Source organism: Stigmatopora nigra, chromosome 19 (assembly GCF_051989575.1).
Source record: "Stigmatopora nigra isolate UIUO_SnigA chromosome 19, RoL_Snig_1.1, whole genome shotgun sequence".
NCBI lineage: Eukaryota > Metazoa > Chordata > Actinopteri > Syngnathiformes > Syngnathidae > Stigmatopora > Stigmatopora nigra.
Genome location: NC_135526.1, coordinates 1,640,216 through 1,760,528, shown reverse-complemented (window position 1 = coordinate 1,760,528; position 120,313 = coordinate 1,640,216). Strand labels below are relative to the sequence as shown.

General features: G+C 37.1%; 1 protein-coding gene and 1 long non-coding RNA gene across 4 annotated transcripts; both read left to right on the top strand.

Annotated features, from left to right (window-relative positions):
• Positions 1–22,043: 22,043 nt before the first annotated feature.
• Positions 22,044–90,505, top strand: pcdh1a (protocadherin 1a). 3 transcript variants are annotated; one of them, XR_013329822.1, is made up of 6 exons: positions 22,044–22,511; positions 28,066–28,880; positions 29,185–31,368; positions 63,091–63,310; positions 77,657–78,106; positions 90,458–90,505. XR_013329822.1 is itself a non-coding variant. In XM_077740971.1 (5 exons), exons 1-5 carry the CDS (start codon positions 22,502–22,504, stop codon positions 77,907–77,909), a joined length of 3,327 nt encoding a protein of 1,108 aa, XP_077597097.1. In that variant the 5' UTR covers positions 22,044–22,501; the 3' UTR covers positions 77,910–79,612. The 3 variants fall into 3 exon arrangements, 2 of the variants coding, with proteins under 2 accessions (XP_077597097.1, XP_077597096.1); XM_077740971.1 differs by lacking the exon at positions 90,458–90,505 and having other exon boundaries at positions 77,812–79,612; XM_077740970.1 differs by lacking the exon at positions 90,458–90,505 and having other exon boundaries at positions 77,657–79,612.
• Positions 90,506–110,265: 19,760 nt separating this feature from the next.
• On the top strand, positions 110,266–120,107 carry LOC144213149 (uncharacterized). Its single transcript, XR_013329897.1, has 3 exons — positions 110,266–110,304; positions 115,622–115,695; positions 120,029–120,107. It is a non-coding gene; the product is annotated as an uncharacterized LOC144213149 (long non-coding RNA).
• The last annotated feature ends 206 nt before the right edge of the window (positions 120,108–120,313 follow it).

Sequence of the window (120,313 nt, the reverse complement as noted above, 5' to 3'; positions counted from 1 at the left end):
TATTGAATTCTCAATAATCTTTAAATCGTTATTTTCTTTCTTTCCAGATCTGACAACGACTTTGTCGAGGTTATTTAGATTATTTATTTTGATTGGACAACATTTTGGTGACAGAAATCTGCTCCAAAAGAATAATAGGTGAAAAATGCTGTTGTCAAACTAGAATTGGACGTTTAGTCCCGTCAATAGCAACCAAATGTCTTCTAGTTTTATTATGGGTATGTTGACAGATGGCTTTCAATGGTAAAAGGGTAAATAGCAGTTAGAATTGGGCTTTAATCTCTCACAGTCAGTCTGTCTTTGACCAAAAAGAGACATCTACAAATTCACTTTGGACACGCTGGGCAGAGAAGAAATCCATTGAAACAATCTCAACGCCCGCCACACTCCAAAAGCCAGTTTTCCACATGTTGCCAGCCCGGCATGTCCTTTTATTCGGTCTCCTCGCGTATTAGAGCTTGCACTCTGAAATCTCATTCACTCTTTGTTGTGTCCAATCGGCACGTGTTCGGTTTTCTGAACACACTTTCTTTTGGTGGGTTTTGGAATTAATGCAGTTGTTTTTGACCTCAGTCGGATTCTTACAGGGCAATTTTAGGAAGATGGATGAGGTTTTTGAAATAGAAGCAAATTATCTTACCCATGAAAGGTATTTATTAATATTTGTAAATATCATACTAAAAACAAATGTGAAAATAATAAAATATATAGAAAACCTAATTAGAAAATGTCACTAAAATAGAAAAATACTAAATTAATAAGACCTTATATAAACCTAAAGAAGTATTAACTATTAACTCTAACTATACCATAACCCAGGGGTAGGGAACGTACGGCTCGAGAGCCATGTGCGGCTCTTTCCATGGAACTATATGGCTCTCCACAAACCTCACATAATTCTCCATCAATTATTAAACAATAATCACCAATAAATCCCTTAATATTCCTCAAACAAAGAAAAAGTTTGAATGTTGTTGCTCCACGTGTTCTATAAGCCAAAGAGCTTGTCGAAAAGTCTTGAAACAAATACTTGCACAGGAGATTGCTGGGAACATCCAAGCATGCACGGGGGTTTTTATAAAAGCAGCCCCGAATAGTAGTGATTTAATGAGTAGTGGAGGGGCCCGACAGGCACGTCTCTCATTAGACAGACAGACTTTTAATTAGAACGAGCACAGTGGCACTGCAGGTGTTTACATTTCCACAGCGAATCTATGCCACGAGCAGAGGGGATGGCGCAGCTCACGCCGTCACCCAAACAGTATGAGATACCAATTTACAAAGGAAAAAAAGACACACGACTTGGAAAACTTCACTTAAGGAAGCCCCGCCATGACTACATTAATTGCATTTCAGCCTACAGTTCCACAGAAAACAAACAGCAGGACGTCATCACGGAAAGTACTTTTCAAATGCAAGATGGAGGACTTTTTTTTAGGGTTTGGAAAATAAATGGGGACTGGAAACTATGGGAGGGCTAGTCTGTATACCTTGAGCAACCTTGAGCAAAGAACTGATTTAATAACTAATGCTTTTTAAGGCATTATATTACATTCATTTACACTAACATAAGTAAGGTATTCGTCAGCTCCGGTTTGTTAAAGTTGTGTTTACAACTTTGGAGTTATGGGTTCTGTTGGAGGGTTATTATGTTGGCCAAAATAATAATAATAATATTAATTTGGCTGCCATTGATGGTGCTGAATGTCCAATTTGTGCATAAAAAAATCATATTTATTTATAAAGCTTTGCATGATGCTATCTTACCATCATCTTCCAGTCAGAGCTAACATCCCAGAAGTATTTTACCTCTTTTGTGGTGTTCTGTAATACAAATCATGCCCGTACATCTTGATTATTTTATTGCTTTGTAACCATTAATATTAAAAAAAAACATATAGATACATCTTTAAAACTCTTTTTTCCCACCTGATTACTATCCAATGTAAAAAAAAAAAAAAAAACGGGCTTTTCAATTTAGGTTATCAGGACATCTCTACCTACTTGAATGCATTTTATTGTGGAAATATCAATAATAGCAATTGTTAACTGTACCCCCACAACTGATGTAATACCAGCATCGGTGTTATTGATGCTCTGATTGGCTCTTAAAATGACAGGTCAGGAACTCCACTATGTCACCCCAAAAATCAGCAGTTGGTTTTGGGACTTATAATATTTACGCAGGACTTTCTAAATCAATGCAATGAAGATGAGCGTCTATCTAAAACGTGCAAAAATCTCAGTTTGTGAACGGCACAAAAACATGGTGGTTGATGTGCCTCGTATCCATTGTCTGGTCGTTAGGCCATGCATCATTGCGTGCCATCAATTTCAGTCAGCATTGTGATAGACACACTAGAGGTTGAGATAAATGCCGTGCTGGGTGCAGGCAAGCAAATGATATTGATCACCGGTTAGATGTGTCACCTCCTCGTCTCCATGGTAGCAGGTCTTATTGCGTTAGTCTTACTGAAGGAATTCACTGCTGCTGGTGCACTGCTGTTTTCTTTTTTTTTTTGGGAACAATACATTATGATTACAAGTCACACTGCTATTTATACATTTCAAATTGTAGCATAATAAAGTCTAATGACATTAAAATGACCTGCTGAGAATAGTACAAAGTAGTGCTGCAACATAGAACGAACCAGTGTAAGCAGAACGATGCATATTTTATATACATTTTATGTTATCTATATATTTTGCTCACATGTAAGAGTAACTAGTAATTTTTATTAGTACTTTTGACAAGTAGTTTAGTCTTTTTAAGAGTGTTTTATGTTAAGTTAGTGTGAATTCTGGTATGTTTTAAATCATTCCCTCGCGACATGTGGATTTTCTTCTGCTTTTTAGAAAAATCTCAAGAGAAATAATGTATTTATACATTAATTTATACACAACTTCTAAATAGAAAATGTGAAAAATAATGTCAGACTTGTACTTTTTATTGACAAGCTTAATTATTGTCTTCATTACTATTCTAAGCTTAACTATGTCCCCCATTGCTATGACGTCCCACTGTTGTTATTTCTTATTATATTACCAAAATATACAAAGCTTTGTATAGGGGAAACATTTTATTATAACTAACACTGTTGTTTTTTTATTCATATTATTCTCTTTCCTATCCGGAAATCCTGCTGTTTGGATAACTGAACCATTAAAATAACATTATTTTCCACAAAGACAATGAATTGATTGAGGAAAAAACAACAAAAAAGCTTATTTATACAACTAGAATTGAAATGTTTAAACCAGAATAGGTGGGTGATATTCTTCAAGATATCCAGCATTTTTTGGAGGTACTTTTTTTATTGCAACACATTTTTTGGTCCAATAACAGAGCCATTTTCTCCATCAAATGTGTAGGTGTGGACATCCCTTTTTTCCAACATACTGCCCACCTGGCACACTATAGAAGCGGGCACTTGGGGCAGCACAGTAATAAAACATTATGAGTACTTTTTGATTGATGTTGAATGACCCCAGTCTTCTCCAAGAAAATAAAACCCTGCTCTATTCCTTCCTCTACTTAGTCACCCTGCTTTAAGTCTAATAAATGTCCACTTCATGTCCTCATGTGTTTATAGGTTTGGATCATCCTGAAATAGGATTAACAAATATATAACCTGAATAAAAAAAATATTGGAGCACCTGTATATTTTTGATGAGATATAATAACTCTTTATAAGTGCTCATTTAAAAAAATGGTTTGAAACCTTGGTTGGAATAAATACAAAAATATATGAGAAAATAAAAGGATGCAAAACTAAAAAAAATAAGGTAAAAAAGCTCATATTTTATTAGAAGAAGATAAATTAATGCAAAAAAATAAATGTTGGAAGGGGAAAAATATATATTTTTGTGATTTTTATGTTTAAAAAAATTAAAACACAACTTGAAGTTCAAATATTAACATTTATTTCAATATTTTTAGCCTTAATTTAGTACATCACATCAAATAGAGTGATGAGAAAATATAAGAAGCTCCGATTTAATTCTAACAAGACTTTATTTTCAGGCCATAGAGAGTAAAGTAAAATAATACCCGCCACTTTTATTCTTTCGGGACTTATTTTTTGTACTTCCCAATCTGAATGTGAATTTCCCTAAACGCATACCAAGAGTGCAGAATGCAGAACGCCTCATAATGCAATGCTCATTTACAAATCCCCAAAGTCATTATTATATATATATTTTTTAAATATACATAGTGTTTATCTTCCTCTTCTTTTTTTCCCATCCAGATGCTTGCATGCAATTTTTTTTCTTCTTTTGTTTGCATGTTTTTGACCTAAAGCTGCTTCCTTACAATCTCCTTTTGCCAAAGAAACTAATTGACCCAACAAGGTTCACCTGGCTTCTTTTCCCATAATGCAAAATGTCAACAGTACACAGGCTCATAACAAACAAAAATATAACATTTTAATCTATTTAACCTATTTTATTTGTTTATTTTTGCAAAGTACATAATTGCAACATGTTTATTTGTAGTTTTGATACCTTCAGGGAAAATCTAGAAGCCAAATAGGAATAAAAAAGATGAAAAACAAGGGAAGGTGAGTACAAACATTTTGCAAGTATTGTACATGTATGCCACCTAAAAATACCTTTTAATTGTGATTTATAGTTATTTTTTATGCAGTTATACATTGTTGAACAAGATGGTTATTGTATGTGGTATTTTTTAACACTTTAACAAGATTTTATTGAAGAAAAAAAGGTCTTGCAAAGGCACTTTATTTTCTATGAATGTATTTTCAAAGTTTGACAAGTATAGTTCATTTTTATTCAATGTAAATATTAATTGCATTAATTTCCATGACATAAGGCTACTGCAAATACATTGTAAGGAAGTATTTCTCCACTGTTGTGACTAAATTTGAATCGTTGTTTACAAGTAGTCCGGACACTAGGCTTATACTTACATGAGCTAATGCCAATTTGTTTCACGTCACATATTTAATTAAAAGGACACCCATGAGAATCTCTTATCTGATGGACCCCTTCCAACAGCTTTGTGCAGACTCAAAGGCTTGGAAAAGTCAACCATTTAGTTTAGCCCAGAGGTTCGGGGGATCTTCTTTGTTTGTGGTCGCTCAAAGGCTTAGAAATGCCAAATGCGCACCATAGACCAAAAAGACCTTTAAGGCCACCTGCTCCCAGAATTAAACCGCTTTGCTGCTAGTGATTATATTCCTCTTGAAAGAAGACAAGAAAAACAATATTCTCTTGTTTTGAAATAGTTTTGTCATTTCCCATCATTGAGATCCAATTAGCTAATATTTACCAGTAGACATTATTTGGGGGGGAGTTGGATAATCTTCTTCCAAATTTCTTTTTTTTTAAGATTTGATTCAGGCATAATGAGGACGACTCGATGCCTAATGAGCATTTTTCATCATTTGTGTATTTGCATGAGGAGTCTTTGGCTGAGGGATTTTTTCTCCATCTTACTGATACCGTTTCTACCTGGTTGCCATAGGAACTGTTGTCACGTGACTATGTGAGAAGCAAACTTGGGATGATAGAGGTTTGGCTCCCTGGAGGTTGTCCGCTGCCCTCCCGGTACTTCTGACACGGTTGCCTAGGAAACACGAGCCAGGAAAGGAAGCTTAGAAGAGATGGACAGTAAGTGCTTGTTTGTTTGTTTGTTGAAGAAAAGAGTGCTAGTATTTTGAAGCTTCAAGTCGCTGCCTTTTTAGCTGCCGGCCTGTCAACTTTCTGAGTCGCCGTCAGCGATTGTCAGTCACTTTTTCTGTGTGGCTTTGTCTTTGTGATAGCAAACTCATAAATGGACATCACATTTTGGGATGTAATAATAATAATCTAATCATTCATTCAGTGATATAATACACTAGTGTCAAAGTGGTGGCCCGAGGGCTAAATCTGGCCCACTGCATCATTTTGCACGGCCCGAGATCTTGATCTAGAACCTTGAAAATGTATTAAGTAGGGAAAAATAACACATCTAATTGTCTTTTTATAACCTTAAATTTGAAAAAAGGTATCTAACATTAAACCCATATAAGAAGGTTATTCGAAAACATGCATTTTTAAACTTTCAAATCACTCAAGTGCCACAAAACAAATATACTTTATTAGTTTTCTACTTAAAACTTTGATTACCAATTTTTACGAATGCCTATTTGTCTTAACCGTTGCATTGTTTTGGCCCCTTTGTTGAAACTTATTTCACTTTTGCTCTCATTAAACAAAAGCCCGTTTACACGCAGTTGCGCATTCCCAAATAATGAGCTTACAGTGTATCAGCGCATTGAAGTGTCTGCAAGCAAAAAAAAAAGTTTAATATTCAGTTGACCCAGTTGTTTTAATTACTTATCCTTTTCTCCATCTGGATTTGCGGATAAGTAGCACAAGCATGTATCCTAAACCATACATAACAAAGACTTTCCCAACAATCAGCATCTGATCAAGGCATTCTCTTGCACCCAATCATGAAAGAGACTACATTAACCTCATATCATACTATCACACGGTATGTTTTTGTTCAAAGCCAAGGCGTACAATCTGAGAAATATTGCAAAATATAGCCTTGACTTAACCAAGAACTGTTCTAATTTTATTGTTGCCCAACGCATACAATATTTTTTTTTATTATTTTGCCTGCCAATGATGGTGCTAGATGTTCTATATGTGTGTATACTTGTGTATACTTGTGTATACTTGTGTATACATGTGTATACTTGTGTATGCTTGTGTATGCATGTGTATGCATGTGTATGCATGTGTATGCTTGTGTATACTTGTGTATACATGTGTATACTTGTGTATACATGTGTATACATGTGTATACATGTGTATACATGTGTATACATGTGTATACTTGTGTATACATGTGTATACATGTGTATACATGTGTATACATGTGTATACATGTGTATACATGTGTATACATGTGTATACATGTGTATACATGTGTATACATGTGTATACATGTGTATACATGTGTATACATGTGTATACATGTGTATACATGTGTATACATGTGTATACATGTGTATACATGTGTATACATGTGTATACATGTGTATACATGTGTATACATGTGTATACATGTGTATACATGTGTATACATGTGTATACATGTGTATACATGTGTATACATGTGTATACATGTGTATACATGTGTATACATGTGTATACATGTGTATACATGTGTATACATGTGTATACATGTGTATACATGTGTATACATGTGTATACATGTGTATACATGTGTATACATGTGTATACATGTGTATACATGTGTATACATGTGTATACATGTGTATACATGTGTATACATGTGTATACATGTGTATACATGTGTATACATGTGTATACATGTGTATACATGTGTATACATGTGTATACATGTGTATACATGTGTATACATGTGTATACATGTGTATACATGTGTATACATGTGTATACATGTCTATACATGTCTACACATGTCTATACATGTCTACACATGTCTACACATGTCTACACATGTCTACACATGTCTACACATGTCTACACATGTCTACACATGTCTATACATGTCTATACATGTCTATACATGTCTATACATGTCTATACATGTCTATACATGTCTATACATGTCTATACATGTCTATACATGTCTATACATGTCTATACATGTCTATACATGTCTATACATGTCTATACATGTCTATACATGTCTATACATGTCTATACATGTCTATACATGTCTATACATGTCTATACATGTCTATACATGTCTATACATGTCTATACATGTCTATACATGTCTATACATGTCTATACATGTCTATACATGTCTATACATGTCTATACATGTCTATACATGTCTATACATGTCTATACATGTCTATACTTGTCTATACTTGTCTATACTTGTCTATACTTGTCTATACTTGTCTATACTTGTCTATACTTGTCTATACTTGTCTATACTTGTCTATACTTGTCTATACATGTCTATACATGTCTATACTTGTGTATACATGTCTATACTTGTGTATACATGTCTATACTTGTGTATACATGTCTATACTTGTGTATACATGTCTATACTTGTGTATACATGTCTATACTTGTGTATACATGTCTATACTTGTGTATACATGTCTATACTTGTGTATACATGTCTATACTTGTGTATACTAGTGTATACCATTAATTCCCTAATCGTTTATCAGATGAAAAGTTATTTATTTTTAGGGTTTAAACCTTTTTGAGACATCAAAATTGTGTTTTTTTGTACTTACTTGGTTGACATATTATAGAATGGATGTAGAAATATATAGTATTACCAAATAAATGCATGGCTGAGCTTATTATTGTATGACATGTGTGACAGGCTTTTAATGAGTTGAGCTGGTAATTAATGGTTTAACAAGGAAAAATAATGAGGATGACAACATTCAGTCAGAGAATAAAACATCTCACACTGAGCTTTGTGATCTGTTTGAGGGACAACCGATATTTTGCCAGACATCTGTCCACATTGGAGCTGAAAACATTGTTAAAACTTACGTTTTGGTCATGCATTTTGAAACCCAAAAACATATTTTTACTCCCATTTTTATTTTCTCAAAAACTCACAGTGCATCTCAAATACATATTAATGAAGACCGTTTGATTTCTTGTCTCAAGATTCTGTCCAACACAAACCCAAACAAACTTCGATCCAAACAGTCCAAAAACGGGGGAAAAAAACGCTCAGAAATGGGATGAAACTGATATTCTGTTCCAGCAAAGCAGCATCTGCCTATAAACCCGATTAGGCAGATTCCCTGCATCTGTACTTGTGATACAAGCTTCAAAGCCCAGGCCGGCTACCAAAGAACCCCCAGGGAAGTGCAATCTGTTATTAAAAAAAAAGAAGAAGAAAGAAGTAAAAAAAGAAAAAATGAACACACTGGCGTATCATACAATCTGATGCTTCTCCTTTAAAATGTTTAGCCACACAAGCCGGCAATGTTTACAAGGAGAGAAAGCATGCAATCTGTTAAACACAGCCGTCAGAGTTGACCTTTACTGACACACTCATCTCTCTTTCCCTTCTCTCCATGGCGGATGAAGAAAGTCCACATTTTGAAATTCTGCTTGAAATGTCATTTATTTCCCTCGGGAAAACATTCTCGGACTCAACTTGCCATTTTATTGATTAACATGTTGCAAGAGGCAGTTTACAAAATGAACATTTCCTCAAAAAATTGCTATTTATTATGATTATTATATGTTTTTTACCCAAACTTTCAGTGTATAGGATTGGCCTAATGATCCATCTTCGATTTAAAACTTTTCGATACTTCTTGTGGGATTTTAAGACTAAAATATTACATATGTGGATAAAGGTTAAATCATGTTTTAACTTGTGTTAATAAAAAAATAAGTGCTTTAAGAGCTTGTGTGTTTTTCTACTTTGAATTGCTGTACATGAGTGGGATGTACCCTGAAGAAATTAAAGTAAGTTAAGCCAAAAAAGGGTCAACACTTGGCACAATGCACAAGATATTTACTTAATATGAGCATTGAGAATCAAAACATAACTCTTTAGTTATGCATTATATTTTCCCATTAGCCTATGGGCTTTTCTGCATGAACTTTCTTTTAAATAATGTGTACTCCAATATCTGCTCTGCACTAAAATAGGCGTTTATGATGGATAGAAAAAATACATTTTGAACTCTTATGTCCTTGACGATGTTATCCTGGCATGTAGCCAGGTCTCCCACTTCGAATAGATTGGACATGTGGTTCCGTTAGTGTGGCATGGCAACTGATGAAAGTTTTGCAGATGTACAGACTCGCCCAGATTCCCTCAGCGTGAAGCTTTTTTGCATTATGGAGGGAAATAATATTCTAGCACATGGTTTTCCAGCTCGCATGACCCCGTCCATCACCTTTTTTTTTTTTTTACTTTGGCTATGTGAACAAAGCACGTAAAAGCAACAATGTGTGTCTGCCAAAGTGAGGTAGAAGCCAGCAAGTCAATCTATTTGTGCCAGATGACTTCATCAGTTTGTTGTGCTGAGATAAGTGGGCTTCACTTTATTCTAGGCCTGGGCCAGAAATCCATTTATGGAATTAATTTGATGAATTAACGATTGATTTTTTAAAAAATCAATAATTCATTAGAGTTTTGTTGCCCAAAAAGAAAGTCTAGGAAAGAAGTGACAATATTGACATTTGGTATACAAGTGTGGTACAAAAAAGTGATGTATAAGGTTGAATTATAATACTTTTGAAATATATATTTAGTATAATAAATGGATTAAAATGGTAATCAAGATATATATGTGTATATACATGAATATACATGCATATACATTCGTGTATATGCATGTATATTCATGTATATGCATGTATATGCATGTATTTGCATGTATATACATGTATATACATGTGTATATACATGTGTATATACATGTGTATATACATGTGTATATACATGTGTATATACATGTGTATATACATGTGTATATACATGTGTATATACATGTGTATATACATGTGTATATACATGTGTATATACATGTGTATATACATGTGTATATACATGTGTATATACATGTGTATATACATGTGTATATACATGTGTATATACATGTGTATATACATGTGTATATACATGTGTATATACATGTGTATATACATGTGTATATACATGTACACGCACGTACACGCACGTACACGCACGTACACGCACGTACACGCACGTACACGCACGTACACGCACGTACACGCACGTACACGCACGTACACGCACGTACACGCACGTACACGCACGTACACGCACGTACACGCACGTACACGCACGTACACGCACGTACACGCACGTACACGCACGTACACGCACGTACACGCACGTACACGCACGTACACGCACGTACACGCACGTACACGCACGTACACGCACGTACACGCACGTACACGCACGTACACGCACGTACACGCACGTATACACGCATATACACGCATATACACGCATATACACGCATATACACATATATATACATATACATACATATACATACATATACAGATATACACATATATACACATATATACACATATATACACATATACGCATATATACGCATATATACGCATATACACTCATATACATAGATATATATACATATATATATACATACAAGTCCTTTCAACTGTGAGAAGTGCCGTATTTGGATGTTTCTAAGGTGACAGCTTGTTGATGAGGCATTCATAAAATAAGTAGAAGAGCACACTGTCATTACCGTTAAAATGAAGGGACCCCCTTTTGCTTTGTGTGGCTCGTCATCTTTTAATCAAGGACCCATTGGGGCCATTTGATATTCTCATTTCTCTAACCATTCCCATTTTAATTGTAGCTCCCGTCCAGTGGGGAGGCTGCGCAAATGATGCCTGGCCAGGATTGTTTCTGCGGTAATGAACTGTCAGGGATATAAAAAAAAAGGTAGGTGGCCTTTTTATTTTCTTGGTTAATTATTATTTTTTTCCCCCTCTTTAAAATTGGTACTGCAGACTGCAAAGCCTGTCTATTTGTAGAATATTTTGAGAACATGCCTGATGGGATTTTACTGTAGTGGCGCAAATGTTTTATGCGAACTGTAGCGTTAACTAAGGGCGCTCACAGGTAAATAAAACTGTATAAATCCAACAGGGGTGTTAAAATTGCGGCGTCGGGGCATTCAGGAGCCACACAAAATGATATGAATGGGTCGCTAGTGATTGCCGACTTTCTGTTTTAGGACCAAATTAAAATGAAGAGTATAGATGTATATTAAATCTATCTTAATAAGCTTTGTATGTTTGCAAGAATAAATATTAATTTGCAGCTTTAAGCAATACAATTTGTGCATTGTGCATAATTTTTCTGCCCCAAAAACTATTCTTTAATAACATCCCCTTTAAATTCAATTCAAATATGTCACAGCTTCCTAAAAAACAAAGGCTTTATCAAGTCTTGTAAGTGTACATAGAATTAATAAGGTATGTTGAAGAGAGAAGATTGGTGAGTGGAGCGTAAAAGCAGCAGGGCATCCCTCGATTAACCCGACGAGACCGTGGCTGTAACTTATCTTCCAAACGTGCTCCGGTTTCAAGTAGTTAATGTTCTGAGTTTCTCTTAACACCACCCATAAAAAAAGCCATTGTTGCTTAAAACCTATTCAATACTTTGAAAAGAGTCTCTTTTTTGGGGGGGAAATTCTACTGAGGTTTGAAGCTTTAAAATTAATCGAATGTCAACGGAGGAGAGTAGTGTGGCATAAAATGAGGAGTAAAAGCACAATGCTTTCCTTTTTTTGTAAAAGCCTGCACAGAGTTTTGGCTAAAAGCCCAGATAGAAACATTTGTGATACCAGCTAACACATGTAGGAATTTCAAGTAATGGATAAACCTTGAGTCCAGTTTTACACATTAGACAATAAACGCATTTAATTCAATTCAAGTCATATTTCATGATGCAAGTGATTCAAAACATTGCATGAAAAAACAATGTTAACTAGAATTTGACCTCATTTCTGCAAAAAAAATGTTTCCCCTTTACTAGTCCTCCCACTTCAAATAGATTGGACGTCTTTCTAAGGATAAATCAGCCCCACGATTGGACATCTATCCACGTCAATCACACTGAAAGAGTTTTAAGCAAAAAAAATGTATGACTACCAGTCAGCTACTGTTTTTTTTTAGTTATTTTATAAATATATTGTCCTAAAATTTGCCCAGAATGTCCACTCGCGTGCAATTTGACGTCACCGTCTGCAGTTAAAAAGTGTATATAAGCACGAACACAGGCTGGCTGTAATCTTTTTTGATCTTCCGGCAATACTACGGAACAATTCTCATTAGCCAGGCGCTGCACCGCAGTCATTATTCCAGTTGACAGCTCTGCGTAGCCTTTGGCAGGGCCTGATTTCTTTCTCATGCGCGAGTCTGATCATTAATTTAACCGGCACTCACGGCCAATAATTTTGGCAAAGGATAGGAAATAGGAGGTGGATAGAAAGACCCCCTTTCCTCCATTTCTCCCCCCGCCACCGGGACGGGAACGTCAAAGAGTGTCTCCCCTTCTTCGTCCTGGGTCTCAGACACAGTTATGAATGAGCACCCTTGTATCAAGGCCAGGACGGGGTCTAATTGGCTTGAAGAAATGTTAAGGGAATCCTTTTTTTTCTGGGCAGTATTGTGAGGATGATTTTTATATAAAGACTGAAAATAAAGAAGCATGCAATGACCTAACTCGAAGGCTTTTAGATATATGTTTTGAGACCGATTATTTCTAAGTAAGACTCAATGAGGTCGCGCATCTTGACTTTGCTTCATTAGCATACTTTGCATAGCACTCCAAATGACAATTTTGATGATAAGGTCAACTTGTTTTGTATGAATAGCCTTATTGCAAGGGTGGCAGAGTCGGGTTGGTTCGCGAGCTGCTTGATTTCACGTGGGCTGGACCTTTTTAGATATAATATTTAGATTTTTCTTTTTATAAATGGATTAAAAGAGTTGGATTAAAAGCCAGGAATATTCAGTTATTTCTAGATCTAAAACAATGTTTATTTGAGCTCTTTTCATATATTTTTAGATTTTACAAAATGATTTTTGAACTAAAAACAGCAAAAATTTATTAAAAATGACAATTATCAGGAAATTTAATATACATCTATACTCATTTTAATTTCATTCTAAAACAAAAAGTCGGCACTCATGATTGACTTTCCCGGGCCACACAAAATGATGCAACGGACCAGATTTAGCCCCCGGGCCACCACTTTGACTCACATATCTTTGATAAACAAATATTCTCCGAAAACACAAATATCACATGAAAACAAACATTTTAATGAAACCCACTGAACACTCCAAATGTCCTATTCATTTACTTTAATTCAATTCATTTGTTTTGCTCCACTACCGTCTTATTTTCCCAAAAATCTTTTCAAGTTCTACCTGCTTTACCCCGGCATCCAAGCGTTCGCTGAATCGTGAAGAAAACGTTGCGGCTCTGTGCTGCCTGCTGCATATCACCATAGCAACATAGCATAGCAGGCCCTACAGGCGTCTGACAAATTGACTGTGTAAAACAGAGCCCACTCATCCGCCCATTCATTCAGGCACTACCACCGCCATATACACCTTAAAGCAAGGCGACTAGTTGTTTACTTAATGGTCTTGTATACACATATTTGGGGCTAATTTGTCAAAGGGCACTTATTTCATGATATTCCAGTCGTCCACTGACGTCTTCTCACTCAGTTTTTCAGCCATTATTCGGAAGAAGGCGTTTTTTTTTCTCGACTAAAAGACTTAAAGGTTGAGATGGAATCAGATGTTAGTGTAGGAGGATTTAATAGACTCTTACCTGCAGGGTACACAAGCATTTTCAACAATTGTTAGGATTTTTTCCTGGAAATGGCGCTCAGCTCACAAAACATTGAAAATTAGGCATGGAGTTATTTATTTTTACATTATTATTATTTTTTGGGGGGTAATAAGTCACTGAATGTGCTCAATGATGTTTTTTTGTTGCATAGAGAGGTCCAGGAGTGCCAAAATGTTAATAAATAACTAAATTTGTATAGAAAGTGTTAAATTAAGTAGTTATTTTGGCGGTTTCCATTCATTTTCCTTCACTTTTGTGTCAATTCTGTATTCACTCTATTCATTTTTAAATGTGTGTGTGTATAAAAAGGAGGATAACTATCACCTCATTGGCTTCTTTTTCCAAGGATAGAGCAATTTTCGTCAAAAATGGATGTCTAGCGTCGTCATGGGTTAAAAAGTGGAAGATTAGACATGATGGCTTGAACGTTACACATTAAACCAGGGGTTGGGAGCCTTTTTGATGGAAAGAACCATAAACAATTCATATTTTTAACTGTTAATCCTTGAGAGCCCATTGAAAAGTCAACATACATGAAAATGTAAGCCTTTTTTGGTCATTTCACCACTTTTAAAGTACAAAAAGTCCCTTTAATCAATGAGTATCAATGAGAAAATCCATGCAAAAGAGTGTAATGAGAAAAAAATGATTATAAAGCACTTGGGGGTAGTTTCAATGCCACAATACCAACATAACGCTCTTATTCCTACACTTTCTCACCAGCCGTTTCCATAGTTTACCTCACAGGTTAGTGGAGAGTCAAATGCACCCATCAAAAGAGCCATATGTGGCTTCCGGGCCATAGTTTCCCTACCCCTGCATTTGCCATTGCAGATTTTGTCATTTAAGAGCTTGCACTTTCCCCTGCAGTCAGTAAACAAAAGCAGCAGGCAAGAAAAGTGGATTTGCACCCATGCAAAGAGTCATTTCCGCTTATATGATCTTAACACTTGTTGGGGCTGGGCCACACTGTGCTAAAATTGAAATGAACTCTTCTCATTAACACTCCCCAGTGCAATCTAATTAGCACGTAATAGAACAGCCAATCTAGAACAGGAGGCTTGTTATTTAAGGATAAAGCCCATCTCTCGTTTGTATGCATTTTTTATAAGATGCTCTAATTAACTTTGATTAGCGTTATTAATTAAACATGCAAGGCCTCCCATTTCCTCTGTTTCATGGCATACACTTCAAAACAAGTCAGACTGACAGACTTCATGGTTGCAGTAGAGGAAAACTGCAATAGTACATTGAAAAAAAATCAAATACCTTGCAAGAAATTTGAGTTATCTTTTCCAAAAATGTCAAACGGGGTTGTATATTCTAATTAAAGTTCAACAAAAAGTGCCTAGACACCACCCACGCCGCATTTCTGACAGGTAATTGCCTTCAGTTCTCATGTTTGGTTGCTTTTAACCCTTTAAAGGCCACCCATTGACGCCACTAGACATCCAATTCATTATGACTGACTGTCTTGTAACAGGTGTCAAAGTGGCGGCCCAGGGGCCAAATCTGGTCCGCCGGATCATTTTGTGTGCCCCGGGAATGCCAACTTTCTGTTTTAGGATTAAATTAAAATGAGTATAGATGTATATAAAATTTCCTGATTTTTTTTCCCCCTTTTAAATCAATAAGTGTCATTTTTTAATCCATTTTTACTGTTTTTAGTTCAAAAATCCTTTTGTAAAATCTAAAAATATATATAGAAAAAGCTCAAATAAACATTGTTTTAGATCTATATAAAAAAGCTGAATATTCAGGGCTTTTAATCCAGTTCTTTTAATACATTTATATAAAAAAATCTAAATAACATAGCTAAAATGGTCCACATGAAAGTGTTGACGTTAAACTGACACCCTTGTCTTATACAGTATAATATCTCCATCGTTTTTTGAATATATCCGTACCCCGAGTGCTGTATATTTGTATTTTAAATATTGGAGGGGGTTGAAAGATTTTCACATTGCTCAGAGCTATGGTATGTTTTCCGTTTCTGTTTTTATCTTCTTGTTGTTTATATTGGCCACGGGGCTGGGTTTATATTCGCACCATCCTGACAGTTAAGCAACTGTAACATTGATGATAGCAAAACAGGCGCTTTTAAATTCTACTGTAGTCATTTACTGCCAAGTCCTAAAAAAAACCTGCATCTCATATCATTTTTCTTTCAAAAAAAATGTACAATTGAATGGAATTGAATGCTTTTATCGTCATTATACTACAAGTATCATGAAATTTATACGTTGGGGATGAATCTCTAATTTTGTGGTCCAAGTCAGAGGTTGAATTAATTGAATTATACCTTTGCCTTCATAAAAGTTTTTGGGGGATTATTTATTATGCCTTGTGTTAAACCAGTCAGTCGATTACTGGCTGCATTTAATGACAGTGCTTTAAAAGATGTTATCCTCTAATGATGTGTGAAATTAAGTTCCATGTGGTGTGATACCGTGTATAACATTTTTTAAATGACTTGAAATGAAATACAATAAATGTGAAATATGTCGCCAGGAGAGAGAGGAGGAGGGGGGAGGGGGTGTGTGTACACGGCTTTACAACCAAAAATTGTTTTTCTCCGTAAATAAAAACTAGAACCAGAAAAATCAATGGATTGGCATGTCTCCTATCAAAGAAATTTGAGTTGACCATCATTTGGTGTTAGGATGAGAATAGCCAGTGGGTGACCCCCTTTTTGTTGCTTTTTTCTTCTTTATTGTCAATCCAAAAAGCCTCTTAAAATATGTATAACATGTTGTAAGCCAAATGTATTCTTTGGGGTGAAAGCATAACATCTGGCCTCCACGTTTTAATTAGATTTGAGTAGTTTTACTGACTAGAATGGAGATCATGCCCAAGGAATACTCTAACGTGCAAGAAATAATATTAAAAAAGCATTTATTGACTTTGTTATGACATGGAAAAATGATATTTTGAGGATATTTGCTCAACTAGGTCTAGAAAGAAAAATATAGATCGTTTGTTACTGTCATAAAATGTATGCAATATTTCATCAGCCCAAAAATTAAAACATATTTAAATTTATTTTATCCTTCCTATATTTTTTAATGGGATCCATTTAAATGCAAAATTTTTACATTTTTTCTTGATTTTTTTGTTATTAAATAAATGCAAATGACATTTTTAACTCCTGTTTTAAAATTTAAGAGGAAAATTACTAAATAAAGAACAAAGTGTTATTAAGATAACATCATTTTTAAGTTGAACAATTAAACGATTCATTGACTATCATTATTCTTCTAATCAATTACTTAATGAAACCTAGCCTCCCTCCCATTGGCTTTCATCTAGTCGAGCGTATTAAGATTTTTTTTTCTCCTGTTTAAATAAATTGAAGCCTTTGATTGATGTAGTCAGAGTTGACATAGTACACGAATCAAATTTGTCAGGTTGTTTGCTTGATTTTTAAGTTTTATACGCACAAATTAGTCCAGTTCATGTGAAGTGCAAGTGGCAATGGAGCGAACACAAAAAAAAGCACATTTTACAGCACGCTGGGAGCTGAAGCTGCTGCTTGACTGCTCTAAAAGGCTTCAGTGTTTTAAGCATCAATCTCTTCCCCGAGCTTGATTTTCTTCAGTCAATATTATGCATGACATAGCAGGACTGACTCGCTTTGACCTTGCAAGGCCAAAAAAATGCAATGCCTTTTCCCGATTATTGAACCAAGAGAGCCTTGGAAATTTGCAGAAGAAGAAATGGCTTTTTTGTCAAACTTTAACTTTTGTTACCTTCTTTTTTTTTGGCTGAAAGAGTGAAACTTTTGGAAGTAAATAACTAATACTTGTCCTTAATCAGGTGACTTTCAATTCAATTGTACACTTTACCTTACATGGAATTTTTATTGAAAGGAAAATGATATGATATGCGTTTTTTTAGGACTTGGCAGTAAATGTCTACAGTAGAATTTAAATCAGTGTTTATTTTGAATTTTAGGGCTATTTTAATTATATTTTAGGGTTGTAACAGTTGAACTCTTTTGGTTTTGTGTGTTCAGTTGGGTACATGTCAGGGTTTGCCATTTAGACATCCAGAAATATATACATAACTCCTACATTATATACTTTTGTATCATTTCAGTTTAGCTTGATGCATTTTTTTCCATTGACAAGAAATTTTGCATCTTCACCTAAAAAAATCAGCTTAATATTGTCCCTTTAACCAAATGTGAGCCCTTGTTTTAACAATTTTTGACTGAAAGAGAGCCAATAAATCAATTTTGCCTCAATTCTAATGGATTAAACGTCAATGGCAGTCAATGAGAAAATGGAATTATCTCAAAATGCCCCCAAAACCCATAGAAAATGTTTATGCCTTTTTATAGGGTTTTAATTTTTTTAAAGACCAAAAATAGTGGGTTTCCCTATAAAGGGTTAACATAGGAAACTATGTTTCCCGAATATATCACTCACTGAGTCCTCTTTTTCCTGGACTATGCCTTTCTTCAGAGGCTTAAGTCAACTTCCAGTCTTAAAAAAAGTAAATCCATGTCCGTAGTAAATCACATAACGGGTCCAAACAGTGATCCCCGTCGGCTTAAACGTTGTAACTTGTCTCGCCACACCTTGGGATGCGAGTGTGGGTGTTTTCAATCAGCCGTCAAAGGCCAAATGCATGCTGTGAAAGCATCCTTGAAGATTTGTGCTCTCACACACAACACCAGATGTTACATTTTCATTCCTACTGCATTTATTTGAGGTTTGTGGACCGCCTTGTTTATTTTTTCCCTAAAATCGATGTTGACTTGGGTTTTTTTTGTTCCTTTTTAATTTTTTCGTGCATATGTGTGTGTGTTGGTGGAGGCGGGGCAGCATAGTGCAGGTGCGTTGTCTGATAAGAGGTTAGAAGGATGCAAATGACTGCGATCACAGCCACGCCGTGTTGCTCTCAACACAAATAAAAGGAAATGTCTCATGGGTTTAGAGAGTTGAACGTTTAGTGCGTGACTAAAGAAAGCTCACGAATCAGAGAACTGGAAATTTTTACTCCACAAAGATGATATAAAATCCCAAAATGGATGATTATGTTTTGACCTTTTTTAGCTGAGGTTACCGGCATCTAAAAAGGATCTGAATAAGACATAAAATGTTGGATAAGTAGATTTGTAAACATCTAATTTGAGGTTTGTTGTGCTCATGGAAATTAATTGGAGTTTTTGAGTGGATTTTGAGGCATTTGAGATACAAATAATGGATTTTGATCAAAAACAATGAATGGTTTTTCAATGGGATTGTTGGTTTTAGTGAATTTTGAGGCACTTGAGGAACAAATGATGGATTTTGATCCAAAAATGAATACTTTTTAAATGCGATTTTTGATTTTAGTGAATTTTGACGGACTTGAGGAACAAATGATGGATTTTGATAAAAAACAATGAATACTTCTTCAATGCAATTGTTGATTTTAGTGAATTTGGACGCACTTGAGAACCAAATGACCGATTTTGATCCAACAATGAATGTTTTTTTTTTTTGGTTGATTTGGATGTCAGTAGATTTGTAGCCTTTTTTTTTTTAAATGTGAGGGTGTTTTACTTTTCTCTTTGGAGAGAAAGAGCAGACCACCTGTGTCAAATTCTGGAATTTTATTAATGTGTCTGGTTGGCCAGCTTTGCAGTAATAGTGCGTAGGTGGGTGCTCTGGTATGATTGGCTGGAGGACATTGTAAGCCTGAGTGGCAGACCTTAATGGGAGCCCTGGAGAGGTAACCCAACAGCTGTGTGTTTGCAGCTAATGAGAGATGGGGTCGGTGGCGAGGTTTAGGGTGGGGGTCCAAAATTTTGCCGGCAGAAAAAGCCTCTGATAAACTCAATAGTGGCAGAGATAGAAAATTATACTTCAGTTTCACAATGTAACAAAAAGAAAGAGAGAGCGCTGGTTGTCTAGTGGCTCCCGCTTCATTACTTATGACTAAGCGTTTACCATCATTGCCATTAGTGTTTTGGAAGAAAGGAAGAGAGAGTAATGTGGTGTGGGATGCTTTTGCACTCCCTACAGAGACATGCTGACTTCCAGTCTTGAGTAAAAGTCCACTGCTTACTATGATTACACTGCTCCGGCATTTCTGCTAACTCGTCCAAGCCAATGTAAGTACAGTAGGCCAATCTCGCATATGAATCATTCCACGTTTGCCCTTATCAACTGCAAAATGTCATTTCTCCTGGAAGTTGTGGTGCCATCCCATAAATCACAGACTGCGGGTTTTTCCATCACTTGTTGACTTTTGTTTCAGTGCTGTTTATTTTGATTGGATGTGAATGTTGGTTATGGCTAGTTATTCGAGTTTAAATGAGGTAGATGTTTATTCTTAAAAGTAAATTAGTTCATGTTTTTAATTTTGTTGTTCTTACAGGCGTATTTGGGGCGTGATAATAATATACTTTTTTATATTCTTGGTGGTTTTATGGAATTTCTGGGTCATCTCTTGTAGATTTGGGGGCTTTTTCAGGTCATGGAAGTAAATTGGGATGTTTTTTTGGTCAGGAATTGATCAATTTTGGATAAAAAGTGTCCTACTTATGTTTTTTTGTGAGTTTGGGAACTTTTCAAAGTTGCTTCAGTCAAAGTGTGGCAGAATTAAAAATATACTATGCATGGGGGGACTTTGTCTTGCAAATAATTCCCACTAATTTATGTTATGCACACTCAAAAATACAAGCATTGAGTTTTGATGCACAGCATTTGTTTACTTGCTTGTTTACTTTGAAATCTGTCTGTGGTGCATCACACTGAGAGACGTAGCAGATATTTCTTACACTCTATTCAATTCTACAAGGTTACTTCTCTATTCACTTTGGAGAAAATACTTTAAACTTTGCCCTCCATGTTTTTTCCCAATTCATATCTTTTACACACTACAAAATTTGGCAACTCACTACGCTGTTTTCACCATAAATATGAGCTACCACTAAAATTTGACAAAAAAATCCCCAGTTTTATTTGCAATTACGTCAGTCCTAGAGTCCAATCTGTATTTTCTCATTCCCCCCTTCCAAATCAAAATAGATTGGACGCCAATTTTTCTCACTTGTAGTCAATCAGTAAAGAAATAACCTTAAAAAATGAATAGCAAGTGAGTAAAAATCAACAGGGAATGATCCGTAACCTATTTCTCTCATTGCAATAAGACTACGACTACCCTTTTCGCCTGAGGGTGGCGCCACATGAATAAAGAGAAGCCTTTACCATCACCACCTTCAATTTTGAGTCCTCTCATGTTCAACATGGGATGCGTATCAACAAGTAACCAGTTGTACCTGTTGTTATTTAACATTCAAACAAGTGCTTTCCTCATTTTCCTATCATAGGATGGATTTTTTTTTTTGCCTGTCGGGATTAAACAACCCGGCCGAGGGGTGTGGGGGGGGAAAGAGCATCGGAGCCACCGAGTTCCATTTGGCAATCTGAGGTGACCCAGTTTAATGGGATCTTATTAAATTGCAGGAATCGAACAATTTCATGCTAGGCAGTCCGGGCGGAACGGGATGTTGAGTGTGAAGTTGCTGCGTTACGCAGCTGATGGGAGGGAGGGAGGGAGCCCCACCTCCCTTTCCTTCTCTTCCCATCCCATCCTCCTACTTACTGGTGCTGATGAGAGAGAGAGAGGGAGGGAGGAGAAAGAGAGGCAGTGAAGGCAGCATCTCGCCACCACTTGCTCTCTGGAACTGCTTCAGACGGGCTCTTTATTTAGACCCCGTCCTTTTTCCACAGACGCGTTTAGCTCCCTTTCGCCGCAAAGCGCGTCTTCAGGGCGCACTTTTTTTGGAGGGAAGGGGGGACAAACTTGGACATAAAGGGATGCGACAAGCGTTTTGACTGAGGGATTCGAACATGGCTCATAGGAAAGCCATTCCCACTGGAGTGAGGCCACTCATTTCGCAGGTTAATCGGCAAATTATTTAAAGGGAGATTGGATTTTTTTTTTGGGGGGGGAGAGTGGAAAGGAAAGGGAGGAGGTCAATTTTTTTCTTGGTGGTTGGATGAAATTGTCTGAATTTTAATGCGGGAAAGTTAGACGTGGATTGAAGTTATTTTTTTGGAGGAGGTTGGTGGATGTACTGGGTTTTTTTGGACGGATTGGGATCAAGTGCTCATGATTGGAGGTAATTATTCTTTTCTTTTTATTGGCATTTTATGTCGTGGATTGTTTTATATGTCGTGGTTTGTTAAGTAGGAACAAGTTGTGAATCGTGACTTGTCATTCACATCCAAACCATTGGAAGTGGAACCCCGTTTTGGACGTCTACGACTCATAAACGTATTAAAAACCTCCTTCAAAACGATGCAAACCGCCACACAATTGGACATCTCACCCCGTCAATGGCACAAACAGTCAATAATATGATAACAAAAAACAAATCTAGCCTTTACAGGAATGCACGCACTCACTCCGTCGCACTTGAGTTAGAAAAAGTGGCCGCACGTTGCACATAACGATATGCGGTAATTGCATTTTCTAATAGCATTAGGATTAAGTCAAGCAGAAAATGTGATCCATTTATAACATTTCTCCGTAGTCCTTTCTTTTTAGCAACAAATCACACACTAATTACGTGCATTAGCGTGGAAGGGGCTCGCTCAACAGTGGAATTTTTCGGGCGTCAAATAAGCCAACGTCGCTGCGGCTTCTTGCAAAAAAATTGGAGAGAAAATCTGTTCATCCACTTGGGAAATCTCCAAGTGAGAGTCTTGGGTGTTGTTTCAACCTCTCCGGGCTCATTTTAATAGTCTGTTAGACACGTGGCATGCACCTAAACCCCGATTCCTCCCCCGCCTCCCTTTTTCAAGGCTGTCAAAAGAGTCCACAAACACAACAGGGTTGTAAAAAGGTTCTAGCTCATATCCCGCAAAGTGCCTGGAACATGAGCCCTATCAATGTGCTCATCTCATCTGTGCGCTGGGCATGTTGAGAGATGAGATTCCATCAAGCTTTGCTCTTTCAGCTTCATTGGACGTGCCGTTGCCAATGCTTGTAATGAAGAATTAATTAACTGTGCTTTTCTTGCAACCACACAGACACACAAAAAAAGAAAAGAAGTTGAAACTGGGATGATCAGGAGTGATTCTAACCATCTATTTAAAGGGATAGAATAGATTAAACATAACAATATCTGTATCATTTTTTAAACATTTTTTAGTCTGAAAAATCTGGTTATATTCCGTTCTTTTATTTTTTTGTATCACTTTACCTCGCTTGGGTTGGAATGGCTGAGTACGAGTTTTTTTTAGGACAAATTGTATATGTTTTTATGAACATAGACAATATTTTAGTCGATAAAAAGAGAATATGTACTTGCTTTTTTTACTCGCTTTAATTTTCAGCAATAGGCTCATCATGGAGCATTTTCCTCAAATTAAACTACCAATCCTTAGTTTGCAAGCCCATTCTTATCCAAATTGACTAAAAGTTTGTCACCATCTACAAAAAAAAGTCAAATTAAAGCCACAAATCCTCAATTTCTATCAAAATAATTAATTTTCTCATCAATTCATCATGCAATGGTGGCAACTCTTGTAAATTTGACATCTAACGCCATCATTTGCATCTTTAAAAGCCTAAAATATGTAACCATTGCCTTCATGATTGGTCAGTATGAATACACCCTTACACAAATGTACTCCATCTAAAAGAAACATATTCAAAATGATTTCCAAACATCAACCATGTGAGGACATAGCCATTATTAACAGTGTGCGAAATGGGTTATAGATTTTTTCTCTTTTTTTTTTATTTAAAGATAATGCAAGTCAGGCAGTAGAGAATGGACCTATTTGAGATAATCATCCATTATGGTCATGTCCTGCAACTAGGGAGTAAAAAAAAAATCATTCCTTTCTCCCTTTTAATGACATTTTACCAATGCCATTCTGTGCTTTGCCAATAGCCTATTGTTAATTTACCAACATGCCTTGTTTGATTTTCCACTGGAGTCATTTGGTCTGTACCTGTAGCACGGCAAATGTCAGCCAGTCCGTCACCGCGTTGACTCAGTCCACAGAGTCATAGATCATCTGTCTCTATGGCAACCAGGACAGGCTGCAGCACAATTATGGTACGCTTTTCTTTTAGAATACCTCAGCTATTGTCCCGAACAACAGTTAGAAAGCAGAGAGAAGCAAATGGGACTTGATTCCATTTCTTTTCAGATAAAAGGACTCAAACCTGTTAGCTTAATACCTGAAAACTACTAAAGTAGACATATAATAGCATTTAAAGACGGTATATACACATAATGGATATACTAGCTCTCTGTATGGTTGACGTTTCATTTGATGGTTGATGATTCATTTCCTAATCTAATGTTAGAAATAATATTTAGATTTTTTTTCATAAATGGATTAAAAGAGCTGGATTAAAGGCCCTGAATATTCGGTTTTTTATAGATCTAAAACAATGTGTATTTTAGCTTTTTTTGAAATATATTTTTAGATTTTACTCAATGATTTTTGAACTAAAAACACAAAAATTTGATTAAAAAATGACAATTATTGATTCAAAAGGGGGAAAATGAGGACATTTAATATACATCTATACTCTTCATTTTAATTTGATCCTAAAACAGAAAGTCGGCACTCATGATTGACTTTCCCGGGCCACACAAGATGATGCAGCGGACCATAATTGGCCCCCAGGCCGCCACTTTGACACATGTGGCTTAGCTAATTGTTTGCCAATGAGAATTTGTAGAATACTTTTGACATAGAGTCAAAAACTGTTGGATTCCTGAGATAGTATTTCGTTTCTTTTACATTTTTAGTACTTCTCTACCTGTCAAACTGATACTGCAACCCAATTCTTGGTTGGTGCTGTTTACAAACCCAGCCAGTACATGTTTGTAAGAAGACCTCGTTACCTTTTAAGGTCAACGCCGTCTGTATAATAAGGCTTCAAAGTGCAGCTCCCTTGGGATGTAAAAGTAGGCTGAGTCTGACATCTTTCTAAAAGTTGATAATAGACTTGTAGAAGTTAGGAATTTGCTACCCAACCTTGGGGTCGTCTCAAAGGTTGACGGACACTGTGAGGGCTCCAGGTGAGAATCAATCACCTTGCAGTTAAAGTGATGTTTTTTGCCGGAAGAAGCTCAGCTGTAGTCGTGACACGGAAGGCAAGGAAGCCTTGAGGGAGCTTGGCGCGCCTGCCTAAATGCTGCCTTGCGGTCAGACGCTAAAAGGAATTGGAGGTGTACGCTGTCATTCAAAATGCCATTGAAAGTCATGCGTGGAACAGTAGCAAAAAAAGGAGTGGAAAGAAACAGCTGTGCCCTTTCCGACAAAAGAAAAAAAAGCTTTATGATCTTTCAAAAGTCCAAAAAAAAATGAAGGAAATATACTTTCTTCCTAGTCGAAATGGATTTTGTATGACATATCGAGCATGAATGGGGGCACCCTGACATTGGGGGCAAAGAGTAGCAGAGGTTTGGAGCTCCGCCCATGATTTCTTATTCTATATTTACGCAAGTAATAGGCATGGCTTGATTGTGACATGATTGTTATGGTTGATGACACTTATGCCTCAATATCTTCCAGTTGGCCTCTTGCCTGCTTTGCAGATGGCACCATGCCTCGCAGCCACAGCAAATTGAGCTTATTTTCTTTGGCTTTGTTCGTTTTCACAACCGCTTATCCTCACCAGGCTCGCGGGGGGTGCTGGATGGAGTCTGGGGAACCAGGCAGGGGAGATTCAACTTCGTGTTGTCTGTATAGTATGTTGAGATTGACTCATTTTATTAATTTGAAAACATGGTAGTCTTATTTTTGCTCAAGTTAACAGTGGGTGGGAGATTGGAGAATTTCAATTTGAGAAGGTAGGCATTTTTTCATTGAAATGATGAAATGCTATGCATTGGGCCAACATTGAAAGTGCAACAACGGCAAGGAGTGCAATTTCCTGCAAGTCAGCACTTTATTTCCCCTAAAAATGCGATTATCATCTGCCCAGCCAGATGGTGTGGTCGACCTGAACGGCGACAAGCTGATTCGGGGGCACATCTCCTACCTACCTACCCAACACGTTCCTCAGCATAAAAAGAAACTTGTTTATGTCGTTTGTTTGCTTTTATTATTGTTGGCATTGGGAAAGTTTACCAAAGCATTTACATGAAAACATAGCAGTTTTATTAACAGATGTATAGGTGTGTGGGTATATATATATTTTTTTTCATTTTTTAAGTAATAATTAATTTTAGGCTGATTAACTGGGCACTCATTGAACTAAAATGGCATAGAAACAGCTCATTTTTTCAATTCTAAATGAATGTGGATGCCAGGTCTGTATCAGATTACAATTTTTAAATACAAAATGGTCATTTTCCATATAAAGGGGACAAAAAAGTAGAACAAAAATACCTTAGAATGCTTTAAATATCTTTTCTGTCTCCATATTCTGCTATTAGGCCCCAAAAATGAACTTAAAAACCCTTAAATGCAAAAAAACTATACTATAAATCCTACAATCATCTGCAAAAAACTCTTGATAAACAAAAACTACATATGTTGATTGACTACTGCCTGTCTTTCCTACTTTTTTACACTTGGACAAGCTATCCCTCTTTATTCACACAATGTACATTTAACCTTTAGCTCACCAGGAACGTCGAACAGTACGAAACCTTTTGCCATTTCTCTAAATCTGCACATTTTCCGATCCTTGTTTCGCTAGCGAGATTCAACTTGAGGAGCACCGACAGAGCAACTTGCCAACGGCAACAATGACCCGAAAGAACTCGAATCAAAAGAGAAATGTTTTACTTCACACTTGCTTGTGCTCAAATAGAAAAAAAAATCATTTTCTTCATATATTTACGTCGTTGTATATATTTTTCTACGTAAAACTGCAACTAGGCGATAAAGAGCCAAAGCACGTCCATAGACATTTACCACTATCTGATCCACATTCATCATGCTGTATAATCGTCTTCTGTGATCATACAATAGTTCAGATGCTTCCTTCTAAAAAGGGGAAGAAAAAAAATAGCCCGGCAAGCTGGTGGACCTTTTATAGGCTATCTATAACTACATAATTCGTGTACTATGTGCTTTATCTTGTACGGAGATGTTTAACTTTGCAGAAAAAGAATGCAGTCGAGGCAAAAACACAAATCTGAACTGGGGTTGGGACCCTGAGGAGAACAAAAAAAAAAGAAAAAAGAGGCTTGCCATGCAGAAATAAAAGCACCTGGAAGTAAACCAGCTTGTTAAGCCTCTATACAGCACACTTTTAACTGATTGGGTGCTATTGATAGGAGTCATTTTGACTGGGACAGAGAGAATATACAATACCAATAATGTTTCAATTCAACCTTGCAGAACAATAATAAATAGAAGCCAATAAGTTCAATCTTTTTCTCTCAATAAGGCAATCATCCACTGCCAGAATTAAAATTAAATTATATTCATGAGTTAAAGTTTAATATTCAAGAGAGTTTAAAATCTAAATATCTACTGTTTTTAACAGTACTTAGATATTAAACAGTACTTAGATATTAAACAGAACTTAGATATTAACCTCTCTCTCTCTTAGATATTAAACTCCCTCTCTTAGATATTAAACTCTCACTCATGAATATAATTTTGAGAGCTGGTGACCAAACGTCGGGGCACCACAATGTCTTTACAGATGAACTGAAATTGACCTCCATGATCTTTGTCTTTTTACAGGAATATCTTCTCATGACCCCATGGAACAAAATCAACTAGTCATGCTGTTTTGGTTGGCGGTGCTGCTCTGCAGCTCCGCTCAAGGGAGCATTCTTTACCGGGTCCAAGAAGAGCAACCTCCCAACACTCTTATCGGGAGTCTGGCCGCCGACCAAGGCCTGCCAGACTCGGGTCATCTCTACAAACTGGAGGTCGGTGCCCCTTATCTACGCGTTGATGGAAAGACCGGCGATATCTTCACCACCGAGATCCCCATCGATAGAGAAACGCTGAGGGAATGCCGCTTACTGGTCCGGGGGAAACCCTGCTACCTGGAATTTGAAGTATCCGTCACGGACTTGATCCAGAATCAGAGCCCGAGACTAATTGAGGGACGCATCGAGGTGCAGGACATCAACGACAACACCCCACAGTTCCCTTCGTCAGTGCTCACCATTTCCGTCCCAGAGAACACAATCATGGGGGCGCTGTTCGCCATACCATTGGCGACCGACAGGGATACGGATAGGAACGGCGTGAGCGACTACGCCTTGACGGCGGGGCAAGATGCGACTACGTTGTTTGGTCTCCAAGTGGCGGATGACAGGAGTGGAAAGTTACCACAACTCATCGTTCTGGGGAACTTGGATCGGGAGTTCAAGGATTCTTATGACTTGACCATCAAGGCGGTGGATGGGGGGAATCCGCAACGATACAGCAGCGCTCTACTGCGAGTGGTCGTCACAGACGCCAATGACAATGCACCCAAGTTTGAAAAATTAACCTATGAAGCAGAAGTGTTGGAGAATAGCCCAGTTGGGCATTCTGTGCTGCAGGTAAGATTCCAGAGTTGCTTATTGACTTAAAAACATGATTTATCTAATTTTTTTTGTGCCAATTTTGATGATTAATGTCCAATTATAATGAATTTAAATGAGTTTTTTGACATCTAGTGCATTTGAAGTCGCAAAGTTGCATTTTTTCACCCAAAATTGCTTAACATTTTTTTCTGATATCACCCAATCATAAAATTCTGTAATATCTTTACATACGATGTAAAAAGCTCCTTACATATGATGCAGTGTAAGATTTTACAAGCAGAACGGCAACATCTTTTCTTTTTTCTCTCTTTTTTTGTAGGTCAAAGCAAACGACTCGGATATGGGCCCCAATGGAGAAATTGAGTACACGCTTCACCAAGCCGGAGACCCCGTGCCAAAATTCTTACGAATCGATCGCTCCAGTGGTATCATCTACGTCAAAGGACAATTAGACAGAGAAGAGATCGACAGTTTGTCCTTCTACGTGGTGGCGAGGGATAAGGGTCCACAACCAAAGAGCTCTAAAACCTTTGTCACCATTTTGGTGACGGACCAAAACGACAACGCTCCGGCTGTGGAGATACGAGGAATCGGGTTGGTGACTCATAGCCAAGGAGTGGCTAACATTTCCGAAGACATGCCGGTGGGAACAGCCGTTGCCTTGGTGCAAGTTTCTGACAAAGACGAGGGCGGGAACGCCGTGGTCACCTGCGTGGTCGCCGGCGATGTGCCATTCCAGCTTCGACCAATCAGCGACTCATCCAGCGACAACAAGAGGAAATATTTCCTCCAGACCACCACCCCACTCGACTATGAAAGGGTTAAGGACTATCGAGTGGAGATTGTGGCTGTAGATTCTGGAAATCCAGCGCTCTCGAGTACTAACTCGTTGAAGGTACAGGTCACGGATGTCAATGACAACTCCCCGGTTTTCTCCCCAACTTTGTTTGAGGTTGATTTTGCCGAAGAAAACCAACCGGGGGAAAAAGTTCTAGATGTGATAGCGTCCGATGCGGATAGTGGGACGAACGCTGAGCTTCTTTACAACATTGTGGCGGATCCGTCTATTAAGGGTTTATTTGAGATCGATCCAAATTCGGGTGAAGTCAGAGCCCGGAACCCGTTGGATCGAGAACACAAGGAACACTATGAGTTCCGGGTCACCGCCGCCGATAAAGGATCGCCTGTCCATAAAGGAACAGCCACCGTTGTCATCAAAGTCCTGGACCGCAATGACAATGACCCGAAATTCATGCTGAGTGGCTACAGCTTCTCTGTATTAGAAAACATGCCTCCCCTAAGCCCGGTGGGGATGGTAACAGTCATGGACATTGATAAAGGGGAAAATGCTCACGTTCAGCTCTCCGTGGAACCAGACGGAGGCAAATTTGTGGTTCAAAACGGAACCGGCACCATCTTATCCAGCCTCTCCTTCGACAGGGAGAAAGAAAGCAGCTATACTTTTCGTCTCAAGGCGGTCGATGGAGGGCAACCTCCTAGATCTTCTTATGTGGGCGTTACTATCAACGTACTGGATGAAAATGACAATGATCCTGTCGTCACAAAGCCTTCTAATTCTTCATTCAGGCTTTTGTCGCCCTTGGCATCTCCCGATAGCCACGTGGAGATGGTAGAGGCCGAGGATTTGGACAGCGGGCCTAATGCGGAGCTGATCTTCAGCATAGCCGGTGGTAACCCCTACCAGTTATTCCGCATCTCGCCATCTAGTGGAGAGATCACTCTGGCAAAGGAGATGGCTCCAAAATATGGCGGACTTCATCGCCTGGTTGTCAAAGTGAGCGACAGAGGCAAACCGGCACGTCACGCCACCGCTTTAGTCCACATCTACGTCAACGAAACCATTTCCAATGTCACCTTCGTGGAAGCCCTGGTCGGGCACAGTCTTTACACTCCCCTAGACCGAGATATCGCCGGCGATCCCGACCACGGCTTCGCCGTGCAACGAGGCAACATTTTATTCGGAAGTCTAGCCGGCGTGGCGGGTGTCGTCCTACTCATATTGGCGGTAGTTTTCATACGTCACCGCATCCAAACGGAAACAAAGAGTGGATATCAACCTGGCAAGAAGGAAACAAAAGACTTATACGCACCCAAACCGCCCGTCAAAAATGCCAAAGGCAAACGAGGCAGAAAGGGAAAACCTCCAAAATCTCCCAAACCACTCGGGGAAGACGAGGAAGTGGGCCTACAAAAGAGCCTGAAGTTCAACCTCGATGAAGTCAACGATAGCCCCAGGATACATCTGCCCTTGACATACTCGCCGGAAAGCCCCGACATAGGCCGCCACTACCGCTCCAACTCGCCATTGCCCTCCATTCAGCTTCAGGCCCAGTCTCCCTCTGGTACTCAAAAACATCAGGCGGTCCAAGACCTTCCAGCTACCAATACCTTTGTAGGCACTGGAGGAGATGACCATTCCACTGGCTCAGACCAGTACTCTGATTACAGCTACAAGACAAGTCAACCCAAGTACAACAAACAGGTAAGATCATTCATATTATACTATTATATGTCAATGTTAATGGTCCACTGAATTGGTTTTAAGCATATATCCTTAGAGGACCATCATAACTTGATTTAGATGCTGTCATGTATGTTTTATGTAAATGTAGAACACTCATTAGAAGGCTGTGAAAAAAGGTGAGATTGCCTGGACCCAACAGGGGCTAATTATCGGCTCCTAATTGCGGAGATGAGTCATTGCAGCACCCATCGCGCGATATCACACATTTCAGTGCCAGATGAAAAACAAAACCTAAAGTCGTGGAAGTAAAGATGATGTTGTCAAGATACGCCAAGAATGAATAATCACTTGCATACAAATCATTAAAAAAAGCTTTCCTAATATAATAATAGACATAAACTACAAGAGCAATGCATTGTAGCATTCAACACACTGTAAAAAATTAAACTTTCCAAAATTTTAATTTTTTTTTAGTATTAGTAACTCATTTTAAACAATTTGACTTGATAAAATGTGTTATGCGGACTTGAATTATTGTGCGTGTGGGTGTGTAGGTGTGTTTGTTTGGTTTTGGGAGGGCGTACATTTGTTAGTAAGCAGCATATGAAATCTTAAATTGTGCCAGCTTGAAATGTTAAATTGTCATTCGTTGAAATATTAAGTTTTGTGACTGCCTTTTAAAGGAGTGGAAGGCTATACATTAGTCAGACAGGCTATGCAGCCTACTTGACAATGCATTGTAGTGTCATTAAGAAGACCCAGTTTTTCTTAAATGTCCTGTTCAGTTTTCCTAAGAGGTAGATTACTGCTTTTTTCACGATATAACATAAGCCTGTCATGGCTATAACAGTAGCTTTGCTGTTGTAACAAAAGCCAGCATCAATAACAGCATTGTTAATCATAAGGTAAAGGGCACGGGGGTAACATCTGTCCTATTACTTGGCAGCAACTTCATTATACATTTTGACCAATCTGTTCTCCCTGATGTGAAATGGGATGCCGTACATGGAAAAACATCTGTGATGTCACAGATCTTTAACATCTGTTGTTTTGCAGCCTGTCAGTCATTGGGTATTTTCGCATTGTTTGTGACATTAGAAAAGAAACGGGAAGTGCTGAGGACTATTTTGGTACCGTTTCAGCTTACTTTTTTTTTTTTTTTTGCTGCATCCATAGACACGGCCTGTGGCTTTTCTTTCCTAATGTTGTCATTAATGGTGACGGTGCTGATTGCTTGTTAAACTGACACAATCTACAAGAGCTTGTGATCACTTGAGATGTTAGCCAGCATCTGGTAAAAGTCTTAGACTGCTTCAATAGATGTTTACAATAAAAAGAAGAAAAGAGGGATCTTTCTCTTAGCCGTATGTTGCCTATTTTGGTTTTTCTAATTATTATTCATGTCTAGGAGAATTTACATAAATAGGGATATTTAATATTATATGGAGTTCAGGTATTTACTGAGGTTAGAATTGGAGAAAAAAGCCTTCATTAATATGCAAGCATTAAAAAATGCACCTAAAAGCTCTCAATAGTAACACTAATATTTTGTGCTTGGTGACACATTCAAATATGTAGTCATTTTTAATAATTTAGCTAAATTATTAGATCGATTTCATAACTTTAAATAAGGGTTGGCCGATATGGCTTAATGTTAATCTTCTGTCTTTTCTACCACTACACAATCTTTTGGTTGTCGCAGAATCTTCATGTTTTTTCATTATTAGCACTGCCTTATACCCTCTCTCTAAAAAAAATCAAATCAAATACACAAGTTCTTTAGGTAAAGCTTTCTGAAGGCTCAGCTTTCCAACGGCGGCGGCGTTCCCCTCAGCTGCGATATTATATCAGCACACATCCCATCCTCCTTACCTTCTGCCAGGCAGATTACTGCTTTTATCAATAAGAAGCTTAGCACCAAAGTGTCCCTCAATAATACACCATGGTATATTTCCTTCTCTGGAGGCTGCTTTAACTCTTTCACTGCTTTTGACCATCATAAACGTCCAATCCATGTGACATTTTTCATCCTTCATCTCTTGTTCATTTCAATTACTTGCTATCCAATCTAGTTTTAAACTACCACAATTGTCAGACTATAACCTTTTTGAAAGATGTGACTTGTACATGAAAAATAGAATGTTTGCTTTTGTAGTCCGAATATAACAGTACCGTATTTTCACGACTATAAGGCGCACTTAGTCTTAAATTTTCTCCAAAATAGACAGGGCGCCTTATATATGGAAAAACATTAAAATATCATTAGTTGAGGGTGCGCCTTATATATGGAAAAACATTAAAATGTGTCATTCGTTGAGGGTGCGCCTTATATGTGGTGTGCCTTATGGTTGTGAAAATACAGTAATTACCACTTGGAATTAAAAATTAACAAGAAAGTGACCAACAATTAACATAGCACAACAATAGACCTCCAATTGATATAAATTGCAAAGGCTGGGTGTCAATATTAATATTTCACTGACATTAACGCCACTAGACGTCTAATCCATTTGGACTGGGAGGAGCAAATGAAAATCCGTTCCTTAGCAACGGCAGCCAATGAGTTAGTGTCTATTTGGTTGTTTCTTTCTGCCCCCCCCCCCCCCTTGCCCACACTTTTGCAAATTCTCATCACTTTCCATTTCTGCATATTTGCTTTCCACTTTATTTAACCGTCAGTGAAAGAAACTACTGATACATAATGTATCCTTCTACTGGGGTCACATTAGGAACCTCCAAATGGTCCAGAGAGGAGCATCCCCCCGTCAGACATACTGCCCCATTAGAAGTCTGAACCGCACTATAAAAGCCATTAAGGTCCATTAGGGAGGCGCTCCGGTCCTCCACAGGCACCTCTAAGGCCAGCCGGGCTCGACGGTGCACACTTAAAGACGGTCAAAAACGGACTTGATTCGTCATTAAATCGTAATGTATCTTCATACCCAACTGTATGTCAGTAGTAGTTTATCAAAAAACATTTGGGTTTCAAAAATGCAAGGCTTGCCTGACAGCTGTTTTGCCTTCAGACTCATTACGGTGGATTTCTGGTTAGAAAGGCAGTACATAATGCAGGATATCATGAAATGTAAATCAGCGCCTGGAATGATTGCGCTTAAAGAGATCCCATCAGAGATTTCACGCAGTCTTTTATCATTTCTCCTCGGCAAACGCCAGCACGGTCACCTCCTCCGTTGGGACCAAATGCATGCAGCTGTGAGCTTTCAGCACCGTGACTGGTGCGCCGCTGCTTATTATTGCTTGATGAGCTTGACCCAAATTTTACACACAACCACACATTTTCCAAAGCCTTTTTTTCCAAATCTAAAACCCAGATCAGCTCAAGACTAAAACCTGAATTGCCTATCAAATCAAATAAATAAAATACATTATAAATATATATTTATGTACATGAAAAATATATGAAAAAAATTATATTTTTATATATTTATGGAAAATAGACAAAAACAATTATATATATATATATATATATATATATATATATATATATATATATATATATATATATATATATATATATATATATATATATATATATATATATATATATATATATATATATATATATATATATATATATATATATATATATATATATATATATATTTATACATATATGCACATATATACACATATGCACATATATACACATATATGCACATATATACACATACATACACAGATATACACACATACACAGATATACACACATATACACACATACACACATATACACACATATACACATTTATACACATGTACACATTTATACACATGTACACATTTATACACATATGTACACATGTACACATATGTACACATATGTACACATATATACACATAGATACACATAGATACACATAGATACACATAGATACACATAGATACACATATACGTATACACATATATACATATTATATGTATGTGTATGTGTGTATGTATGAGTATTTATATGAATTATATGTATATAATTTTTTTTTAATTTCTGGGAACATCTATTGACATCCAGTCTACCTTAGGGTATTATTATTCTGACGCAAAATGAATAAACATTGGCAGAGCAGCTACAAATGTGCATACGTTGTTTAGAAGTGGTTCTAAAATGCCTCGCAACTATCATGTTTCGGCCAAACAAAATGTTCTTTTATTAGATCAAGGGAGTAAAAAAAAAATAGTTTTTGACAAATTAGGCTGCACTAATGACTGTGTGTTTGTGTGGCTGGGGGGTTACTTTGGATTGGTGTAAAGTTAGTGGGGTGCTGGGACAAAAATGTCCTACTAAGTGGGATAATGAACCGAAAGAAATGTCTACATAGTTCATCTACTTACTGAGTCTGCCATTTGTGTGGTGCCTAAAAGTTAATCATGTGCATTGGTGGTTTTCAATTAAGTCATATATGTGTGTATTTTTCCTATAGTCTACTAGTCAGAGAATATTTATATTTTCTTCCTTATTTAACCAAATACATTTAAAATGATACTTCGTTAGTCTACAGTATAGTTTGCTTCTTTAATCTACCCACTTTGAACCCTGCCTCTTGTGTTTTTAGGACTAATACATGGATATTTCCAGGTTAATAAGTCTGTAAATATCCCATAATACAACACAGACACCTGCGGCTTCTACTCCAAATATTCGAGTAAATCACGACAAAAATGAGTTTGACACACTTGCGCTAGGTAATTTAGCAAAGCGTCAGAATTCATCTCAGAGGCGTTACTTTCATAAATAAGCAAACAATAGAGCCACTATAGCAGTCTTATTGACATTTGGGGCAAAGTAAAAGATAAGCAGTGAATAAATCATCAGCTATACAGATTAATGTCGCCCGTCTTAGAGCTGAAAAGTTTATTTTATGAATATTCCTATTGTCAAAATAGTAGGGGACGAAAAAATAAGTACATAACAATACTTTTTCTAGAGCATTGATGCATAAAAGCATGATTTTTTTCTTCCAATTTAGCTCTAGTTAACAATAAGTGAACATGATGAATGCAAATTTTGCCCTGGACGGCGAGCCGCCATAATTCATAAACCCGATTTTAAACATTCCAACACATCAAAAACAAAAAAAGCTTGACGACAAAAGGTAAAGATGTGAAAGACCAGTGCCAGATGAAAACGCTAAAAGTTAAAAATACTTTTAGCGTCGTGGAAACAGAAAAGCTGAAGAGCTATCTCTCTCTCAGTAGGTACGAATAAAAGAAGACTTGAAGGGTTGAGGGTACCAAAAAGAAAATGGTGGGCGGCTTGTGAAAAAGACTGCCGTTTGAAAAAGGCATAAAAGCGGCGGTTGGGGCCGTGGGGATGCTTCATTTATCACTGTCACATCACTTAGTTTCCCCTTCATAACTGCAAGGGCGGGATAGGAAGGGGGATAGATAGGAAGAGGATAGGACGCGATGGGATGGGATAGGATGGGATCTGGCCCACCAAGCAAGGGCCTGGATGCTCTCCAGCACCTGCCCCATCCAGGCCGCCTATCACCACCAAGGGGGATGGGGATGGGTGGGGTTTCGAACCCATGCAACCATGCATTCGCTGGCAACTGACAATTTTGTCTGCTTGTGTGAACATGTTCATTGAGCTTCATCAAATGCATCTCCCAGGAGATGCCGCGACATGTAGCCTGAAGCTAAATCATCTATTTTAGTCAATGGCATGCCTGAGTGATGCCAGCATTTCTTTCTTTTTGGATAGATGAACCCTTTCTAGGCCACTCATTGTTATCCATCCATGGCATGTGTCGCTTATGTATGAAACAAAAGCATCTGGTGGTAGGGAAAATCACAGTGGTTATTTTTTATGGGCCTAAAACTGCTACAAGGGGACTCAGAAATACGGTAAAATAAACATGATGGAATCAAAAATGTACTAGTGACCCTGGTATGGCCCTTAGAAGTACAGGTAGTGACCAGTAAAAGATAAAAGAGATGGTTTAAATGACTTAAAATAAACATGACACAATCAAAAATGTACAAGTGACCCTGAAATGGCCCAAAATGAACACAAAAATAACATATTTTCTTTGTAAATGGCTTTGACCCTTATTTAACTTCTAAACCATAATAGTTATTCAATTTATTTAGATCAAATGATCTTTGTTATTGTAAAATGTACTACAAAATTAACTAATTTGGAGTTTAAATGCTCATCATTCAATTGAGTTTGGGGCAAAAAAACTACCAAAATTTGCATTTCACATTCCGTCGTTGTCAATTTATAAAAATAATAATAATATATCAACTTAATAATGTTATTTGGAGCATTAGCCATAGTTTTATTCATTAGAATTGTATTGATTTAGTTTTTATTAACATTATAATCACATCTCATTTGATTTATTCATCAAAAAACATTAAAAAGTAGCTCAAAATTTCCAATTTACAAACAACCATTGCTTATATCCTTAGTTACATTAATCCTAATTACCATAACTTTCTTAACAAATAAATAATATAAACTACTAATTTCCCTCTCACATTGAACTCTCCAACTATAGATTTTTTTTTAATGAGCTGCATGATTTTGACATTTTTTACAGTTGATTGGTTAGTTTCCAGCTTGTAAAAGGGCATATACATCCTATGAATTGATTTTGTGTGCATTAAAATGGATATTTGGACTTGGAAGGGACATCGTTTAGTGTCATTAACCAAGAGTAGCAACAAGGATGACGGAATAGCTCAGCAGTGATTATTGTTGAGCTTTAATGACTGTCTTGCTCCTGTAATAGACCTTCTGGGCTGTTGAAATGAGATGCCAAGCAGAGAAGACAATTAATTGCTTGGCTTCTTTTGTCCCATGTGTATACTATGTAGGACTCAAACCTTGCTAAGATAAAAGCTTAGGGACACCTTAATAACGTCAGACCATCTGAAATTTATCGCCACGTATTGTTTCAGTTCACTCCTTCTATCTTGTTGTCTCACATTCAGGTCAGAAAACTCTAAATAAGGTTCAAATATTGTACTAGCGAATAAAAAAATCACTTTTTTGGACTTTGTCGACAGCCCAAAAACTTGAATGAGTTCATAAAACAAAGTGAAAAGAAAATAGCACTCTTATGTAACAGATTTTATCAGATTTTAGAGCATTTATAGGTTGCTCCGTAACGACGTTTTCATTGGTTTCGTTGCTTTGGGAAGAACGGGAATACTTAAGTGTGTACTCTTGAGACGTGGCCAAAGCTTCCAATTATCTTTTTTATAATAAAGCAATGAAACTAGCCGTGTTGGGGCACTATAACTTAATTACTGAAAATGTGCTGATAAGAGGTGATGCTTTGGTGAGTTCAGCGTAACTGTTGTTCTCGGTGTAGACGACATGAATGGCTTCAACTGTAATTGGTAAAATGAGCCTTCTGTGGGAAATGTGCTTAGCAGTCAGTTCTGGCTCAGATGGTTTGTTGATTTTTTTTCGTCTTCTTTTTTTTTACCCCTTTTTTTTCAATTAATGCAAATCCAAGGCTAATTTACACAGGCCTTCTGCTTGGTAGTGCAGCGTCCATTCAAATTCCGTCAATTCACATTCAATGTGTGCACGGTGTTGTGAATGCTCATGAGCAAAAATGCCTTTGGCCAATATTGGAGAGGCCAACTGAGAATTGAAGTTTGACAGATTAAAGCTAAATTTGAACTGATCAGATGCTATTGGCGGTGATAGACGTCCAATTTATGAATAAGTGGCTGGAGTATACTCAAAAAGTAACAGAAAATAATAGTAATGTACATGATTTAATCTCAGATTGGTCCAAAATCTACAAAAACCCACAAAAAATCAATTAAAAGTACTGCTAAAATGACTTAATCACCATCCCAATCAAATTATTATTTTTAAACAGGCTGTTGTTGCTGATTTTTTTTAGCAACAGGCCTCCAATCCCTTTTTGACCAAAAATATTTGCCAAAATTTCCTCCATTATTATCAACAATAGTGCAAAATCACTGACAACAAATAGAGTATTGACACGTTTGCCCTCAAGTATTATCAAGTTTTTTTAATGCATTCATATACAAGCAGAAGGATGACTTATATTAGATTTTTAAGTCAATTATGATAATATTTTGCATAGTGTCTTTATTGACACAAAATACTCAATACAGTTGCCTGCAAATTCCACTGACTGCTCTGATTTCTTTGGGATTGGGTTATCATTGTTATTTAATTTCTATTTTGCCCCGAGTGCCCGCACGCCGTGCTCTTTCCAACACTACTGCATTGTGGACGTATGAATACAGCGCCGTAAACATTTGCCGCTCTTCTATTCAAATTGGTAGCCGACTCCGACGTCCGTTGAATAGTACGTTTCACTGTGAATTATTCCAATTACATTTGGGCGCAGTGTATTCGGAAGGTCTGCCTGACAGATTTGCACTCATTTAATGCGCCCTAAACGTAGCACTGCCGCTTAACAGACTCTCATTTCCATCATAATCATTTCCAAAAGCAATGCATTTTTAATGTTCATAAACAGGAATGTTGCCACTAAATTGTTGATACGGATGTCATCATTGGAGCAAGTCTTTTTCTAAGATATTGATGGCGTACAAGACTAAAACTCGCAAAAATTCCAAGTTTAGTTTGACTGTGCCTGGTTAAATCCAGTCACGATCGGACTAACGATGCCAATTTATTGACGGCACTTGGACGTTTGGTCGCCGGTCAAATGGTTTACTGTTGAAGCCAGCTCTCAAAATTATATTAATGAGAGAGAGTTTAATATCTAAGAGAGAGAGTTTAATATCTAAGTACTGTTTAATATCTAAGTAATGTTTAATATCTAAGTACTGTTTAATATCCAAGTACTGTTTAATATCTAAGTACATTTGACCAAAAGACCGGGGACCAAACGTCCAGTCACGCGTGACCGTGATAGAAAAAAATTAAAATGAGCTGCTTTTTGACAGGTTCATATTTAAAACACATTGACTGTTCTATCCGTTTTGAAGCCAGATCATTTAATAATTTAACTCACTGGCCGTGTCCAATTCATTTGGACTGGGAGGGATGACATGGACTATTGTTATTAGAGTCTTAAATGAGGCATTTTAATTAAGAGTCTATCTTATCGCGGCAATGCAGGCCTGTGGTTTTGATAGCAGGCGGCTCTTGAAGGAAGTGGAGTGATCCAGTTTGAAAGGTTTGCAAACTCCGACTGATTAGCCGTTTCCTGCGAGCAACACGCAAAGGCTTGTATACACCCGCCACCGCTGCACATTAACAATGCACCCAGCATTTTAGATGCAGATCAGCCCATAGGGAGAGTTTAGGCCTTTCATATGATAATCTACACAAGTTATTAATAGCCTGTCACTAAACGAATGCAGATTGTAAAGAGCTGGACAGGCAAGAGAGAATATCGATTCTATTTCAACATTTTTTTTTTTTGTAGGAGCCAATTGGATTTATACACAATGAAGATGCCGTGCAATGATTACACGTTTATCCTCACGAGGGTTTATTGATTTATTCATGAATTTTGTCGTATTTGGCTCATTGTTTGTCTTTGATAACAGTTGATGTCCTATTTGATTGAAATATTTTCAGTCAGAAAGGTTTGGTGTCTAGTGCCGACAATATAAACATTATTTTATAATTTTTCCATTTGTTTTGTTGTAATTTTATCCTCCATAAAGGGTGCTCGGACGTTTGGTCGCCAGCATTTTGGTCGCCAGTCAAATGGTGACAGGGAGTTTACTGTTAAAACCAGCTATATCTAAATATCTACTGTTTTCAACAGTACTTAGATATTAAACAGTACTTGGATATTAAACAGTACTTGGATATTAAACAGTACTTAGATATTAAAGAGTATTTAGATATTAAACTCTCTCTCGCATGAATATAATTTTGTGAGATGGCTCAGAAGTAGTAATGCATTTGTATCTGCTGATCCTGATACTATACCAAGTTTTTTTTGTAGTATTTTATCCTACAAGCATGTTTTGTACTCTTTTCTTCCCCTGATAAATGCATAGAGTTGTTTTTTCTGACTTCCTAGAAAATAGAAAGAAGTGATCATGTTAGAGATTTCTTTTTAGTTTCTTTTCTTTATCCCCCCCGAGCAGTATCCGTGCAAGAAATGTAGACATGCTCACCGTATAAAGTCCGTGCCCAGCCTGGCTAGAAACCGAAGGGGGACAAAGGCAAACGTATTACAATTTCAGCAGCAAAAGAATAAAAAGAAGAGCAGTGAGTGAGTGGGTTGAGGTCAAGAAAAGGTGATGGCAGAAATGGCTTGTAGTGACTCACCTGGGGATTAGGCCAGGTGTACGGGGGGCATCCAGACGCCAGTGGGCTGCCTCGTTTTATAGAGTGGGAGGATTGCGCGTCAATCTTGCTCTTTGTACTACTCTACTAGTCTTTTAAGTGGAGACGCTGTTGCTAGGAGACAAGAAATGAGACTATTTGAAACGGCTTCAAATCAAACACTTGTTACTCTCTTCATTGCCAACAAATTAAATTATTAAGATATGTTTGCGGGGAAATAATGCACGGGCTCAGGACTGTCGTGACCGGATGTTTGGTTGCCGGTCTTTTGGTCGCCGGTCTTTTGGTCTCCAGTCAAATGTACTTAGATATTAAACAGGACTTAGATATTAAACAATACTTAGATATTAAACAGTACTTGGATATTAAAATATCTCTCTTTTATATCAAACTTTCTCTCATTAATATAATTTTTAGAGCTGGTTTCAACTCTCTGTCACCGTTTGACCGGCGAACAAAAAACGTCTGAGCACCCAGAACTGTAGTTTGATATATGATGAAATCTAACTTTGTCTTATTTTAATGGGGTATCTAGAGAGAAATGGTGGGTGACATTTACAGCAAAATTCAAATACGCCCCAGGCATACACCAACGGCATTACATTTTACACACTTGTTGGTTTTTTGACAGTATATCTAGACAACTGGTGGGATCCTCATGGAGATTTTGAGTTGGTTTAAGTCCAATGCCAGTTTCTACTAAGAAAAAAAATCATTCTTTTAACCTATTCTTAAATAGAAGAAATAAAACACTATTGATCAAAATCAAATCTCTGAAGACATGCTCTGAATCGACAAGGTTTTTGATATTGTGAGCCGCAGGACTTGAATAGTATTCACTTATCCAAATGTGTCAAAACATTAATTCTTACAGAAGGCAGTCGGAAAATGGAGACAAGTGAGTGAAAATAGCAGAAAGGAAAGTGCAACTTGTTTTTTTTTCATTGGCCGTGGAGAAGATGTCATGATGAGAAAGAGTGGCAAGGTCACGCTGTTCCGTCTATTTGATCTAATATTTATTGTATGATAAACTTGAAGTTAGCTGCAGGGCTATCAGCGTCCCGTTGGTTTTGTTCTCATCCAAGCAAGCCCTCCGGGTTTTTTTTTTCTTCGTTATGTCTGTCTGTCGTCGGGGGGGCTGACAGACGAGATGTGTTCTCTTCTCTTTTGCGTTTCAGACCGTCATATTTACCACCATGTTGTTAATCTATCAAATTATTCAAAAGAAAATCGCCTGGCCTGTGAAATTTGAATTAGAGCGATGACTTCCTTCTCAGAATAATGAATCTTTTCATCGTACCCGGCGCTTATTAAATGGAAAGGCTATGCGTGGGAGCTACTTTTAATGGTGGCCGTCAATGAGTTAAGCATTGTACTCCTATTAAATGTAGCGTAAAATTCTAATTTACTCCTTGATGAATTTTTGGTGACCTGTGGTCATAGGAACACATTATATATTTGGTTGAAATATTTTAGTATTGGAACGTAGTATCAAGGCAAGGGTTGGTTAGTAGGCTGCTTTAACATATTTATATATATTTGATATAATATTTAGATTTTCTTTTAAAATAATGGATTAAAAGACCTGGATTAAAAGCCCTGCATATTCTGTTTTTATAGATCTTAAACAATGTTTATAATAGATTTTTAGATTTTACTAATGATTTTTAAACAAAAAACTGAAAAAAATGGATAAAAAAATGACAAGTATTGATTTAAAAGGAGGGAAATCAAGTAATTTAATATATATCTATACTCTTCATTTTAATTTGATCCTGAAACAGAAAGTCGGCATTCATGATTTACTTTCCCGGGCCACACAAGATGATGCAGCAGGCCAGATTTGGCCCCCGGGCCACCACTTTGACACTAATTATTTGCCAATGAGACTTCGTAGCTAGTTTGGACAACAAAAGTAATTGAATTCTAATATTGTGGTGAAAAAATGAATAAACAGGAGTCTTATAGATGATATGATTCCTAATCATTAAAAAAATATATATATTTAAGCTCTGGCATCCATATACATATGTAGGCATAACTTTTTGTGTTAAATGAATTCCAAATATTAACTAATCTTGCCTACATGACGTCCACACTCGGTCTTTATGGGGTTCATCTATTTATTGATTATTAAAAATAAGCAAAAACAGTCCATTTATAGGTGAGGTGTAACAAATTACCAGTAATATATTTTTTTTTATCCTATCATTTACTATGTACGGTTAGGCCATGAATAGAAAATCCTTAGTGTCATCATCACACTTGTAATTGTCACTGTATCAAAATGGGTAGCAAAAAAAAAAAAAAATCAGGTTCATGTGCCAGCGGATTATAATTTGTGTTTGTTTTTGTCTTTGTTCCCTGGTTAATGTTGCTTCATTTCAACACACGGGAGCTTTTAAAGCATTGTTTGGCACACTAGGCGACGAGAGACTGCGCAATAGATAGTCAATTGAGAGCCGCGAATTGTTATCCCCTCCAGTGTGGGAAGGACTTAGTACTCTGCTTCCGTATTCCGTAGCAAAGCACTGTCACGCAACTCCCTGATGTCGTAATGGCTGGATAGGATAGACGCCTGCGAACAATCATGTGTTTCATCATGTGTCAACGCCGTTACCTCGTTGGCTGCCATTGACGGAGATAGATTGGTTTTCTTTTTGAAGTGGCAGGGCTGACAGCGAATCGACGTTTGTTCAAAATCAACTGTAGAAAGGAGCATATTCAACAAGACATCACCGCAAAGTGAACTAAATGTGACCCAGGGATGCCCTAATCTAAAAAGGAACTGGGATTATCAAAAAGTCTAGGTCATGTGTGTCAAAGTGGCGGCCCGGGGGCCGAATCTGGCCCAATGCATCATTTTTTTGGGCCCGGGAAAGTAAATTATAAGTTAAAACTTTCTGTTAAATTACCTGATTTCCTCACTTTTAAATCTATAATTGTCATTTTTTAATCATTTTTGCTGTTTTTAGTTCAAAAATCCCTTTGTAAAGTATAAAAAGATATTTAAAAAATGCTAAAATAAACATTGTTTTAGATCTATAAAAATGTCATACTCAGGGCTTTTAATCCAGTTCTTTTAATCCATTATTTTAAAAGAAAATCAAAATATTATATCTAGTCTGACACCTTTTGAGCTAAGCAATGTCTGAAAAAGCCATGATAGCATTCACTTTCCATTTAAGTGCTCGGTAATTTATTGTTGAAAAACTTTTTTGCACACAGCAGGGTGTCAGAATCAAAAGACCGAAAAAAACCTAAAAAAAATAGTATCTGTGCAAGACTAATATTTACTGTACCAACCACCCAAAAAGCTCTAGATTGAATCTCCATAATGGCACTTTACAGAGTATGCCATCTGTTTGCCGATTGGCTAACATGAATGAACCTTTTGTTCCCTGGAGCTCTTTGAAGCAATCCTTCTTGACGTTAAGTGTTTTTTTGGACTGACATGAAGCCGAGAAGTGACATATAAAAAGCTCTGCTTTTACTTCATCTAATGGCAAATAATAACACAAATCATTTGACAAATTGGAAAGAAATGTTCCGGATCACAGTCGTCGAAAGGGGGATTGTGTCACCACTTCCTTTTGCCTTTTTTTTTTTGATCGGCGGCTTGATTGTTCATCCGTCTCGCGGGTAGAATTTTTCCGAGAGTGATGTGTTGTGCTCTGCTTCTTCTGTTTGAGCAATGCAACACCCCGGCAAAATGTCCACACTTGACAGGCCCTCTTGAATTCCATTTTCACCATGACAGCGGAAGAAAAGAGCCACATAATGTGTTGTTTTGAGAATAGTTAGCACTACCAGTATATCATAGAAAAGTAGCAAAGTCTACTTCAATTTTATAGACGTTTTCAACAAAGGGACAAAGATACGCATTTACATTGAAACTAATTTCACTTTTATAGATATAGAACACTAATTATACCATTTAAATCTTCAATTGTCATGTTTGGACGTCTTTTGCTATTAATGTCAGTCAACAAATTGCCTTTTCAAGGGTTAATGACAGTTTATATGAAGACAAAAGAGGAAAATAGAAGGATTTTTAATAGCGGTTGCCAGTAAAAAAACTGTTTTTTTTTTTAAAGTGTGCTCGGAGGATCTCTGCAGTTATTTTGTTCAAGCCTCGGTAATTACAAAATTCAATACCTCTTGTTCTTTATAAATCAAGTTAGCACATTGATCTAGCAGCAAGACGTTCTACAACAACAATGAGTAGGCCAGGAGAAAATAGCATCATCAGTCTTTTGAAGTTAGCGGCACTTTACAGTTATTGCAAAACAACCTTTTTTGGGGGAAGATGGCGGGTTCTGTTGGCGTTCTTGGAGTCAACACAAAACTATGACTAGTAATCTACTAAAATGACACTTTATTTACATGGGCATAGCTCTATGTCTTTGTCATTTGCCGAATTTGACTCCGCCGCCGAGGTAAATGGATTCTAGCAGCCAGTCTGAACAAAAACAAACTCTAAAAAAAATGCAAAATGTCAGCGCTCCCTCCCAGTAGACGGTAGGCGTTATTTCTGATGTTGCGTGTACGGTTCAGACTATTTCTGTTGTGATTGACTGGCGTGTCAGTAACAGAGCAACCATCAACAGCTGCTGAAATAACCCCAGTTGGGGTGAGAAGTGTTTGTTTTACGGTTTGATTTTTGTGGGTCAGGATGCAAGAAGTAACATCACTTAGAAAGGAATATTTAACAATGTGCCAAAATGGAATATCTCGGGATTTAGTCTGTGGAAACCAGGACATATTCATCTATTTCAAAGAGCCCTCTGGACTCCTACTGTGTCACTGAAACGAGAGGCACGGGCTACATTTGAAGTTACCTCTCAAACACTTTCTATTGTGACAGAATGCAGAAGAATTTGGCCCGTTCAAGTCAATGGAATAAGTGGCCAATTCCCTTTGAGAAGGGCAGGTTAATGGGATGGGCTGCTGAATGCCCAATGATTTATCTCGCCGCCGTTGGGACGCTTAGGTCTTTGATTCATGGCCTGCCATTGATGATGCCCCACGTCCAATCTGTATTGACTGGGAGGGGCCAATGAGAAGGCTGGCATTGATGGTGCTAGGCGTTCAATCCCTTTAAATTCCATTTATTCATTTTCCCCCTCCAAGTTGGAATAGTTTTAAAATGGTAGCAATAGCAAAGAAAAGACTATTAATATTTGCTTATTTTGAAAACTTGATTTGTTTTTTAAATATTAATTTTAATCCATTAATTGTTTTTAAATAGCTTTGATAATAGATGCAAACTGCAAATAATTGGGAATATATAGTGGTTTTTACCTTTGCAATTTTATTTTTTAATCAATTTTAGAATTTATATTGTGGTAATATATATCGTTAATATATTTTTAAAAATATTTATTTTTATTTATTTTTTAAACCACCTTGATTATAGTTTGCCAATAATTTTTATTCATTTCATTTGTATGATTTATTTTTTCTAACTCAATCTCTTAGCAATTGCTACATGTTTTTATATATTTAAAAGAAAATGCAACAATGAAAAAGTAGATCCCATTTTGCATGCCAAGTCTTTATACGTTTGACTTCTGTTAAAACAGGCACTTGCCCTATAAAATATTAAAGTATCAGTTTCCTAATTCCAACAATATATCTCTATCTTAATCCACAATGCAATTTATAAAACCCTGCCTATACTTTAAGTGTCGGCATCAAAATCATTACCTCACAACAACCAAAACTGGACCGCAGGAAACATCCCGCTCACACCATTAGTCAAGCAATGGTCAAATAAATATTCCTCGCACTATTAAACCAAGAAATGGGAAATGCATAGCTGAAAGGAAGGCGGGGCTCTGGGGGACACACGAATAACAGTATGACACCGAAAAAATGAATTCTGAATATCTGGATGCAGTACTACTTACTATTGAAGGCTCAGTCAGTCCGGTCGCTCCATTCATGAATCACCGGGCCTTGGAGACAAGGTAGAAAAAGCAGAAGCTCTCATAAATAACGCCGCAACTTACCGCTGTCGTGCCAACGAGGCGTTCAGGTCTTCTCTCCTTCACCATTCACGCTTTTATTTTTTTTTCTTTCCCCAGCAAAAGTACTCCTAGGGAGTAGTAGCGCTTTGGCGAGCATGCTGTTTACCAGAAAATTCCACCATGGCGCTTAAGCTCTTTACTGTGTTTATATCTGGATTTAGCAGTATGGACAAAAGAGTTAGTGTATTTTCACGACTATAAGGCGCACTTAAAAGTCTTAAATGTTCTCCAAAATTGTCAGGGCACCTTATAATGTGGTGCGCCTTATATATGCAAAAACATTAAAATGTATCATTCATTGAGGGTGCGCCTTATATATGGGAAAAAAAACATTAAAATGTGTCATTCATTGAAGGTGCGCCTTATAGTCGTGAAAATACGGTACAAATCAGCACATAGTGTTGTTAGTAAGAAGTATACACCAAAATACTGCTAAAGACTAAATATCTTAGGCAATTTAAAATGATGATAAATGAGAAAATACTTGGTCTATGGACAGCGTTTGAAGTATCATATATAATTTAGTGTTTTCAAACTTTAAAGCAGTCTCGACGTGAAAATTCTTGTTTTTGTTTCCATCCCTGATGACTGGACTCTTTCCTTTTGTTTAATTTTTTACTTGGAGGACATTAACAAAGAATGATTGTTTTGGGTGTTTTAAAAAAAACATAACTGTGTATATTTTAGGTCAGTATTTAGACAGTTTTATTTCTATTGTGTATTTTATACTTTAAAATTGTTGCATTTAAAAAAAATCAATTTCTATCTCTAAAAACACGTCCAATAACACATAAAACTTGTATTTTATACGTGATATTTAGACTTCCATGTCGAGATAACGACAAAGCAAAGTCAAATATGGCTGCCATTATTGTACATGCACTTTTTTCTGGAAGATAATTTTCCGAAACGGACTATGATGCTTCCTCTTTCCGATCTCGACGCTATTTCCGTTATATCAAGATACGAGAAAGGCAGTCGTCATGACGATCCTCTTGGCTTTGGGGGTTGGAAAAAACCCAGTTGAAGATTAGATAAGAAGCAGCCATTTAATTCTATTTCATCGATTTCCAGGGGTCATCTAGGATTTTTTTTGGCTTCCACCATCGATCTTAGATAGCTGATACACGACGATTATCAGGCCGGGACAATGTTTGTGCACTGGAACATATATATATGTAGTAAATAAATACGGTACAAGATTTCTGCTCAAATGACCGGAGAGGCTTGGCATCAAAATGTCAGTAAAATGCCACAGGGGAAATTGAGCGCCTTCTCTTCTCTTTTTCTTCTCTTCTTTTCTATAAGCTTCTAATGTTTGTAGCCTGGGAGAAGTGGCGAAAAATCCTGCAGCGCTTCTCCATTATCTGCATCAAATAACAGCGTTATCACACCAGGCATATCTGCTGATTGCTTTCTGGTCACTTTAGATTTGGAATATCAACAATGCACTTTAGAGTGTCTAACGTAGCGTGATTTTCATTCTACGTGCTCCTTTTATTTCTGTTGTTCTTCTTGGTATGACCATTCAACCCTTGTTTGTAGTTTAGGACTCGAATTTGAGGTGGTAGTTCATGTTTTGCAGGTATTTTGGGAGGATTTTAGCTTGTTTTTGGTGTTAGATGTATAATTTATTTAGACTAGATGAACAATCCGTCCAGGTCAAAATGTTTTGGATGGCTAGTGTTGTCAATAGCGTAGAAAAATTAATATTTTGAGCTATTTCTTCCAGTGTAATTTGGTGTAATTGGATGTATTGCATGTATTTATGCTTATACTCATTTTAACATTAGTATTTTTTTCATGTTTTTCATTATAGCAGTTTATTAGTGTGTCTTACTTATATCATAAATCTGTGTACATGTATTTGGATGCCATTTTTATATATTTTTTGGCTTGTCTGATATTGAAAAGCTGTTTTTGACTTATAAAAATTGCATTTTTTGTTGCAATTGTACATAAAGAATAGATTTAGGTCATTTGTATCAATCTAGCAGAGAATACTAAAAGAAAGAAAGCATTCTATTAGGCTATGGAGGATATTGTATTGTACAAAAAGGAAAGAATGCACCCATATTTTTTTGATTGGGCGCATTGGAAATATAAAATGTTGCTATCTTTGCATGCAGACAATGCAATTTTGATCTGGCTCCTGTGGGCCATTATCCAGCAGCTGCTGTTCCCAAACCCTAATAAATGAGAGGCTTTCCTCATGAAGGGCATAGCGTGTAAAACCGCTGCCATACAAATCATACCAAATCAATCATCGCTATACCAAAGAGACGCACATTCACTTCATTTACCGTTTCAGCAAACCTCTTACTGTAATAAAGCTAGGGATGTCTCAATCAAATCATTTTGCATATGATTCCCCATTTTGTACATCTGCCAAACCCAAATTTAGGTCTATTACCTCAGAAATGTAGTAAAATCAGGGAAAAAAGTACACCTTATTGCATTTGTTTTGTGAAGTTTGAACCAAGATAATACAGTACTTAGTATAGCAGTAGCTTCAAGTAGGCTAAATAAGGGATGGGCAAACTTTTGAGCCCCAGGGCCAAATTGACTTTAAAATTTTGACAGATGGGCCAGGTCAGCACAAGATAGGATACATATAAAAAAAAGTGCATACGTTAAGAGTACATATGAACCCTCTTTGTCAGTACTGTAGAACCATGTTTTCTGGCTTGAAATCAAACTTGGTAGAACAGAACATGTTAGAATATGTACATACAAGCTGTGGGGTAAATTTAAGCAAAGAAAAATGCTTGTGTGTGGTGAGAGATCACGTCTGTTTTGAGAGCGTGTAGTCGCAATGAGCCTTTCAGTATGCTGATGGACAGGGTCAAAGCCTACAATCTGTATTTATCAGCAATATACTGTGCTTCAAATGTGATTCGAAAACCTCTTTATCCTCTTTTAGAGGATTTGCAGGATAGCGGATCACATACGAGTCTCCCTGCACTTAAGCCCTACTATCAACAGCCTAGTGGGCTATCAACATGCACAAGAACATAGTTTCATTTTTCCCTCTATTTAATTTTAGCCTCTGCTCTTTGGAAGAGAATCAAATGTTAAAGTCATGGAGCTGGTGGCTTTATGCAGCCATGCTTTCCACTGACTTCTAAATCCTTGGGTCAAGCAAGTGTGTTGTAATATGCGCTTGTTGGCCACGTAATCATGGAAACAGATGAGAGTCATCTTGAGGGCCTCGATGGGGGAAGAAGTTACTGTACACTTTTCAAGGTCAAGTCCATTGTGACTATCAATCAGTTTTTATTTCGAGATGTCCTCCATAGGATCACGTGAGCGATTGCTGTCAAATTGAAATATGAATCCTAATAACAGAGTGCCTGTCTTCCCGGTTAAAATGGATTTGATGTCCATAACTGTCAATGGCAGTGAATCACATAAACAACATATACTCAATTCATCACATTGGTTTGCCAACATTCATTTGGTTTATTAATTTAAAGCAATATATTTGAACGCTCTTTATCTGCAACCATATTTTGAGCTGATTTGCTTTAAAAAAATAGTGAATTTATACTTTTTACTTGAATGAGTGATGAGTATGTTTATACTTTAGTCCTTTTTTCTGTTTATATTTCATATGTACTGTTAACGGATGCACTTTTTTATATGTATCCTATTTTGTGCTGACCCGGCCCATCTGTCAAAATTTTAAAGTCAATTTGGCCCCCGGGCCTAAAAGTTTGCTCACCCCTGGACTAGAGTGTCGCTCTCCAAAAGTCATTATACGTAGAAATATATTTTAGTATCAGGTTCCTCCAACACTCTAAAAGAGATTTTCTTGGCAATAAGGAAGGTTTGCGGATGCTGCGGGGAATAGTGTGCTGTCATAAGCTTCAGGATTCTCACAAGCTAATGCTGTTTGATGTATTAACCATGATGAAGAAGGCACGCTTTGTTCGTAGTCGTAGTCTTGCGAGTATTTACGTGTCTTATTGTGCATGGTGCAGATGAAACTTTGTCCGTGTACTTTGTATTGTTTTTGTCAACGTTCATGGCGGAAGAGGGGGAACTCCGATTGAAGAGGTTTGATGTATTAAAGATGTACACGTGATGGCTGGCTTCGTGCCCAATCTGCCATTCCATTAGATGCTTATTTGGGTCCCGGGTTGTAAATACAAAGTTTGTTTAGCAGGGAATAATAGAAGTAGATTCTTTAACTTGTTCTTGTGTATACATAAAGCTAAGCAGTTCGTGTTCATCACACTAACATATTTTGAAGGGATAGTACTACTACTTCTACTACATAGCCTACGGTTCTCGGTTGTCATACTCAAATGAGAAATGTGTCTTCAAGTATCAGCGGGATGAATCAATAATTCAGTGGACAAAGGTAACGTGGGAATATCCGGGGCTATTGTAGTCTACCTGTCGATGTCGTATGTGTGTAGCACTGCATTTATTAAGAAATAATCCCATTTCGTGTGCCTTAATATCTAAAGTATACACATTTTTGGACTATAAACCTCATTTTTTCCCCTCATCTTTGTACCCAGTACATTATAGTCCTACTTGGTTTATTATTTATAGATTTTACAGTTTAATAAGCTTCACTAAGCGGTCTATTTGTTCAAATATACTCCAGTTCAGTACTGCTTGTGTACTAACACATAATTATTTCTTGATAAATTAGGTTTGTAGTCATCACTAATCACAGCATACAATAAAAAAATCATTATTTTTTCCTCTATTGTTTAATTATATTTTTAATTAAAAAAATATTGATGGAAGAAATACCTAATGGCTAATAATTTTTATGTTTATGAATTTTATAACAAATAAGTCATTGACAACTATAAATGTCCAATGGAATGGCTGCCATTTTTCAATGGATTGTCTTCCCTTCATATTTTTTTTTTGCGGAATACTGCACTATAAGGATTCCTAATAAATCCACGTTTATATATTTTTTTACATTTCCAAATATATTCCATCCGACACCTTAATTGACCGCCCTGCTCGGCTTCTGTTGCCAAGCAACTCTGAATCGGTGCACGCAAAAGGATCATTACACACTTCTGAGGTGCTCCTCTTAACCTTTACTTTTTAATGAAAACATTGGCAATTGTGTAGCCAGATCTAACTTTACGACCCGTAAACGGCACCCGCATTTCTTGTCGCGAACATTTCCGTTTAACAACATTGTTTTTTTTGTTAAGTAGATATCTTCATCAAAACAGCTCGCACTACAAAATGCACTGACATGATGTTATGGAGTTTATTTTTTCTCTTTTTTTGGTCTTTTTTCTTCTGGAACTCAAGTTGAGCTCGTCTTCTTTCAGACCTACGTTAATAACCGGATCTGACAGCATGGCCCTGAGTATTTAAATGGTTCATGGTGCTCGTACTATGATGTCTACGATACGACACAATGAGCCATAAATATGTCACTTTTGACTCAAATGAGCTCTGAAAGCAGACGGCAATGGCGCATTCACGCTCCATGCTTTTGCTTTGGGGCTTTGTCTAAAGCCCACTTTGAAAGACTCCGCCAAAATATCATCAGAAGATTAATCAAATCTGTCATCAATATCATACCATATCTGTATCAACTGGGTGTAGTCTATCCCCCCCTTTGCAAAGACACTCTCTGATCTTCTCCATTTTTTTTTCTTCCCAAAATGAGAGCGCCTTCTTTTTGGTCTGCTCAAGGCAGTCCGCTTTAGATGTCTTGATATAGTATTTCATTTTTTTTCGGACATAAATGCGTTATTAATAATCGTATATCTGCTTTGCTGTGGTTAAGAAATCCGAGGCGATTTGTGTTCATTAAGACGAAGGATGGTAGTTGTGTTTTGTTTTTTGGGAGGATTGGAAATGATTCCGGGCGGTAAAGTAGAAATTAATTAGCGCAAAGACAATGACGCATCCGTGTTTGCGCTCTGTGGCTTTTCTGTGATGATTTGCAAAAACGCCACTCGCTTTTTTTCCCCCTGATCTCAAAAGGCCACAAACTAAGCCGACAAAACAACTCGCTCTAATGGCTTCATCTCCTCATCTGATGATTGACAAGTTGTTTTTCTGCCTGGTTTTGCCATTTCTTTCTCTACTGTTGGAATTTTCACTGGAAATTTGCAGTCACGCATGGAAAAAAAGGCCCTAGTCCATCGATTTAACCCTTTGCGGGGTACTCATTAAACAGATGTGGGGCGTTGGACATTTTGACAGAGGAGGGAGGAAAAAAATGTGCTTTATTGGTCAACTTTAGAATGTTATTATAACCAGTCTTTCTTATCTCTATAAAAAAATAACAGTCTTAAGATAGTAATTGTCTGGTAAGCACATTGATATCACATTTTGTGGACCACCATAACTAAAATGTTCATGTTTTTCCAAGTCTTTGTGATTTTTGTTCCTCAATAAAAGATGGCCAAACCATTTAAAGTGGGAGAACTGGTCAGTAAGTGTAACATAGAGAACTTGGACAACCTTGCGTTAAAGTGGGAAGATTTAAAGATGACAAAAGGTAGCCAAAAGAAACAAAAAAGAAGCAAATGAGATGTAAAGGAGAGAGAAATTAATCCTCAATATCCTCTCCCTGCTGGATACCTTATTGCCTCTCCAAGTTGCCATCGTCAGAGTTAATATCTATCGCTGCGGCATCTGGGCGAGAAGCATGCATACACTTAGGTTTTGTTTGAACTGGAACGTAATTGGATTGGTGCGAAGGCATGAAAATCCTTCAACCATGCTTCAAATTTCGTTTTTCAGCCTCTCTTATATTGTCTCCACGTGAGTCACTCTTATGCACTGTGTGTATGTGTGTGTAGGCCTATTGGTATATAGGCATTTCTAATAATAGTAGCTTTTATGGTCTTGCTTGTCAGGGCCTGAATTCCAATTGGAAATACATATCCGGGGCTGTATTATTTCAAAAATGGTGTGTTTGTGTGAGGGTTTGTAAGCAACTCATCTTTTGGACTCAGTCGTTTTTTTTTTATTGACGACATGAGTACAGTTTTTTAGTCAAAAGACATTGTTTTTTGGTTGTTTTTTGACAATGGTATCACTCTAATCTAATATCATCTGTAGTTCTTTTAACTTGCATCAGAACGTTTGGTGGCATCATTTTAAGAAAATGAAGGTCACATAAAAAGGGGGAGTATTGAATGTCTTTACCCAAAAGCTAATCAAAATGTTAATCCTATCCTCTTCCCAATTAGGTTTTCCCACTGATCCTTTCTCCATTTTCCAAAAGCTGACAGCAGCAATCTCCCTTGACACCAAAGCATTTTCTACTTGTCTACCACTTTTCATCATCTCATTTCATTTTGTCAGAAGAAATGTAAATTAATCTATTTTCCTTGGGTTTTTTTTACGTACCACAATGTGGTTTCACTTAAACTGGCTCATTATTGAAACATCACAGCCATATTGCACCATACTTTCTTCTTTTATATGAAATTATGACTTCAAAAATAGGTTTTAAAAATAGATCTATATTGATTTTTGTTAATGAATACATTAATTTGATTAAATTATCTCATTTAGATTGTTAATTCTAATCAGTTTTGTTGTTATCATCAATGTGATTGCTTATATATATATATTTGTGGTACGGTGGTGTAGTGGTTAACATATCTGGCTCGCAGTTATTGCATCAAGGGTTCAATCCCCGGCTTCTTGTGTGGATTATAGTTTTTATGGATTTTCTGGTACATTTTTTTCCCACGAATCCACAAAAAAACAACGTATACCCCAATGCATTCTTCAGATGTCCAATCACGTTCATCCTTTGTGCTCATAGACGTCCAATCCATTGTACTTTCATGACTGGCAGCAAATGTACATATTTTTATACCATTGACCGCAATGGGTGTCCAATCGATCGGATAATCGCTCCCTATCCAAATGGATCGGTCGTCCATCGTCTTCAATGGAAAGCCAATGAGTTAAAATCTGTATAGTGTAACAATTTTTTTCAAAGCGAGCTGCTCTTGTAGGCACATATTTCCCCTTAAGCATCAGAAAATGACGTCCCGCAGCTCCCCAAGCCCAATACTATTTCACCCCGACTGCCTTGAAAGGCGTTTTGTGGCGAGACGCGTCCTTGTAATGGAGACTAGACAGCCATAGCTCATCACGGGACAGAGGGGCTGACGAAGAGCTTTTTGTCATGGGGTGATGCATTCACGGCAGCACTCCCACATCCTGTCACGCGCAATGGCGTGAACGCTCCGATTTGTCATTGGACGTGGCAGCTATATTCACACTCGGCGGGTTCCGCCGCCCGTAATACTTGATTTTACTGTAACAACATTATGGTATTTCAAGGCCGCCGCTTCCAGTGAAATGAAATTCTCATTTTTCCGAGGCCACTGTAAGAATAGATGCTGACCTGGATGGGGAAATCAGTCTTGCCTATTCTACATCATTAAGGGGCTCGGACGTTTTGTCGCTGGACGTTTGGTTGCCGGTCTTTTGGTCGACGGTCTTTTGGTCGACGGTCTTTTGGTCGACGGTCTTTTGGTCGACGGTCTTTTGGTCGCCGGTCTTTTGCTCGCCGGTCTTTTGGTTGACGGTCTTTTGGTCGCCGGTCTTTTGGTCGACGGTCTTTTGGTCGCCGGTCTTTTGGTCGCCGGTCTTTTGGTCCCTTTTGGTCACCAGTCTTTTGGTCACCGGTCTTTTGGTCGCCGGTCTTTTGGTCGCCGGTCTTTTGGTCGCCGGTCTTTTGGTCGCCGGTCAAATGGTGACAGAGAGTTTACTGTTGAAACCAGCTCTCAAAATTACATTCAATAGAGAGAGCTTAATATCTAAGAGATATAGTTTAATACCTAAGAGATAGTTTAATATCTAAGTACTGTTTAATATCTAAGTACATTTGACCGGCGACCAAAAGACCGGCGACCAAACGCCCGGCGACCAAATGTCCGATCACGTTAAGGCCCACGTTATAGTTTTTCTTTTCCATTTTTTTATTTTTAATGCATTCACTCCCGCTGTTGTTTTTCCCTCCTTCTCTCCATTAAAACATCGTAGTTGAACAAAAGGGACTTGTGGTCTTTATCCACCTCCCTTTCCTCTTCCCCTGTCTGATCGCTTCATCCTCTCCCCAAACTCATGCTGACTCCCCTGCACTCTTCGTCTCTCCCCTCCTCTTGCTTATGTTCTTTCCCTCCCCCCTCTGCGGCGTGTCCCCTAGTTTTTCTGGTAGCTGTGTCTCTTTGATAATCCAAGACTCTTTGAAGACTCCAATTCCACACTGCTCCGAGCTATTGCACCTACAAAAAAAAAGCAACAACAACTCTGTGTGTGTGTATGTGTGTGTATGTTTGTGTGTGTAGATGTGGCTAAACGAAGACAAGACAGTAGTAGAAGGGATGTAAATGGAGGACATGGTGGAATTCAAACAAAAAGTGTTTGTGTATGCATTTATTTTTTTCTGTAACACCCACAGTCTTTAGGGGATTAGATCAGGGGGTGTCGGAGTCATCTTTGTCGCAAGGAAGTTATGGAGACCCTTAAATATTGTAACCTAATTAAAAATGGATCTACTTGTTGATAGATCCAAGTGGAGGGATTTTAAATTATATGGAAGTTAATAGAAAGTGACTTGTAAGTGAGAGGAGAATACCAGGTTTGATTTTTCTGGGTTGGGAGTCAATATGGTGGACAATGAGTTTGTTTATTGGGATTATAATCCATTTATTTGTGCATATTGTGTTCTGATAATTCCAAATAGTCTCTAGTATCTCGACAAATGGTTTTAGTTATTAAGAAAAAGTCCAGCAATTCATATAAAAGTGAATGTATGTAATTGGATTGATCCACAATGGTTTAAATGGTCGTCATTAAAAGACAATGTTGTCTTCTTCTACTTCACTTTTCTCTTTTAGCTGATCTGGTGGAATTAGATGTGACTTTCCCCGTGGTTTCATTCTCAATCAGCCGTCTCTCTAATTCCTTCTTAGTCCGTAACCCGCCCCGTTTGACTCTATCAGGCCTCCCCACGTTGGCAGAAGAAGTGGCCACTGGGATTTGGAGAAAATGGAATTGAATTATGAAGGAATTCCTCCGCCGTACGATTGGCATCGCTCCCTCCTCACAATATAACATCATATCTCGCCGTGAGAGGGAATGAAAATCGGCCTGGCGCCATTCTTTGTGTCACCCTTTTAAATTGAATTTTTCATATGGTGGGGGGTACGGAGACGACAGTGGTTTCCTCCAACATGGGCAGGAAAGACATTTCACAAAAGCAGAGTGACGCATGGCTATGATTCACTCGGAAATGACTGGCCACCAGTTTCGGTCGGTGCACATTGAACGACAAAGCGCAATAATTTAACTTGTTTTTTTTCTTCCCATTTTGCTTTGAAATCTATCATATAACCCTGTAAAAGTGATAAGGTCCTCTTTTGTGGAGGAGCGCAGCGACCACCATCTTGCCTGCCTCATTGCACCTTCTCACTTGCCTAATTTTATTTTATTAGGACTCGCTGGCTGTTTTTGCAATAATACTTGCGTCGTTTACTATTGGTTAATCTTGCATTATATTTGAGGAAATTCTTTTTTTACTCATAAGGAGAAAATATACAGGTAATGATTTACAATATTAGTCATTGCACGCAATGGATGGCAGTGATTGGCCAATGTAATTTGACATAGATATAGATATAGATAGACATAGATATATACATATATATATATATATATATATATATATATATATATATATATATATATATATATATATATATATATATATATATATATATATATATATATATATATATATATATATATATATATATATATATATATATATATATATATATATATATATATATATATATATATATATATATATATATATATATAGATGTAGATATATATAAACTTTTTAAATGATAATGTACAAGGTAGTGACAAAAAGTTTTGACTTGTGCTTAGTTGAAACTTTAAATCAGCTCCACTTTTTGGATGTTTATTATTTTATTTTTACAGTGTGTGTGCCAGTGGTGGTTTAGATGAGGCGATGAGCATGAGTGATGTATACTGCCAGTTACTGCCATGGACGTACGTGGGCTATTATAATGCTAAGTCTACCTCCCCCAAGACTGCAGAAAGTAGAAAAAAAATCCAAAATAAAAAAATAAGTGATGGAGTTGATGAAAATGCTTTGGCATCTGCATAAGTAGCGCCTGCTCACTTTTGGCAATAAGTGAGGCTTGGCTGAGTGACAGGCCACCTAACTGCAAAGTGGTGTCAGATAGCGAGCGCTGTGATTTCAAAAGTTGCTGCAGTGGGGAAGCACTGTGAAGGCGGGAATGGGGGGATGGGGGCCCCCCAAATGTCCCATTCGGGTCCAGTGGGGCAAATCAACGTAAGCTACACTCAAATGCTTTCTTTTGGAAGCCAAATTGGTCTTTGTCGTCAAGAAGGAGGGTCGGACAGTGTCAAAATTGAACTGCAGAACATTAAATGAGTAATCCATTAGTCAATCTATTTTCATAGTTGATAAGATCACTAAAACAATAATTCAGGAACTTGCAATTTTCCAATTCCAGTTTTTCGCCTGTTTAGAAACATGTATTTTTTTGTATAGTAGTTTAATAATAGTAATCATTCTCCTTTTTTTGGTAAAAAACAGAACAAAGGGGAGTAAAATAAAGAAAAAAAACCTCTAAATATTACCATGTAGGAGGCTGAGCATGACTGCCATTTATTACCACTTCCAAATATGTCTTTACAAAGACACCCTTCTTCTTCCTTGCTGTAAAATCATAACAGTATATGACCATGAAAGAAATGTACATCAGGCTATTAGGGAGATAGTATACATTGTTGCAAAATCTGGTTTGTAGGCCTTTAATAAAATCACTTGGACTTCATTCATCCGTCCCAGACTTTTTGGACGGAAGGACTGCGCAGTTGTCATCTTAAATGTCCCTTCTTTCCATCTGGGTCCCATAGCGAGTCGGACCGTCTAAACAATCCCCCGTGAGCGCCCGCAGTCTCCCAGAATTCAATCCTTCTGCTCGTCCCCTGAAGACAAAGTATTGCCTTTGTCTGCCTGACCAAGTCTCTCCTCCCGATTGGCCTCCTATTCCAATCCTTATGTCTTGCCACATCCCTGCAGCCCCCCGAGGCCTGGCAACGGATTTGTGCTCCGTCTTAAAAAAAGAGAATCTATCTCACCCCCCCATCTCCATCTCGGGCAGCCTTTTGCTTGTTATCATACCCTGGAAACATGCTGACTCTTTGGAGTGAAGCCTTGAGGAGAAGTTTAAATAAGAAGCCATATTTGAACAACTAAATGCTACATACGCATTGGAATAGTCACTGAGCCGGAGCATCGTGTTAAGTGCGCGCCGCTGAAATGGGATTTGATTGGAGCATATCGCAATAACTAAAGTATTTTGGTAAAGGGATGTAATGTTGGGAATGTTAGGATAGGGTTGTTATTGTTGTAGAAAATAAGAGATTTTGTTTTTAGCTACTTTGAATGATTTTGTTGGAGAATAGTGCTATTGACCTGGTATTTTTTTTCTCCATTGACGCGGCTTGGGGTCTACTGGTGATGATTTTTTTTCCAATTCGCAGCAGATGGATGAAAATAGCTGCATTGATTGGCAAAATGAGCAGTGTTAAGAAAGAGTTCCCATGGTGTTAATTTCAACCCTTTTCGAGTGTTTATAACCAATCAGAGCAGAAGGTGTTAAAAGGAATTTTTTGGTGGTGTTAAATAAGAACTTGCATGTTGGAGTCCAACATATTCCTTCAGTTTTGGTGAATTTAATTCTTTTTGGAGAGTTAAAATTGTGGATTATTGTTTTTAAACATTTACTACATCCTTTAGTTTGACTGTTGCTTTTTAAATGGCTTTTATATGTTAAATTCTCATAGGCCTATGGTTGATTCCTTGGATGAAAACAACACTAGAGTTCAATTCACATTCACTTTAACACGTTTCAACCTATTTTTAACAGTCTTTCACTTCACTCTGAAATTCCAACCAACACCAGGACACGTTTGAATCCGTTAAAGTAGACCTGAACTCACAGTGTCACGTTGACATCACACACTAAAAAATAAACATTAAAACACAGATTTTTACCTCTTGAGGAATTGCTGCTTATCATTATCATTGAAAAAAAAACTGTTAACTATATACAACATTGAAGGAATAATTATATCTGTTTTTATGAGTCCCTTTTCTCGAACAATGACTCCTTGTAGTCCTTACCATTTGTATGCAAGACATACAAATCATAAGGACTACAAGGAGCCATTTTTATCCAAAAATCCTTCACTTCTTCTGTTAAAAACTTACTATAATATCAAAATACGCCAAAAACAGCTCTATACTCCACAATATATTCAATAAACGGACTTTGCATCACGTCTTGCAGCCAAAAACGCGATGCACGCCAACTCAAATACCGTTTAAAAAATGAGCTTCGGTTCAATCCATAAAACGTAGTTGGGATGGCCTGCAAAAAAAAAAATGTTTTTCCCGCTTTAACTTCATTAGGGACCCAATGTCGGTAGCACTTAGCAACACTCTAAAAGCATTATCTCCATACGTGCTAGGTACGCAGCTAAAAGCATGACGTTTTACGTGATTACATTTGCCAGAAAAGCCGTTTACATGGCGGAAAGCGGAGAAGCCTTAGTATCGATCCAGACCGGGGCTGAGCTCTTTTCTGCCGTCTCGGCGCTTTTCGGGACCACGTCCAGAGACGTAGACGTGCATGGGGGCGGGGAGTTTTGATTACACGTGCGGTACGCGGGATGCTCTTTCTGTTGCTGGTCAGCGTCATTAGTAATCGGATCTTTTTACAAGAAAGAATTTAATGCTCCCCTAACTGTATTTACAATCCATTCCATTTGATAACGGGTGTGATCTTGAATGATTTATTGTGTGCGGCGTTATTCCTCCTCGAGCCATTGATTTGGAGATTCCATCTGCACTTTCAATTCATGTGTTTTGTTCCTTTATCCTTTTCGTTAATCTCAACCGCATGTAATGAGGAAATAGCAAGTATCTCAATTGGTCTTGTAAATTCTTTTCAATGCATTAAGTTTGTCATTAACGTCGCCAAATGACCAATCCAAAGACAGAGTTTTTGTTCATTCTAAATTAGCAAACTATGACTTACCCTCAATATATGTCACATTTTAATGTTTTTCCATATATAAGGCGCATCACATTGGTCTATTTTGGAGAAAATTTAAGGAAATTAGAAGTTAAAAAAATATAAACATAAATAAGAGAATACTTACCGTATTTTCACAACTGTAAGGCGCATTTTAAAGTCTTAAATTTTCTCCAAAACAGACAGGGCGCCTTATAATGCGGTGCGCCTTATAGTCCTGAAAATACAGTAAGTATTCTCTTATTTATGTTTATATTTTTCCATTCAAATCAATATGTACAAAGAGTAAATGTGAATTTTGCCCATTGGTAGAAATAATACAACAGCAATTATTCTTTTTATGTTTACTTTTTTAATATTATCTGTTTATCAATGCCCTTTTATTCATTATTAACTGGAACGTGCTATTGGGGGCTCATAACACCAAATTCTTTCTGCTTCATTTTCATTTGAATAGTTTTTTACCATTAATTTCTAAATGTGCTCATCAGTTACGAATTTATTCACCGCAAAATCACCATCATATTTCCTAGCCTTTACGCTTTGTTAAACTTTACAAGGACGTAAAAATGGTGATTTTAAAGAGATCCAAAAACAAGAACGAAATAGAAAAACCTATACAATACCTGCAATGCGCTACAGCCAGTGTCCAATATCCAGCAGTCGATGATAAACCAGGTACTAATTCCTCTCTAATTACATATTAAAACTGGAAACATTATTTCCCAGCACATTTAAATAAGAATGCATTTACATTTTTTTTTTTATGGCGGTTCCTCTTTAATAATGTATGCTTCCTAGAATAATCTCTACATCTACTGCTGTGCTGGAACACTATAACACACAGAGCGTGTCCTTTAATATAGTGCCACAATCTAATAAAGCATAATTCCTTCGAGAGAGAAACATTCGACAATATTTCCAAATACATCACCGGGTCAAGTATTGCGCCACACTCCCCTAAATTAACTAATCAATCACAAGTTCCGACAGACCTCTCTTCTTTGCCAGCCCTTACAAAACCTTTTCGTAAAATCTTCCGGTAAGAGAAGGTTGGTTATGACCACCGGGGGGACCACAACTCGATATTGTCTTCCACTTTCAGTTCCTGTAGGTGTCGTAGCGAAATAGAACAATACTTTTCTCTATAAAGTGTATTTCATCTGTGACTGGGAGCATACAACCTGTTGCATCTCTCAGCGGACCCTCCAACAAATGGATAAGCGAAGGAAAATAATAAAAATATAACCCGTGTCTACCGTATGTGTCTCTTTTTTAAAGCACCCCCATCGGCGAGTGACCTTCTCCACCGCTAACCCAGTGCAGGACCTGCAGGATAACTCTCAGCACAGTTACTATGACAGCGGTCTGGATGAATCCGAGACCCCCAGTAGCAAGTCGTCATCTGGCCCTCGTATGGGACCCTTGACCCTGCCCGAAGAGCACTATGAACGGACCACTCCAGATGGGAGCATCGGAGAAAGCGAGCACCCTGAAAACGGTAAGATCTGAATCTTATGAATATGTAGTTATGACCTCATTGATGGGGACAGATGGAAAATTACTGATAGAGTCTTGGTCAAGCATTTTAACATAGTAATGAGTGTCCTAAGAAAGGGTTTAACTTTATTCATCTTGAATCAGGTTTTTCGGTATTTGCAGTTTATCTCTTGACATATTTCCATACGTTTTGTGGACTATGTTGACACCGCAGGTCAAATCTGATTCCATCGCCGGTATGCAGAGCCTATCTGGTATATTTTAATGCACTATGAAAACTCCCAATTCTGACCTAGGGCTCATTTATAATCATAGTATATATAGCAAGGGTGTCAGACTCGGGTTGGTTCGCGGGTCGGTTTTAACGTCCACTTGATTTCACATTTTGGATATAATATTTAGATTAGTTTTTTATAAATGGATTAAAAGGACTGGATTAAAAACCCTGAATATTCTGTTTTTTCTAGGTCTAAAACGATGCTTATTTGAGCTTTTTTTTTATATTTTTAGACTTTAAAAAATATTTTTGAACCTAAAACACAGAAAAAATGGATTAAAAATGACAATTATTGATTTAAAAGGGGTAAAAATCAAGAAATTGTATTTACATCTTTATCTATCATTTTATTTTGATCCTAAAACAGAAAGTCGGCACTGATGATTTACTTGGGTCACACAAAATAATGCAGCGGGCCAGATTTAGCCCCCAGGCCTCCACTTTGACACATGTGATCTAAAAAATTGGATCCACTAGCATAAAATGTCATTCCAAAGTTGCTACCAAAACGCCAAAGCCGAGAACACTCTTTATGTTTGCTTGACAGGAACGACGACACCAAAAATATCATAGTTAACCCTCAAAAAACTCCAAATTTGGTGATGCGATGTTGGTTTCTATTTTTGCTGATTTGTTGCCCATCTGCAGAAGGCAAATTCTAGTCAGACAGGGCGCTCTTTGTTGTCACCAGCCAGAGAGCCTGACTCGGAATGACGATGCGCTGCCGTTAGAGAATGAAAAGATGGCACGGGCTGCGCTGGGAAATGTGGAGAAGATTGTGACTACCATTCTCTGACATGCAAACCCACGGGGCACACGCGAAATATTGGAGGGATGTGACAATCAAGCTCTAACCTAGGATAGACCTAATTAAAATGTGATTCCTGCTTCTGGGAGCTAACCTAGAGCCCAGATAAAAGGAGAGTTTAGTCACCCAAAATCAAAAGACAAGTGAAATTTTCCCCAGCTCCACCTGAATTCTGACATGGAGCTCTTTTGAAATGTTTGAGTGACAGATTGACAGGCTGCACTGATGCCGGCTTGTGTTCATCACCATAAACATGACTGGCAGGCATAAAATGAGGCGCGGCGCATCATGTGTCACTCTATTAAAGTTAAATCAAATGCACGATGAACTACGTTCACCCCCTACGCCCCTTTTGCATTAGAGATCCCTTCTAATATAGAGAAATCTGTGACCGGTCATAGTAGTTTTTATTTTTTTGTTTGTCCTTTTAATCTTGACTACATGGCTAATATAACAACGGCGTGACCGGATGTTTGGTCGTCGGTCTTTTGGTCGCCGGTATTTTGGTCATTATATTCATGAAAGTTTAATATCTAAGAGAGAAGTTTAATATCTAAAAGAGAAGTTTAATAGCTAAGAGAGATGTTTAATATCTAAGTACTGTTTAATATCTAAGTACTGTTTAATATCTAAGTACTGTTTAATATCTAAGTACTGTTTAATATCTAAGTATTGTTTAATATCTAAGTAGTGTTTAATATCTAAGTATTGTTTAATATCTAAGTACTGTTTAATATCTAAGAACTGTTTAATATTAAGTACTGTTGAAACCAGCTCTCAAAATTATATTCATTTGAGAGTTTAATATCTAAATTTCTACTGTTTTTAACAGTACTTAGATATTAAACTCTCTCTCTCTCTTAGATATTAAACTCTCTCTCATGAATATAATTTTGAGAGCTGGTTTCAACAGTAAACTCTCTGTCACCAAAAGACCGGCGACCAAACGTCCAAACACCCAACAACAGCATCACCTTAATTGACTATACAATAAAGTAATTATAGTTGATCCCTTGAATAACATGCCATCCGCAATTTCTGACCAATCACTTGCCCTATAAAGGCTTCCTCCAACTTCCCAGTAGAGACCATTTGATCGGTCTTTTTTCCCTGTAGACACCTCTGAAAAAAATCCTATGACTTTTCCTTTCAGCCAGCAAATCCTGCCATTAGTACAGACAGAAATAGTCCACTCTAGTCTGAACTAGGGAACCGAGAGAGAGAAAAAAATGCCACCTGTTGCGAGGACACCTCCACCTTTGCTTAAGTAAAATAATATGGCACCAAGCAAGGACTCCCGCTGTGACTCAGAGGACAAAAAGGCAGATTACGGTGACATTCTCTCACTACACTTTGTCTTCCTCCTGTCTTAAAGATACCTCCGTGCTTTGCTGATTTTTGGAGTCTTAACACAGAAGAGATTTTTCTTTTTTCTCTTTGCCGGCAAGCGCCAAAGCGGGCTGAAAAGGTTGATCCCTGTCTGATTGTGGAAGGGCAACCAATGAAAGCCCATGAAAATCCCTGACAGGGGTTCAAATAGAACAAACATTTGACACTACATGCATCCTCGGAGGAGATCTAAGGCTGGAAAATCAGACAGCATTTCTAAAGAAGCTCATTATCATGCAAATGGCATTCATGCCATTTAATCTCAACCTACTTGGTATCCCACATGGCACTGAGGAAGAGATAGCAAGACCACACGCCTCAAAATTCCTTTATGGGTGGACATTATTAGGCTTTTTTGAACATTTTAAGTCCTTTCAGTTAATGCATTGAATGAAATATTAAGTAGAAACATGCAATGCAACAACAGTGCTCGGACTTTTGTTCGCCGGTCTTTTGGTCGCCGGTCTTTTGGTACCCGGTCTTTTGGTCCCCGGTCTTTTGGTCGCCAGTCAAATAGTTTACTCTCAAAATTATATTCATGAGAGAGATTTTAATATCAAAGAGAGAGAGTTTAATAACTAAGTACTGCTTAATATCCAAGTATTGTTTAATATCCGAGTACTGTTTAATATCCAAGTACTCTTTAATATCCAAGTACTCTTTAATATCTGTACTGTTTAATATCCAAGTACTGTTTAATATCCAAGTACTGTTTAATATCCAAGTACTGTTTAATATCCAAGTACTGTTTAATATCCAAGTGCTGTTTAATATCTAAGTACATTTGACCGGCGACCTAAAGACAGTTTTCAAAACAGTTTTTTTCAAGGAGTGCCCTACATAGGATGAAGTCATTCCTCATTCCAGTAAATGCCGCTCTTGTTACCCTCCGATTGTTTTTCATGGTATGGCATAGCAAATAGGTCACTGGAAAAACCTAACTGGAGCAGAATTAAACTTTCTAACCTGGATTAGGGCACGTACACATGATTTATATTTTACCAGCAGCCTCGGGCATCTGGATGCGAGATGGAGACAAAGATGTGTCAACTTGTCACAATATTCACCATTTGAATGGGAAATAAAAAGCTCCCGTTACTGTTATAACAACTGGCGGGACTTAAAAAAATGTGATACTGACTGTTTATAGGTATCATTATTAAATGACAACAGGAAGGCCAAAGCTTTGATTGTTGTAATGTGAGGGACCGTCTATTAACTCAAGCAAATTGGGAAATTGGCTGATTTTAAATATGAGCCAGAGGAACAAAAATCTCAGTCTCACATCAAGTCTGCTAGCAACCAGAATAGAAAGTCCATTATCCCAATAAATCTACTCCTCAGATCCCCCCCCCCCCCCCCCCCCACACACCATTACCACCACCACCCACCTTCATTCAACCCATTAAAATGATTTCTCTATAGTTTCATCATGGTGTCCTGCTGACACGAATAATAATATTAATGAATATAATGTTGGTTACGATTTATTTCAAATGCTTTATTGACAATTTAACCATAGTATTCTAAGTACTGATTTTAAAAACGTATATTTAACGCATCCGTACCCAAAGGCAGAATTAAAACAGACTCAGATTAACAAGGTCAGAACTCACATTGTTAAAATAAATCATAACGAAAAAGTGCAGCAGACAAATATAGTTTTAACAGCACATTGCCACCCTCTGTATTTCCCAACACCAGCTCCTCCTTAAGTTACTATTATCCCACGGGTGGAAAAAGGATTAAGAATGATCATCGCTGCCGTACAAAAGAATCAAGAACACATTTCCGTTGACCCACAATAGCTACTAAACATGAACGCTTTATAGGCCAAGTGACGAAACATCCTCCCTTTTCAACGCCGCTTATCCTCGTCACGCTTGCAGCTCGCTGGAACCTCCAAATCTCATCTAGACCATGCTTTTATAGTGTTTTTGGTCATCTAAAAATATATATATATTTTAAATATAGCTTCTTATAGACATGTCATGTACGTTTCATGCCCACCAAGATTTTAACTGCTGTATAAATGTTATGCTCACATATTTAAAAGTCAAGTCTTAATTTTAATGATTCATCTTCATCATCTATCATCTAGTTTAAGTACTGTATATTCACGACTATAAGGCGCACCCTCAATGAATGACTCAATTTTAATGTTTTTCCATATATAAGGCGCACCACATTATAAGGCGCACCCTCAACGAATGACACATTTTAATGTTTTTTCCATATATAAGGCGCACCCTCAACGAATGTCACATTTTAATGTTTTTTCCATATAAAAGGCGCACCCTTAACGAATGACACATGGTAATGTTTTTCCTTATATAAGGCGCACTGCATTCTAAGGCGTCCTGTCTATTTCTGAGAAAATTTAAGACTTTTAAGTGCGCCTTATAGTCGTGAAAATAGTATGTTACCATTGATAGTCGCTAGCTGAAAGACAGAATTAAATTCACAGCCAGTTTAGTGTCTATCATGGGTCCAATAAGTGTTCTAGAAAGTGTTAAACTAGGAATTAATCCTTTCCCTGGCATCTTATTTTCATCTATAATGCAAACCACTATGTATTGCTCATTTTTAATACACTCAGTTCTTTTGGAAAGGAGGGCTATATACTTGTCCAAGCAATACAGTGCCAATCCAATCCCTGGGGTTCCATCTATTATGAGGGGTCAGAACACTAGCAAGCGGGAGTTCCGGCAGCTTTGGCTTGCCAAGGGCGCAAGCATTTCCAGATGACCCCTTGGGGGCTTTTCTCTAATGCCCTTCTGAACTGCTCCACAAACTGAGGCTGAAGTGGATAAGCTATGTAGTGACACTTACACTACAGTGTCATATTCAACATGCCGTGGCCTGAATTTTTCTCCCGCAGACTTTTTTTTAACGTCACCCGCGTTTGATAGTTTCGAAAACACGAATGACGCTAATTCTTTATCGAAGGCCCGTATAATCCGACTAATGAATCCCCTTTGCCGTTGTTTGAAATGTGATGCCCACTTATTTAAAGGTGAAGTCTCACTTTCAATGATTCATATTTCTCATATATAATTTCGTTTAACTTTCACGACTATAAGGCGCACCGCATTATAAGGCGCACCCTCAATTAATGACAATTTTAATGTTTTTTTCCATATATAAGGCGCACTGTCTATTTTGGAGAAAATGTAAAACTTAATCTCAGATAAACCATGCTTTTACAAGTGACACCAGTATTTTTGGTCATCTCAAAATATATATATATATATTACAAATATAGCCTCACATATCTATTTTACAACTGAACTAGTTGAATTAGGCAACCCACTCTACACTAGAGGAATATTATGGTGTATTTTCTGAGTGTTTCTGTGGCGTTCTCAGTATTCATTGCTGAAAAGCGGAGGTCTATTGCTCTTTAAGCGATAAATTGCACGGCGTCTACTCTTGTCACTCATCTTGATGAGCTATCTACTTTGGAAGTGTCGCTGGCAGGGAAATGAGGTAGCCATCATGCAAGGCCACCCAAAAACAGATGGCAAGAAACGGCCGTAAAAAAGACGGATGTTTACTCACGCCGTGCCGTGCCTTTGTTTCAAACAGCATTTCTTCTTCTTCTCCTTGTTTTTATTTCTACCACGTGCGTATACATATACAGTAAACTCTAATAGCAGCCATGTTATTTTTATTAACATTTCCAAGCATTTGCTATTTACCGCCAATGGCGATAACCATTTTTAAATGCGCTAATTCATACCCCCCTCTCGACTAAAATTACAATGTTTTCATAGATATCTTTAGGGTGAAATAATATTGCTTTCATTTCGTGGAAAATATAAACAGCGTTGCAATTCATATGATAAATACAAATAGTAAAAATGTACAGTCAGGGGTGTTTTATGGCTTTGCTTGTTTATTGGTTTACATTTCTTTAAGAAAACTATCAAAGTAGAGCGAGTATTGTCTTGTAGCGCCTCAAATTTGAATAAAACCGCTTAGTTTTTGACCTATTTGGCTTTTTGACAATAACGTTGGACCTTAAATTGTAGCCGAATATATTTTTAAGGAGGTTTGTTACTTAAAATTACTGCATTGATTTTGAACCACAGTTTTTAATCACACAGACCTTTGCTGATGACAATGACATTTACTTGAGGAGACGGAGTGTCTTTACTCTTATCTCTAAGCAAGATTTTTTTTTTTTACTGGGTTCCTTTTATTGGCTCCTTCCCTCTGAAGCATTAGAATGCTTTCAGGCGTTTAATTTTTTTTTTCCCCCTCTATTGACTTGTGTGCCGTGGTGGCATAACCTTTTGACCTCAACCGATCCATGATGTCTCAACATGGAAGAACAGTCAAGGAAGTCTCCTTATACTTAGCCTTTAGCTCTTTTCTTTTAAGTATCTCTAAGAGGATTAAAAGGGAATAAAAAGGGAACATTTTCAGGGCATCAATGTCGATCAATAGTTCATTTTCAAACTAGATTCATTTGTTTACATATGACGGGACTACTTTACCTGCCATTGACGACACTCGATGTCCAATCTAACTTTGGTTCATTCTGACTATTCCCAGTGGAATGGTCGTTTAACCCATGTTTGTCAAAGTGGCGGCCCGGGGGCCAAATCTGGCCCGCCGCATCATTTTTTTGTGGTCCGGGAAAGTCGACTTTCTGTTTTAGGATCAAATTCAAATGAAGAGTATAAATGTATATTAAATTTCCTGATTATCTCCCTTTTAAATCAATAATTGTCATTTTTAAAAATCATTTTGTAAAATCTAAAAATATTTTTTAAAAAAGCTCAAATAAACATTGTTTTAGATCTATAAAAAACTGAATATTCAGGGATTTTAATCCTGTTCTTTCAATCCATTTATTAAAAAAAAATCTAAATATTATATCCAAAATGGTGTGAAGTGAAATCAAGTTGACATTAAAGCGGCCCACCAGTCTGACACCCTTGATTTAAAGTATTTTCCTGACTAGTGCTTACATACCATAAGACAACTGCCTATCTTTCCTAATTGACTTCAGATTTAAAGGCAGTGGACATGTTTAATGAAAGTAAAAGAAATCAAGTAATGCACGGTGATGCCCAGACGTGCTGAGTGCTCATCAACAACATCAACAACCATAAAATAAGCCATGACAGCTCCATACAGAAAGCCCACGCCGCCTTCCAAAGACGGATATTTTCTTCTCGCCCTGTCACGGCGCACATTGCGCAGTAGCAAAAAAAAGACAAGGTAGATGTTCAAAGAACAGCTATTTTCATCAGGTGTCATTTCTATTTGTTTCATCTTTTCTCGCCACGTGATTTAATTTATGAAATAGCGTTAATCATTAAATAAACAGGAGGTTTAAATCCAGGCACTGCCATCTGCCGTGTCAATTTTTTTTTGTGGGTGACGTGAATGTACGTAGCGTTTGAAGCCCGTACTTGTCATCCGATACAAATAGCCAACACGCAATCACGCTAATGCACGTGTTTGTGTTAACGTCTTGCTTCTTTACGGCATGGAAATAAATAGCGGTAATCTAATATCACAGACTAAAGATGAAGCATGTACAAGAGATAAATATTCACAGCCTGTCCTCCCAGTTTAAATGAATTGGATGTGCATAGTTGGAACTGGTTGGCAATGAGTTCTGGTTTTTGCGGTTGTTTATAGAGCATTTTCTGTGTTTTTGTAGAAAATGATGACGGAAATGGATGAAAATTGATAGTACCGTAACTTAATAATATTACTTTTTGTGTGCTTTGATATTGTGAAGTTTTTCAGGTTTAAATTGAATTTAAAAACTGTAGATTAGTAGCGTTTTGACCATTTGAAAAGTTTTAACTGATTTTTTTTGGCCATTGGAAATAGATATGACTTTTTTTTGGTTCAAAGTACAAACAAAAAAACTTTTTTGGCCAACTAGGACTATCAGTAGGTCTGAAATCCCAAAACTGCCATTTTATTGGAACAGTATGAATCAGTCAAAACTCAAAATATAACATACATATACATAGACATGATTCCCCCCCCCAAAGTATATATCTTATGTTGAGAGCTTTACAAAACCACGCAATTATCCCAGCTTTATTTTGGAAGTAAAATTGGCTGCTTAATTCCGAATTGAGTTTTCATAAGATGGTTTTAACTAGGACTTGAAATTCTTCCAAAAAAATCACACAGCAACGACTTTCACCATCCAAAATACTTTTATCCATTTATATTTGCGTCATGCCCAACCTTGATCATTTTTTCCTCACTAGAATCCGCCCCCACAACAACATGTGCTCGGCAAAACGTAGTTTGAGGGGAAGTGATATTTCGCACGGCTTTAAACCCCCCCCAAAAAAACCAAGTGATACTTGTGATGGGTGGTTTTTGCATGCTACTTGCATCAGGGTGCCAGTGGGAGGTGTTGAGTGTCTGAGGCAGGCTTCCTCATCGTCTGATCCCCTGCCCAAAGGCATTGGGAGGCAGGCGGCGGTGGGGAAGCTGCCTCTTCCTGAGATTTCACACTGCTGCTCTCCGTTTGATTGCAAACGCCGCGTCTCCCCACCGGCTGCTTTCCAGCGCGTGTGGCACACGGCTATGATCGATGGTGGAAAAAATAGGAGAGCCACCACAGCTCATAGAGGGATAACAGACACTATCGTGTATTTTTGGGTGGGGGGACGCACGGACGATATTAATGGCCTTCTTTGCCGTCCTTGCCAACATTTTATGTGGCGAATAAGCAACAAAAAAAGTTCCAATGAGGAAAAATACTAGGAGTAGACCTTAAGTCAGGGGTCGGGAAGCTTTTTGATGGGAAGAGAGCCACAAAATATTCAATGTTAATCCTTGTGAGCATACTACGGATTTAAAAGTCAAAATAGCGTATTTTCAGGACTATAAGGCGCACCCTCAATGAATGACACATTTTATTTTTTCCCATATATAAAGCACACTGGATTATAAGGCACCCTGTCTATTTTGGAGAAAATTTAAGACTCTTCAGTGCGCCTATAGTCATGAAAATACGGTACATACTTGTTCAAAGAGCCACATGTGGCTCCCGAGCCATAGGTTCCCCTGCACCTGTCTTAAGTGACTGGTCCTGGCTGTCGGTTTAATAACTGGATGCTGTGTTTGTCATATTTTTTGGGAAAAAAACAACAAGGAAGTGTGGTTTTGTATATCTTTAGCTGTGACATGTCGAGAGTTTTTTTTGTAGGGGGGGGGGCTTTTTAAATAAAAGTGCTCAGAACAGTTTCTCACAGCAAGACGGAGAAGCCAAAAACAGACTTTTGTTCTCCAGAGGGGAGCATTTTTTGTATTTTCTAAGAGATTCAAGACACAAGCACAACAGTGTTGACATACACATTCTCCTTGCAGAATAACGGAATGAACACACACATAAACACACACACACACACAGAAAGATGATGGAGTTAGTAACCTGACACTTGTACTTTCACATCTCGCAGACATGATTAGAATGTTTTCGGAACGCCAGACATGCAGCCATTTGGTATAGTGTCGTGTTAGCCTGCTGATAATTTATGCATTTATTCATCAACATGTTTTGTATACTGCAGCTCAGATACAAAACATCATCTGAATTTGACAGCTCTTTTTTTTTGCAGGTTAGAAGCTATTTTTAAAGCCTTGAACGTAGGCTGGCGTTCACTGGTGGTTGTCTCGTATCTTGAAAAAAATAGAAATGCGATTACTCAACAAGATTGTATTTTATTGTACACGATTTGGATTTGAGTTTATAGTGAGGAGGTAAGGACCACATGTGGACAGCTCCTGATGAGCGGATACTATTGCTTGCGGCAAATCGGGAAGAGCTACTGAGCGATGGCACAACTCTTGTCAGTTCTTCCGACATCTACAATTTTGTCTAAGAACACCTTCATTTGGAAGAGTGCTTTGTGATGGGTTACATTTGACATAGACTTGGCAACCTATGACAGATCATGCTAGGCACCCGCTCTTTCAATTCAATTCATTTTGCTGCTATTCGTCGGGTTAGACTCGGGTTAGTACACGGGTCGCTTTAACGTCAACTTGATTTCACGTGGGCCGGACCCTTTTAGATATAATATGTATTTGTTTTATTTGTGCTTTAAATCCTGCTTCCTTTATAACTTTATTGATTTTGAATTTATTTATTTTTTGTTAAAACATATAGAGATTATAGTTAATAATGAAACCCTTCAAAATGAACAACTCCCTAGCTCTCTCTATTGGTTAATGTGGAACATACAGGCAACAATAAGTCCATTATGTATTGAACAAGCCTTGAGATACAAAAAAAATGCCTAGAAAATACCGACCAAATGTATTTCTAACGCATCCAAGTAGCCATTTTATGTCCTATCCTCCTTAAGAAGAAAAAAGGGAGATTTTGAGACCTCAAAATGTTATCATATACTTATATAAGAAAATATAACACATCATAAGTACACAGTATTTAGATATAACAACTACAAAGTGTCGTCACCAAAAAATCATCAAAAAAGGGAGATTTGGAGACCTCAAAATGATATAATAATATATTTACATAAGAAAATATACTTCTAGTATACTAAAATATACTTATTATATACTTACATAAGAAAATATACTTATAATATACGAAAATATACTTATAATATACGAAAATATCCTTATAATATACTTACATAAGAAAATATACTTATAATATATTACAATGTACTTATAATATACTTACATAAGAAAATATACTTATAATATACTACAATGTACTTATAATATACTTACATAAGAAAATATACTTATAATATACTAAAATATCCTTATAATATACTTACATAAGAGAATATACATATAATATACTTACATAAGAAAATATAACACATCATACATACACAGTATTTAGACATGACAACTACAAAGTGTCTTACATGGCCCCAAAAAGTGATGTTTTTAGTCATCTATGTTTTATTCGAATCACCGAATCATTTCAGCATGAAAAAAAATGGAAGTTGAGTAAAGATGCGTGATGATTTTTTTTGGTCTTGGCGCTATGCAGAATTTGACACGAAGCGGCTCGGTGTGGAGTAAACCTCCTGCAAGCTGTGGAGAGGTTTTAATCAAGTGTGAAATCCTTTTGGAGTCTTTGCCTACACAAGTGTGCTCACTCTCAGACGCTGGACAATTTGCTCAACTCCCTTCCCTCCAACATATTTTGCAGATGGGAGGCTTCATTTCGCCAAAGTCATGCATACAGACAACAATATTCTTGGACCAGATGAGAAATAAAAGCCCTCATCTTGCACCAAAAGATAGAAACACATTGCTTCTATTTTCTTTGTCAGTCAACATAATGCATTTTGTGACGGTGTATATATATAAAAAATCCTTTTATATATGTATATCGTTTGGAACTGAATGATTTAATTAAGTGATGATATTAAGTTGAGAAGGAAATGCCTTTAAGACGCCTTAAAAATCGGTGGTTGGGATTAAGGGAAGGAACAATGAGATTGAGGGGTAACAAAAGATGGAGCAACAGCATGGAAATACTAATTAACATTAGGATTGGGTAATCGTGTTGGTTAAAGCTACAGTGTGGGATTGTTACACTTTCAAATCATAGATTTCAATATATAGTGCAGGGTTTTCAAGGGTTTTTTTTTTTTGGTTTGTAGGGATGTCGTCATTTTCCCAAGTGTGCGTCTCTGAAGCTCTTTGAGTCCTTGTGATGAACTCTTCATAGGGAAAGTGACAATTAAAATATAAATAAAGAGATGGGGTTCGTGTATGTGGGCTTAGTTCATTAATAGAATTTTTAGAAGGTTATTTTTTAATAAAAATTAAGGGAAACAATATTCTTGGTGCCAGGAATAACACTATAAAGTTGTTGCAGGAATATTCATGTTTCAGGGCTTTTATTCATATTTTATACATATTTTTTTAAGTAAAAATAGGCTAAGAAACTTGTTTTTTTGCTTTCTATTTGTTTGTTTTTTTTGCTTAAAATAATTTAATTAAAAGTAAGGAAGATAATATTCTTGTTGTTAGGAATAACACTATAAATTTGTTGTTGCAGTTTTTACAATTTATATCATTGACATGAGTAGAATGGATAGGAATATTCATGTTTCAGGAGTTTTATTCATATTTTATACCAAAAAAAAAAAAGTAAAAATAGGCTAAGAACTAAAAATATGTACTGTATTATTCCACTCTTGATTTTAAACATTCACATTGATGTAAAAATAGGAAAAAGCTCATGTTTACCCTTTTCCCCTATTTTTGTTCTAATTATTTGTATAAAAATCACTTAAAACCTTATCCTTTTTTACTATGAGTTCTCACAGTGATCATTCTTGTTTGCAACAAAGGGATTTTACTGCAAAATTTTCCCCAAAAAATGTTATGCAACATTGTTTTTGATTTTTGCTCCCTGCCAAGAGCTTAATACTCATAACCCGAGAACAATCTGAACTAAAATGCTCCCAAATCCGTCCTTTCTATGAATTGTTGAGCCTCAAATGTCTTTTAAACCTTTGTCAAATGTCTAATTTCCCCACGGACAGATTTACAAATCTGCGGAAATATGTATTTACAAGAAGTGATTAAAATGACATTTTGTAACTGTAATGCACAACCGGCCGGGCGCGGCTTTCAAAAAATGATTTTTCCAACAGTCGGAATGATCTAACAACACAAGGCCCTTTTGATGGATTGAAATCCTCATAGGTCATATTCATACCACACACTTCTGACATTTCCAGGAATAATTATCTTGCCGGCGGTCAGAAAAAAAAATACAATGCTGATATTGAATCTCTGTTAATGTGGCATTTCCTGGATGACATAGCCAAAACTGCTTCTTTTGTGGCGTCATCTTTTTTTGTTATTGTTGTTTATTTATTTTTACCTGGAAAAGACCAAGCTGATGTTTCTGTCCAAAAAAATGACACATTCTTTCAATAGCAGACAAATGACTGGCAGCCAATCAGTTAACTAGTAAAGAATGTGTCAAAGTGGCGGCTCGGGGGCCAAATGTGGTCCGCCTTATCATTTTGTGTGGCCCGGGAAAGTCAATCATGAGTGCCGTCTTTCTGTTTTAGGATCAAATTAAAATGAGTAGAGATGTATATTAAATTTAGTGATTTTCCCCCTTTTAAATCAATAATTGTAATTTTTAATCATTTTTTTCTGTTTTTAGCTCAAAAATCATTGTGTAAAACCTAAAAATATATATTAAAAAAGCTTAAATAAACATTGTTTTAGATCTATAAAAAACTCAATATATTCAGGGCTTTAAATCCAGTTCTTTTAATCCATTTATACAAAAAAAAATCTAAATATTATGTCTAAAATGGCCCACATGAAGTAAAGGAAGGCGATCTATGTGTTTGCATAAAAAAAATATTTCCCTCCATTGTTCTTTCCTTTTAGTAACCAAACAGGGCCGTCCTTTGTAGTCATCACTTTCCTTTTCCCTCTCTTTATTTTTGAATGTTTTTATTTACATTTCAATCCACAACCATCCGAAATCAATATACCGCCACGGACAGCCATCACCGTTCCATCCATGTTGTATTTTACTAACCGCTGATGAGCGCTATGTCTAAATGACACAGACACAGCACGCCATCTTCTGTATATATCCCATCAGCCAATGCACTACACACAGTGGTGCTCATTGCAAAGCCATAGCAACAGCTACATAGCAACTGCTGCTCAGTGCTTAGCAACAGCTGCAAAGACCTCAAAAGAGGAAAAAGGAGGGGGGGGGGTCCTTCTTTTGTGAAAAAATCTGACGCCGTTTCTGATCGCCGGTCAAAATGTTTCACCAACAAACACCCGGTTTTGGTCCAAAAAATCCCCAAAATAACAATGTCCTCATTCTCTTTTCTAACCCTTAGACATTCGCTCGCTACCCGATGTGGCCATGACCGGAAACTGTACCACCGAGTGCAGCGAATTGGGCCACTCGGACGCTTGCTGGATGCCCGGGCATCCCTCTCCGGTCCGCAGGAGCAGGAACCCGCCCAAACTCTCCACCTTTGTGCCTTACCAGGAGAGAGGGAGTCTGGGACGTCTGGCAAATGGCGGCGCCATGCTGGCTGGCGAAGAGCAACGCTCGCGCCTCCCGCCCTCTCGCAGTGCCTATTCTAGCGACGGTCACGATGCCGGGCAGGACTGCCCCTTGGAGGAGATGCCCCTGAGCGTGACCGCCGAATTCCCGCCCACCTCGCCGCCGTCTGCCCTCACTCCCAAAAGAGAAATCTATCTGTGAATCAAGAGTAGAGAGAGAAATGAAGGAAAGAGCCACCCGTAAAGCAGGCTGCCACACACGTCAATGCAAATTAACGGTAGGATGTGATTTGTTCAAATACCGACGCAGGTCAGGGGTGTCAAACTACATTTTATGGTGGGCTGGGTGCTAGTTATGATCTCTATCCTTCCACCTTGTAGAAATAATTCACTTATTTGACGGGAATGAAGGGAGAAAAGTTCATTTGTGGGTTAATATTTGCCAACTTTTGGGCTAAAAAATGTTTTTCATCACTTATTTTTGAGTGGATAACTTTTGCGGGCCACATAAAATGATGCGGCAGGCTAGATGTGGCCCTCGGGCCGCCAGTTTGACCCCCCTGAGCGCGCCCATTTGCTATCTCCGCCTTGTGTTAAATTTTACATTACGACAAGATCTATTATTTTGCTCCTAGATTCAGATTTATTGGCAAAAAAAGCATAACTCCCATTAAATAATCGACGGCTTCAGACGTCCAATCCCTTTAAAGCGGGAGATTCAGCTCATTGTCGACTCTCCCACTTGAATTTGATTGGACGCCTGGCTCAAAACTCATTTTTCCCCCCGAAAAAATTCAAACAATGGAAAATCCATTATCTCGAGCGGCACTGAAAGAGTTAACTAACAATCAAAATGTTGTATTGTTGTGTACAGCGCTGTAAATATCCATTTAGGCCCATTGCGTCGGGGCGTACGTGATTTTCTGCAAAATGTACGACTTTTGCCGTCGTTAAGGCGGCCTTTGCTGCAGCCGCCGCTGTTTAAAACTTGATTGAAAACATCTCCAAGAGAGAAGCTCAATATTGTGGAAAGCATTTATCCGCCCCATATAATCACCTCCACCTTCAACCCCTAATCATAGCAAAATGGCCTTTACCTGCGCTCCCCGCGGAGTTTCGCCGTGGGTGGAGAAAGCTTTGCGGCCATGTTTCAACAGACATTATGTTCCATTGCTTCTCTGTGCTGTGACCTACAGTTTATCATCAAAACGCTTGACTTGGTCACAGTCCCCTGGAGTTACCACGGCCAAATTACAATTGCTTCTTGTTTTTTTGTTGGCTGAGAAGTTCTGGTGACTCACACCAAATCTACTGAGCGTTTTGTTTTTAGCTTTTTTTGGGGGGTTTGAAGCGCTTTCGCCCAATCCAGACAATCCAATTGCCAGGGCTTTCCCTTCACAAGTGATGAGGATGCCTCATGAATTAATGAATTTGGAAGCCTATTTATCAGGCGGGGCTGAGGAAGAAAAAAAAACAACAAAAAAGACAACAACAACGTTTGAATGTTAAGTAGGGAATGGGAGTTCATGTTCTACTTATGCGGTCTGCTTCGTTTTTGAGCTCTTTCTTTGGTTTTTTTAAGTATTTGATTAGATTTTAAGATGTTTTCAGAGGTATGTTTAAAGTCCTTTGGGAACAAATCAATCAAAAAAATGTAAATCTTCATTGGTTAAACTAGAACTTCATTGGCCCATCCCACTTCAAATGGATTAGACATTTTATGCCGTTATTGACACTCAAAAATGCCAATTCGCAGCAGTTTAAATTATTTAATAGTCATTCTCTTTTAAAATTCCCCAAAAGTCATTTTTCATAATTCTTTAAATTCATTCCCCTTAAAAATATTATTAAAAATGTCATTAGTGTTATTTGACAATATAAATAACAGTACATTTAAATTATTTAATAGGCATTGGCTTTTAAAATCCCCCAAAAATTATTAACATATCTTTAAACAAATAATACCTTCATTTTTCATCATTCCTATTTAAACAATTATCAAATAATTCAAATTAGTGTTATTTAACACTATAAATAATAGTAACAGAAATATATATATTCAGAGAACTCTCATTAATGCAAATTTTAGGCCATTTTGACCCTACTTTTTGACCAAAATGCCATAATTGTGACCTATATGAGCCAAAATCTGACCTCCACATTTATGCACGCCCACTCCAAACTTTGAAAATGACCAAAAATAGTCCCATTAGTCCACTGGCCCCTCGCTGTCCAAACAAATTGGACATCCACTGCCCTACAAAGTCTTAACATAACATGACCAGACTCGTACTCCAGCCCACCTAGTCAATATTCCCCCCTTTGGCTAGGGAAGAAAATGCAAGAATTTCTTCCCTCCTAATGGAGATTTTCCAAGTCAATCTGAAGGACACTTTGTATTAGTCAGTAATTGGATGCTAGTAACGACTACATTAGCCCATCTTTGCAAGACGCTGCAGTGCCGGGCGCTTTCTTTGATTCCAACATTGATTTGATTAGACTCGTAAGATACCTTTCACCTCGCCAGCACATTTCCATGGCCAGATTGCGTCTAAAGATCCGCCAATAGACGCGTCCTAATTAGGGTGAGTAATGAGTCCTGGGCTGTGGCCCGAGAAGCGCCTCCGTCCATACCCATCGCTCCTCTACAATCCGTTAAAAAAAAAGGATGGGTCGGCACTCACCTCGTCAACCCTCGCCGTTGAAAACTACATTTGGAGTAATTGAAGTGAATACGTATGGAAATGAGTTGGATTAAATAACGTGGCGGACCATCCCGCCTCTAGCGAATACGTTATGCCAATTTCAAAGCCATTTAAGGGACTGAAATCTAATTCAAACAACAGCCATGATGCAGTACGAGCGATTAAAAAAACCCCGTCCGGGATAGCCGCTGCCTGGCGGCCCCCAGGCGGCGGGTACGATTGCTGACCTGGAATTAAACGCAAAGATGCTAGGGAGTGATAAAGCCAATGCCGCATCGCCTCAGTCGCCATTTTTTTTTTATTTTATCTGCGAGCGTTTTTGACTTGGCATCAATATTTTGTTCTTTGGGAGATAAATGTGAGGCTGAGATTGAGCTTAAGTATGTGCTTATCACGGGGTGCGCTATCGCTTAAATTGGCGTTTTAACGATTTGCGTCCTTAAGTCATTGAGGGTGAAAGACGTCCGGTTGTTTTTATTCTATTCAGGGGTGTCAAACTGGTCAGATCCGGTAGGCGGGATTATTTTTGTGCGGCCCTTTAAAAGTCAATTGCGATGTTTTTTGATCAATTGACATTGTATTAATAATTTGCAAAAATCTGAAAATATATATATATATTTTCTTTTTAGATAGACGTCTAATCCATTCGAAGTGGGAGGGTTGGCAGTGAAACAGGATTATTTCTTTAACTCCAAACAATAATTTATAATAATAATTAACAGCAATTCCCTTCTGTATACTTATGAAATGAAAAATACTGTATTTTCACGACTATAAGGCACACTTAAAAGTCTTACATTTTCTCCAAAACAGACAGTGCGCCTTATAATGCGGTGCGCCTGATATACGGAAAAACATTAAACTGTCATTCATTGAGGGTGCGCCTTATAGTCCTGAAAATACGTTAGTCTTCATCCCTTTTATTTAAAATGCATATCATCTCTACTTTTAACCATACATTTAATATATCATATACACACCTATACCCATCATATCCATGAAACTTTTATCTGCATATTTTAAGCCAGACTAGACTAGTTACCTGTTAATTAGTGACATGAATTAACTCATCCAACATGAATAAAAAATGTATATTTTTTTTACCTATTCCCCAATCTATCTCGCTATCAAAATAGACGAGTATCCGTCAATAAATCAATGAATGGTGGCAGCCCTCATTAAATATTGATACGGGTTGGCCAACAGAAAGAGGTGGGCCGCACTGAGATGACTTTGACACCCCTGTACGAAACCTCGTCTTTCCCTTTTAAACTGGGAAGACCGACTGCAAAAGACTGGGCCCCAGTTAAAACAGAATGGACGTCAATGGCAGAGATGAGGGGTTAAGAAAAAGCTACTTTTGTCTTTTCAAAGACGCCGACACGTCACCCAAGCACTGAAATACACTCAAAATATGTTGAATAATGTTTCATTTGTATTTTGCATCGAATTAATGTTGAACTCACTTGAGTATATTTTGCCTCTGTAATCTGTATTGTAAAAGTGATCATTTCTGTGGACCGATGGACAAATTTCTGTGCTTAAATTGGCAAACAGTTTTGTTTTTGTGTCAGTCAAAGACTCTTAGCAACGTGGTTGTATCAAGAAGAAGAAGAAGAGGAGGAGGAATGAAAAAAAAATGAGAAAAATCTCTCTCGGTTGGTGTTAGTGTACATAGATGTCCACGACCCCTTCGCCTGCTGTCGACGCTGGCTGGGATTTTCGCATGAATTCCAAAGATAATTGGTAGGAGCTGTTTACTCTTTTTTTTCTTTTCTTTGACTTACTTCACTTTCTCAAATGTCAGTGCAAGTTTGTATTCCAAAAGGAAACGGGAACGTATTGCTGCCCCAACAAAAATCACACAAAAGATGAGTATCACGTTTTGACATGGTAGGTGGACCTTTTTTTTAACATGACAGTAAATTTTATCTGGCTAAATTCATATTTTAGGTGTATTAATTAGCTGAAAAAAGGGAAAATGGCAATATTCAACTTGGTATTACACAAAAAAGGGGAAATATCTTTTTTATTGTTGGATTTTATTTTAAAATAGTAAATATTGGCTTGATTTATTCAATTTTTTAATCCCGATTTGTTGACTATCATGTAACACTACATTTTGATGATAAATCAAATTTTTATCAAAATGGGACATCACTATTGAGTCAAAAAGTCATTTAATTTTAGTATAGTTTGTCCATATACGTTTATATACACAAAAAGGGGCAAAATATCCTTTTTTATAGTTGGATTTAATTTTAAAAAGTAAATATTGTCTTGATTTATTCAATTTTTCAATCCCAAATGGTTGACTATCATATAAAAACAACCTCACTACTACATTTTGATGCTAAATTCAATTTCTATCTAAAAATGACTTCACTATCAAGTCAAAAAGTGATAATTCACCGTTTAATTTTTGGCGTGGCATTAATCCGCTTCCGTAACAAGGCCCTATTTTCTCTTCCGACTGAAATTTATCGGCACACATTTTTTCATCCTTTTCACCATCCCTGAAACACAAAGACAATTGCCTTGAGAATATGTCTTTGCCAGAGAGAAAAATCTAGTTGTTATTCTAATTATTGGTATATTTATATAGGACAAAACTGCTTGTGATGCCATGTTTTTGTACAGTTTTATGTACATACAAGTGACGCTTTCTAAAAGTTCGGAGAAAAGCCGATGGCACGTGAAAAATGTAAACTGTTTTCTTGAGCTGTGCACATCTTTGCCTTGGTTGGATTGACCTTTGCGAGTCAGTGTGAATGTGGCTGTTCCATGCCTGCACTGTAGTCATTCACTGGCTCCGCCCCCCACTCCGCCCCCCACTCCGCCCCCCTTTCCCTTTCCTTGAAGACTTAATCGAGTTATGTTTATCGTGAACCGTGGGTTGTCTTCTCTTACCGGTTTGTTCAATTCCTGTGTTCAACTTGGTTCTGTTTTAGCATGTTGGGAAAAAAGACAAAAAATTCTCTTGTAATACTGTCCTCATGAACTTTGTAATAAAATGACTTCAGGGAAAACAAAAATGGACTCCTTTATCAATCAAAACTAGGGTGTGACATCTTAAAAGATTGGGAAAAGTATGTTTTTTTGTGTATAATGTGTTCCTTTGAGTGTCTGTTAACCCATTTTTATCTTGTTTAATAGGAGTAAAGGAGGTGGAGATCAGGAAAAGTTCTTCATTTTCGTATGGGGATTTGTTAAGGACAAAGAGTAAATATTTTTTTGTATTTTTATGTTGTTTTTCATATATTTAGGTAATTTAAAAGGAAGAAAACATCAGATTTTCGGACTATAGTCATTTTATGGCCTGCCTAATTGACACTAAATGAGATTAAATCACAATCTCCCTTGAAAATTCACTAATTCACCAAACTTTACATTGCTTTTTCTCCTACAGGTGTACTGGCTGAGTCTAAGTAGGTCTTTTTTGAGGACATCTGTCCAAAAACAACAACAAAAGTTTTGCAATCCTTCATTAATCATGTATAAGGTTCCATCAAGTTAAGAAAGGCCAGATTCCAGGACCTGCATTTGGAAGTAAGTACTTGAAAAAGTGAGTGGCTAATCTCCATTCTACACTCAGCCTAATTAGAGCAATTCTTGAAAGCATTGAAGAGTCGGCGCCAGCTCTACAATGAACGTGTCGTCATGGTAATCTGAAGATGCCTGTTTTGTCCTTGCTTCAGCACCCCCCCCCCCCCCCCTTTTTTTTTACTAGTTGCTGAACATGTCCTTTCGGCGACTGAATTGTAAGCATTTTATTGTATTACTTCCCAATAGCTAAAGGCTTTACCAGTGGAGGACAACACTAGTATTGGTGAGACCGTTAACGTCCTCACCAGAACTGCAATCTTAGACTTTGAATACAGTATTTCGATCAATGATGTCGATAGGCGCCTGTAGGTAAAACCTTGTAATTTGGTGTTTAAAGAGATACTTTTCAAACCTTGAGAATATGTTTGTAGTATGAACGACATGAGGTGAACACAATTTGGCATCATAAGGTCCAAAAAAAAAGTTTTTTTTGCATGATTTACTCTATTATATTCATGAGAGAAAGTGTATTATCTAAGAGAGAGAGTTTAATATTTAAGTACTGTTTAATATCTAAGGACTGTTTAATAGGGTTAGACCGGCGGCCAAACATCCGGCGACCAAACGTCCGATCACTGGGAAATTGATAGGTGAAGAAAATTAAATCAAACTAAATAAATGTAAATTGTTGTTTTTAAAATATGCGCAATAGACTAGATGGAACATTCGAGGTTGTATTTTGCCTAAGGGAAGAAGTTTGCTGCCATTAGAAGTCCAATCCATTTGAAGTGGGAGGGCTGACATCCATGGATTGTACGTCTATTAGTGATAATCTCATTTCCATTCCCAGCAGAAGCACCAAAAGACCTTTCATCCCCTCGACCAAAATGGCCTCGGGGCTGCCATGTTAGTAGAGGCAAATCAATGAATGCATTTACATTAAAACCAAGTCATAAGTAGCTCATTTCTCCACCGATTATTAAAATTGTTATTGTTTTGGGACTGGATCCTCGTCAGCATCGGTGTAGTACATATCTCTGTTAGGATGCAATATTTCACGTCACCCCGCTGTGATGTTTCCGAGCCTCTGAGCTCATCCATCTTGTTTAGCGCGTTATCTCAGCCTTTGTCTTGGCTCCTTCCACTAGCAGCCAAATAAAAAATGATCGCTCTGTCTCCTATCAGTTAGGCTAATCTCCTTTATTGTCATCATTTAGTGTTTAGATTGTGATATTTCAGTACACCTTTAATCATCTCAGATCATATAGATTCAGTCCGGGAAATCAATCCTACTTGTCAAAATGGCAAAGACGTCTGGCGCTGTCTATGGTGCTGAAATCCCCAATTGGAATCATTTGCATGTCTATTGTCAAATTGTGTGTTTTTCTTATTCTAAAAAGTGTTTTTTTCCCTAATGTGTTAATGGCAGACATTAACTCATCATTTATTCAAGATTAAAACCACAGGGAGACGACGGAATTGGAGTTATTTATTGGAGTAGAAGCTTGTTTCCATTGTGAATCATTCCTTTACGCAGCAACAGCAAATCTTGTCTTGGACACGCAGAGCTTGGGAGGGAGACAGTGAGCGGCTGTTACGGAGCACAAGCAAGATTATCTTTTGCAAATATCCTTTACACAAAGCTTAACACAGAATTTTGCTGTGTACCTACTAAAGTCGTTGGATCACATATCAGATGAAATTACAACGGTGCAAACCGTTCATTAGCTAAGAATGAGCCTTCTGGTAAGTTTTATGAATGCATAAAAGTGCCTTTGACTATCCGGTATTAACACTGATGATATTAAGACTCATAATTACATTTTGGTGAACATATATTATATACATATATATATATGCATTTGTCTACTAAAAGCTGTAAGAATACATTAATCAACTTGATTTCAGGTAGGACGGACCATTTTAGATATAATATTTAGATTTGTTTTTTATAAATGGATTAAAAACTGGATTAAAAGCCCTGAATATTCAGTTTTATAGATCTAACACTGTTTATTTTAGCTTTTTTCATATATTTGTAGATTTTACAAAATGATTTTTGAATGAAAAACTGAAAAAAATGATTAAAAAATGACAATTATTGATTAAAAAGGGGGAAAATCAGGAAATGTAATATACATCTATACTCTTTTGGCCCCCGCGCCGCCACTTTGATGTGCATCAACCAATGAAAGATAACATTTTTATATTTTGATATTATTTTACAGGATCGTCCTTTCTATTCAGACTGGGAACAGCAGGGTTTATTGGCCCCCCCCCCCCTGTCCAAATGGATTGGCCGTCTAGCGCCATCAACGGCGTGCAACGAGTTAAACGAGTGCCCTATAAAAGCTCAAAATCAATATTTTCCTCTTTCCTAACCGAAGAAAAAAGTGCGGTGAGTGGAGGGAGAATCTCTCAAAACGACTCATCCGGACATTTCCGACTCTGGACTTATGGATGCAATTAAGAAAAGTATCAGCAATGTACTAGAGTTCAGTTCTAATTAGTCTCTGTTGCTTTCAGGTAATAGGGTCTACAAAGCAAGTACTTCTTATCTCCACCAACCTTGTTTTATAGCGGGCGGAGGGAACCTAATCAATATATTTATATATATGTAAACATGATCAGCCAGGCATAAGATTTCGATTTTGCACTAATGCAAGGGTGTCAGACTCGGGTCATTTCAGGAGCCGCATTGGCGTCAACTCAGTTTCATTTGGGCTGGACCGTTTTAGATATAATATTTTTTGATAAATGGATTAAAAGAACTAGATTAAAAGCCCTGCTTATTCTGTTTTTTTATAGATCTAAAACAATGTTTATTTGAGCTTTTTTTTAAAGATATTTTTAGATTTTACACTATTTTTTTAACTAAAAACTGAAAAAATGCATTAAAAATGATAATTATTGATTTAAAATGGGGAAAATCAGGAAATTTAATATGCATCTATACTCTTCATTTTAATTTGATCCTAAAACAAAAAGTCGGCAATAATAATTTACTTTTCTCGGGCCGCACAAAATGATGTGGCAGGCCAGATTTGGCCCCCGGGCCACCACTTTGACACCATTTACTAATGTGAAAGGAAAATCAATCCACTCAGAAATAGAATAATTCTGTCTATATTTCCTTAACCCACAATGACTTCAAAAAACTAAAAAAGTGACCCAATATCAATAGGAAGAAACCAGAGAGGTCACATCACGTCACCCCAGTTGAGCAAGCAATATTTGGAGAAAAATGCATCTTTTTTATGAAGTCACCGGTTGTTCATGGCGGTCGTTTTTCCGCCTTTTTTTATCTCGTTTAATGTCGATGATGACATGGCGGGCATGTATTTGCTGTTGGGAGTTTCAACTGTAGGAGAAAAGTAGGCTTCTCAGAATAGCTGTGTCGTGCCTGCGTTCTTTCCATCCATTATTAATGTGTCAATGTTCTTTTGGAAGACCCTCTTACATGAGGGATGTGCTGTCGTAGTATTATGGTTATTATCTGCTTTTTGACTCATGGGAGTGTTTTAATATTCAGAGAAGTATCCTCGAGTGTCGTACGGTGGCCGACCCCGGGATCACGTGATCATCGACAAACCGATAAAGAGGAGATGACGATGATAAATTAAAGATGCTAAATCCGGTCAATAGCTCCAGCTCATAACTCTACAGCTTCCTGCCTTCTAAAGTTTTACAGCTCATGGGATCATGGAGTCTTGTGCTCTATGCTGGCATGATCTACTCCTAGATATGAAGTTTATCATGGGTTAAGCGTTTTATTTCCAACTCCAATTGCAGTACAAAAAAGTCTGCACATTTATCATTTAATTGCATTATTTATTTATTTTTTAGAATCCCAGCAGTAATTTGCTAAAATCAAATGTCAGTTGTTAGATTAAAACTACAATTTGCTCTTAAATGTACTCTCCCATGTATTAATGTTATTAGATTTAAGGTCAGAGGAGCCAAAATGACTGTCTGGAAGTACTAAATCTACTTAAAATAACATTTCTGCAGTTTAATAACCAGAGAATATTTACAATTGCATTAATAAAATCACAATTCTTGCAATCAAAAATATTAAAAACTACATTGCTGCAGACCAATTGCATGAAGTGCTAAAGTATTAAAGTTTGCAAGGTTTAAAATCCTTCAGAATCGCCCCCAAAGCATTATGACATCACTTCCCCAGATCAGTTCCTGTACGCCCAATGCAGGTCCTGAATTTTTCTTCCTGCCAAACATTTTCAACCAATGAGCATCCTACTGAAACAAACAGCACCTGGATGCAATCAATTGATTACACATGGAAGTCTGCAGAAGGAAGGTGAAATGCTGTAATCTTGTTTTCTACTGAAGAAATCCTCTCCCCACTGAGCCAATTTTTACGGATCCCCTCTCATATGGTATGTAGTACCTTTCCCAATCATTATGTGTCAAAAAATAACATTATAGTACTCTATAAATATCACTTATCTGTTAATTTGCCTGTACAACATCTCACAGTGCACTTCCTGTATCCACAATAACAATGTGCAATACCTAAGATGGTGCAAGATTCTAGAATCTATCATGCCAGAATGTGACTTTTTATATTATTATATGACCTATTTATGTTTTTTTTAACTGGGAAAAGAAGCAGCACCAAACTGATTTTGTTTTGATGTGATTTGACAGCTCTGAGAAATGTATTGCAAACTGTTAGTGTATCCTTTTGACTATTATATTACTTGATAAATATCACTTATCTTTTAATTTGCCAGTATAACATTTCACTTTCTGCAGCCACAACAACAATGTGCAATATTGGATTGGATTGGATAACTTTTATTATTATTGGATAACAATATCTTGTGCAATATTCTAGAGTTTACCTTGCCAGGATGTGACTTTTTATATTATTATATTACTTATTTATGTTTTGTTTTTAACTGGGAAAAGAAGCACCACCAAATTGACTTTGATTTGATTTGTTTTGACAACTCCAGGTATTATATTGTAAATGGTTAGTGCAGACATGGGCAAACTACGGCTTGTGGGCCACATACGGCCCTTTCGGCTTTTTAATCCGGCCCGCCAATGTTTTTTTCCAAGATGGCGCCTTCACACGGAAGCCAGTGCCAGTAGCTCTGTCCACTCTTATTTATTTTTCATGTTTTACACCCCCTCTATCTTATATCTAATACTTTAGTCCTTTTTTTCCCTTTATATTTCATATGTACTGTTAACGGATGCACTTTTTTATATGTATCTTATCTTATGCTCACCCTGGCCCATCTATCAAATTTCTAAAGTCAATGTAGCCCCCTGGGCCCAAAACTTAGTGTTAGTACATCCTTTTGAATGCACTGCAGGTATTCCCCGAAAAACTTCCACATTTTTCCGGCCCCCCACTCCAACAAAAAGGTCCCCGTCAATTTTTCCATCCATGTAACATTTGAACAAATCTAATGATTAGTGTACAGTGTAGGTGTTTCTTGTGGAGCTTGAGGAAGCCCAGCGGGGAAACACTGCTCTCCCGTAGCCTTTTCCCTTTTAGATGAAAACACGACTTGGCTAGCGCTGCCGCCTGTTGCCTTGGAAACGTGGTCACTCACGCTTCCCCCCCACACCACAAGCATCCTCCTTCCCCCCTTTTGCTTCATTAAGTGCATCGCTACTGACAATTAGAATGAAACCAGCGGCAGGCCCGGCTGTCTTGAAACGCAGTCTCCAATTAAATACTTTGAAATAGCAATGCTCCTTCAAGCTACATCTGCTCTCTCTACGTCGAATAAATGGCGCATCTGGGAGCTCTGTTTGGGAAAAGCCTGCACGGTGGTTGCTGTGCTGATAAATTACTCCACCATTCCATGTTTTTTGTCTTTTTTTTTGCTTATCTGCTGAGTTGTTTAACATTGTAGATTGCACGGAAAAAGTCTTTTCTTGTTACCGCATTCCTTCTTTTTTTGTGTGCATAAATATGCAAAGCAATGCTTCTTCCTACATAGCAACTTCACTGAAGGGTGATGAATTCTAACATGAGGCTTTATTTGTAGTATTTTTTCTATTTAACACGTTTTGTCAAGGATTTTTTTACAAGGGCTGTTGTGTAGGCTAATTTATATAATTAATGGACTTGTGTGTATGACCTTTCGAAATGGATTGGACATTTCGAGACGTCAATGGCAGGTAAACAAGGGCGTTCATGATTAATTGATTTGGCTATTAGCAAACAAATCCATCTATTTTGATATTTAATAAACAGTTGCTAGACAGTGTTGGGCTCAAAATTGCTTCTCTATATTTCTTTGCTGTAAAACAAAGTGGAAAATGGCAATTTTTAATGTATATTCTCATTTTTTAAGTCTTGAAAATGCCTTATTGTATTCATTTATTTTTCAGGTTTTTTAGGTCACTTATTGACAGATTTGGATGAAGAAAAAGAGTAGAAATTGGTAAGTCTTTTTCAATTTTTGATTGAATTTTATAAAACAAGGGAAAATATTCATGTCTATTTTTATCAAATCAATGATTTCCTTCTACATTATCTAATTAAATGGGTTTAGCGACTTTTTTCTTAACATCCCAAAACAACAAATCCATCTATGATAGTCTAACGCTTCATCTTATTGGTGTTGTACTTGGTTTATATTAATGTTAAGTAGCATTCAGCCACCGGCTCCATTTGGACAGTGATTTATCGAGGTGAGGATATTGACTTTGGAATGAATTCCGACAATGTTTACACAAAAAGCCATGAGAGGCAGCTATTATTTGTTTAATGATGTGTTTTGCACAATGCTTCGGCAACGGCTGGCGGATGAAGCGCCAAACAATCGTCGTCGTCGTCGTCATCGTCATTCAAGACAGATAGGTCATTATTTAAAAAAAATCGGTTAATCTCATGCATTACATTTTTTCCTATAGCTGAAAGGTATTAGTCAATGGATTTCATGAACATGACATTTTTCAATTGCTTCAAAGCGCAGGTGGCGAATACATTAGTGGTGGTTAGGTGTTTAAACGTCACGCTCAAGTAAACAACAACGGCAGTCCGGCAAGAGAAAACCGCAAAAAGCGTTCTCATTACAGCAAAAGGCTTTCAAAGTACATCTGGCATTTTACATGGACTGTAAAAATAAATCAATCACCTACTTCCGTTGCATGTTTTTCCCTATAAATTAATGTATATTTAAAAAAAAAAAGACCAGTCTAGGTCAAGGGTAGTTCGCAGGCCGCATTAACGTCAACTCGATTTTATGTGGGCCAAACTATTCAGTTTTTTTTATAATATTTAGATTTTTTTTTTTATGAATGGATTAAAATAACTGGATTAAAAGCTCTACATGTTCAGTTAATTTTATAGATCTAAAATATTGTTTATTTGAGCTTTGTTTAATAGATTTTTAGATTTTACAAAATGATTTTTGTACTAAAAACAGAAAAAAATGATTAAAAAATGACAATTATTGATTTAAAAGGGGGAAAATCAGGAAATTTAATATACATCTATCCTCTTCATTTTAATTGGATCCTAAAACAGAAAGTCAGCACTCCTGATTTACTTTCGTCCGCCATTTTAGAAGCACTTCAAGACATGTTTGTCAGTTTATCTTTCGAAAATTGGCTTAGTCACGATAATCTGCTCAAATTAAATGTTTGTTGGAGAATTTATCAGAAAAAATCAAGTACTATTTTTCTATATACCCAAGTACACTGAAAATTCCAGTCTCCAAGTAAGCGAGCGGTCATTTAAATAGCATCCGTAGCAGACGGTTTCCCCGACATTGGGCAAAAGGGCCAATTTCATCACCTCCCTTTTCTTTACCGGATGCGCAAGCTGGGTAGGGTCTTTTGAGGGGCATATTAGTTTTCTCTCCTTTAAAGCCGATAAGAGGTCTCTGAGCACAGAGTTCACAGGCAAAACAGCCGAACTAATCACCTGCCTTACGCAATCTGTCAACCTTTCATAGAAGCCTCAAGGTGACGGAATAATTGCTCGCGCTACGCTTTCTTCTGGGAAGGAGTTCCTTTTTCTGTTTAATGTTTTTCTCCCGCTCCGAGGATATTTTGGTTTTGGGGACAGCGAGCATAAAAGAAAGTCCCAATGCCGTTTTGAAAGCTGCAAAACTTTGCGGCAATGAATGGAGCCAAAAATGCCAGACTGTCTCAATAATGGATTGGCTAATTAGGGTAGATTTTGCCATTGGGACAATGCATTTTGTCACAAAGCTAAGCTAAACATATTCAGATTTTTGTTTTGTCCACTTTCTAAGGGCTTCAAGGACCATGATGTCAGTTAACCTAGACCACATGTGTCAAAGTGGTGGCCCGGGGGCGAAATCTGGCCCGCCGCATCATTTTGTGTGGTCCGGGAAAGTAAATCATGAGTGCCTTCTTTCTGTTTTAGGATCAAATTAAAATGAAGAGTATAGATGTATATTAAATTTCCTGACTTTCCCCCTTTTCAATCAATAATTGTCATTTTTTAATCATTTTTTTCTGTGTTTTTAGTACAAAAATCATTTCGTAAAATCTAAAATTATATTTAAAAAACCGAGTCTGACACCCTTGTTCTCAAAACAGCTTTAATTCTTTTTAACCATGGAGGGTTACTAATTTGCATTTTGCATAAAAGTGTATTGTAATATTATTTGTATTAATTGATTGTTTTATCTTTGTTAATGTTAACCACCCCCTTTATTTTTGCCTCCCTTTTCAAATTAAAACCTTTACATTGTATTACTCAAGGGGAAAAAATATATTTATGCTTGCCCCTTGTTATCTTAAACAAAATAAAAATGTCCCACAAAACAATGTCAACAAAGCCTCTAAAACGACTAGTTGACTTAAGATGGATGACAATTTATTTAGCAATCGATAAGTCACTTAATCACCAAGGCCTAGTTTACCTGCCATTGACGACACTAGACAGTTTCCTCATTCGTCCTTCCCAATGAAAATGGATTAAATGTCTGGCACCATCAATGACACCCAAATGAGTTCCAAAAAAAATAAATACAGCTTGTCCAACACACAAAAAAACTTTCATGACTATTTTCTGTATACAGCAAAACAGTGTACTGTGTAATGGATGGAATTTTCCATTGGTTATTGAACTCCTCTCAAATGTTTACACACCTTCCTCTGGTGTTTTATGAGCACTGTATCTGGAATTTTGTTCCACATCAGCCTGCTATTTTTTCTTTTCCGCTTCTCTCACTTGGAAAAAAAAAACAAAAACCAACTAGCTCTCTCAATAGCTGCTTATTGACTTGTCTCTGGTCCGGACTGAGTGGTGCTGCGCCCATCCCCGCCCAAGTGCCACCTTGTGTGAGTGCACTGATCGATTTGAAATTGCTAGAGGGCAGCACAGAATGCTGCTGTTGCTGCTTACATTAAGTGTCCCGTATCTTTTTAGTCCCTGCAGCACTTCTCGGAGTAGAACGCCATTGGGTTTTTCTTCACAAAACCGTATTGCAGGGGAGTGTCCAAGTCAAGGGCCACGTTGTAGTTGCGGAATTCATATGAATATTATCGTTAAAACCCTCCAAGGCTAACGGATTGGACGCCTGATATGTAAAATAGGGGGTGCTGTGATTAATTGACAGGTTATTTGAAAAACATATTCTTCAACTCATTGCTAAAACCATTTTTTTGAGCGTTGTACTAAAATGTCTGTCTAATTTTTCCCACTTTAGTGTTCATTTATCGTGAGGTGTATTGTAAAAATGAATATGTATAGATATATTTGGGGTTTATTATTGGATTGGATTGAATTGGGTAACTTTATTCATCCCGTATTTGGGAAATTTCGTTGTTACCGTAGCAAGAGGATGAGAATACAGACACAGCAAAAGACATTTTAGACATAAATAGATGGGTAATAAGTAAATAAATACATGAATAAATGTATAAGCGTGTTGCTGAAATATATTTATATATACTTATATGCATACATGTACGCACATGTGTATATCTGTGTATATATGTGTATATTTGTGTATATATGTGTGTATGTGTGTATATGTGTGTGTATATATGTATGTCTGTGTGTGTATATATGTATGTCTGTGTGTGTATATATGTATATGTGTGTATATGTGTGTGTGTATATATGTATGTCTGTGTGTGTATATATGTATATCTGTGTATGTGTGTATATATGTATATCTGTGTATAACTGTGTATCTATATGAGAATCTGTGTATCTATATGAGTATCTATGTGTATCTATATGTGTATACATGTGTATATATGTGTATACATACACACACATATATAGATTTACATGTATACATATGGTAGGTCTAAACACTCAGCCATTTGTTTTGTTAAAGAGCCTGACTATTTTCCACTATTGGCAACTGGTCCGCATATAAAAAGGGTTTTAAATCTTGAGACATATTTCGTGTTGAAAAGCTCAGTGAGTTTCCCCTAGTGTACGTTCCTTATCAACAAAAAAAGCACAGCTTTTCCAGGTGTATTTGTTACACAAAGCCATCTGCTATGCCATGTTAATTATGCATTGCTTTAAAGATGAACGCTCCATATTGTTTTCACAATTCTCCGAGAGGAAAAACGCTTTGACTCAAACATTGCCACTTGAACGGCCCTTCATTATCCATATTTTGTATGGCTGTCATGTGTAATGTTATCTGTGTGAAGCATCGACCCTCCTTGGCTGTAATAACATGATCTAACCTTTTTAAAGGTACACACCCGTCTCCTGACTAGATGGCAAATTCGTGACACGAGAGCCATTCGGCGTGGAGTCGCCTTGTCGAGGGGGGAAAGTCACATCATTTGCAGACGTCAAATCCTTCCTCCCTTCGAGCTTTCCCTGCTGGCGGCCTGATAATTGGTCATCCGGCTCCTCTCCGGCGATCCTTGGGTGAGTCACTTAACTCGGGTTTCTGCTCTGGCTTGTTTGGTCAGCTGTTTACTTCTGGTCCCTTGACAAAGGATGGCTTTCTAGTCTTGCAGTTGTTCGTAGCAGCCCTCAAGGACACTGGATTGCAAACATTTTTTTGGGCTGATTTAAAAAAACCTGGATGTGCAGAGTCATCTAAATTATGATTCATAGAAATAGGGCTAGGCAATATGAGCTATAAAATAAATATTGGCAAAAATGTCATTCATACAGCACAGTTTTTAGTCTAAATAATGGATTTTTTTTTCAGAAATCCAGTGTGGCAGTTGAGTGTGCAGAACAATACTTGTGGAAAAATGTCCAATTTATACGGACATTTTTTTTTTTGGGTGTGTATTTTTGGTCACAAGCGATTTTTATAGTGTTTTTTGACATTACCAAATGCGACTAGGAAAGAAAAGCCAATAAAGTTATCAATTTACAATATTGTGAGACCAAATGAAAGCATAAAAATGAAATTGTCAGGAAAGTAATTTCCTGGGAAAACACCACTACGAGAGCTAATCACTTATTCTATAAAATGTCATATTAGCATGATTGAAAAGATGCACATTTCATTATCCATAATGAAACTTCTCATACAGTTGAGTGATTTCACTTCCAAATGTTTTCAAATGTTTCTTTAAAGCACAATTATAAGCAACTACTTCTCTTTTAATAGTAAAAAGGTATCTTTCTAAAGGAATACAATTAAATGAAAACTATAAAAGCTCATTTCACAGATATATTGAGGTACATTTTCCATCTCTGCTACTAATATTACAAAAGTAAACCAACCAATGACAAAACTAGCCAATCAGACGACTTTTTCTTTTGCGTATCCGTTTCAGTAGAAGCTTTTTCAACAAAAACTAAAAAAACAAACCCCAAAAAGTATTTTCGGAGACAGTGAAATGAAGAAAACAATCATTCCGCAGTGCCAGGGATCAACTACTAAAGCCAGCTACCTGGAAAGTAAAGACATGGCATTATTCCCCTCACTGGAAGGAACTCTATCGTGTATAGTTGTTAATAACGGTGTGAAATGACTCGCCAGGCGCTTTTCCTGTTGGAGTGAGTCCAATCCAACACCCTGGTATGCAAATAAGTAAGGCCCGGCTTTGGAGGAGCAATTCTGTACACGTGTAATTGACTGGGTTGAAACAGGTACAGCCAAAACAATGATGGATGCCAACCGAGCGGAAAAATACCAAAGACCTTGGCAGAATATTTCTACTTCTAATCTAGTTGTACAAAGTCGGCTGTTGAATCGTTTTGGGAATATTGTAGGAGATTGTTACAGCATGTTGTGTTGATCTTTTTTATATATATATACGCCAGATATTGGCTGCCATTGACGTCTGATTCATTTCTATTGGGATGAATAAATGAATGTAATGTAGGGTTGCCAGGTTTGATGATGTTGTTGCCATACTTTTGATAACAATCCAGTTCGATTTTTTTCTGCAGTCTTTTAATTATTGTCTTTTTATCTTTAAAAAAAAGTGGGAAACAGTAAATATTGTATTTTCTGTTTGATTTTGTTGTAATCTATAGTACAAATACAGTATAATACAGTAAAAAACAGTAAATATTGTATTTTTTATTAGGTTTTGTTGTAACCTATAGTACAAATACAGTATAATACAGTTAAAAACAGTAGATATTGTATTTTTATTGGATTTTGTTGTAACCTATAGTACAAATACGGTAAGAAACAGTAGATATTGTATTTTTTTTTATTTAATTTTGCATATCAATATAGAAACAATATCCTCTTTTGACGTTACTAAATGTCAACGATAATTTGTTGCTCCGTTAAAAAAAAATAGTTAAAAGAAATGCGTTTGCTGGCTTCTATTGTGGCTTTTTTCTCCCAACTTTGAATTCCAGAGCAAAAATAGTAGCCCCAAAATAGGTTTGAAAGAACCTGAAGTAAGACATCTTGAGTTTTTTCTTTTCCCCCGCGCCAACATTTGTTTTAGAACTTGCACAAATTGAAGACTTTGAAATACCTGTCAGCCATTCGGAACTTCTGCCTCAGGGAATCGCACTCCTATTCCTGAACTGAATTCTTGACTTAAAGAGGCACAAAAGACGGCAACTGACACCGACAAGTGAAGGCAAACAGCGGTAACGACAAAATGCCGTTTTTTTGATAAATAAGAAATAGAAGCTTGTTTACGTACATAGGCAACTGTCACAACAGCATTATTTGAATTTCTTTCTTTGTCAGACATCTTTAAGTGGCATAGAAATGATGAAAGTACCTCATACACTTGATAATAAGTTATCAAACTGTGGGGTCGGGGCCTGTATTTGAGCCACCGTATCATCCTGTGCGGCCCGTGAATGCGAGTGTTTTTTGCTAGAATAAAGTTGCCCAAATTTCTGTAATCCAGAAATGGGACAATATTTTATATTTTGTGAACTAAATTTTATGATTTTAGATAACATTTACATGTTTTATTTGTTCATCAAATAGAATTTTAAACAAATATGACATTTATTGTTTCCCACCTTTAAAACGATAAAAGAAACAATGAGGCTTAAAAATAAAATATTTGTAAAATTTGGAGATCCACAATATTTCTAGTCTAGAAAATTTACTGATTATCAAAAAATAGATGCCCAAAATAATGGCCATGAAAAGCAAACCTGTCTTAAATGTAGCCTAGACCGAGTTTGCCATCCCTGACATAGGCCAGTTCCACTTTGCAATATTGGAGCTGTTTTGATTAAGGTAATGCTTGTAGTGTTGACTGCGTTTCTTTAGCTATGTGCATTCCGTGGGGAAGAGAGCATGGTGGCGCGTGCCACCTTGACAAGCTCATCCATCAGCGCGCCGTGTTCACGTCCTCATCAAATGCCTGCACAGCGCCATAAAGTGGAGGAGGAGAGGTGTCACTCCCTAAACAGGATATATGGCCTCTCACCGAGACACAAATTAGACAGTAAATACATTACGGTGCAGGTAGCCGCTTCCCTTAGCAACATGTATTCATGGCTGCCGGGACAACAACAACTACAGAAAAATACAAGTATATTGTAAAAGTTGATAGTTTTTGTTGGTGTACATTTGGTGGCATAGATAGACGGAGATCTGGTTAGAACAGGTTTAAGTGCCATTTCTAGTAGTTTTGAGGTCAACAGGATTTCCAGGTACTTGGACGTTTGGTCGCCTAGACATTTGGTCGCCGGTCTTTTGGTCGCCGGCCTTTTGGTTTAATGTCAAATATATTCATGAAAGAGAGTTTAATATCTAAATACTGTCTGGTTTTCATCCATTTATTATCTCCCTAATAAAAGATAAGTAATAAAAAATTAAAAAATAAACGGTTAGAACGCAGTTTCCCCCTCCAAAGATCAAGAATAGGTCAAAATAAGAACGGGTCAGCTAAAAAACAAAAATAGGCCTTAAACATGTTTAAAATCTGACTTCATCATAGGCATAATTCATAAGATTACCATATCGTGATCATGCATATAACTCCCAAAATGTTGTACAAACTTTTAATTGGGTTCCCATTTAAAAACTAAAGTCACAGTTTGTTTTGTCCTGGAATAACTCCAACATCGCTATGTGAAAAGTTACAATTAAACAGAGCAAAGATCTCTGTTTGTATCTATTTATTTTTGGGTTGTCGTAGCAGCAGTATCAGCACAAACAGCCAGAGGTAGCGTGCATGAGCTTCTGTAATTAGGACAAGCGTTTGGCCTTTTTCTCCATAACCATCGGAAAAATACGCTTTCCTCCGATAAGCAGAGTTATGTACGAGGAAATTAACTAACATGATATGCCAGATGGCTTGTTTTTACAAGACTGTCCATCTGGGGGGAAAAAACTACGAATAGAATGACATGCAAATTCAAAAGGAGTCGAGATGATTTGACATCTAGTGTGTATCCAATCGGATTAAAAAAATAAATAAAAATAGGGCATAAAAAATAGTGTTAGATATATCGTAGGGAAGACATGTTTTTTTGGTTGATATTATTTTATTTACTTCATACATGCCAGTACCAAATATGTTATAATGTTTACATTGATTAGAAGTATGTTCTTACAAATCCTTGAAATAGGAGCTTCTGTAAAAAAAAGTGTTTTTAAAGACTTAATTATTCGAATGCTCATTTTCTGACTGTGATCGACACCACAAAGTATAAATATGCATGTCGCAATAAATGGCTACCCAAACAAAAAAAAAATCTGCTTCTACTGAGAGGATTAAAACGCAACAGAAAAACAATCCATTATGGCAGAGCCTTAAGGATCTTGCTCATTCAAGCATTGAGTGAATTAAAAAACTTTATTTTACAGTCATTGCATGAATTACTAACACATTGACACACCCAACATCCTTTTAGCGGAACATTACACTTTGGGCCAAATGTTTCTATCTTGAGGTTAAAAGGTTTTTTGATTTTCAAATGTTCCATTCCTGTGAGATCGTAAATATACAAATTTTAGAGGTCTACAACAACATATATAGATATAATGGACGGGAAAAAATCCAGAACTAATTTTTGTTGCAAAAAAAAAACTGAATTTGAGATATTGTTAAATCTTATTGACCAGGAACCCGCTAATATTTCATCTCCGCTTTTAAACATGAATGCTTTATGCATCTTGTAGTACGTCTGGGGTGTCGCAGTATGACAGTCAAATCTTGTCCAGTGCTAGATTAAATGATATATTAAATCTCCAAGCAATTGGCATTCCCCCTGCGGCGTATGACAGTGCCAGCTGCTTGACATGTCCAATTAAAGCTTATCAAATGGCTTTTATGACAGGCGACACCTGGACCCCCATGTATACTTTGTCAGGACTATTAAAAAAACAAAAAACAAACAAAAACAACAAAAATGCCATGAGAAAACAACTATTCCTAAATGTCTAAATTTCCGTGACCGGACGTTGGGTCGCCGATCAAATGTACTATTAATGATATTAATGATATTAAACAGTACTTAAATATTAAATAGTACTTGGATATTAAACATACTTGGATATTAAACAGTACTTAGATATTAAACAGTACTTAGATATTAAACAGTACTTGGATATTAAAAAGTACTTAGATATTAAACAGTACTTGGATATTAATCAGTACTTGGATATTAAACAGTATTTGGATATTAAACTGTACTTGGATATTAAACTGTACTTGGATATTAAACTGTATTTGGATATTAAACAGTACTTAGATATTAAACTCTCTCTTTGATATTAAACTCTCTCATGAATATAATTTTGAGAGCTGACTTCAACAGTAAACTCTCAACAGTAAAAAAATGCAATACATTTAAATGCTAAAAATTATAACTATCAATAGAACTGTCGGCCAAAAAAAATGTTTATGATAATTTGCACATCCTTTTGTGAAGTAGCATCATTTTTTTTGAATTTGGAGGACAAAATAAAGTACCTTAACAGTTATTCAGGGAACATAAGAAGATTTTATAGATGTTCCATACTGCAGTTGATGTTGAATGTGCTATTGACTTCTATTCAGTGCTGGCTTCTATACTTTAGTTTTGGGACATCTTTTGTGTTGCTATTCTGTCAACCACAACATCATTATCTAGGACAAACATGCTCATATGCCATTGTAACCCTTTCTTTACAATACTTGTGCTAGTAAGAAAAGTTTGTAGTGTTTTAGGAGTGTAGAAAAACATTTTTATTGTGGGACTGAACCCTTAGAAAATGTATGGGCAATTGCTTGTTTTAGCCAAGAACTGCTTGATAACTTTAGATAGATTTTAGTCACATTTTTTAATATATATAGACATATCTATATTTACAGTATATATCTGGAGCACAGCCCTATTAGAAAAATGTAATTGCAACTTGTCATAAAACCCAAAAAGTTGACACATCTGTATCCAAAATATCTAAAATGAGGGCATCTTTATATAAGTAGATTTATTTGTTTAGTCATTTGGCATTTACATACCTCTTTTTAACACTTGGCGTAGTTACTGGATTCTTTTCCTGGTGGATATTTTGCCGTCTTGGGCTCTTTTTTTTCATGCACCTAAAAAAAATAGCTATTCAACTCATGATATGAATCTTTTTTTGCTTTTTTTTTGCTTTTTTTGGCAGCCTGGCCATAGTTTTGCATGATTGGCTCTCTCCCTGTCCTCTCCCACTCTCACTGACGTGCATTTGATTTGTCACCAGCATCCAGAGTCTTAACAGAATAGTTGAAAGAATCTCCGAGTAAACGTTCTATCTTGGCACACTTGAGCGCTGCAGAAACTGACTATTCAGCTCAAGCATCTTTCCAAGTACTTCAGACCCCCCCCCCCTTTTTTTTTTTTTAGATGAAGAGGGTGGGATTACAATTCACCACCAAAATAAAGAGAATGCTTGATGTGAAGATGACTTGGCACGTAAAAAGACGCAGGCCGTGAAACGTTATTATCATATGATAAGATACCGTTTTTTTTCTTAATCCTTTCTTGAGAGGAGGCTAAAAAGAAAATAGGGCAAACTTAAGTAATTGGCTTCAAAAGTTGCGCCTGTCTCCACTTCCAATTGAGCCTGACGAGGAGTAACCTGCCAGGCTTGTCAACTCTACGGCACTTGAACATTCTTAGGCTGGCTAAAAGTGTCCGCCGTGGATTGGAAAGTTGAGTGGAGTGAGAGAAAATGGACTTTGTTATCATACCTATGTCATATTTCCTTCTTTCTAAATGAAAGTTTTGATATCATGTCTACTGTTTGAAATACTAGTGGCCTTTTGTGAACTCGTTACTTGATACAATTTATCGGGAATGGGAGGGTTGGCAGAATGGGAAGTCGCATTCATCCGCCACTTTAAATGGATTAGACGTCTAGGAGCGATAAAGTCGGTAGAAATCATAGCAGAAGGATGATTGGACCTCTGTGCTTGGCGATGAAAGAATTGATAAATGACAATGGGGAAATTGAAGTCAACAATGTCAAACTGACATTTTCATTGGCCGGAAAAAGATCCCTCCATTCGCTATAATAAAAATTTGGGAAAATTTCTGTAGGACACAGCTATAATAACATTTCTTTTTTAAAAATTGTAATAAATAATATAAAATAGATGAATTTTTATCTTTTATTTATATTCTGTAGGACAGAGGTATAATAACATTAGTTTTTTATTGTAATAAATAATATAAAATAGATTAATACCAGTTTATCTTTTTTTTAATAAAATTTCTGTAGGACAGAGGTATAATACCAGAAAAAATATTATAATACAAAATATAAAATAGATGAATACCTTTTTTATCTTTCATTTTTTGTAACATTTCTGTAGGACAGGGCTATAATAACATTAAAAAAATATTATAATAAATAATGTAAAATAGGTGAATACCTTTATTTATCATGTTTATTATTTTTAATCAAAAATACAAAGCTGTGTGAGACAATTTTTTTTCAATAATTTTACCTTCCTTTTTGAGGTTAGCAATGTCTTTGACATTTTATTGACTATTAAAATAGCTAAAATGTCCTAATGAATTCAGTCAAGTAATTGCAGCCGCCCTAGTTTACCTACCATTGAATGAACTTGGCCCCTCCCCATTCCAATTGGCGCCGACATCAATAATCCGCCAAGCAAGTTAAATATTTAAAAAGATGAGTTTGACACGGCTGTCTTAAGTCAAAGTTAACGCTCATTTAGCAACATCGACTTTCAAGACCGATCCAATCTGGTGGCCGAGTTTACACGAGTATTATTGGCCGTCCTTGTCCCTCGCTATTAATCTCCTGTCTTACCGGAGATAGTGTTACAAATTACAGTGAAGGTGACAACATTTAGAATTGATAAGAGAAGCTGCCGCCGGGCAATGAGTCATGCACATCCACAAAGATTTGATTTTCTGTATACTGTGGAATCCGATAAGATCAAATGTGAACGTGTCCACAGAAAGCAGGTGCAGTGTAAACATTCCTTCCTCTATATCTTGCTTACTGTCAAAGTTTCTTAAAGCCCAGTGGCATAAAAACAACAACATAAAAAAAAAAAACATGCCTGCTATAATATCGGTAATTCTTGCCCATGATAGATGTCCAAAAAATTAAAGTTAGGTTAGGTATAGTTAAGTTCATCAATAGTTATACTTTAATATAATTATAAAACGATACAGTGGGACATCTGATTCAACTATATATATTTAATTAATGGAAATTCTACAGTGCGGTAATTTCTCCTGCCCATTTAAGGCCATAAATCAAAACAATTACAAGGTTATTGATTAATCCAATTGTGTAAGCAAAATTCAATAATAACAAATAAGGTCGGAATCCAAAAGCAACTCCATTAGAAATTAAATAACTTAAGCGTCCTTCTAGGTCTGCATTCTGGGGAAAAGGTCAGTCCTATCTTCCAGTAAACAGTCCTTGGAACAAAGACTTGGTGACTATGTAATAGTATTACAGAATTAATCCAACATTTATGCTGTGAATTTAAATCAAACATCAAACGTGTTCAACTTATTAAGGCAAACATAACTTTTAACCCTTTTTATAAAGCAACTGACTATTTTTGGTCATTAAAAAAACAACCTATTGCATTTCTTTGTTACTATTCTAGTTTTACTACAAAATACTTCAACTTAAGTTGTGTTTGATCATGGTGAGAAGGACCCCCAGGCGCCAATTGGCTACCTCGCTTCTGTCAAACTGCCCCAGGGCCTTCTATGGCTACAATAATAACTTACCGTCATTTAACGTGGCGTGAAAAAACAATGCAATGCAAATGTGTCTTTGAGCGTCCTAACAAAACAAAAACGCTACATAAATCTAATGCTATTATTATTATTAGACATCTGTTGACGTCTATGACAGCCCATGAATTCAATGAAGGGTTAAACAGGGTATAAAACTTGAACATGATGACAATATCATACAATCTACAGCAATACTTTGTTTGACATCCACAATAAAAGTGATGGCAGGAAGAAAAAGAAGTGACAGCATCTGCACAACAATTTAGTCAATCTCCTAATTAGGCACAGTGCACATTTCCAGTCGTGGGGGGGGGGGGGGGGGGGGGGGGTGCAGCCCTGGGGCATTGTATGCTAGCACTTCAATTTGTTTTGTGTGCACGTTTTGGGACGAAAAAAAAGTGAAAATGCAAGCACTATGACATTTGTATGCTCCAACGAAGATGTCACAATGACAAAATGATGTGTGACAGTTTGGAAATCTGACCAAATGATTCATGAAAGTGCAGCTCGCTCGGCGAGGATAGACCGGCGTGACCATAGTAAAAAATACAAGGTTGCGACTAGTCATCTGTGCACAAAAGAAATTGTGCTGATGATGAAATACTACCCACACGGTAATAGAGAACCTCCGTACTATCAACAAAAATACGTTATTATAGTATTCTCGTGAAGCAAAGTGATACGGGAAAGGAATATTATATAATTTTTTAAATTTAAACGATAACCAATTGTTTTTCCTCCCAAAAAATATGACTAGGGCTCACTCCAGCACCCCCGACAGCCATGTGAAGTTAGGCAAGGCTGCAATCATTAAAAAAGGGGTGCTTGAGCAAAAATAAGTTATAGTATTCTCGTCAAGCGAAGTAATATGGAAAATGTATACATTATTTATTGATTTTAATTTAAAATAATACATTTTCTCCCCCCAAAATTTGACTGGGCTTCACTCCAGCACCCCCGAGAGCCTTGTGAAGTTAGGCTAAACTTATTGTGTGAAATTCACAGAGACAAACCTCCAATTTATTCCATATTGGCTGTAAGTCATTAAAAAAAGGGGTGCTTGAGCATTGCTTAATTAAGAGACAAACCTCCAATTTATTCCATATTGGCTGCAACCCATTAAACAAAGGGGTGCTTGAGCATTTCTTAATTCCTCCCACCCTCCAATGGGACGTCTAATTCTGTCAATGGCAACTAATGTGCTATAAAAAGGCTTTAAAATTTAAAAAAAGTAATTAAAGTGCATCATCAAAGTTCATAGACTTACAGTAGCGTATATATAGAAATCCCAATAGAGCCTCTAACATTATTGAATATGTTCAAGGAGTTTAATTTAAGTCATTAGGCTATTTCCAGCATCATAATTCACCACTCTTTGCAATTACACTGAAAGTCTACTAGCAATGCCTACTTTCTTTTTCCCTTCCCTTCCCTTCATTTGTTAAAAGGAATATAATAATTTTACGATCACATTGACACGATGGATGGGGAAACAAGTCCAATCCCGACTTGTCAGAAATTCATTGTGTTCATTAAAGCATCATGATCTTGTCTATGATTCATGATCTCTATGTAGGGAAGATATGTAATTGGAATGTAAGCGTAAAGGGAAAAAAATGGAGGAAAAAAAGAGAGGCAACGGTGCACTGAACAGGATTTCAACTGTGTCCTCTCAGAGTCGTTATTTTTTTTCTTTCCCTTTCTACTTGCACATCAAAGTCACATTTCAAGCGGTGCCTAGCAGTAATGATTGGCCCACATTTCTCAAGCTTAAATGCACTTTTTTTCTTTTAGCACAACACTTTCTTGGTATTTTTTTGTTCTCTTTTTCCTGAAATTAAGACTTTGTGGAAAATGACTAAGTCCTCACCTAGTTGGTTACATGTTGTTTACAAGGATAGATGTTCAATTTATTTGAAATGGGATTTAGTGGTGGTGGTTGTTTTTGAATGTTTATGATGATAGTTTTTTCATAGTTTTAGAGATCCAATCCATTTTGAATGGGAAAGATGGCAGTGACTTATAAGTGATCCTTCATTTATAAATTATTGACTTTTATAAACAAGGAAAGATGTCCAATGTATTTTAAATGAGTTGTTGGCTATGAATAATCTTGATTCCGAAGCAATGAAAGTTTCCGAGGTAAGAGTTTATTCATAATGTTCGGCAGTGTGTGCTCTTTTTTTATTATTATTATTTTAATGCTCATCATGACTAACTCATAAGCTAGGCAAATATTTTTAAAAAATCTTGATTAAGTAAAATGCCAGTTGATTAAAAACCAAATCAAATTAGACCACAATATTAAAATTTGCTATTTAAATGAGGTCTCATTTATAAATTGTTTTTGACAATGATAGATGTCCAATTTGATTGTGGAGGGTTGGTGTTGAATTTTAACTTTGACTCCAAGTGAAATTTCTGATGATATTTTTTTCATAATTTGTTGACAGTCATAGAGATCCAATCCATTTTGAATGGGAAAGATGGCAGTGAATTATATAACATTTCTGGAAGGGTATATTTCTGAAGTGAGCATTTATTTATAACTTATTGACAGTTATTTAACAAGGAATGTATTTTAAAGGAATTGTTGGCTATGAATAATCTTGATTTTGAAGCAGGGAAAGTTTCTGAGGTAAGAGTTTATTCATAATGCATTGACTCCCATTGAAGGTAATACATGTTCAATCCATTTTGACTGGGAGGATGCAACATCTCCCAGTCAAAATGGATTGGACATCTAGGCCTGTCAATGCCAGTTAGCGGTTAAATTGTAAGGCTAGAACATCACACATCAAATGCTTCCAGGCATGGGTATCCAAGCAGTACCTTTTGCGAGCATCATCCCACTGACGAGTTGTCATATCACGTCGGTAAATGTACAATTTGCTCTTTAAGGTTGTTGCAGCTTTTCTCTTTTTCTCTTGTGCTTGGAGAAACTCTAGTCGTGACAGTTCTGGTTTTATTGCGTCAACTCGTAGAGAAACTTAGCTCCCTTTCCTAGTCTGTTTATTTGAAGATTTGCCCTTGAAATCCTCACACTTTTTGGTATAATATCTGCATCAAATCAAGTGGAAGATCATTTTGTGTCAAATCCTCAATAACGTTAATTGGATATTTTTTTTCTATCACCATTCAATTAAAATGTCCTTTTTGGGAGACACATTTATGAGAATACAAAGAAGCTGATAAGCCATAAGCAATTTTAGATGACAGCTAAGTATTCTTTGAGAATTTAACTCAGTTGTTGCCATTGACTGTGGAACACGTCCAATACTATTTGAAATTAATTGGATGTCTTTGAGTGATAAACATAAATACATTTCAGAAGGATTTGGCAAAACGTCTATCAACAAATGCTGTATTCATGTTGGAATATTCCGTTTTTATTTTGGTGTGGACAATTGAAGTGATGATTTTTCTGCTAATTACTTTAGAGCAGTGATGCTTTGAATATAAAGGATGCGGTTTTCTACATTTAATGAGTTGATGATGATGATGATGAGAAAATCTACTAGTACTGATTGGCTTAAATATGAGCTTCCAATTTCCATTCTAATTTGTGTTCATTTCATTTAGAAAAACTGCATTTATGGATGGGAAAATGCAAGAAATGGAGTTATTGTATATTCATGTGGTTTTTCTTCTCTATTTTGCAATGTTAGGCAGTGTGTGCTGTTTTTTATCATTATTTTTTTAATGCTCATAATGACATTCACTCATAAGCTAGGCAAATATTTAAATATATATTTTCTCCAGTAAAATGCCAAAGTTGATTAAAATCCAAATCAAATTAGACCACAATATTAACATTTGCTATTTAAGTAATGTCTCCTTTAAAAAAATGTTTTTTTTTCTCCATTGGTAAGCATTATAATTATATTTTTTTAACATTTGTAGATTAATATTTTGGAAAAAAACTCTGATTTAAAAGCAGAAAACTTCTTTTGGCTAAGTCATTTTATTTTTATGCCTTTAATATTTAACTCTTTGCTTTCCATTTTCAAGAATAGAAGTCCAATTCCCTTCCAGTCCAAATTTATTGGATGCCTGGTACCATAAATGGCTTCAATAAGTGTCCCATTAAGAGTTAATGATTGTATTTTTTCCATCAATTGCTCCGAGGGGACTTGAAGTTTCTTTGGCGAACTAAACTTTAGCCTTAACCCTATTAATATGTAAAGATCCAAGAAAAACGCTATCCGTGTGTTTTAGTCACTTAGACCTCATGAAAAATTTCCGAGAGGCCAACGAAGCGACCAAATGAGGCGATGACTTCTTTGAGGCTTGCTTGGCCCACCACTTGTCTCGCTAGACAGCCCGTCAATGTGCACATTTGCGTAGGGTTGGGGAAACATGGCTGGCTAGTGGGTGGGTGGGGTCAATCCCAAGGCATCACATACCACTTTATATCTTGAAATGCAAAAGGCTATAAATGCATAATATTGTGCAGCCTGCTACCTTACTGCATTGCCCTCTTTTCTCTATTTTTTAATTATTACTACCACTATTTTGCTCCTACCCAAAAGAAATATCTATTCAAGTAAAATGAATGCTAATTAAAAGTCACAGATTTAAAATGTAGCATATTTTCACGACTATAAGGCGCACTTAAAAGTCTTAAATTTTCTCCAAAATAGACAGAGCGCCTTATAATGTGGTGCGCCTTATATATGGAAAAACATTAAAATGTGTCATTCATTGAGGGCACCTTAAAATAAGTTATATACTGGACTTTTTGCTACCCAAATAAGACCCTTTTTACTATATTAGGTCTGTGCTTTTAATTTTTTAATTGTTATCTCAATTCAGGTCTTATTCAACCCTTTTGGGAAAAAATATGATTATTTAAATTCATTGTCAGTTCAGATTACAGCATCTATTGACTTCTCCATTTCAACTAATGCATCCAATTGGACGTCAATTGTCGTCAATGGCAACCAAAAAGGCTTTGACTTTGCGTGACAACGTAAGATTTTGCAAACAAAACAACAAATAAAAGCAATCGCCAGAGTGTAATAACACGCAGGGCTCACTTTTAGTTGAATTTTTGACTATTGTGATTGGAATCCAGGACGTGGCGCTTTCATGCACAAAACAATGTCTGGTCTTTTTTTATTCCGACACTGGACTGCTTGATAACAACTAACACGGAGGCCGAATACCCTAGCGCTGGCGCTGGTTGCCACGGTAACGCTGTTTGTACGGTATGCTCCGTTGAACTGAAGCTCATTAGTCGAGTGAAAAATTTTAGAAACCTTTTTTTACAGGCCCTTTTAAACCGTAAAAATACCGACAAAATAATGACAACATAGCTTTGCTGTTTAATTCTTAGATTAGTTTATTGCAAGTCAATGTCCAATTCAGTTAATTCATTCCTACTTCTAATGGAATTGGACGTCTATCGCCATTTTGAAATACTTTGCGTTTGTGGGCGTTAAAGCAACAGCTGCACACAATCTACACACACACACAGATGGATAAACAAATCTTTTTTTTCTTCCTCCAATGGCTGTCCAGATTGCACCAGATTAAAAGATTTGCCTTGTGTCCTTTCACCGCAAATCAAGGCTCACAGCTAATGTTGCAAATGTTTTCAGCTTTCTAATGTTCACCAGTATTTTGCATTATTTAAGATATGTGAACAAGGGATTTGGAAGTCGTAACCAATTACATTTACTCTTGTTACTACAAATAAGTCATCAAATATCTGACGTCCAAAAAAAATCAATAAATCTTGCCATCCGTCCTTTTCTTTAAGTGAGTTGCTAGATGTAATAACTCTAGGAATTGATTTAATGCATTTTAATATGGTTTGCATGCATCATTTAATTCCATCCAGTCTGTTTGTGTCCAGCATTTTTAAATGCATTCATTTATACATAAATATTTCATTGAAAGGACCCTTGCTGTGAATCCTGATTTCACTTTTTCCAACCAGTTAAGGCAGGATTGGATCTAAAAAATCCACATGCTCCAATTAATTAGCTGCATTTTAGTATGGGAACGGATTGTCATTTGTAATCCAGGCCGATAAAGATTTTCTTCTTCCAGTTTTGCAGGCCTCATCAAACCTCCGTTGGCGGAGGCAGGTGAGCGTTCTATTGTTTTAAAAAGCGCACGGTGTCGTGCAAAAGCTGTCGACAGCACTTTCGCACAATAACAGCCGCGGGGAAGAAAGAAATGCAAGTTGCAATACTTGCCTTAGTCCATTGTGTTCACTTTTCGCCTTCTCCAAAGACCAATTGACAATCGGAACTAGTGCTTTCAAAAATGCTTTAGGAATCTGGAAAGGATCTAGTAGCTTTTAGCTGTTAAATCAAGACTAATGTTAACATTGTGTTCAACTCCGTTGACAGCGATAGGAATCAAATCTGTTGCCGGGTAAATTAGGGCACTGGGTGGAATTAATTGACAAAATTAATGGGATTATTTTAGAGATTATTTTTGTTGAAGAAGGGAGTTAAAATATTCCTTGATATATTTTTTAATTGTATATTTTTTTTATTTCAGGACAAGATTTGGCAGAAATGTGGTGCAGTTGAAGTAAAGGATGGACTTGGATTTTTTTATCGTCAAAAAAATAGATGCACAAGAAAAAGTGGCGTTAAAAAAGGTATGTTAGGCATGTTTATTTGGACTTTTATAATAGATCAAGTTACAGATCTTTAACTAAACATCTGCAAATGGTTTAAAATGTTGAAATCAGTTTAAAATCTGTATAATAGAAAATTAAGTAGGGCTGCAATAAGGCCAAAGTGCAGTTTTGAAACAGAAATTCATTAGAAAATGGCCTGTACATGAAGCTTGAGTTCAAATAACCAGCGCCTCTTCATTTCAGTGTCAAATTCTTGTGTATAATTGCAGTTAATGTACAGACTTGTGTAGAATTGCAGTTCATGTATGAGACCAATAACAGCAAAGTAGTCCGTCATGAATGGAAAATAGTTTGCACACATTGAAAAACAACAATGTGCTGTTGGGCAAACATTCACACAAACAATGTGGGAGGTAAAGGAAAGGGCAAAGGAATTGTTGTTTGAAAGCATGTTTGTACTGTATCATCACAAGGTAATACCTGCTGTAATTAGTGGGATGGGGGTCTACCTTGCTCATAAAAGAGAGGAGATCATTAAGAAGAGGGCAAACAAATTGCTCTGTTGCACAGATTATACTTTGACTTGAAAATCATATCAAATATGGGCCAAGTCTCCTCTGTCAGTCGGTAATAAGATCCTTAGTGAGTCATGGTAATTAGCTCAAGGTGAAGATTGTTGCAGATTTTACTTCCGACTTAGCACAAAGAATTCACATTTTGCTGCAGTGTAAGCTTTAGATAACTGTTTTGAAATAACTTTTTTAGTGGAAAATAATTGAGCAATAGAACATATTCAACTGTTTGTGTTGCAGAGAAAATGTTTACAAATCTCTGTAATGATGGGAAGAAGGAAATGAGAGTATTTTACGGACTATAGGATGCTTTTTGTTGTCGTTTAGATGGGCTTGCAACATTTTTTGGGGGTGTGGCTTATATGTACTAGTGATAAACCTATTGAATGTCTCAGCAAGGATTATTGGATGCCGTAAGATTGAATATTTTTGAAAAAAATCTGGTTTGGACAATTGAAAATACGTTGGTATCGTGGTAATAAAACGGATTGAGGTCAAGACACAGACATGAGTACTTTTAAACTTTATTCCTCTTAATTTAAACATGTTCTTTTTTGGTCTCTACTGATTGACACATCTTAATTTTGGTTTATCTGACCATTTCCTCTTGTAAAAGCAATTTTAATCTATAAAATTGTAGGGGCATCTCCTTTATCAGCCCCCCTAGAGGTCAAGCCAAAGATTTGCAATTAGATTCATGTCTTGAATATGACGGGGCCATTTGAATGTAGTCATCTTCTTGCAGGGCGTCCATTCATTTGCCCGTTTGATTGAATTATACGCTTCTTACTTCTATTAGCCATGCTATTCATTTGCTTTGGTGGAGTTCTGTTGTCGGAAATACGATTTTGTCATTTTCACTGAAATCTGGACCCAAGTGAACCAGTTTGACACCTAATTTTACCTCAAAAGTCTTCATTTTTGTTCCTTTTTGGAGGCAGTTGTAACATTCACAATGAAAATATTCACTAATGGTATACTGTGAGGTCGTACATGCCCAGCTGAGACATGAATAAAATATAAAGAGGAAAAGATATTTTTCTGATTGCACATTAGCTGCTTTGAAGAACAATTGAAAGCTTTGTGTGTGTGTGTGACTTGGCAATCCATGACACATCCATCGGCAACCTTACAAAAAGCCATCTCTTGTGCTGTGTGATTACCAACTTCCTCGGCGATGGCTTTGAATATTGAAGTCGCTGCTATTAACGGAATTAACTCCAGCCAGAAACGCTTCTCGGGGAGAACATACCAATTCCATTATCTCAGCTGGACGCTGGCCATTCTCTTCTCAGTCACTCTCTCTCTCTCTCTCTCTCTCTCTTTTAGCTCGCCTTCCTTGTAGCTTGCTCCTTTCGCTCAAATGCGCTCCATCAAAGCCGTTCCGTTTGAAATATTCATACAGCTGGGAAAACTGCATTGGAGTCCCTTTCGGGGAGGGATTATCATATAAAAAAAATGTCATTTTATTAGCTCTTTTAGTGCAATGGACAACAATTGATGTACAATCATCTGTGTTTATCACTTGTAAATGGACAATTCAGTTGAAGTAGACATCAATTACGACCACTTTTTGCATTGTCAATGGCAACCAATGTGTTGGCAAATCTACTCTATCTAAAGTACTGCAAAATCAGGTTTCTAGATTAACTGAATGTCGAATTTTGCAATCAAATATCATGTACAGGTTTAACTTTTTTTAGGAGGGATTTGAAATTGGACCTGATCGTGTCGTTTTCAGAACATCGGGTAAAATGAAGTTTTTAAAATATGTTGATTTGCAAAACAATATGTTTTTGCTAATTACTGTCATAAATGTTGGATAGTTTTGTTCAAATTGGAAAAAAAATCCTTGTACAATTCCGAGGTATCAGATCGAGATTAGTATAGGCCAGGGGTAGGGAACCTATGACTCAGGAGCCAAATGTGGCTCTTTTGATAGGCACATCTGGATCTCTGCTAACCTGTGAGCAAAAATATGGAAACCACTGGTGACAGAGCTGAGATATTGTTTTTTTATCTGCATTAGACTCTTCTGGAATGCATACTATCATAAATATGAAATCAGGACACTCCTACTTTACAGTATCGATACTTTTTGACAAACAATCTCTGTATTGGACTTCTAGTAACCATCTACTGACTTGTTATGAATCTTTCTTGCTTGGAAGGAAACAATGCGGCCCATGATAAATATAAGTTTGAGACTCTGCATGTTTCTTGTTGTTTTGATCTGGCACCGCTATGATTTTCTTCCCACATGAAGGAGATGATGTTAGAAGAGAGTGCTTGATGAGAAATAATGCCTCCCCATCGCATCCCACCATCACCCAACCCGTCCCTTCTCTCTCTCTTTCTCTCTCTCTCTCAACTCAATGTTTGTCAGGTCGTGTGTGCTTCTCCCTTTGATGCTTGCTCTGAACTACATGGAGACATACACCTCTTCTGTTTTTGTCTCTGACAGAAGTGAGGTTTTTTCTATTTTTTTTTTCTAGTTTTTCCTTTTGACGGGGTGCTCTTTCCGCCCCGCGTGAGACAGCGTAGAAGCTGTTCCATGTCAAACAAATGGTAATAAATCTCCACGCTATTTCCAAACATTTCGGAAGGCTAGAAACCACATTCCGTGTTTTTGATGGTAATACTAATTTTAGAGAATTGTGTCTGGAGTTGTTTAGGATGAGGTGGAAGTTAGGTGGTCTTTTAGGGACAGTGGACATCTATTTATAAAGTATAATTAGTCATTGCGTATGTGTGGTGGTGGTAGTGAGTAATAGAGGGAAATTGATATTGAAAACAACTCATGGATGCCAAAAGTTGAGCTAATTAGAGCTATAAAACAATTTAGTACATAATTCGTGCAGCAAAATGCAAACAGGCCTTTTGTTTTCTCTTACAATTTCGGTTCTTTTTTTAAATTTAATTACAATTACCATATTTTCATGACTATAAGGTGCACACTCAATGAATGACACATTTTAATGTTTTTTCCATATATAAGGCGCACCATATTGTAATTTTGGAGAAAATGTAAGACTTTTTGGAGAAAATTTAAGACTTAAGTGCGCCTTATAGTCGTGAAAATACGGTAGTCATTTTCTTACTCGTGTCTTATTCGATTTGTATTCATTTTTTAAAGTAATTTAATGAATTTTCAAGGTCTGGAACTGGCATTTCTACAAACAATAGATAAGTAGCATCTGTTTCCCATAGTTGTGTCGTTTGCCGTGATATGGGAGTTTAACGTACATCCACAAACAAACAGAATAGATGTACCTAAGCTAGTCAGTATAAAGCATCCACTTCAGAAATTACACGAGCCATGAAGTGCACAACCTGTCAAATTAAAGTAATTGCAGCCTTCAGTGTCTTCATTTCCCTCATGCATTCCGACTGTATAAGTGATGAATTGACTGCCAAGCACAAACAAGCAACGTCTTCTCAAAGGAGCTTCACAGAAATGCCGACTTGTTTGCCATGATAAAGAAAGAAAAGAAAAAAAGAGAAGAAAAAAAAAACAACTAAACCCTGGATTATCCTTTGGTGGCAATGGCTTTTATTCAGGGGTTTTTGTTTTGTATGTAATAACCATAGATCTTATGATAATATTATTCCTTTCACAATGGTATGGATGTCCTTTCTACATTTGAATTTTGCAAGCTTCAAATTGCACTTGGGATATTTATTGTATATATTCAATGGAAAGGAGACCTTTGAGTGACTTTTTATTCTGTCAAAAGATGCACAAAGCAAATCAAAGTGCATTATATATCATTCAAACTAAGGTCGTCAAAAGTTTCCATGCCGGGTATCCAGATATGATATGCAAGTACAAAAGTATTAATACTGCGTTGTTGTTGTTGTTGTTTGACGTTTTTTACGCTACCAAAAAATACCTAAATTTGTATTTTATGTTACTTTTAAAGTGGGAAGACTAAGCTATTTTTGATTGCAAAAGTATGATGAGTTAAATAGCATGTCATAGTGTGGCAAAAGCTTTTATGACAGCCCATCTAGCTGTCAATCCAAATATGATAACCCTCGATTATAGATAAAAGCATAAATTGTATAGGATTAATGGGACATTGATGTTAATTGTGCTAAAAGGATTAAGAATAGTGATGGAAAAAGAAATGGTGTAAACCACTGCACATGTTCAAGGTCCAATCTAATTTCTCAGCTTCTAAATATAATAGCTGTGGTCTGTATTCAGATGGAGGATTTCTGCTTTTATTAACGGAAAATTGAAAAGGACTTGCTGGTTTGAATACTTCAAAAGAAAAGTAGTACCTTGAAACTTCAACATATGCTCCCTCTAATTTTGCAACCGTGTATTCAAGTCGAGAAAGAATGCCGAGTTCTTTCTCCTTGTTGTATTGGACGACAATAACTGGGCGAGGATGAGGATGATGAGGATGAAAATGAAAGACGCTCTTCTTTAAAATGCCATTAAATGAAACGAGTGCATTGATTCTTGAAATGGATTTTTGATTTTTTTTTTCCAGGGCTTTTTTGACTTCTGGGCTATAGCTTCTTCTTTACTTCAGGCTTATTTCGATGAATTTTTTTGATTCACTTTAGCCAACGTGGATGATCGATCCATCACGTATTTTTCAGAACAGCTTCTAGAAATCAAGTCTTTTACAAAAGTGGTTGAAAATATTTGCGTTTCTACGCAGAACATCATTTGTTTTCTAAGCTGTCGTCATGTGTGGCTCTGGAAAAAGAGAACTACAAAATATTGACTTTTTATTTTGTATTTTCAGGATACTCGTCACCTCATTGGCTGATTTTGAATGAACATGGATTGGACATCCATCGCTGTCAATGGCACTGAAAGGTGAGCATTTTTAATGTTTTTTTCCCATATATAAGGCGCACCATATTGTAAGGCGCCCTGCCTATTTTGGAGAAAATTTAAGACTTTTAAGTGCGCCTTATAGTCCTGAAAATACTAATAGTTCTGGCATAGTTTTGTCTTAAATATTAAACCTAAATCCTTTAAAAAATAAAATATACCATTCTTGTATTTTATTCAACAACTAAAACAATACAAAAGACATTAACATCACATCATGGGAGAAAAAAAACAAGCCATTTTCTACATTTTGTCGCTCAATCATTTGTAAAAAGAACACAAGAACCAAGAGGAGAGAATCAAATTAAATAGATTTGTGAAATAATACAAAATTGTTTTATGCGACAATACTATATTGATCTCTTCTTACGTCTTGTCAGGAATACAAAATTATAGCCAAGTAATTATATTGATGTGGCTAAACTGTCCATAAATGTTGTGTACCATTAAACTGCTATTACCTTCCATTTCTTCAAAAAGTACCAAAAACATAGTCTTTACTCTCATAAAGTCAAATGACGATTTATAGACTTTAGCTAAATGTTTATTGCAGTCTTCAGCATTTTCTTTATCTCAACCAAAACCATAAATGATAAAATAACCCTACATAGTGGACTCATTGAATTTAATGGCCAACAGATATTCTCCATTTATTTATATATAGAAAGAAAATGCAATGATTACATTCAATGTAAACAAAGGGCATTTCAATTTGTGTAGTTATTTAGCATTAATTCATTTTTCTAGTAACATTGGTAACATTTAGTTTCTTCCATATATAAGGCGCACCACATTGTAAAGCACCCTGTCTATTTTGTAGAAAATTTAAGACTTAAATGCGCCTTATAGTCGTGAAAATACAGTTTCTGTTTTTATCCATTTTGATTGTTATATTAGTATTGATCTAATTCATTGTACTCGTTGGCAATGGCACTGAAAGATGAGCGAACTCTCTATTTTTGAGACGTCTCGGAAAAAGAATAAATAATAGACTCGAGGGGAGTGTCGATTTGACGGAAAAGTGAGCGTAAAAGTCCTAATTTGAGCAAATTCAAAAGACCTCCGTCCCCGATGGGTTTGAAAGGCTGCAAATTGTTCCTGACGTTTCTTCGACTGTCTTCTTCTTCTTCTTTGTATCCGGAATCGGACACCAATTCCCAGTCGGGCGCCTACTTTTGGCCCCCACGTCTGTTCTTTCAGATCTTCAGATTGGAAAGTACTGCGCACAGTTTGGGGGGTCTTCAGTGTATACACGCTTTATAAATGAGCCTGCTGAGACCCCGCCGTATGATCTGCCATGAGACGTTGATGTACAGCCCGAAGCTGTTCTCTTACTTCAATGGCCGAAATTGAATTTTTAAAACCACTACAAGGAATAAAATCCTTCATGCTGTTGTGTGGCTTGATTGCACTTCCAAATCTTCTCAGGTGCAACTTGCATAAAAGTATACTTTGTCAGGCAAAAATGCCCTGTGGGCAACATCACACTCATGAGGAAATGTTTGTGTATGCCTATGACTTTTTATTTTAAAGAGAATATCTACTATGGAAACTAAGAATTTTGTTTGAAAAGGGACTAAATGACTTTACAAGGGCCAAAAATGATGCTGGTAGTTTAGGTTCATTTGCAATTCCCGGTCCAAATGGATTTGGCATGGGCTGCCGTGAATGGCATTAAAATGTCAGCATTCACAGCCAGTTCTCCCAGTTTGCATGAATTGGGTGTTTTTTGATTAGTAAAGGGCAGGTAATGAGTTAATTGTGGGTGACTTGTATACATTTTGGAGGATTTCTGTGTCGTATACTGTTGTTTTCAGGGGTACTTGTGGCTGCTTTTGTGGTGCTTGTGGTCAGTTTAGTTGATTTTGGGTCAGTTTTAGTTGATTTTGGGGTCAGTTTTAGTTGATTTGGGGTCCGTTTTTTTATTTGGGGTCAGTTTTAGTTGATTTGGGACACTTTTAGTTGATTTGAGGTCGTTTTTAGTTGATTTGAGGTCATTTTTAGTTGACTCTGGGTCCAATTCTGGTGAATTTTAGATCATTTTATAGTCATTGTCTTGAGATTCAGAGACATTTGTAGTTGAGATAAAATAACCAGCATGGTAGATTTTTTTTTTGTTTTTTGCTGAGCCATGTCATAAATCAGTGAAAACAAATGCCTATTTATGCCAAAAAACCCAACGTTTTTTTTTTTTAGTTTTGAATTCCACTTGCCACCCACTTGGATTGTGCATATGTCATAAATTGTGACCGTTATAGACAGGCATAAGAAAAGCAAGAAACGTGGGAAGAAAAGCAGCATCTGCCTTTTAAATGCCAATGAGCAATTTGTGTTTTTATGGCGACTAAAAGGTTAAAGGCTTTTCATCCAGGAGGAAAACTGCTCTAGCCATGCATTTATTTATATAGCGGCTGCGAGGGGGGCCTTTCGGAGCGTCCCTACAGGGACACTTCCACCTCTCCAATCCCAAACACTTCCCCCGGTGGGCCGACTGGTGGAAAAATTTGTCTCGGAGCACTCTCCCTTCCCGCCTGGGGAGCGACACCCTGGGAAAAAAAGGCCGACATGAAAATGCAATTAAAAGCCTCCTCGCAGACCCTTTTTAGAGGGGGGCGGCCACGGCAAATGGATGGCGAGAAGGAACATGCTGCAGGACAGAGCGAGATGAGGTGTGGTGGTGAGGAAGAGGAGGAGGAGAAGGAGGAGGAGGAGGACGTGCCATCTGTATTCTTCACCTCAGCCACTCCTCTTGCATCCATCATTTGGCCACTCTGCCTTAATTTGAACGTTTCTCTCTGATGAGAGACACACAAGTGCACACGCTCAACCTATTTATAGCAGACGCTCTTCTGCCGCATCCCAAAAAATGCAATATTTATCAAGCCCCAATGACGCTTTTAACCCTTTGTGTATGTAGGAACTTGGCAAAAAAATTCAAAACATAATTTGAGGTCGATATTTGAACCATTGACCTTTTTTGGGGGGAAAATTACAATTAGAAGTGAAGTTGTAGTAGGGAATGAGGTGGTTTTTGTAATTAATTATAGTGCTTTTTAAATGTTAAGGCCAGACTTTGGTTCTTTTTTTCCAAGTAGCTGTACTTAGGAAATGTACTTAAATCATTCATTAAGGGGGTTTTATATTTCTATGGACATAAAAGGAAGTTTTTTTTTTGCAAAAATTAACATGCTTTTCAATGGTAAAACTCATGTAGTTACCTATCTCGTTAAAATGATTTATTCATGGACCCAATTAACCTTTGAAAATTGTAATTTTGAAGATTGTAGCATGTCATTTTTGACAGGTTAGCTTAGATATTCACAGGATTGTTGCTAACCTCAAAGTGTAGTTTGTTAGCCTCGTTCCTGGCGTCATTTCATCAAAAATAAGGCTTTAAAGCTCCAAACAGTACCTTTTTTTTCAATACCAATCTTGCATATGGAAAAAAAACAGGTCAGCATCACAAGCATCCGTAATAATTTCATCGCAAACCAAAATGAAATACGACACCGCTCCAAATGATCTCATCGTGTTAAATCGCCAAGGCCTGAAATCATGAATAAACCAGCATCACGTTGTTTTGCGGTTGAAGTTGCATCCATTTTGAACCATCCAAAACAAGTAAAAGAAAGTTAGCCAGAGCTTAGTAGACGTGATGAATCTAAATGCGCCATGTGCTTCGTCGACGGCCATTAAAAAGCCGAGAAGTGTCGTGCTCGCCTGCTGCAACATTTGCAAAAACGCCGCAATCGGAGAGCACGCGTCGCGGCGGCGGAATGCCACCGACGACTATGTTACGGCGAGGCAGGCCAACTAACGGAGACAAGCACTTTCCATTAGAAGGCCATCTGTTCCTCGTGCTAGCGTACGGCTGGCAGCTGTACACATGTTGAAGCAAGACCTCCAAATTGGACGCCAAATCCGAGCCTTGGCGTCTGCCTCGCGCTCCTCGTGAAAAGGGTTCGACAATTGGCTTCGATGTGCTGTGCGTCGTTATCTAGGATAGGCTTCATTTCAACTGCCGTTGCAATTAAACCCTCAAGCGACCAAGTATGTCATATACATATATTGGATTTATCTTTTATTATAGAAGTCAATCACCTCTGTATAGTCTCTCATTAGAAAATGGTCAATATTATTATGCAAAGCTACTTATAGTGAGTCCGCATCTAAAGTATGTACAGTTGACAATCGCAATGAATGAATGGGCTCTTTAATGAAAATGGATTGGACGTCTATTGATGTCAATGGCAGAATATAAGTTAACCTCACACACTGACATGTCTAACATGGAATTTTTGTCTATTCAATACAGGCAGATTCTTCTATGAACGCAACAACAAACTGACCAGAGGCGCTACTACAACATGAAGGCCACCTGTTTATCACCATTGGTATGTTCATTTATTATTATTTGAATAGGAAACTATGTTTATTGGAGCAAAATCCGACATTAAACAGTATTCATTAATCAGCATTACATAGGAAATAGACCGAATTAGGGCTTCCCTAAATCATTGTTTTACTCGTCTTTCAGCACCATGGACAGAGGTCACATTTGTGACTTGAATTGCAGGGATCGGATGAACTTTAACCTATT

What these genes read in the sequence shown, in the direction of transcription:
- pcdh1a (XM_077740970.1), top strand. An exon ending in TTGGGCATTCTGTGCTGCAG is followed by an intron (nt 28,881 to 29,184) that starts GTAAGATTCCAG and finishes CTTTTTTTGTAG; the next exon opens with GTCAAAGCAAACGACTCGGA. An exon ending in AACCCAAGTACAACAAACAG is followed by an intron (nt 31,369 to 63,090) that starts GTAAGATCATTC and finishes TCTTTTTTAAAG; the next exon opens with CACCCCCATCGGCGAGTGAC.